Source organism: Drosophila obscura, unplaced genomic scaffold (genome assembly GCF_018151105.1).
Source record: "Drosophila obscura isolate BZ-5 IFL unplaced genomic scaffold, ASM1815110v1 contig_4, whole genome shotgun sequence".
Lineage (NCBI taxonomy): Eukaryota > Metazoa > Arthropoda > Insecta > Diptera > Drosophilidae > Drosophila > Drosophila obscura.
The window spans coordinates 1,389,796-1,511,691 of NW_024542828.1; the positions used below are offsets into that span (position 1 = coordinate 1,389,796).

The 121,896-nt window shown below is 45.7% G+C and overlaps 10 protein-coding genes and 1 long non-coding RNA gene across 16 annotated transcripts; 7 read left to right on the top strand and 4 right to left on the bottom strand.

Annotated features, from left to right (window-relative positions):
* The first annotated feature begins 9,412 nt into the window (after positions 1–9,412).
* LOC111068323 (mpv17-like protein) lies at positions 9,413–26,357 on the top strand. 3 transcript variants are annotated; one of them, XM_022357716.2, is made up of 4 exons: positions 9,413–9,528; positions 23,572–23,798; positions 23,869–24,076; positions 25,950–26,356. In XM_022357716.2, exons 2-4 carry the CDS (start codon positions 23,647–23,649, stop codon positions 26,169–26,171), a joined length of 582 nt encoding a protein of 193 aa, XP_022213408.1. In that variant the 5' UTR covers positions 9,413–9,528; positions 23,572–23,646; the 3' UTR covers positions 26,172–26,356. The 3 variants fall into 3 exon arrangements, with proteins under 3 accessions (XP_022213408.1, XP_022213407.1, XP_041450962.1); XM_022357715.2 differs by having other exon boundaries at positions 23,575–23,798; XM_041595028.1 differs by lacking the exon at positions 9,413–9,528 and having other exon boundaries at positions 25,950–26,357.
* Positions 26,358–28,888: 2,531 nt separating this feature from the next.
* LOC111068319 lies at positions 28,889–31,099 on the top strand. The gene is given in 3 exon segments (XM_022357710.2): positions 28,889–29,537; positions 29,539–30,572; positions 30,628–31,099. Coding segments are annotated over 3 exon segments (1,827 nt in total). The 5' UTR covers positions 28,889–28,958; the 3' UTR covers positions 30,842–31,099.
* LOC111068320 (nuclear RNA export factor 1) lies at positions 31,049–32,307 on the bottom strand. Its single transcript, XM_022357711.2, has one exon. It carries the CDS (start codon positions 32,176–32,178, stop codon positions 31,132–31,134), a length of 1,047 nt encoding a protein of 348 aa, XP_022213403.2. The 5' UTR covers positions 32,179–32,307; the 3' UTR covers positions 31,049–31,131.
* A 7,666-nt stretch (positions 32,308–39,973) lies between these two features.
* On the top strand, positions 39,974–40,779 carry LOC111068322. Its single transcript, XM_022357714.2, has 2 exons — positions 39,974–40,065; positions 40,119–40,779. The coding sequence occupies exons 1-2, from the start codon at positions 40,033–40,035 to the stop codon at positions 40,734–40,736; spliced, it is 651 nt and encodes a 216-aa protein (XP_022213406.2). The 5' UTR covers positions 39,974–40,032; the 3' UTR covers positions 40,737–40,779.
* A 2,106-nt stretch (positions 40,780–42,885) lies between these two features.
* Positions 42,886–45,438, bottom strand: LOC111068321. Its single transcript, XM_022357712.2, has 4 exons — positions 45,189–45,438; positions 43,921–44,030; positions 43,238–43,652; positions 42,886–43,159 (listed from the first exon to the last, which is right to left on the bottom strand). The coding sequence occupies exons 1-4, from the start codon at positions 45,250–45,252 to the stop codon at positions 43,008–43,010; spliced, it is 741 nt and encodes a 246-aa protein (XP_022213404.2). The 5' UTR covers positions 45,253–45,438; the 3' UTR covers positions 42,886–43,007.
* A 1,231-nt stretch (positions 45,439–46,669) lies between these two features.
* Positions 46,670–48,340, top strand: LOC111068324. The gene is made up of 3 exons (XR_002607165.2): positions 46,670–46,705; positions 46,778–47,328; positions 48,127–48,340. It is a non-coding gene; the product is annotated as an uncharacterized LOC111068324 (long non-coding RNA).
* A 1,180-nt stretch (positions 48,341–49,520) lies between these two features.
* LOC111068325 (protein takeout) lies at positions 49,521–54,015 on the top strand. 2 transcript variants are annotated; one of them, XM_022357717.2, is made up of 6 exons: positions 49,521–49,571; positions 50,023–50,104; positions 51,100–51,218; positions 51,278–51,399; positions 53,354–53,487; positions 53,556–54,015. In XM_022357717.2, the coding sequence occupies exons 2-6, from the start codon at positions 50,038–50,040 to the stop codon at positions 53,930–53,932; spliced, it is 819 nt and encodes a 272-aa protein (XP_022213409.1). In that variant the 5' UTR covers positions 49,521–49,571; positions 50,023–50,037; the 3' UTR covers positions 53,933–54,015. The 2 variants fall into 2 exon arrangements, with proteins under 2 accessions (XP_022213409.1, XP_022213410.1); XM_022357718.2 differs by lacking the exon at positions 49,521–49,571 and having other exon boundaries at positions 53,556–53,708; positions 53,778–54,015.
* Positions 54,016–55,292: 1,277 nt separating this feature from the next.
* On the top strand, positions 55,293–57,265 carry LOC111068296 (protein takeout). Its single transcript, XM_022357681.2, has 3 exons — positions 55,293–55,475; positions 56,320–56,426; positions 56,486–57,265. Exons 2-3 carry the CDS (start codon positions 56,357–56,359, stop codon positions 57,154–57,156), a joined length of 741 nt encoding a protein of 246 aa, XP_022213373.1. The 5' UTR covers positions 55,293–55,475; positions 56,320–56,356; the 3' UTR covers positions 57,157–57,265.
* A 1,940-nt stretch (positions 57,266–59,205) lies between these two features.
* LOC111068445 (ubiquitin-conjugating enzyme E2-17 kDa) lies at positions 59,206–62,701 on the top strand. Its single transcript, XM_022357920.2, has 3 exons — positions 59,206–59,391; positions 60,968–61,253; positions 61,328–62,701. Exons 1-3 carry the CDS (start codon positions 59,348–59,350, stop codon positions 61,451–61,453), a joined length of 456 nt encoding a protein of 151 aa, XP_022213612.1. The 5' UTR covers positions 59,206–59,347; the 3' UTR covers positions 61,454–62,701.
* An 808-nt stretch (positions 62,702–63,509) lies between these two features.
* LOC111068443 (FERM, ARHGEF and pleckstrin domain-containing protein 2) lies at positions 63,510–102,618 on the bottom strand. 3 transcript variants are annotated; one of them, XM_022357919.2, is made up of 13 exons: positions 102,287–102,588; positions 92,070–92,902; positions 84,810–85,042; positions 84,529–84,750; positions 84,215–84,458; positions 83,987–84,147; positions 83,843–83,917; positions 82,063–82,169; positions 81,605–81,720; positions 81,272–81,542; positions 64,957–66,225; positions 64,258–64,738; positions 63,510–64,181 (listed from the first exon to the last, which is right to left on the bottom strand). In XM_022357919.2, the coding sequence occupies exons 2-13, from the start codon at positions 92,316–92,318 to the stop codon at positions 64,103–64,105; spliced, it is 3,507 nt and encodes a 1,168-aa protein (XP_022213611.2). In that variant the 5' UTR covers positions 92,319–92,902; positions 102,287–102,588; the 3' UTR covers positions 63,510–64,102. The 3 variants fall into 3 exon arrangements, with proteins under 3 accessions (XP_022213611.2, XP_022213610.2, XP_022213609.2); XM_022357918.2 differs by lacking the exons at positions 63,510–64,181; positions 64,258–64,738; positions 64,957–66,225 and adding an exon at positions 68,149–80,101 and having other exon boundaries at positions 102,438–102,618; XM_022357917.2 differs by lacking the exons at positions 63,510–64,181; positions 64,258–64,738; positions 64,957–66,225 and adding an exon at positions 68,149–80,101 and having other exon boundaries at positions 102,287–102,618.
* Positions 102,619–109,008: 6,390 nt separating this feature from the next.
* On the bottom strand, positions 109,009–112,401 carry LOC111068264 (replication factor C subunit 1). Its single transcript, XM_022357627.2, has 4 exons — positions 112,322–112,401; positions 110,876–112,260; positions 109,972–110,823; positions 109,009–109,910 (listed from the first exon to the last, which is right to left on the bottom strand). Exons 1-4 carry the CDS (start codon positions 112,328–112,330, stop codon positions 109,124–109,126), a joined length of 3,033 nt encoding a protein of 1,010 aa, XP_022213319.2. The 5' UTR covers positions 112,331–112,401; the 3' UTR covers positions 109,009–109,123.
* Between the last annotated feature and the right edge of the window lie 9,495 nt (positions 112,402–121,896).

Sequence of the window (121,896 nt, forward strand, 5' to 3'; positions counted from 1 at the left end):
CCCTCAAAATGCATTTCAGCACTTGGCATTCAGCAGTTATTCACTGCCAACTCCTTCTCCTTCTCCATCTCCATCTGCGAATACGAATACGAATGCCAACAATTTACGCAAGCCTTTCCCATTTATATAATTCAATTTGCTTTTATTGTCCAATGGACATTACAAAACATTTTCCCAATGGCATTTATCAAATTTTCCAATCTCTTCTCTGCTGTATGCGTGTGTGTGTGTGCATGAGTCTCATTGATTTTGGCTCTTGTGGCAATGGCAGGCCAGCCCACGCCGAACTACCCACCCACCCACACGACCTTCACAGCTTGTGTGCCCCAAGCGCCCCAAATATATGGCCAATAATTTTGTGTGCATGCCAATGCCAAAAATATGCAAACTAAAGCCAAAAGAAAAAAAGAAAAAAAAAGAAAAAAGTTATCAGCCCAAGCCATAGCCAAAAGCGAATTCAAAGCCGTGGGCAACATAATAAATTCAATTGAATTTCTGGTTGCGGAAAAGAGGCAAAAATAACCATGGCGGATAAGAGAAGAAATAAAATTAAAAATACAAATTTTAATTCCGCTTTTCTGCGTCTGTTGACACAAACTAATTTATGGCATTTACAAGACAACAAATGCAGCAACAACCAACATTTTTGCACATCAACAATTTCCACTGCCTGCTGTGGCAAATTAGCCAGCAACAGCCAGTAAAGTTGGTTTTTCTTTTTGCCTTTTTTCGCAGCCTCGTGTATAAATTTTGCAACAGCAGAAAAAGGCAGAAAAATTGCAAGAAATACTGCAAGAGATTTGACTGCTGCTGTTGCTGCTGTGGCTGTGGCTGCCACTGCTGCTGCTGCAGAGTACTGCTGATGTTGCCCTGCTCCTGCCCTGCTGCTTCTGCTCCTGCTGCTGCATGTATCTGTCGCTTGTTTTCTGCTTAAATTATAGACATTTGACTTGGCTGCGACTACACAAACAACATTTGGCATGCAATTTTTCTTGCTAATTTGCATGACAGTCAGCAGTACTCGTACGAGCAGCATGGCACTGCAGTGCGCGCTGCCTTTGGTCTGGGAAGTTCTCGGGAATAACACTTCCTAGGACCCGGACACGGACCCGGCCCCAGCTCCTACAATATTTGTAATTAAGCAATTTATTTGCTGCCGCCTCTTGTAAATGCTGCCGCTGCTGCTGAGCAACATTTCCGCTTTGACTAAGCTAAAATAAAAACGATTTTCAATTGATTGAAGGGCCCTGAATGTGAATGGAGCAGAGTGCACCCGAGCCGACACGAGCAGAGCGGAAGGGAGCGCTGCGGATGTGACCATTTGGCTTTGTAACATGCCAGCAATTAGTGAGGAAATCTTCACTGAAAAGAGATGCCCTCGAGCTGCGGGGCAAAAAGCAATTCACTGGCAGGTTCTTGGCATAGGCGGACAGGGCGTATGCGCAATGATTCTGAAAAGCACCGAAAAACAGGGTAGCAGGGTTAGACTAGGGTAGCCTAGCCTTTGAATTTGATTCAATATCTAATCGATGCTGGACACGTTTAGGTCATTTAATTTCTTTATTTGATTCTGATTTGGTTTGCGGTATGAAAAATTATAAATATTGTCAATTTGGTTTTAATTTTGAATTTGGAATTTAAATTGAATTTTAATTTCAGTTTTAAATTTGTGTTTAGGCTTGAATATTCTCAATTCAATTCCATGCAGAACCAGCATATGTATTGCAATTAAAAATGCATTTAAATTAGAAAAAGAATTTGTTCAATTAATTCATAAAATGTAAAATAAATTTCACTGCATACTTTCGGGAGTACACTGATGTGCAGCCCCAAGGAAAAGGAAGTTCAGCATTCCCACATGGTATGATGGTATGAAGCAACTATTTGAACTTAGAAACTTTTCCTTTATAAGATGCTGCACTTGGCAGTTGCATTTCCATGCCACAAACACTCACGCGCACACACACACATGCCACATGGCTGCACAAAAGAAATGCTTGCCAGCATCTTCTTATGGACATTCCCCATGATGATGAGGATGATGACGACGATGGTGGACGCTGGGGAGGAGGTGGGTTTGTTTGCCTTGACTTGGCTTGGCCTGGCTGAAAGCAAGTAACTTTGTCATGGAGCCAAACTTCCTCGGAGCGAGCCCTGGACCCTTATTGAGCTGTTCGTGTGTGTTTCCGTCTGCCAGACATTCAGATTCTCCTTCTTTCAGTCAACATTCAAGTCAATATTGATTTTTCATTGCTCATGCTGGCGACAGCAGTAGCAGCAGCAGCAGCAACAGCAGCCCAGCCACAGCCACAATAATAATATAAAAAGCGTAGAGCAATATAATTGGAATTTGAAATTGGAAATTGGATATTTTGCAACAAGAAAACGAGTGGAAAAAGAGCAGAAGCTGAAGCAGAAGTAGTCGCAGAGTAGAAGCAGCAGCAGCAGCATATTTTATTCGATTATTTATTCAATAAGCGTCGCTCTGTTTGGATTTTATTGTGTGGACGAATCGGGAATGGGAACATGTATGCCATACATGAGTACCAGTACGAGTGTCCGCACAAAGGCCAATTCAATTTAAAGCAACAACAGACGGACAGAACGGACTCAACGGACAGACGCCCCCCCAATGGACACATAGAGAGTCACTCAGTGCCAGAGACGATTGTGGTGGTGGCAGAGGCAGAGGCCCAGAACTTTGACCAGACAAAACGCAAATAACTCAATTTAATTGCACGAAAAACTAAAACTAAACCGAAACTGAAACGAAAACTAAACCTGAAACGAGTCTCTCTCTCTCTCTCTCTCTCTCTGTCTTTGGTCCAAGTAAAGCATGAAAATAAATTGGAAAAACATTTACCATCGCCTGATCGATGGCCACTGACGAGCGCCTGACGAGCACTCGTACTGGTACTCGTGATGCCTTGCCTGCCTTGCTTCCCTGTCTCTCCAATCCTCCTCCGAAATGGTCGAGTGACCAACTGGTTTCGTCTCTGAACGATTGCGAGCTGGACAAACATCAATGCTCGTAAGCGGCAGCGCTGGAGTGTTTATATGGAAAATATAAATCAAATAATGGTGCAGACATTAACAAACAACAACGAACGACTGTGTCCGGGGGCAGGCAGACATCGAGATGATTATCGGGTCTCACAAAGGTTTCAATGTGTATTTAATTGCAGACACATAAATGTGCACCACTAGGGGGTACGGTGCCGGAAGAGGGAGGGAAATTACTGTACGAGTAAATATATGAAGAGATTCTTGATGGTGGGTTATTTCTAGAAAACTCTTTTCCAATGGGGTGTAAAATCAACTATATTCAATAGCTTGGAACAATTCGTTTGTAATTGCCGAGCTGTTGAAATCTGTTCGTGAATGCCCCGTGAGTGTGGTAGAGCTGTACAAATTGGGAAATTCTACATTTCACAATCAATACAATCGGCGAAACAATTGAAAGCGAATAATGCTTTCGCATGCTATGGGAGTCGATCATCTGAAATCCAAATCAAAATTGATTGAATATCCAGTAAACGTAGTCATATGGCAGCAATTTATTCCTGGAATATATTATAAATACTATCTGTTCTCATACTTATTTATATAGGTAGATGCACTAATCTCCAATGGGGCACAAATTTAAATTGAGATATATTTTCCATTATCTTTAATGATCTCTGAAATTTCCATTAATTTAATTCGCAACTTGTAAATTTCCGTTGCGGGTAAAACTGGGATGAAATGCAGCATGAAATAGCCGATAATTGGCCAATTGTTTTGGGACACATTCGACTTTGGCTTGAACAATAAGTTAGGGGCAGACTTTGCAACAGCCTCTGCCCACATCAACATGTGTTTTTGGGCAGGGAGTGAGAGTGCCTGCCTGCCTGCCTGCCTGGTGGATCGGTGTATCAGTGCACACAACCCACTTAACGAGGTCGGGCCCCATAGCAGCACGTAGCCATTACCCATTACCCATTGCCCATTACCCATATACCATATAGCATATAGTGTAGTCAGGCAGTCAGTCAGACATTACAACGAAGCCTCCAAAACGAGACCATAGCGAAGTATCAAGTATACGGGTCTATTCACTCGATGGGGAACAGCTCGTACTCGCACTCGTATTGTTCGGGGCCCGCTTATCGTTGGTGTGTTTGCTGCGGCTGTGGCTGTGGCTTTGGCTGTTGTCGGGGGTAATTATAATGCGCCATAGTCACGCCAGACACGCTGCATAAATATTAAAATTAAATAATAACAAATGCTAGAAAATAAATAAGCCGAGCAACTGTAAAAACAATACGTAATACTCGCAGCGCAGGGCAAATATTAACCAGCGTTAAATTCCAATTGAATAATGTTTTGTTTTGTTACTGTGGATGCGGAGGCGGGATTGGCTTGGGGATGGGCATTGGGATGGGGATTGGTGATTGGGGAATTTTCGAAATGAGTTGCTGTCAACAGAATGGGACTGCTTTGTTCTTTCTCGTTATGAAGATGGTCGGTCTGTGGCTGGCACTCCCCTGACTTAATATTTTAATTTCTGTTATGGGCCCGAGCTCGAGTTTCAAAAACCAATAATGCGGCTGCCATCAGCAACACAACAACGACGCGGACGACGCGGACGGCGACTGACGACAGCAACATGGCGCACAACAAGCAATAAAAATGGCATAAAATTCAAAATGAAAGCTAAATGCTGCTGGGTCATATAAACGTGTACATATACGTATATAACCCCCAGTTACACCCCCTCTATAGCCACTCTTGTAGCGCTGTGAGCTGCATAAAAATAAGTAATATCGTAAAAATTACAGGAAATAAAAATCGCAACGTAAATACGTGTAAGTGCGAGAGTCGGCCAACTTTCCCGACTTGCTGAAATTGGCAGTAAAATTATGACCAAAAGAAGGAGAAAGACACGCAGAAAGAGACTGAGAGAGTGAGAGAGTGAGAGAGTGCGAGGAAAAACAGTAACAATATTTGGGGTGGGACTGGGAGTTCAAGTTGGCCATTACATGGCCATATTCTGGGCAAATGTTTTGGAAAATAAATAATTCCCAGTTGCCATAAATGTGTGGACTGTGAGGACTCTCCTTTTCGGGGGTTGTTCCGCGCCAATAAAAACGAATGAGATAAGTTTCTGCAAAAATGATTTCAAACTTGAGCGGAATCAGCAAACGAAGTCAGGCAGGAAATTAAGCCAACAAAATATGTATATGAAAGCATCTACTAATCTTTCCAGTCCCAGCGTTAATCCTGCAATTAGGCAGTCGGCTTACAATTATACTTTTACCCGTGTCTCGGCCCCATTCAACTCAATTATAATAATCAAGCTGCTGGCCATCCTGCTGCTGCTGCTGTTGCTGCTGCTGCAAAGTGTGCAACATTAATTGGCCACTGGACAAACAATCGCCTCCGAATCGGTTATTTCAAGGGATTCCAGAGGTAGGGGAAATGGAAATCATAGCCATAACTCTGCATGTTGTGCATTAATATTTCCTCTGCAACAGTAGAAACATCAGCTGCAACAGCAACACCAGAGGCAGCAGGGCCAGCAGACGCAGTTGCCGCAACTTCAGTTGCAACTTTAGATACCCTTCCGAATCGATTATTTCCATGAATTTTATATCGGAGAATAAACTAGAATACAGTATATATCGTTTAATGCTACTCCCTTTGGGTAGCGTGGCATCTGATCAGATCCAGATACCCCAGCAAAGGGTATACGAACATCAGCAATGGCAATTACCGTCCATGTGTGTGTGAGGCACCATAATCATTTCAAACGGCAAATTATGACAGCGAGGAGGGGCCCATAACAACAATTGCAACTGCCATAGCAGCAACAGCAACAACTGAAACATCAGCAGGCACTGCCGCAGCAACAACAGCAACACCAACAGCCACACGAACAATTGCAACTGCAACATAAGCGTACGGCAGGCAAATGAAATGAGCTTTTAATCAATTTCCGGTATTAAAGCCTAGCCAACCCAACCAACCCAACCAACCATTCAAGTATACAAGTATCCGCCCGACCAACCATACAGCCATACAACCATCCAATCATCCCACAGTGTTTGGTTTTCCTCTGGCCGCTCGTTGTGAGCCATTGTTGCTGCAGCACTGCCTGTTGTTGTTGTTGTTGTTGCATTTAATTAACAAACAATTTATATTCATAAACCTCAATCGGTCACATGCAAATGCACATACGATTGCCCGCTGGGGAGGGTGCGCGGAAAAGCAGAGCTCGACAACAATAATAAAAATTGAATGAGATATAATTTCATTCGAGTGTAAGTTAGAGAATAGAGATACTCTAACATCGGAATGGGCAAAGCTGCACTTGAGTGGGAAGAAAATCGAAATATTCCATACTGGGAACTGCGGCTGTTGTTAATATGAAATTTAGTATTTTATTTAATGGGTTTCGCTGCCTACATCATGGCTGTTTTTCCATTACGTGACTGAAATATTTTATGAACCTTTGGTCAACTACTTTTATGACCTCTCTGAAAGTGTTAGCTTTATTTTCGCAGCTATAAATCGACATTTTACCATAAAACAACAAGCGAAAAAAGTTCAAGTTAAGTTCAAAGAGTAATTAAATTTGGGAATATTATTTCAAGAAGTTTGTGGGAGCTCTTCTTCCATATTAGTTTGAAAGCTATAAAAGGCCAGCTATTAAATGAAATTTAAAACTATTAAAAAATACAATAAATGGTAAGTTAGTTTAGTTTCTGAAAAACTAGAATGGATGAATTTACGTGTAAGTATAAGAAGTTCTGCCCTAGGTACTTCTAGGTGTGATACCTACCTGCAAAAAATAAAACGATTTCTACTCAGTTGGCAGTTCGAAGGATTCTTTATCAAGGAGTTCATCTATCTCATTTATCATTCCCATTTTCAGTGTCGTATTGTGTAACTAAGTTTAGTTACCTCTAGGCTAGTATGCTAAAAGTATACTTCGCAATGTGAATGTAATAAATATTGCAAGTGCGTGGCAAGCCAATAAAAATCATGTGCACACAGATGCGCTTATATAAATAAATTTATTACAAATATGCAGATATATACAAGCATACTACTGTGTGTATATATTGTGGTGTGCTTTGTGTAACAGAAACGTGGCACCGGAAAAGAGCAGTTGCAACAGCGCGAGTGTGCCCCCGTGTACCAATGCAGCAACAATATGAAAGCTGATTGGGGGGCGCCCCGTTTCGAGATTTGTGGCTGCCACGTGTTGCCTGCACACTCACACACTCCGACAGAGGGAGCGAAGGGGTAGACACATGTTCATTTATATTGCAACAACGGCAGCAGCGCATTCTGCTTTCGACGGCCACAATTGGACAGGGCCCGAACGGATTTCGAGGCGGTGTCCAGGGATGATGGTGGCCAAAGCCCTGACACCCAATTAACCCCGGCGTACGAGTAGACAAAGCCCACTACACAGAGCGAATACAGGGACTTCTGGGGAGGTGTGGTTGGCTGTGGTGCTCTACTACCAGCTTAGCAAATCATTAATTAAACCTGGCCAAAAACAGAAACCAGACACAAAAGCACGAAAAATTATAATAATGAACAACGCATGGGAAATAAACGCAAAAAGCTTTGCGGACAGGCAGCCCCGTCCACCTTGCTGTCCCCTCTGCGGCTCTGCAACCCCCCCAAACTAATTAGCATGTTGAAATGTGTTTAGTGGCTGTTGTTGTTGCTGCTGCTGCTTGTGGCAGCCACCACTCAGAGGTCAGAGCGAGGCCCAAGGGAAACGAGCATTAAGCATGTGGAAATGAAAATGGGAGTGGGGCAGTGGCAGAGGCAGAGAAAACACATAAGTTGCAGCCGAAAGGGCAAGCAAGTCTGAGAGGTAGAAATACTCGTCTGTTAAGGGGCATGGAATGTCCCGGGGAGTACATGGATGAGGATCCAGGAGGATCCCGTATGCCAAGTGTTCAAATAAGTATCTGTGAAACATGGGAAATCCAACGTGGCTATTTGTGGGAAATAAAACATTCAGATATAAGCACAAGCCCATGTGCCAAGGGAATGTAATAAAGATTAAATCGAAAACTAGCACTACAAATTTTTTCTACAATTTAAAGGATTTGTGGCTAAAATACCTCAGGCTCTAATTGTTTCAGGCTTAACTTGTATCGCCCAGAAATGTTAAGTACTTTGTGGCTTTAATCGATCAATGCCAAGTAAAAATAATACCCATTCGAGTACACGCTTTTGTAAGTCTTCATCTCACACAGAGTTCTGCCTTATTATATTTATGATGTTATTTCTGCAGACTTTCTGCGACGCTTCTACGCGTATGTATGGGGTAGGGGTAACGTTAATGATGATTATGTACAGTCGCTAAAATAAAGTACTTACAGAGTGGAAAGCACATAGCTTTGTATGGATACAAATTGCAGAGAACAGAGAGCACAAATATAAATATGGGTACTTATATATCATAGTCTGTGGGCAGATTCAGTCTAACCGCAAACTCATTATGGCCCATTCTCTGCTTGGCTTGGCTTGGCCCCCCATTCTCCCTCAACTCTCCCCCTCTGTGGGGCCCATTCTCCTTCCACTTTTGCTTACTCTTGCTCTGTGGCAGAGCTTTAATGACGGGCGAATATTTTGTATAATATAGACATTTTCTATGGCCCCGACATGGCCAGGCGCTGAAGAGGAGACAAAACCGGCAGTAAGTAAGCAGTGGCGGCAACAGCGGCCGGCAACAGCGGCAGTAAGAGTAAGCCAGCAGCTGAAAAGCGACCTGGCAGAAACCACAAAAACTTGCCTTTTGCTTATTTTGTGTCTGGCATTGTCATTGTGGTTGTTTCTGCTGTTGCTGTTGCTGCTGTTGCTGCTGTCATGGCTGTTGTTGCTGGCCAAAACGTGCAATTAAATGCTGTATAGAAGCTGCCGCAGCCATAAGCTATCGCCGCTGCCTGCAGCAATGGCCACAACTAAGGCTATATGGTCGAAGCCAACTTATTGGCAGTTGCTTGCCAAATGCAATGAATGAAAATTGCACAAAAACAGAAACACCAGAAAGAAACAACAACGACAACAAAAAGAAATAAGGAAAAAGAGAAAGACACAAAGAAGAACACAATTACCGCAGAGAGGCATTCACCAGGCATATTATTGATTGGCAACCGCAGAGATACACTCAACCAGAGACCAGAGACCAGAAGATATAGATGCAGATACAGATGCAGATGCAGGTATAGATACAGATACAAATGCAGTTACTGATTCACATAGTGACTAAGGCTCTCTCACTAATGATGATGATGATGATGATGATGGTGGCTACTGGCTGTGGCTGTGCCTGTGTGGCTCTCAGTGAACGTTTTTGGCTGCCATTGACATTGAAATCTGGCAATTTGCAATCATTGCAATTAGTTTTTATTCCCTGTCGGACCTCAGCGCGTCGCGATCCGCTTGGCCAGAAATTTTCTCATACAAATTATTGCCCAGGAGGAATTGAGGAGAGGAATTTGTGCGCGAAATTATTGGGTAATTTATAAACAGAAATGACAAAAACGAGCAATGCGAACGGAACGCAACGCAACGCTTTTCAAGGCTTGCATAACGAGAGGTTTGTTCGCTTGAGAAATGTTAATTATTTTTCGCGCATTTCCAATTTCTCATCGTGCGGGACGGGACCCTGAAAACGTGAATTGCAATTGCAAATTGCAAATTGCTAATTGCCAGCCGATTATTTATACCCGTGCCTTTGCAAAGTTCAAATGTGCGTTTGGTCGGAAGTTGTTTGCTCGTTTAACGCGTCTATAAATAGGCGCCCTGATAGCGACGACAATCGTTGGGCCGCCAACGCTTCTCGCGTCAGCACTCAAGGGGCAACGTGGCGTATACGTAATGGCATGATATGAGCCCCAAAGGCGAGGAGTGACGATGGTGTGTGTGTGTTTATGTTTTGTCATTCTCTCTGCAAGTGGGTCACGCGGGAGAGGCGAGGAGAGTAGGAGCCTTGATCCACATTGCTCTTATGGGTTGCCCCCCCATTGAATCATTGAATAGTGTTCAGGTTCTTGCTTCCGCTAACCTCCAGCTGAGAATGGGAAATGGGCTGTAATGAGTGTCTTATGATGCATGGAATACGTGTACTTCCAGCTTATAGATCTCTTAAATTCCGATTTAAGATTTAGCTCTGGCCTCATTTTTGAGGGGCTCTCCGGGGCTTGTCTTTCATTCAAAGCCGAGTCGAAATTAAACAGAATAGGAAACAGATTAAGTCAGCTCTGTATTCCCAGTAGCTTTAGCTTGCACAAATATATATCCGATTCATTGCTCTGTTACTCCTCCTAAATTCCTCGTAGATTTTCCTGTCTTCCATTTTAATGTGCAGGAGCTTCCCATCGGTGCCCACAGTACCAGGCACCTTTTAGTCGGGGTACTTTGCCACAGTCTTCTTTCTGCTTTTACGCTTTTCTTTTGCAGTCTTCCCAATGTTTGTGATTAGGCCCCAAAGAGACCCATTCCCATTCGCATTCGCATTCTCTGTCACATTAATCATGGCAACATTTGCCATGCAATTAAGCAAATGAAGCCTGCATTTAAGTGCTGACAATGATGATGATGATGAGGGGGCTTTGACTCAGCCTCAGCCTCAGACTCGACTCGGTCTTGGGGATGGAGATGGGGATGGGGATGAGGGCCAGGGACTTGTCGACTGGGTGTTTGGACAGTGAAAATCTTGACGAAATCATTAGGCTAATGTGGTTAGTCGAACATCGATAAGTGAGTGTGCCCCCAGCAGGCGCTTAATGCGCATTTAATACCCCTTTGAGTCATTTGAAATTCAATCGAGTTGCCTGCCCCCCATCCCCCATGCACCTCGCAGAACAAAGAACACGCAGCGCATTCGATTTCAATTCAATTCAATTCGAGCCGAGTTGAGTTGAGTTGAGGCGACACTCATTTCTGGCAATTCATCAAACCCGAATCACAATTGAAATGCAATTTTCTGATTTTGTGATGTGGCAAATTAAAAAAAACGGCAGTCGCATATCACAATATATCGGACAGACCAGACAGCAAAAAACCCATTGACGCAGACCGCAATTCAATCAGTCAACGTCGTCGTGGCCTTTTTCGTCAGTCTTATTGGCCATACACTTAAATGGCCAACGAATCCCAGACCCCGACCAGCCGACCAGCCGGCCAGCTGCCCGTTTTCAGATTTCAGGCAGCCCAAGACAGCGCAAACGTCGAACGTATTCCGCCATAATTAAATTATAAATATTACAACAATTTGTTGCTTTCTTTGCGCAACAAACAAACAGTTCATTTAAGTATTTTGAGCACAAGCCACAAGCGCACACAAGTGCGATGGAGGTTGGGGAGGGGGGGTCGGAAGAATTGCGCATACGCCACGTTGCATGGCCAAATGAAATCGCACTGAAAGCCAAACGAAATTGCATTGAAAGTGAACAAATGAGTTTGGTTTATGGGCACACAACGAATGTGGCATGCACTTAAGTGCAGGATTTCCGCTTCAAAATACTGGAATAGATTTAAGGAAGTCAGAAAGATATGCCACTTGCATCTGAACCCATTTACGAATCAAACTAAAGACATGTAACATCCATAAAACCCCAGCCGAAACCCTTCTCCAAGGGATATATCGTACAAAGGGCGTAAATTCGCGTATGTCATGCGAAACGGCATTTGGTGAATGTAATTTCTCGTGCTCGCTTTTCCGGCTGCCTGCCCCTTAACCCGTGGCTACCAATCAACCTTAATCCCACACACAGCCACACAACCATCCCCCCCCTGTCTGGGGGTCGCCAATCACGTGTCGCAAACATGATTTATTTCGTCAATTTATGCCAAAAGTGTAAAACGATTTTCTGCCGTGCCAAATGAAATATTATGACGTGCACTATCATTTACATGTGTTTCACAGCCTCCCACTTTTCGGTGTGTGTGTGTGTGTGTGTGTGTGTGTGGGCGTGGCATTGCGTTTAGGAATGCGACAGTTGACTGACTGACTGAAGCCATCTCCTTCACTCAGTGTGTGGCCCTCTCCTTCTAACGCACTCTGGCTGTCTCTGTCGCTCTGCCTGTTGGACTGTGTTGGCATTTTGCAATTTAGCAAAAAGGGAAATTACATTTAAATTGAATTGTAAACCGAATAAATTGTTGGATGTTGCAGAGGTGTTGGGGGATGGTTTTTCGATGTATGGCATGGCTGACAGGGGTGTTAAAATTGTGTATATGTGTGTGTGTGTGCTGTGTATTCTGTGAATTTACGATTGGCATTCGAGTATTTCTGCGGGTGCTCTTCTGAATAATTTAGCATTTGAAAGTTATCAGTCACCATGAGGACTTTTTCCCAAAGTGGAAATAGCAGAAAGAGCAAGGGATATGCACAGTACGTAGAGAGATAGAGCGAGATGAGCGATAAAGTCAATTAGCAAATGCTAAGGGAACTTTATCAATTTCCTATGGGATGCCTTCTGCCATGAGTCGTTCATTTAGTCTCCTTTCCGTCCGTATTCGATGGGGAAAACGTTGCAGCTTTAAATGTATTTTTGATTTAACATTGTTTATTGTATTTGGCAACAAATGCAAATGTATTTATCATGGCCGACGCACACACAAAGTGTCTGCAGAATAAAATGAAAATTTTAATTTATTTAGCATATGGAAGTATTTCCACAAAGCCGACAGAAAAACCCAAAGCACACACACAAAATTAGCCCGTATTTATACGTGAACGAATACGAGTACGAGTATTTCAACGGCAGTTATGGCCTGGCATGGCATGGGATTGGATGCTACGCAAAGAGGTTAAATAAAACAATTCTATTTAATCTGGCGGATATATGCATATATCCCACATAAGAGGTTGGGTAAACATATAGAGCTTGGTAATGCCCGTAGAAATACGCAATGGATTGCCAAACCGCAAAATGCCAACTAATTTAATTAATGGGAAACAAATGCGTGACCAGAATTGGAACCCCCATAACATACCATATCCAATCACTCTCTTCGAATTCGAATTCGAATACGAATATCTGTATCTCCGTCTGCGGAGAGTCAATTAATGTTGTCCAAGTGGCTGCTGATTTAAGTGCAATTAAAGTGCAAATTCTCAAATATTTTTTCTGCTGATACGACTGGCAAGTCGTCCGTCTTGCCAGTTCCATGCGATATGCAAATTAAGCAAATGCCAGCTAAGCGCAATGCTAGTCGCATACGTATGTATCTGTATCTGTATCTATGGCCAAGTACGAGTACAGATAGCCCGTATCCATAAGATACCAGAAACCAGACAGCGGCAGCAGCTACAACTTTTATCGCATGTGCATTTTCTTAGCCCACGACGCCAACGACGATAAATGCAAATCTTGACAGTTTTCTTTAAAAGATTTTTATTTATTTTCGGTTGCAGTTGCAGTTGCATTTGCGTTTCGTTTCGTTTCTTTTCGTTTCTTTTAGTTTCTTCTCTTTTCAATTTCGCTTCGTGGACGAACAAAGTTTCTTGGCTTTAGTTTTCATTGTCTGGCGGGGTCTGAGGGTCGGTGGGGCCACTGGGAAAGCACGTTTCGTGCTCGCATATCCGCCGTGGTGCGCCAGTAGTGGCACTTCCAGCAGAAAGATACAAATGTATCCCACACACAAATGTGCCATCTGCCCCGCCATACCACCCACCCCAGCGCCCACCCTCACTGGCAGTCATAGATTGTCGCATCGACTGCGGCGACAACACCATTCGCTTCATACTTGTCCAAATACTTTGAATCCAGTCTCGCGCTGGCTTCAAGGCCTCGAAGATTTTTCATAAGGAGCAACATGTCTATGGTACAATGCGGGTTTGCGAAAGATAAACTTATTTCCCAATTGGATATCTGATGTAGTAATCGATTAAGTTCGTTATCTACCTCAGACAGTTTTCGATTTTTCTGTCAATAATGTTTAAGTAATTATCAAAAATATATTATCAAGATACTCGTAGTTATCGATTCGAATCAATTGTGGGGGCCAAACAGTTAAAGGTTTCGTTGCTTATCTTTTACTTGGAAATTAAATATGCCGCATACTTTTACAACCCACTGTATACCAGCTCTCCCTGACTAGTAATACTTTATTTCATTGTAAAGATCCAAAGTTCTCCATTCATCCGTTGACCGCATTTCCGGTGAATAAACGCACCCATTCAGAACTTCCCACACTGAGTGAATGTCCGGCTAGAGAACTACTCATCTGCATTACAAATAAGTAGCGACTATTATTTATTTATTCATTTATTAATCCATCAGATCCATTTCGCGGACGATTACAGCTTCCGTTTGGGATCGGGATCGGGTTGGCCAGCCCCTGCCAAGGGCAGAAATGGTGTTCGAATAATTGCGCTTTTCCGCCCTGGGCCTGTATGCTTTACCATACCATACCATACACAATGCCAATCGCAATCCAAATCTCAATATCGATTGGTATTTACCTGCTCATACATAATTCATGCCGATGGGTGGGTCGTTTAATATGAGAACCAATTAATTAAACTCTCAACAACGAGCGTCACGACTAAAAGCTTAGAAATTACTTAATAAATTACTTTCATTAAAGCCACAAAGGAAAAGTCGAACCAGTCAGCAGCGAAGAGGGCAGGGCACCCACTGCCACTTCCACTTCCCCTTCCACTTCCCCTTCTCTGCGTTTCCCCATCCGACTTTCCCCCTGGATGACACCGCCAAGGCGTTGATTTATATTAATCGACCCGCTTGTACAGCTCAAAGCATTATTTATTTGAGGCAGCAGCAGCAGAAACAAAGCAGCAAAAAAAAAAGAATATGCCAAGTAATAAATTAAATAAAATCTACACATCGTACAGGGAGGGGGATTGGCTATTTATGTATATACGATTTGTATATATATACATGTACATATGTAGATAGATCTGCATTGGCCAAGAAAGAAAATGCGAAATATGCGCTAATTTTTTATTTAAATTGCGTATGCCAAACAAACGGCTCGGAACGGAACGGAACAGCGAAGAGAAGAACGGAACCAATGTGGGACATGATTTATTGGCGAGAAGAAAAGTCCCCTCTCCAGGCAGAAAATGTAGTATTATTATATTTTCGTTTTTTACTGCTCAAGTGGGGAGAGGAGAGGAGAGGTTTCTCGAGTGGGTCACAGTCGCCGTCAGAGCGAAGCAAACGCTTGAAATCAGCTGTTCCCAATATTATGTATACTCAAGCCGGGAGTAAAACGGAGGTTGGATGGGTTCGTTCTGTCGAAAAGCGGGCCAAGAAAATGCTGACTACAAATTGCAGTTGCCAGTCGGACCGAACCAAGAAGAAATTGCCTCATGATTACGTCGACTGTCCGTTGTGTCCGCCTGTCCGTCCGTCCGTCTGTCTGTTCTGTCCGCTTGTCGGTCTTGGTCCGTCACGTCCATGTCGTCTGGCTGTCTCTTTGGGTCTCTGAGGAAATACAAAAGTTTCCAAATTTCTGCGCTATAAGCACGTGCCTGCTCGTGCCCGACTATTGCTCGAATGCTTGCCAAAAATTCAGTCTTTTCCGTCAGCCAGAGAGTCAGGCAGGCAGTCAGTCAGTCAGTCGGTCGGTTGGATTGGACTGTCTTTTCCCCCTTTCGAAATTCACTTCATGTTAATTCTCTTTTCTTTGATTTTGCGTTTGCATTTTGGCCTGCCACTCGGGGTTTAATGTAATTCTTAAGCATTTGCCTTTGCCTTCGTTCGAAATGCCTGCGAAATGGGGTTAAGCTGCCCGAACGCTGAACGCTGAACGCTAAATGGCAAATGGTAGATGGTAAATGCTAAACGGCAGGCACTGTACGAGTACTCCCATCCGAGTGCCATGAGGCATAGCCACCGAAATGGGTCACCTCGAGCCAAGCATTTTTCGGCGGGGCATTCGTACTAGAAAACAGCAATCGAGATGCAGAGAAGGAGAATATAGTGGCACATATGTGAGGGAAAATACCCACCACATCTCCCTCCCCATGAGGGGTTCCCTAATGACATCAATTCAATCATCTTTTAATCATCATTTTTCACAAGTAAAGACTCATTACCATTAGACTTCCTCTGCAGTAAGCAAGGCCCGCCCAGAGCCCACTCCACTCCACTCCAGTCCACTCATTAGGAGCGCATCCCGAAAACTCTTAAGCTGCTGCCCTGCCTGATTGATAAGCAGTTAATAATAATAAGTGAGCCTCAACTAAAGAACGGAAGGGACCCAACCGCAGGGAGCAGTGCAGGGCTCATAAATGCACTGACTGGCCATACATATAATTTGACACACAGACACGGACACACACGGACGGGGCACATGGGCACATGGGCACATGGCACGGCACGCAAGGTAGGCCCCCAGACAAAGTCCAAAAACTCTGCAAGCCATCAATGTAATTACGGACACGGCACGCAGTCAGCGAGTAAGCCATCCCTGTCCCTGCCCTGCCCATTGCTCCAACGATAATGACTACACCTCAAATTGCACTGTGGAAAAAAAGAAATACCTAGTACTCGTATACTCGCAGAGCGCCTTGGGATCGCAGGCGAGAGATCAAAACGAAACAAGGAAACGATGACGTACCGAAAAAACAATAACCCCAAATGGAAAAAAAGAAAATGAAAATCAGACAAACAACCGAATTAACAGAACGCAAAAAAAAAAATATAACCACCAAGGGGAGCGAGGGGAAGAGCGGAAAAGGAACATAATGCGAGTTTAAGTGCATGAAATTACGAAAACTGGCTGGAGTTTTTCGGAAGGGTTCCTCGAGAGTCGGTGAGGACGGAGAGGACTGGTTTTGTGACTGGGTCTGGGTCTGGGACTGGGTCTGGGTCTGGCCTGGTGCCCTGTTTGCCGTGGGCTTGCACCCTTTTTCCCTTCCCTTCCCTCCCATTGCCTCTTCCCCTCTGCGGCTACTGGCAACTAATTTTGTATTTTGTACTTCGTGTTAGTTAGTTATTCGAGAAATGAGGCGGGAGGAAGCGTGGTGGCGGGAGTCCGATGTGAAATGAAACGGACATAGAAAGGTTGCATTTAAATAATTGCGGAAGTTCGTTCGTTTGAGGCTGACATTTGAAATGCAGAATGGAGAGTACGAGTGTGTGTGTGTGCACAGATGTGAGTTTGATTGGGTGGCTGTCTGTCTGCCAGTCTTCCAGTCTGCCTGCCTGCCTGCCTGCCTGGGGGCTGGGGTTCAAATGTTGGTCGTTTGCTTATCTTGTAATTGTTGATTTAGTGTGTTTGTGTGTGTGTGTGTGCTGCTCAATTTTTATTTTTGTTCGTTTCAGGTTCGATGGATGGGGCAGCAATGGTGCTGCATTGGGCCAGGGGGGTGTGGGTGGCGTGGCGTATAGGCTGTTGGCGGTATGTTTGCCCGCCTGGTTCATTGTTCGATCGTGGTCGCGGTCGTGGTTCGTTGGCGTTCCCGGCGCGTGACAAATGACTTTGACGTTGCATTCGCGTATTATCGTTAATACTTACACTGGCTTCCCCACGTACTCGTACACCCCATTAACTATAAGAACTATACTTATGTATGTGCCTATCAGAATACATTTTTTGATTGCTTTTTTTGAATATGAAAATACATTGACGAATAATTTGGGTCTTTCCGCTCTGAGACTAGCAGAGAGTGTTTGTCTCTGGATCTGCTTGGGCCTCCGCAGCGTCCTGCGTAGCCATCAATCCAAACAGCCAGCCAACCCCCCTCTGAACCAGCAGCAAATTGAACTGCCGCTGTCTGTATGTTTGTACACCATATCTCGTATCTACACACTCTCCGTATCTCGCAGATACATCTATCCTATGTGTAGTACTGTTGCTGTTGCTGTACGGTGCACTACCACCATAATTGACGGTTGTGTCGGCATTTATTTATTTTTATTTATTTTCTAGACGAAATACAAACAGACACACACACACACACACACACTCGCACATGCATTGAAATATTGAACCTGGCAGTGCACTGAACCGGTCGCTCGCTCGCTCGCTAAATTTGGGCCCAGCTTTTTACTGGGTTCAATGTAACCCCACGGGGCTTCCACCTAATGTAGGCACTCCCCTCTAGCCAGAGTCGCTGTCGTGCCTACGGAGCGGGGAGAGATCGAGGGGATGGGGAACCGTACAGTGTTCGGGGCATTATCAAGGATTGATAGTGCACCCTGAACCTGAACAGTGAGGAGCGATGGGTGTGGTATACAAATGTTGTGTCAGTTGCAATGATTGCGCATTCGAGAGTCTTCAAAGAGGAGCTGACACCACATGTACACCTCGTGTATGAGCCCTGGAAGTCCTGACAAGGGATTGGTGCAGATGAAAGCAACTTAATCGTATCCAACAAAAAACGGGTGACACTTCTACTACAGTGCGATTCAGAACTGCATAGATATATAACAAGAAGGAGTCTTTAATTGGGAAGCACTTTTTATGCTCCGAAATAAATATTCTGACCTTTAGATCTCCCATTAAATTATCGAGATTTTTATCCCATTGCCTGATAGCTATAGATGACACTGTTCTCCACTCTACTTCTCTCTCGCTGACACGCTCGCCCGCTCTCGCTCTCTTGGGGACAAGAGCGGACACCAAACGTCAATTTGGCGTTTCTGTCAGAGCAAACTGTCGCATCCGCTGAGCGGATGAGGGGTCGAGGGACAGATACATATACCAAGGCAGAGGCAGAGGCAGAGAGCAGGGAGTGGTGGAAACTAACTAACTAAAGTGTCATACGCGCTTGATGCCAGACTAATATCTGCGGACCGCCGCCGCGTCAGCTGCATTTGACACTTGTGCGTAGCATGGCGTGGCATGGCGTGGCGTGTTACAAGTATTTACGATATGCCCCGGGAACTCGACCGATTTCTGGCGATTCTGGGCGATTTCTTTGTTTCTAATTTCAATGGATAGAATGAATGAATGGTGGTGTCGGTGTCGGAGTCGGAGTCAGTGTCCCTGGCAATCTGTCGACCTCCCTGTCCGTCCATCTGTCTCTCTGTCTGTCTGTCTGCCCTGACTTTCTGCCTGAGTGTGTTTCTGTCCTTCTGTCCTTTGCCTGTCCCTGTCCCTGTCGCTGGCACTGTCTGTCTTCTTTCTGGGAATAGTTCTGGTTCTGGGTCCTGTCTCTTTTATGTGCTTCCTCGTTATTTTGGTTGACAATCAAATTCAAACGAAATTGGATTCCCTTGTTCTTGGGCACGCTCTGTTGGGCCCTGACCTCCTTACCCTCATCCTCACCCTTACCCTCATCCTCTAGTAAAATATTAAAAAATGGCAAATGGAAAATGCAAAAAAAAATCAAGTAAATTGCCTGCAATCGCAATTGTTTTTCCTCTTTGTCCGGCAGCATGTGTGCTGGCAGTTATTTTTTTATTTTCTTTTTTTTTTTTTGTATTTGGACTCAGCATTTTTAATGCGAAAATCATTTCAAAAATTGTTTGCCAGCGATATTTATTTTGGAAAAACAACAAAATGTAGTTATCGTTGTGCCCCGGGGAGGATGTACTAGAAGGAGAAGCACCCATGCCCATACCCATTTCCATTCTATTATTTCAGCTGTCAGACATTTCGACACTTGAAATTGAACGCGTGTGATATTTTCATTTGGTGGCAGGGAAAGGAAAGGGTCGGTCGCCCTGCAGTCGGGTTTGTGGGAGATATGCCATGCCCCCAGGACGAAAAAAAAAAGAAGGGAATATAAAAAGGGAGCGAAAGAAATTTGCACAACAGGAAGCTGTAATTGGCCCAGGAGCGCTTAAGTAAACAGCGCCAAAGCCAAAGCCGAGGCCGAAGCCAGACCCAGGCGCAGGCCCAGGTCCAGACAGGGGAGAAACAACAATTGGAAGAACAGCAGCTGTTGGCTGATAAGGTCGCACCCAGAGCAAGAGCAAGAGCCAGAGCCAGAGCCAGGACTGGAACCCAGCTCCTTACACAATGCCAACTGATTGCCGTCTTGCGTGTTCATTCGGGGTTTCCTTTCCTGCCAGCCAGCGAGGGCGAGGCTTATTAATTATGACGGACCATGAATTGATAATGGGCGCAGTCCCAACAGGGCCGGCCACGGGAGGCGTGCACCGAAGCCACTAACGAAAAGCAAACCGTCCCTCACATGAGCCACATTAGCGGCAGGCCATATGCACTTGATTGGTTTTGGCCACAGATAGACTGCCTAATGGCAATGGAAATGGAATGGAAAAACTCTATAAAAGTTCTCGCAAACAAAAACGAGAAAATGGTTTGATATTGGAAATATATAAACAAAATATAACACGAAATATAACAATCAATCTGATTGAAACCAGAGTCTGCAGCTTATTTTACATTCGTAAATAAAGATGCCAATACATCCATAATATCCCACATAAATCAGTGGAATTTAAAACTGAGAAATAAGTGAAATATAAGTGAAATTGATGCCTTAAGTGCTGCGAATTTAATTTGTATTTTGAGCTAATTTAATTCCTGATTATTCACAAAACTATTCAGATATAGAAAATTGTAATTAAAATAAACCCATCGTGTTCTGACTACATTTCGGATGGATTGCGCTACGAGTATATGTATTTTTGCCGTTTTCAGGGAACTCACGAATCGTCGGTGGTGCCTGAGATGGTGGTCGGATGGTTCCGTTGCCCTTCCCTAGGTGAGATCAGACAACAGCTGGCACCGAGTGTCCCCGTCTCTTTCTCAATCGCTGCTGGCAAAGTTGTGGCACTGGCAACATGGAGGGGCCTGGGCAACATCAAAAGCCCGTTCAAGTGGCGGCTGCCACTTTTCAAAAGTGCGAAATTAAAACAAAATGTTGCAAGATGCTGCGGGCTTTGCCACTGCTGCTGCCGCTGCCGCTGCCTCTACCTCCGACTACGAGTCCAACTCCTCCTCTGACTTCGTCTTGGGCTCTTTGATCCCGTTTGGCTGATAAGCCGAGGCGGACCGGGCTCTTCACATCATGCGTAAAACGGCGTCAAAATGCAAATGTTGCGCAGGAAACTGCCGGCCAGGCAGCTCTGCTCTGCTCCGCTCCGCTCCCTTTAGCCCCATCTGCCATCCCCTATCCCCATCCCACAGTCAGGCCGCAGCGCAAATAAACATTTTGCGTTTTAATTTATGTTGCAATGTTTGTGGCTGTGCGGCTGTTTGGCCGTTTGGCCGTGTGGCCGTGTGGCAGTGTGGAGCATGGGGAGCATTTTATTGCACATTTGCTCGGGGCCCACATTGCAAAATTTATCATCAACTACACACTAAATGGGCAAAATGGGCAAAATGGGCAAAATGGGGCCACCATTCCCATCAGCATCAGAAGCAGCACCAGGGGTAGTGGGAGTGGGAGTGGGGGCAGCGGCCAAATAAGTTTTCCGCTCTAAAACTATGTAAAATATTTGGTTATGAAAACTCTTTTATACGTTCCTTTTTTTGGGAATGGCAGAAATGTTGCTGCTGGTGCGGTTTGATGCCACAAAATTGCTTCTTTCTGCGTTTAATAATATTGTGTAGAAATTCCCAAGGATCGGGAGGGAGGTTTCCAAACATGAAAGCATTCAAAGTACATTGATAGATGCAGTTTTAAATTGAATTTAAAGCAGGCACGTAATATTCCATAAGAATAAGTCACTCAACTGCTGCCATTGCCCCCATTGACCCCTGGAAGTGGCTAACACTTAAGCAGTGTATTATCCACAAAGTCTAATCCCTCGAAGCATATTCCCAATGTTTGTGTTCTGAGGCGCCAAACCTCCCGGAGAGCGCGGACTCATTTAAAATTGAAATGTGAAAATAATGCAAATTAATGCTAAGGTAACATTTTGTTATGGCATCGCCGATAAACAACGAGAGCGGAGAGCAGCAGCGGCAGCAGCAGCCTGTTTCGACAGTTGCTGGAAGAGAGGCAGTGGACACACCTTGCGCCATATACGGGTACACCTCACGGAGATCCTATAGCTGAAGGGAAAGCGGTACGTGCATGTGCATGTGGACGTGGACGTGGGCCTGGGACAAGGACAACAGCATGTACATGTTAATTACTTGTGAAAATATGCAACAGACGGCAAACGGCAACGACAACGGCAACAACATCAAGGGCAAGAGAAAGAGCAAGAGCAGGAGTCGGCAGTTGCCATGAGGTAGACTCTTTTTTCACACCAGCCCAAACAACTGCAACGAGCAGTGGGCAGGGGGCAGGGGGCAGGGGGCAGGGGATGGATGAGGGACTTCGGATCGCACTGGCCTCATGTGCCCTTCAAAGTAAACTGCCTGGACGGACTGCCTGAACGGGGCAGTTTCTAAAGGCAGTGGCCCTGCCGTGCTGTCCCTCTGGTCTCTCTTTCTCCCGGCCTGCTTCCGTTTCTATTTCGGCTACGGGTCCGGTTGGCGTCTGTGTGTGTGTATGTGTGTGCGGGCATACTAATTACAGCACAGCCCCCCAACCCGAGCCCGACGTGCCGTACTGCCTTACTGCCGTGTGGATGTGGTTGTGGATCTTTAATCGCTTCCCCCAGAACCCAACCTTTTGGCGGCGCTCATTAAGCGAAGGCAGCCGCACAGAAAAACCAAAACAGAACAGAACAGAAAACAACTTCAAATCACACGTCGTACACATTTTTGTTGTGTTATTTTTTATTACATTTCGGGACTGCTGCCGTTTTGTGCTGAGTATGAGTATCTTTCGGCCAGGCTAGGCCCGGCCTAATTGCTTTTTATGACAGTCGAGTGAATATGATAAATCTTTCGCCCGGCCCCGACATTATTTCGACATTTGTTTGGCTAGCAACATTCTTGGCAATTAAATTTATGTTTGTATTTCTGCCGCTTCCTTCGCACCAAATAATACTTGACATGTGTTGCCTGATGGCACTGCCCCTGCCACTGCCGCTGCCACTGCCACTGCCCCTGCCACTCCTCCAACTATGTACTCGCATCCATCAGGGCATCCGTTCAACCATCCCCCACTTCAGATGCTTAATGAGAGGCCAAAAAGTGTCAGCTGTGCAAGTGCCTGACATTTATTTGCAATTGGCTTGAGGTTTGGACTTGGGATTGAGACTGAGACTGAGAGACTTAACACAATGTGGCACTGCCACTGGGACTGGCACTGGGACTGGCACTTGCACTGGGACTCTCAATCCCATTCAAGTGGGAAGCCCTGCTGCAATGGGTTAATTTTTGTCGAGGGTAACTTCTGCGGGTGCTGCGGCCAATCAAAGTGTGCCCACTTCAATTGGATTGAATGCGTTGAACAGATTGGGGCAAGTGTGTCAGGTCCATCGTCCAAATGAAGGGCTGGGGTGTGACAAAGGGCCTGAGCAAGCACCACAATGGTGTGTTTGAATGTCTAATTTAAGTTGAATGCTCGTTGGGCTGTCTGTGTGTGGGTTCGTTGGGCATTTTCTGGGTCAGGTAAAGGCCTAAAAAGTGAGTTTCACCCAAGTACGAATACGAATACGAGTAGGAGTACGAGTACGAGTACGGGTATAAACACAGCTCTTACGAGTGGCTTACATAAATCACACTCGACCAGTAACATTCATCTGAATGCAATTTCTCTTTCAGCAGCGTGTTGCACACACTTCTGAGGACTGGCAATATTGGCATACACGGAGGAGGAGGAGGAGGAGAGCTGTGAAAATGTTTCGACACATTGTGAACTTCACAAACAAATACAAAATCCTCAGGGGCATGATATCGTACGGCACCCTCTGGCCCTGCGGCTGCCTCATCGAGCAGACGATGATCGAGAAAAAGACATTCCGAACGTACGACTGGATGAAGTGTCTCAGGTGGGTCAGCGGTATCTTACGCATAATAATAGCACCGCTAATTGGCTCTCTTGCTGTCCGCTCGCTGCAGGTTCAGCCTTTTCGGCTTCTTCTTCATGGGCCCCACAATATACGTGTGGATCCGACTGGCCGGCGTTATGTGGCCACGCACGGACATTAAGTCATCGCTGTGCAAGGCGATCACCGAGCAGACCGCCTACGACCCGATGGCCATCAGCTCGTTTCTCTTCACCATGACGCTGATGGAGGGCAACTCGTATGCCCAGGCCAGGCAGGAGGTGGGTGGCTCCAAACAACGATCGTCCATCCTCCCACCCCCACGATCCATCCAGCGATCCATCTTCTATTCTATTCTATTCTGTTTGCTCTGCTCATTGCTCTGTGCCTTTGTCCAGCGTCCAATTAGTTATCGCCTCGGCTGTGGTCTCGTTCTCAAGATTATTTATTTTGAAATTGGGTCTCGGGTTACCCGCTCTCCGCTCTCCCCTCTCCGTTCTACGTTCACTCGCTCGCCGCAATTCGGTGTGTGGGTTTTGATTTCGGAAATCCATTTTCTCACGACAGATACAGACAGTCGCAGTCGCAGTCGCAGTCGCCGTCGCCGTATCTGTATCTGCGGCCCAGCATCTGCGGCTGTAATGTAAGCATGCATAAATATCACCTGTCTGTCTGTCTGCCTGTCGCTGGGTCTCTCCCTCTCCCTCTCTCTCTCTCGCCAGCGTGTGTCTGCCACCATCTCGATCTCGGTCTCCATCTCTGAGTCTGGCCCTGTCTCTGTCTCCATCTCCGTCTCCGTTCCGAGTTGTCAACATTGATTTGTTGGCTTTGCGGCCATACTTTGAGATACTCGCACTCGCTTGCCCCCCCCCCCCTACTCTGTCCCCATCCCGAGTGCCCATCGTCGTCGTCGTCGCCTTGCAACCGTCTCTCTGTCTGTCTGTCCCTCTATCCGTCTGTCCGTCTGTCCGTCTGACTTCTATATCATTAGAAACCATTTATCTTGATAAATGTAAATGTTTTACCATATATTTATGTCAAACGTGCGTTGTCTCATTTGCTTTGCATGCGTTGCCCCCAAAGATCTATGGCCCGGGTTTCCTGGGGTGATTGGCTCTGGTCCGGTCCCGGTCTGGGCAGAGGTCCGCGAAAGAGTTATGTGAGCGGCCAATGAAGATGTCGGCGGCTCCCAGACCAAGCTTGAAAGTTGTCCACTGGAATTAGTGCTGCAGCAGATGCCACTGAACAGTCATAAAAGAACTCCCCAGACCATCATCAGCATCAGCATTAAGCTAGTCTGAAATGCAAGCCTTAAATTGAATGAAAAACCTTAATTTATGCAAAATTTAAAATGAAATGAAACACAATTGAAACCCATTATTGGCATGTGATTTGTAAAGAGCTCAAATTGAACTGCTTTTCGAATGGATAGCCCCCAATCGAAACCAGATTCCTTTCATGGCTACATGCACAGAATGGCCGGGGGCAAATTCAATCACTTCAAATGCTAAAAATCAGGTTACATTTACCCCAGATTTACTACTGGCCTGGTTTTCCCATACTGCCGCCCATACTAGAAACGAAATTATTATTATTTAAATGATTTTCCATGCGACGCGAAATATTGCACTGGAATGGAAAATTGTGCAGACACAAAGGTTGGATGTTTTATAATTAATTAGCAGACCCCGACAACTGCCGCGATGCTGACTTTTAACTCCACTCCGACCCGCTCCGTGTCCCTGTCCCTGGCCGTGGATATCATTTACAAATTTACACACAATTACGGGCCTGTGGCGCTGGGGCGGAGAGGTAAATGCTGGCAAAAAGGGAAAATTTTCCATGCCGTCAATGCCTTTTAATTAACAGCATTAACAAAAATGCCACGCCCTGGTCTAGGGCCCCTGCCCCTGCCCCTGGCGTCCTGGTCTCGGCGCGGAATAAAACCAGAAAACATTTTCACAGAGAGGAAGCCGCAATAAATAAAATTTTAAAGGTCTCCTGCAAATGCTCGCCCGACACTTAATTACAATTTTCCGCGCTGGCATTTTCCAACAGCAACACCAACCCCCACCATTTCACACACACATTATGTCATTGCTGCGCTCTCATTCTCCCCGTGGACTATACTTCTGCTCGTTTCTACATCCCCAGGTTAGCGATAAATTCCTGGACGCCTATAAGGTGGGCGTTATTTATTGGCCCTGCGTGCAGACGGTGAACTTTGCCTTTGTCCCGGCACGGAACCAGGTCGTGTTCACCTCGTTCTTCAGCATGTGCTGGACCACGTTCCTGGCCTACGTCAAGTTCCTGCAGCTGCATCCCGCCGTCGATGTTGACCACCATGCCCTGGACATACACTTCCTGGAGATGTGAGCAGACACCAACCAGCACAAGCCCAGCCGCAGTAGAACCAAAAACACAATTAAGTCTCCCCGCTCTTCCCAGCGATAATGTAAACAGACACGCCCACCAATAACACGCCCCCCCCCCACCCCCATAGAATAAGTTAATGACATGTCACTTCTCCTTTTTTTCCATTTCTCTTTTTTTCTCTTACATTTATTTTGTTGTGGGCCATAAAAAAAAGAGTATAAATATATGTATATATAAAACATCCATTAACTGCGCCCGATAAATGAGTTGTGATAAGTTTGTGGCTTTTTTCCTCTACGTAAAATTGAATTGTTCCAACGCACTGAACTGATTGCAGTTTCTGTTTTATTTTGGTTGGTATTTTTTTATTTTTTTATTTACCATCACGCCATTAAAGTTGATAATTAGCGATGGTTTCTGGTGTTCTGTATTAGAAACAGAACAGGCTGCGGTTCCACATCTGGTCTCATGGGCAATGGAAATAATTATGGGCGGATAACTCTCAATGGTATACATTCACAGGGCCACATTCTATCTTCTAAAAAGTCCCCTAGATCATAAAAAGGGTATTCATGTATATAACCCCCTGCAAAAAAATCGATATATTTATGTATCTAAATATACAGATGTATATATAAGATATATTAATTAACCGCCGCAATCGCCCATTGAGCATCTGCGTGACCTCCTTGAGCGCAGGACACGACCAGCACACGCCATTAAATCTAAGGTTATTCTGAAGAAAATCATTGTAGCAGAATGGAGCCAAATAACGGTAGGGAGTACCAAGAAATTGGCCTAATCAATGCCAAATTGGTTGGCCGAATGTATAAAACTTCATCCTTATTTCCTACCACATTTTTAAAGAAAAGTGAATTTTCTTTGGTCTTTTTTACGCATACTTTTTTCCAATTAAAAATCAGAAGAATTTTTTACATTTTGCTTTATATTATGAAAAGTTTAAAAGTTAGAAGTTGGAAAGTCTAATCAAAATAAGACCTATTAAACGTAACATTATTCCTACAAAAGCTAAAATTCCTATATCTTATTTAACACGTGTCTTTGAACGACAAAGTTGCACAAAATGTTTGTACGCTTTTTGTGGTAACCTCTGCCAACTTTCATCGAAATGCGACTAGCGAAAATGGTTGCATAAATTTGACTTCTATTGACCCGCATCAGCATTTATCAAAATTAATATTTATTTGTTGTTCGCTCTTTTTGTAGTTGTTGTTGTTGTGGTGGGGATCTGGGCTCCATTAAAATGCATACGTAACATCTATGCATATTATATACATAGTAAATATGTATGTACGAGTGTATCTGTGTGTGTGGGTTTTGTGGGTTCGTTGAAGTGGAACTGTTGCCTGGGGGGGACGCGGATGACTACGAGTACCTAAGTGGTCGTGCTGAATGCGAGAGCTGAATGCATAAATAATGCCGATTTAGATTATTCTGAAACTGAAACAGAAACATCATCTGGCAGCTGTCTGGTCTCTGGCCTGCATTTGGATTTGGGCAAAAATGCGGCAGAACAGAGCTTGGCGGTGGCAGTGGCGGTGGCGCTGCGCTGCGCTGCTCTGCTCTGCTCTGGTGATGACGAGGCCATAATCAGCCAAATTAATATGGAAATTTATGCTGAGAGAAAAACCAAACCGCAAAAGTAAACGCACAACGCAAACCCCAGAGCCGGAGCCAGAGCCACAGCCAGACCCCAAACTGAAACCCAAACGCATGTGGGTTCTGTTATCAGGGCAGGAAAACGTGGCGCACTTCCTGGTCGGTGGGCCTCTCCCCCTCCCTCTCCCGCTACGTCTCCCTTGTACATTGCCAAGCTGTGAAAAAACAATTGGAACAAAAGTTTCATTAAATTTCGTACAGCCCTCGGCTGGCAGGCCAATTTCCTATCCGCCCAGCGCCCATTTCTCAGTGTCTTGCTCTCGGATCTGCCTTCTGGAGCTGCCGCTGCGCCCTGCCGCCATCGTTATAGCTGCTTTATAGCGCATTAATTTCGAAAGTAGCGCTACGTGTGCCAAAAATCATTAGCAACGGAATTACGCTCAATGAAATGCAGTCGACGTCGCCGACGACGGCAAACAAAAAGGGGGAGATAATAAAGCGTGGCCGGGTTCCCGACTGGGAACCGGGGACCGATCCGAGTCGATGTCGATGTCGATGCCGATGCCGGAACAGGGAATCGGGTGAATGGTGAAGGGTGAGGGGTGAGGAAGGGGACGACACCCTGCCTGACACCCGCCCGGCAGCCGCTGACGTTGATGTTGCCGCCGCTTATAAATTTACCCTAACGACAAGTTAAATGCTGAATACAAAATGCTGCAGCCAAGGGTTCCCATTTCCTATTTCCCACTTCCCACTTCTTACTCGCATTCAAATAAATACCCGAGACTTTTCAGGCAAGATGTACGACTAGCAAAAAGACTAGACCTAGTCCAGTGTGCTGCCAGATCTCAGATCAGAGATATATGTGCATAATTCTAATACTTCCTAGCAGGGGGAAATGTCATTTTCCTTGGCCACTTTCCCACTCGAGTGGCAAGCGATGGAAACTCGCGGTGAATGTGCAGAAAACAATAATGATTTGCACTGGACTCGAGTGCAATGTTGGCCGTAATCTTATCGTGTGGGTGGGTGAGTGAGTAAATCATTATCTGATAATAGGCTGAACTAATTTGCTGAATGAAATTAGGCAAATGCGAGGCGCGGTGAGTCAGAGTCGGTTCGGTTCAGTTTGGTTATAGCGGGGCAGGAGCGTGCACACGGCGCGGTATGTTCATGTCCAAGTCCAAGTCCTTCGATCTGGTCAGTGAGGAGAAGACGAGGAGGGCGGAGCGGCTCTACCAGCCGCGACGGCTGCGCTGGCTGAACTACATCGTCCTGCCCGCCGTCTTTGGGTTTGTGCTGCTGCTGATCCTCTGCAACGTGGACTTCTCCTACGACGACGATGCCGATGCCGATGCCGATGATGCCGCAGCGGAAGTTCGGGACTTGGTTCCCGAGGCACATTTGATTGTGATCAGCGAACTGGAGCAGATATACAGCCAGAGCGAGTGTGCGAACGAGAGCGCGCTCTATGTTTCCGGATACGAATTTGCGAACGGCAGCCTGGATGGGGACTTCCTGAGTGGCAGCTTCCGACTGCAGAGCCTGGAGATAGCCGACTGTGACCTGAGACGCATAGAGGACGGCGCCTTCGACCAGAGCAAGCAGCACGGCCTGGTGAGCCTGCGACTGCGGAGCATCCAGCTCCAATCTCTGGCCCCAGCGGCCTTCCGGGGACTCCAGCACCTGCAGAACTTTACGCTGATCAACGCGGAGGAATCCTTTGCGGCGGAGGGCTTTCTGGCGCCCACTTGCCAGCACCCTGCTCAGTGCCAGCATCCATCAGAGGTACTCCGCCAGCGTCTCCTACTCTGTCGGCGACTTCCTTGGGGGCGGGAGATTCGATCAGCTGAAGCTGCTCGACCTGAGCGGCACCAACCTCGGGCAGCTGCTCGCCTGGGACTCCTTCGACTGCCTGCCCGCCCTGGAGCGACTCATTTTGGTGGATTGTGGCATTGGCCAGGTGGACTGGGACTCGTTTCCCAGCAGTCTCCGCTCACTGCAGTACTTTGACCTGAGTGGGAATCCACTAGACACAGCCAGGGGCAATCCTGGCACCACCCCCACGATTGGCTGGGAGAACGAGCAGGACCTGGTCTATAGCACAGCTCAAGCGATGCTCGTCACCCAGGGGATTCAGGCCTTCGCTCCTGAGTCTAGAACCACCACCTCCACGACTCCGGCACCAGTTGTCTGCTCGGCAGAACTGTGCGAAGTTCTCGTCTGCAGCGAGCCCGAGGGAGGATCCATCGAGACGCGGCTGGACTACAACGCGTCGCTTCAGTTCCGGGATCTGGGCAACGATGAGGTGCAGGTCAGGCTCTCGCATCTGGAGTCCCTGCAGTGGCAGCTGGTGTACTTCTCCACAGCCGCCTGGAGCGGCTATGTGGAGCAGGAGAGCGCCGAAGGGAGCACTGATTCCGACGGCGATCTGGTGGTGGGGGTCACCAACTTGGACTGCGGCACCCCCTTCGTCTTCTGCGTGGTGATGGCGGGCCAGAATGTCACCTCCCCACTGAACTGTCGCTCGCACAGGACCCTGGAGTGCGCGAAACACCTCCCGGTGTCCTGGTTCGAGGCCAACAGCGGCCTGATCATAGGCCTGGGAGCAGTGGGCGTTCTCATCTGTGTGGCCTTGGGCATGCTGATCGTGTACGTGGCCCTGCGACTGCAGCCGAAGTGGCTCAGGGGCAGCCGCCGACTGGTGCGTCCCCTGCGGGACTCGAACACGATGTTTCTGGTGCCGAAGGGATGCGAGCACGAGGAGTACGGCTACCAGGGGTAAGATCCTGCACACCCCACCATTTATTTTCCGCATAATGTTTGTCTCTCAAAGGAATCCCACCGCCAGGAACGACCATTACGACTACGTGGCCTTCCACCGCCACTTGGAGCAGGCGAATCTCTACCAAACGGAATCGAATAAGTACATATGCCCGCCCCGGGAGCGGGCTCCGTCCGTGCCCCCATCCGGCGAGGCAGCCGCCCAGAAGAACTACGTCTACGAGAGCTTCGAGCTGTACGAGGAGCTGCCCCAGCAGGCGCCTTGACCTTCGCTCCACACACACACACTCGCACGCATACAGTTATGGCTGCGGCTAATTGATTGCTGATCGATTGGCCGATCCAAATTCATTTGGCCGATAAGGCCTGTACACGGGCCACAACAATGGCCAGCAATAAAGGGGCAGAGGGTCCCATGCCACATAGTTTTAGAGGCCCCCATAAAAATCGGAGTAATCAGAGTCTAATATCAGTTCCATTGCCGAGGAACGAAAGCTAAATAAAAGATATTTTAACGAACAGTAACACAAACTCGAACGAACAAAACAGAACACAATCAATTGAAATACGTAATTTTGGAAGAGTCAAAGGCATGCCTGGGTATCTGGCGATTTTTGTGACACTTCGCGAATGCCCACAAGGCCTTCGAGTAGTGCCAATCGTTGACTTCGAGGGCCCCACGGCTCCAATAGGAGTTCATACCCGTCTCCCGGCACAGCCTGGACACAAGAGCGCTGCGGCAGTTGTGGAGTGCAAGGGAGCTGCTCCTCTGGTGTGGCCTTGGGTGGAGCTCAGCGCCGTTCAGGATCTGCAGGCGCGGCAATATGTCGCGCACACTCCGTTCATAGTTGGCGGGCAGCAGATTGCCCCTGAGATCCAGCTCGATAAGCGGGAGAAGTCGGAAGACCTGCAGCTCCGACACACTGTCCAGACGGTTGTCCCCCAGGGAGAGGTACTGCAGCCGCGGAAAGCGACGCTCCACATCGTGGAACGGCCGCAGATCCCTCAAATAGTTCATGTCCAGCCGCAGGTGCAGCAGATGCGGCATTTCCTGCGCCACGATGCCGATCACAGCTCTCAGGCAGCAGGGCTGAGCCAGGGCACAAAACTCAGCCCTCCATTCGGGGGCCAGGTGGAAGAGGGCCAGGTCCAGGCTTTGACGGACGGGATCGTACCGCGAGCGCACGGCGTGCCGCAAGCGCTGACAGTACGCGGGAGTCAGCCGCATCCAGGGCGTCCTGCCGTTGACCCTGACCCTGAGGGGACCCAGCTGCTGTCTGCTCAGGCCTTGCAGCTCCCTGGCCTGCGTGTAGTCGTTCACATAGAACGTGAGGAAGGCGTCGGCGTCCTCCGTGGCGTCCGTCTCCCCACCCAGGTGCCCATACCGAGGATCCAAGTAATGGGGCCGCAGCTGCCGACCCAGTCTCCGCAGAACCCGTTTCATGGTCTCCCGGTGGTCGCTGGAGAAGACTAGCACGCGGTACCATCCATAGGCGCTGATGGCCAGACTGCCACGGCTCCTGCAAGGACCCGAGCTGCGTTCTGGCTTGGGTGTGGAGTGGCACAGGGGTCCGGGGCAGCGGCTGCCTCGTGTTGGGAACATCGTTGAGAAAACAGAAACAAAAACTTGGAAAAACTTGGAACTTGGATAAAATTTAAAGACATGAAAATCTGCTGAGAGTGGAAACAGTTGTGATGTTTTCCTGACTCGAGTAGATTCGAGTTTAGAATTTATGTGGGAGGGAAACTTCCACATGACTTGACAACTTCCACTTGAAATTTCCACTTGCTTTGGGGCCAGAATTTAATCATAAATGGAAACACTATCTACATGAGTCCGGAGTCCGAGTCCGGAGTCCGGAGTCCGGACCCCGGATACATCGTAGCTCCAAGCTGTGCCGCAATATCTCGCGATGTCTGGACGAAGTTTGCACAGTTCAATGCTTTCATTAAGCTTTAATGAGCCCCAGTTTTGCGACAACTGCAAACAAACTTCCTCTGAATGCGCCCCATTGTGTGCACAGCTTCAGCTTCGGCTTCAGCTGCCAGCCCAGACTATTCCCAACCATCCCCAACCAAAGATACACTCACACAGACTCGCAGTTGGTTTCTGTACAGTTTGTTGACTTGCCACAAGCACAATAAAATATTTTTGTAAGCACTTTTTATGGCTGACATATCTCTTAATATTACATATACACAGAGATATTTTTTGCCAATTTATTTCTGCCCCCATACCATCCTCATTCCCATCCCCATAGCTGTGTGTTTGCTTCGGTGCCCTGCAGGCTGTCGCTGCCATAATTTCCCAGGCACATCTCATCCCAGAGAACAAGAGCTGGCGATGGTGTGAGAGGAGAGAGGGAGAGAGAGAGACACACACACACACAGAGGGAGGGGAGGAGGAGGAGAGACTCTGTCAAAGTCCAGCCGAGTCTTGGCCATATGTTGCACACATTATGCTTACTTAACAATTAGAGACGCTCTTGTAATTCCAGAAAATTGCTTTGTTCGCTGCGATTTTTTCTCGTTTAGGGCGAGACGAGATGTGGCATCCAGGGGAGTGGCAGGGCAGGGCAGGCCAGAGCAGGGCAGGGAAGGAAGTGCCACAGAGTGGCTTTTGTGCTTGTTCTTTAGAAGTTCCCTTTGGTCACTGAGCTGTGAATGGTTATGAGCTTTAAAGGCAACGAAAATGCATTGATAACGAGGTTAGAGTCGGATGGGAATGGAAACTTCTTTGTGAAAGCAGGGACGTTGTTTCGAGGGGGGAAGGGAAAATTGGTTTCAATTCTCAACTCTTTGAAGATGTTTAGAGAACTCTTTCAATGAGAACTGACAAACTTTTTGTGGCAGCTGAGGGCTGAGGAGCTGAGGAGCTGAAGCTGGAGACGATAACATCATCGGAATCAAGTCAAGTGAGTCCCGCATAATTTCCATGGCTAACATTTCCACAAACACAGAGACAGGTCGCTGATGTTCTGAGAAAGGGAAACCCTACACTAACCACAGCCTCCAGTATGGCACAGTTCACTGATGATGTCGGGAAATGTGTTTTATCATCCGCTGTGTGCGGTGAGAGGGAAACCCTAGACGAGTGTCACAATTGAATGCATCTGGACCATCCCACATCCCACATCCCACTCACATGCGAGTTCATCTCGATCGACACTGGGCTCTCCAGATATCTATAGCCATGGCCATACAAATACGAGAATACGAGTGTCTATCAGGATTGATATTAATGATTTGCAGCAGAATGCCATTAACTTCCCTGTACTGCCCGATAACGTAGCGTGAAGAGATCGGGAAAATGGGAAAACTGCCTGATTGCAGGCCCTGGGCCGCAGCGGAGGCGTTGCCAGCCACATCTACCCCGAGATGGCGTGGCACAGGGAAGCCCCATTGAGCTGCAAATGAAATCAAAGACCCTTTTGCCCATATCCCTGATAACGGACACGGACGAGCCAGCGGACAGACAGTCAGACAGTCAGGGCCTGGCCTCATAACGTGGCATTTGTTTAATGGATTAAAAATAATAGGTACGAGGAGAAAGCAGCGCTGGGGCTGGGAGTGAAGGAAACGCAGATAAGAATCGTAGCACGTTGTGTGTGTGTGTGCGGCAAACGGAAAATGGGAGAATGAAAAAAAATGAGAATATATAGAATAGAAAATGTGCCGCGGCGTGTCATAAATTAATTTTCATAAATTCTGCAGCCTGTCTGATTCGGCTACGGATTGCGAACGTTACGGACGGTATCAGCATCAGAGCTGGGATCGGGATTGGCATTGGGTTTGGGATTGGAACTCGTATTAATAATAATGCCACACGGCTTTGATGGACAGACGGAGACAGAGACAGGGACAGACATGCAGTCGGGATTCGGCTGACAAAGGATTCGCCCTGACAATGGCTGGAGATGAAAGCCAAACCACTTTTATTCGAGTACTAACTACGCAAGGGTTGGAAGCCCCCCCCCTCGATTGTGGTTGCTACTAGTAGGAAAGTAGGAAAAGCAGAAGAGCAGAAGAGCAGGCTGGGAAGCTTTTAAAAAATTATGCAAAAATCATGATTAGGCAATTTCCCCGATGCTGGAACGGTCTGGCTATGGATAGAGATTGGGGTCTACCTCTGGGTATGGGTGTGGGTATGGGTCTGGGTATGGGTCTGGTATCTGTATCTGCTATCTGGTTTGCTAATTAGCCATTCATGGTGTGTTGTAGAGCGGCGGCGGCTGCCATGCCCGGGGAATATTTAAACAGTTGGCTTGTTCCCAGAAAACTGCGGCAAAAGTTTAATTAGTGCAGAGGAATGAATATGCCTTATGAATATGAAATATTAAATCCGCACACACAAATATCCATTCAGGCCCGACAGACAGACAGATATCCTTGAGACTCGCGGCGGTGGGCCGCCGCCGCCGCGTTGAGTTGGGTTTAAGTTTAATGAGCCCTAAGTAGAAGTGCTCCGCTTCGGTGCAGAGCAGAACAACAGAACAACAGAACAGCAAAATGTAGCAATTATGGAACGACCAAAAGCAAAAAATGCACATTAATGACAAAGGCAGAAAGAGTGAGTACTTTTGAGTACTCAAAGTACTCGGAAAGGGATGGGAAGGGATGGGATGGGAGTGTGGTGTGTTGAAGCTGCTGCTTAAGACTTGCTACAAACGAGGGGCACTCAAAAGATGAAACATAAAACGAAGCCCCAGAAGCCCATAAAAAACACATTGTGCCAGGGCCGCACTTAAAAGGCAACTTCTCCATGTAGATACCTCCATCTTCTCCTTCTCCTCCTGCTGCTGCTGCTGCTGCTGCTGCTTCTGATGTTGCGGCCACAGCCATATGGGGACAATGACGAGTCTGCTCTTGTCGCGGTGGCGGTGGCAAGCGTCTGGGGCAAGGGCCATAAAAATTGCTATATAAAAATAAAAATTAAACCACTAAACGCAGTTTTAGACCCGACCTGGACCTTTTCATCGCAAGTTCGTTCCTCTTTGCCGATTCAGACTTCAGACTTGGCTCTGACTTTCGATGGGAGAGAAACAGACACGAAGTCAGAGAGTCGAGAGTTCATAAAGCGACCCCCAGGGCAGAGACAGAGACGGAGACGGAGGCAGAGGCAGCGACTCCTCCCTCACGTTCCTGCCTGAACATCGTTTTGGGTGACAGGGCGACAGGGTGACAGGGTGGCCCGTGTCCTTACCCCTAATGATATTCAATAATAATACGCAAAGCATAAAAACCACTTGCGACCCCGAACCGAACCAATTCGAACCAAATATTTCAGACATGCTCCGGCTGCGCCTTTAGAATTTAATGTGCTTATAATGCCGCCTGCTGGCTCTCCGCCGTAAGCCGTAAACCGTAAACAGATGCAGACCCAATACCGCTTCGAATGCGTATCGGATGTGGCCCCTGCGTACGCGTATACTGCGTGCACCCCTCAGCCCTCATTTTTAACAGCAAATGATGTCAATTTCCAGTGGCAGGCCGCCGGGGGCGCACGCCCCCGAGAGAATATCCGGAATGGCAGTCCGAAGTGTTGGGATGCCGGGCGCGTTTTTGTTATTCTATCGAAAATTGAACTTAATTGGTGCGTGAAGTGTGCACTGAGTGGATTTGACGGCTGCCTGGCAACTATTGTAGCCAGAGCTGCAAATTTGTCTGCTGCCTGGTGGCCCCCACTCGGCAGCGCAACTAAGTTCCCCGAAACCCATCCACCTGGCCTCATTATAATTTGCCACTCAACAGGCAGAGGCAGCCATCAAACTGCAGAGGCGTCTCTGCACACGAGGGGTGGCAGAACAGAAGCCAATGATCCAAGGAAACAGAACATATCAGCGAGGAGTAGGACAGGTGAAATAGGGATTCCAAGGAAAGAAATCAACGAGTGATGAATACTTTTGGAATTCAAATAAATGTGGCATGCGGAAGTGGCAGAACTTTCCCAGTGGGTGAACTACATTTTATTGGGACTGAGACTGTGACTGTGAGAGGCGAGCAGCGAACCCATTTCGCCCATAAGTAAACTCATTTCTGGGTAATCCCATTACGTTCTGGCAATCAAATTAATTTGGCATGCCCCAAATGTTCCGTGAAACGCCCAAACAACCCTCGGTGCCAGGAGAGACAGCCAGGAGCTGGCAGAGGAGCTGGGGCAGCCAGGCAGGCAGGCATCCAAGCTGATTAGCATAAATTCGTCTATGTTCGTTTTCCTGGCAACGTTGTCGTCTTTTGTCAACGTGTCTGGCATGCCAAGCTGTAAAACTTTGCCAGCAGTCTCTCCTCTCCCTCTCCCTCTTTCTGCCCCTGTGAGAAGCAGCCAGAGATAGAGACGAAGCCTTCAGCTTCAGTAAAAGCTTCAGTCACGGACCTGGGCCATGGCCCTTGGGATGGCACATGGAAACATGTGTCACTGGGGCCTGTCTGCTTATTGCACGACTAATGTCAGTTGCACCAGCAACCAGCATGCTGGAGACTGCGCTGCAGTCGCCTCCGAGGGCAATCGACTAAAAGGTGGCCAACTTCCTGGCCCACAACAGACTCCGCCGCCCTTTAAACTCCGACTGCAAGTGCGGGCCAGGCTGCCGTGTGGCAGTGGGGTGCAAATTATTTCCAGGCTACTGCCAGGGCTGGGCTGAGCTGGGTGAAGGACGCAGGACAATGGCTGAGAAGTTTTCCCGTCTTTGGGTTCATTCATTGGACAGGTTTTCCGCACCCTCTCCCTGGGTTTCTTCTTAAAAAAGGAAGAAGAATTTTTGCATTACAATGGAATTGCCTCGACAGCTGAAGATACCGATGCGATTGCGATTGCGGCTGCGGATACGGATTTAGGTGTGGACAGGGAGGGCGGGCTGCATAAGCTCACGCATTTCATCCATTTTTCACAGCCAGCGCCTTTTTGTGCGATATCTTTTTGTGGCTGTCACTGTGTCACAGCCAAAGTGGTAGCATAATTAACGCAGTTTGTCTTTTTCCTTGTCTTGGCTCCAAAGAATGTTTCCATTCCATGTCCCGTCCGACCCGTCCCTCAATTTGAGCTCTTTGTTGGCATTATTTACGTTTTTCTAGTTCAGTAACACAACGGGACTCGCCCGACCTGTTGACAGAGGGCGCAATCAGCAACAATCAACAAGCAAACATAGCCCACACACACACACACGCACACGCACGCATACAGAGCTACAGAGATGCACTCGCCGGGCCTCACACAGATACAAATATACATATAAGCCATAGGGTGTGGTGCGGGTAAACACGCAGATACGGGGTAGAGCAGAGAGGAGAGAGGAGGAAGAGCAATTTACACCTGAGATCTGTAAAATTCACAAAGCATTGTAAAGCCGATGCGGTCCACAGATACTGGGGGCATCGGCAAGGGGATACCCTGTAAAAAAGGAACACAAACAGTTCATTGGGAAGTGAAGTAAGAAGTTTTCGGATATGGAACTCACTTAATTTGAGTTAAGTTAAAATAAATGAAGTTACATATTCAGTCGACTGCCATGGATACTCCATCTTTGTGCAGGGTATGAGAGGCCATAAGAAGCGAAGCCTGGCACTAAAGACGTGTTAATGAAGCAGACATGCGGGCCAGAACTCCGGCCAAGTCGTGGTCTTTGACGTCCTCTCCGTCGCTGAATGAATTTGTATAACTTGCAAATCATGTTGACTGACGAGCAGAGGCCTCTAGAGGGGAACACCGAAGTGGGGGGACCGCTTGGAGTTTACTTTGGCTGGGCAAAAATTTGTAAAGTGTTGAGCGCAGAGTAACAGAGTACAAACATTCAACGATTGTGCCATGCCATGCCATGCCATGCCCTGCCATACGAGTATTATGAGGAGTGCGAGGAGTTACGTGGAGGAGCATGTGAGGCGGTCCAGGGGCTGCCGTTGTCTGCCCGGTTGGTTGGCTCTCTGGCTCTGGCTGTTGGGATTGCGATTGGGACTGGGATTGGGCTGGGGCTGGGGCTGGCCGCCTGGCTGTTCTACTAAATCAACATCATTAAGTTTTCTGTTTATAAAGAAAACACTCGAACATCGTTTGCGAGCTCTTCGCTCTTTCAACTTTTCTCCTCCAGTCGCTCACTTGTTCGGCTTATTCCTGTGTGCGCGAGTGCGAGTATTTACACGAACTGAAGATGCGTGCTGTGTTATTTTAGGCTGGTACCATCCCGGACGGACATCACTGACATCACTGACATCACCGACGCACCGACCGAGCGACAGACAGACAGACATACAGACATACAGCCAACGACTTGAAAAACCGATACAGCCAAGTGTTAAACACAAATTAGTAGGCAAGCCGAGCAGAGGCGAAAAAAACGCCTGAAGAAAAGAAAAGTCTGAAGTTTCCTGCATATTTGCTCAGCGATTTTACCAAAGCAAAGCACGAGATGCATTCAAACAAACAAACAAAAAAAAAAAACAATACATAAAATAAGTCGATAGTCGGCCCCTGTCCCTCTCCCTGTCCCTTGGCAAGACCCTCGTTCCCATTCCCATTCCCAATCCCAAACATCCATTATATATGTATGTCTGTCTGTTGAACGGGGCAGCGACGCCGACGGCGGTGGCAGTGGCGGTGCAACAAAATGTGAAAGAAAATAAACAACAAAGTCACGAAATTGTTTATACAATAAATAAAAGTGTGGAGCGCAGCAGCGTCTCTGCAGCCCGAACAGCAAAAGTATCTTAAAGATACAAACAAGATCTGAGCATCGGCGCACGCATACCACACTCGTACTCGTATCGAGCATGCCATGTCCCAGGATGTGCTGTAGCCGTTGCTGTTGCCTCTGTCCAAATGCATCTCTCTACTCGTACTCATACTCATACTGATACTGATACTCATTCCATTCATTTAGTTAGAGGCCTCTGCTCTCCACTTGCATGCAGCTCAAATTACAAGCGGGCAAATGTTTAAATACTTGAGTGCCGAATGCACGAGCATATTAACTTTTACCCAGCTCTCAGTATTGTCAACACGACAATTCACTTAGATCTGTGCCCCATAGTTGCCGCCAGCCAGAAACTTTCCAGTCCGCGTCGCCTTTGCTGTAAGAGCAGATGCAGCCGTTTCAGCATTTGTAATGCCATCGGGAGCCTGCATCCAAATGTCCCACGCCTCCTGGCGCCCGAGGACAGACAGACAGGCAGACAGACAGGCGTACATACCTACATACATACAAAGTGGGTGTCGAGTCGCCCTAGTCCCCCGCATCGTTGGAACACCCAAAAGTAGCAGATAACCGTTGCCACTTGCCTTCGACTCGTATCTGCGGGTGTATCTCTCTATCTGGTGTGTTAGGGAGCCTCCAAAAATGAGTGCTTGGGATGAAATTTCGACACGAGACTAAACCAATCCGAGACCAATCCCAAATAGTCCAGAGACTAATGCATGAAGTCACGCTACTAAATAGTTTTGGAATGCTTCAGTTCCATTTAAATTCAGATGCCAGTCAAAGCTGCGTTAGCCGGGACCATGGTAAGGGGCAGTCGGATCCAAATATATCCCCGTATTTATCCCCAACTTTGTAGAAAGCGGAAAAGCTATTGCAAGTCCTCATACTCGTCGTCCTGGACCTGTCTTGGACCGCCAGCGGAGAACGTCGGCGTCAAGTACGCCACAGGCATGCCCGGGTACGCGCCTCTAAAATCATGAGATCCCACCAACATATCGCCGAAACGTGGCCCGCCTGCCTTGCCGTGGATGACGGCCTGGGGCCGCTAATGAAGTCTGCCATCGAGGGACAATTGAGCAAGAAGCTTTTGCAGAAGTGCGGCTATGAGGAGGAGCTGCCTCAGCTGGAGGTGTGGCGGGAAAAAATGAGCAAGAAGCTGGAAAACGACTCGGTCATGGACGTCATTTCTTGGCTCTACGACGAGGTGGAGATTCTGGCGCCGGTGGAAGAGCTTCCTAGCGAGCACTCTCCTCCTAGCCACGACCAAACTAATAGCAAGGACCATCATCCTAGCCAGGACCATCCTCCTAGCCATGAACATGAGATTTTACCCCAATACAAAGACGAAATGGAAGTAGACAGCGAAGGTCCGCCATCTCCCGAGCAGTGTCACGACTACAGGTCATTCGTGCAGGTCGTGAACGATGAGCCAGGTGTTGACGATACTGATTGGACCAAACGTAAAAAATATTAAATAAAGGCCTGTCTCCAGCACCGCGCAATATTGCGGCAAGGAATTTGCTAGTTATTCCGTGAGGGTGTGGAACATAGCTAAAACAGGGTTGATGAATCAGCTGTGTTTTGTAAACAGAGGCAACTGTAAAATTCTGCTAAAATTAAAAAAGGAAACAAATGCACTCTGATGATTGTGTGATTGTGTTTGTGGCGGCATATATTGTTGCAAAACAAAAAAGAATAATTTTCATTTCTTAGTTTTTGCCTACATCTTGCACCATTCACTTCGGGAAGAATTGTAAAGTATACATTCCTGAGCTGGGTATCAGCTGTTCTCTCAGTCCACACACGGTCCCGATAGGCAACTATCGATACAAATCTGTGTATTCCGCTCGTGTTGCTGGATACACACTCTAGGAAAACGTAAACGAAACATTCCTGTCACGGTTAGGTGTGGTGTGGGGTGTGCCGCGGGGACGCCCCCTAGTATCGATCCCACCCTGCCCCGCCAACCATAGAAACATTCCTGTCACAGTTTTTTTTATATGGAGTTTGACAGGAATTTTTCGATTCCGCAGTGCTGGATACTATGCTTAAAGGTGGAAACGAATAAATGGAATATAGTGAAACTGGGGTTTGAATCAAAAACACAGAAGAAATCCCCCAAAATATTCAATATTCTGAAACTTAAAGAACACTACTCGACAAAATAGAACTTCTTTTTTCCTCAAAGATCCGAACCGAAATTTACTGATAGATATGGGACTTTTTTTTTAAGAATTATGATTTTTTTTCTATGGCAGAACTTTTTTTTGAAGAATTTTTTAAATCTGGTATTTTTTTGTAAAGCTTTTTTCAGAAAAGAAATGAAAAAAATGAACAAAAAATACCTTTTGGAAGGATGCGGGCCCAACTGCCAATTGGGATCGCGATCAGGTACCCAATGTACAACCCTTTTTCGTTCGCTTTGTTCAATATACCTTAAACGACGCCTGATTAATGCACCTATTCACAAAAAATAGAGAACACAGGATATCATTTTTTTTTTCGATTTTTCCTGAGTTTTTAAAGTCAAAATTTCGTAAAAAATACCGCACAAAAATCATAATTTTTGAATTTCAATGCTTTATATTTCCCAGACGGTAAGCTGAAATCACAAAGTGTTTGGGCTTAACTTCTAGCTGTTTAATTATCTTTTCAAAATAGCAAAGTTCTTTAAAGCCAAACGTAAGATACTAGAGTTATGTGAAAAAAGAAGCGGTAACTCTGAAAAAAGCTTTAAAAAAAATAACAGTTTTCAAAAAATTTCAAAAAAAGTTCGGCCATAGAAAAAAAAATTATCATCAAACCATTTCTAAGCCTCAAATCTTTAAGAATAAATTGGTTTTGTTCCTTAAGGAAAACTCGTGTCGAGTAGTGAAATCTTTTGTGCAATTTGAATTTTGCGCCAAGAAAGCCGCTATACTATACATACATATACATACATACGTTTGCATGTGTTGCATTGCACTGCCATGCAACAGCTTACTGCTATGCCAGTCGGGAAATTTAGCCATGTCACAAACCATACAGTATACTGTATACAGAAGGTGGACATGTTCTCCACCATACCATTTCAAATACAAGCATACTTTGCGGCTTTTATGCCGGCCAGCTTTTGTTAGAGTGAACCGAATATTCGATATAATTTCCCATATTTTAGATGAAATATTATTTATTGATACAATAAATTACAATGTAAATTTTTTTTAAATTATAAAATTTATCTTGTGAAAAAAATGTATTAATGTACATATATATATATATATATATGAAAGATGGATACAAGATAAATTTTATAATTTAAAAAAAAAATGTACATTGTAATTTATTGTATCAATAAATAATATTTCATTCATTTGTCGCTAGAGATTTTAATTATTTATTCCTGTTTAAAACGATATACATACATTTGTATATAAGTATGTCCATGCATATGTACAATGGAAATAATTGTAAAGTTTATGCTCAAACTGTTTATGGTTCTGGGAAACGATTAATGGTTCCTTGCCGATCTGTCCCGAACTTTTGGCTGCCTGTTAAAAACTGATTCAGCGATCGACCTGGTCTTGTGGTCATATCTCCCCTTACGGTTTGGGGTCGCCAAAGTCAAAGAAAAGGGTTCTGTCTACGATGTTCACACCACATACTCGTACAATTTAATACTTGGCTCATAGCGTTAGCGGGTAAGTTACAATTAAATAAAGCTTAGAGTAGGAGCTTAGACTAGGACGTGGGGTCGGGGCTCCGACTAGTTCACGTAGAACTGCTCGATGGGAACGTTCTTTAGCAGCTGGTTGGCGAGTTTGCCGAATTCGCTTGCCAGCTTCTTCTGCAACTGGGTCTGCATGGCCTCGAGGACAATCTGGGAGTTGTCCCGTAGGAAGAGATTCGTGGCCTCCACTGGGGGGTAAAGGGGTAAAAAGGGCAATTGATTGAGTCATTCGATGGGCGGAAAGGCCAAGGCCAAGACAAACTTACACAGGATACGATTGTTGTTGAACGCTCCGGAGATGCTCATTTTCACATCCTTCACATCCAGCACCAGGCTGAGCGAGTCGATGTGCAGATAGTTGGCTCCCTTAGACGCACGCACCGAAGTCTTACCGGTGAGATCGGCAGTCACGCCCTCGAAGTTGGCGTGGAAATCGCCGCCGCCTGAGGCGGGCAGTATCAGCAGGACACCGGAGCTGGTGTACTTGGCCTCGATCTTCAGCTTGGGCATCACGATCTTCGCCTTGAAGGGCTCGTTGTTTTCAGTCAGCTTGAGCGACTTTACCTGGAAGTTGCTCGCCCCAAACGCCTCCATGTTCTTGAGGGTGATCTTGTAGCCCTGGGGCCCGTCCGTCAGCTGCAGGGCCAGGGAATCCATCTTGAAGGGCTCCACAGAGGGCAGCTGGTGGGGCGAAAGGAAAGAGAATATTAGTCTGAGGTTTACCCGATTCTGCACCACTGTTCGAAGAGTGATCAATTTCCGCACTTTCCACACTTTTCACACAAAAAACAAAGTTGGCGTTGCGCAAGTCCAGCTCCCTCTCTAGCCCACTGACTTCCATTTGACTTACAACTTATGCAACTCCAACTCGTTTTGCAATGGAAAATCAGCAAAAGGGAAAGGGAAAACTAAGGAAAACAAATGCAAATGGGGGAGAGAGAAAACGCACCTGGATCTCGGGAATTCCACTGGCCAGATAGGGCTTCAGATGCTCAATGGCACCCATGAAGCACTCCACCAGCTTGGGATCATCGCGCTGGCATTGTTTGATATAGGCAGCTGCAAAAAAGAAAGAAAACGGAATCTTAGAAGGGAAAATCACTTAGCAGAGTCAACAGAACGGCGATCAACAACAGCTAAAATCTCTGCTTTTCGATTCCTGTAAAGTTCAACGACTCTGCAGACGAGTCGGCCGTAAACCAGTCGCGGCTTCAGGCGGCCTTCAGCCAGCCAGATTGAGATCTCGAACTCGGTCTTGATAGTGAGTCTGTGGGCAAGGTTGAGGCTAGGCTGTGTCCGAGAAGTGCAGCTCTAGAACCTGTTGTCGGCTCGATTCTGACGCACATGACACACATTTCGGCTGCGCTTCGCTTGGGGGGGTGGGGACGGGGGCTAGCGATTATCGGTATATCCATTACACAATGCGGTTGGTTCCCACTCCGGCTTCATTAGCGCCATTCGCTGGCAAGGCAAACTGCAGCGAGAGCGATCGAATTTTCAAGTTGAAGGCTGTTCAACGGCCAGGCCAGCGCTGCTGGCCAAGCGCTAATTAAATATGGATTTGGTTCATAGTCTGCATTTTGAGTTCGCAGCAGAGATGAAGCCCCATGGGGCTGGCTTCAAACACACATATATATATCTATATAGATATATAATGCGGAAGCGACGTCTTTGTTGACACTCAATGCTTCCGAAGCGGGGCTTTGTCCCCCTTTTTTCTTTGTTTCGCTCATTTGTCAAATAAAACTGTGTCGCTTTAAGCAATTAACACATTGAATAGATCGATTGGGAATGTGCTGCTAAGGTAAATCACATATCCACATGCACACATATGTATGTATGTATGTGATTAAACTTGACATTTGACATATTCGGGAAGATGCAAATGCATTTATCTCCCGGCATAGTGTGAAAGAGTTAAAAGTGCTAATTCGCAGTTCACCAAAGGTTCAACATTTAAATGCAAATCGGAGCTGGAATACCCTTTAAAATGTATACCTAAAGCCAAATTTCTTAGGTTTTTATTTAAGAAATTAATAGTAGAAAATACAGAAGGTATCTTTCGATGAGAAACATAAACAGTTGTAGGAAAAACTTCATAAATTATTATGCTTTCAATTCCCAAAAAAAGGAGAACTTATTTTCTCTGCCTCTTATCTATGTATTTTTAGAGTTTATCCCTTTTGAATATTCCCAATGATCCTTATTCCAACTTACGGGCTTCAGCCTGGACCATCCAGAGCGTCTGCACCACAATCACCAGGCACACGTATTTCAACATCTCGGATGCGAATAAAAATATCACTTGATCACAATTTAGGAATTATAGTTGGACAAAAACAACGACGACCCACACGCGACACGGAATGGGAATTATAATTTATTTAAATCTTTATATGATTGGTCGTAGTCGTGGTCGAACGCAACGTCTGTCACCGCGAAGCTGAGAACGTGAACTGCGAGACAGTCGCCTGTCGATCGACGATTTTAAAGGCCCCCACCAGTGGTGGAGCGGGAAATGGAGACTGGGGACTGCGGGGCACCTAGTACATAATGCAAAGCCCGGACAAGTTAAAGCAGAGCTCAAGTCAAGTCAAGTCCCGACGCTTAAGTCGACGGCGCGTCGTCGCTGGCAGAGAACTTCAATACTACCGAACAGATCTGAGATGGAACTGGGCAGCAATTGGCCAACTGACTGACTGACTAACTGACTGTTTAACTAATCTTCGGTCTCTCCATCCCTCTCTATCTCTCTCTCTATGTCTCACGAACTTTATCTGACCCTCTCTTTCTGTCTGACTTCTTTGGCTTCTTGCAAATTTTTTGTTTGCCCATTTTGTCGAGTGCCATAAAAAGTAATTAAGCAATTCCAATTACGCAATAGACAGCAGATATTTTTTGTCAGTCTCGGATGCAGTAAGAATCTACAGTTAGTAGGTAAACACAGCTTCCCTTAAAGAGAAGCTGAGAGCATCACCTGATGAGCTTCACACCTGCTTTAATAACCTTCCCCCAGTGGACCGCAAAAGAGCCCTGAAGGCAAGCAATAATTGTGAAAATTATTTAGAGAAATAATCACTTGTATCAGCTAAAGAAATAATGGTTAATATCAGCTGTCAGATCTCTTGAAGCAACCAAACTTTGGATCTAGTAAAAACCTTGAGATATAAAATAGAATTATAATCAGAATGGGGGCAAAGGGAGCTAAGTAAACCTCATTAGGCGTACTCTGGGAATCAAATCTAATTAAAATGTTGTGTTTAATGAGTTATTAGGTTTAAATGATTAGATGTGTCTGTGTCTGTTTAAGACTGTATGAACTGGCTAGTCCCTAGACGGCTGACTGTGAAATACTCTTAAGTCTGATTTAATACTTTATTTTACGTATGGAATGGTCGTAAAAATACAAACTTATATAAGACAATAGAATTCTTGGCATTTTCAGTTAGAAAAACATTCATTAGCATTTTAATGTCAGTAGCATTGACTACTGAATGAGTCACCCCCACATCTACGTCTACATCTATTTACGTATGGTAGAAAATTTACATGTTCGCCTATTACCACTTCATTAAATCCAGTTAATCAGTCACTCTTACTTGTTGCACATAGTACTAGTGTAGTGGAAAAGGTTAAACTAGTTTAAAGCATAGATCTAGTCCGTTAAGTTCTAGTTTGTAGCCAGCCAGCCAGCCAGACCAGTCTCCCGAGAATCATTCAATTAATAGCTGCTAGTGAGTGACTAAACTGGTATAACTATGTGAAAATACTGCGGAATTCAACAGAATTCACTCTCTTCTATGTAGACTGCAGCTGTCTCTACAAACAGAAGAACAGCAGAAGCAGAAACAGAAACGGAAAGCCCAGATACTTTGCCCCAAAACTTTGCACTGCAGCCTCGAGACTTTCGACCGAGCCCAACCGAACCGAACCTAGACGAATGAAGCTGAACTCTTAAACTGTTTACAATGGCCCTGAGCGCAAACAAACAGAGCTATGGGGAAGTAGTACAGTACAGGCAGCATTCGTATCTGGGAGCGTGGAACGAGGGCCAAATACTTATTTGTCATACAAAAGGCCTCTTCGCCGATTCTGAAGCTTGTTGACAGCGGGCAGGTCCATGCGCACAATGCGACTAAGTATATGTAGTTATAAATATACCTACATATCTCCATTTGTATCTGTATCTGTAGCTGTATCTGTATCTGTAGCTGTACAAAGGAAAACGAGAATAAAGAGAATTGGCTGGGAAGTGGCAGTGCGAGCTGCTTTCGGCTTGAAAGAGCAAGGAAAACATTACTCAAATCTCATTGTTTCATTCGCATCATTGTTGCCTCTATGTTGGTTCTATGGCTAAGTAAGTGTATCTGTATCCCCACACGTGTTCCCAGAAGGTGGAAATTGGCGCTGTTTGCCTGCTCACGAACCCATCATTTTTTTAGTGGGACTGTCTAGCTAATTAGCAAAGTGACTGGACAAATGTGATAAAGACAACATCGAGTCGAGAATAATTAGCCAAAATAGCTGACAAAATAGCCATAATTTTGTTGAATTAAAATTTAAATGTTTTAATCATGCCTAAAGAGCAGAAAAAGTTGAATTTCCTAGAAACAAGTTGCATGAAATGTCAAAGCATCTCCACATTTGCATTTAAGTTCACTTTCAAACTCCGGTATAATTCCATACATTTAGGCTTCCTTCTGTTCCCCATTTAATTGGCAATCAAATATCCAGTTTCGGCCATAAAACAGGAAGGAACATGACCCAGAAATGTATGGCTTTGGCGCCCATAAAGTAGTTGGTCAGAAAGGAATCGATCCACAATTGCATTCACAGTCGGTGGTTGACCCAATAACCGCACCACCTTGACCTTGAGCCGAGTCATAGCAGAGCAGAGCAGTGGCACAAGGGCCGCACAGTGGGGGCCGTCGCCGAGATGTGTTGGCAAAAAGTAAAAAATTTTATAATTTAAATAGAGTATAGAGTAGAGTATACACGCATGCAAAATATAGAAATTCTAAAGTACAGAAAATCGGTGTTTTAGTTGGGAATTTTATTTTGCTTTATCCACATTCTGCCTCTTTAAGGTTCTTTCAGGTCGAATTCAAAGTAAACTATGGAATATGTGATTATGTTGTTCGGTCTTTCTTAATAGGTATTAGAGGATAAATGGCCAACAGTGTGATTCACTCTCATGAATCTTATCGGTCGCTGGTATTGTATTTTGTACACAAAAGGACTTTCAAATGATGTTTGCTTAATTGAACGGGAAAACATTGAAGATCGCATTTCCTCATCGCATGCAAAAATTGTATGCAAGGAGAGGGAGAATTGTTTGACGGAAACACTCAAGGCAAAAAGATGAACATAAAATCAGGATAGAAAGGATTCGAGCCGATGGAAACATCGGCCCGGACATTATTATTATTATTACTTATATTTAAGAAAAAAGAAATTACTGAAACAAAATTAGAGTGGATAACGACATTGGCCAAAGAGTGCATTTAATATGGAATATTTTAAGCTGCAAGTTAAATTCGTGAAGATAACTTTATTCGTTCAGAACTTATTCATGTTGAAATGCCGGAACCCCCCAACACCCCACCCCACTCATATACATTGGCACGTACATTTTCAGGCACACGACTTCTGCCGTGCGATACGTTTCCTTGGCATACTTTCAGGCGGTGCAGCTACAGTGGCGGTGCAAAATATTGAACCATGCTGTGTGTACAAGACGATCATTCGTGTGAGAAGAAAATATTAAATTATTTTCTCAGACGCCAGGCAAGACGATTCCTGAGCTTGAAAATAAAAACAAAGGTTCCGTATCCATAGCAGAACAAGTGAAATCACTGCTATTCAACATTTAATGCGATGTGATTCATGGCTCACGACCCCTTTGCCATCTCTATGTAGATGTAAATTAAATTTAAATGCAAAACGCACAATCATAAACAAACAGTCAGAATTGTTCTCGACAGCGAATAAAGTGCTGTGACAAAGTTCCCCGAGGCATGTGCATTTCTTTTGGAGGGCTTGTCACTCGCTGTCAATGGGAGGAATGGATGGATGGTAAGCCCAATAAACATTACTGATTTATAAAGGAAAGGGTTCAATGAATGGCTGGATAGGGGGAGGAGATAATGAGGTGCCGCTTGGCCCATCGCCATCGTCATCTCTTGACACTCTTTAGAACAAAGGCTACGAAAAGGCTGAGAGGCAAAAGGAGGTGGATGCTAATCCCAGCATGTAGAATCGCTAATGATGGATTCATCATTCGTGGCAAACTCATTACCAGAGACTGCGATTTCAGATGGTGTGGGGTTCCAGGTGGTGTAACGTTAAGTGCAGGGCTAACCTTCAACTTCAAGGCACCCAGAGCCAGGCCCCAAACGACGCAAAGGCATAGGCAGAGGCAGAGGTGGCAGTTGGCAGTAACAGAGTAGGAGGCCTCTCCTTTTGTTCGTCTTTCTTTCTCTGGCTCTTTCGCTGCATTTCGTCGACGCTTTCGAGCCGACTTCTTGTTGGTTAAAATGGCTTGGTCCAACGCACTGCGAGCTCATTCCTCGACCGAGTCGCGTGAAAGTTGGACGCAAAGTAAGCGCAGGCCAAGTCACGCCGAAGAAAGCAGCAGCGGACAACAATTCGATTCTTTATTCAAGAACAAACAACGACGGACTGACTGGTGTGGACTGGTTGTGACTGGCTTTGGGTTTGGTTTTGGGCCTGGGTCAGGGACTGGGACTGAGACTGGGACTGAGACTGTGACCCACTTAACGAGCCCCAAAGAATTTACGTCAAAGTGAAACCCACAGATTTACCGTGCGAGTGTGTGTTCAAAATTCTTTTCCAACTGTTTTCGCTTTCGCTCGTAAAGCAGCCAGCAGCCAGCAGACCAGCCAACGACGTCATCTGACCAGAAACTAGCATACATAAATCCATACATTTTCGACGGCAGAAAAAACGTGCTAATCAATTACGAAACTAGCGAAAAACAAAAAGTGAAACACTACCAATAATTTCCCCTGTTACTTGTACTTTCATTCAGACGAACCATACAAAAATGTGCCACAAATTCGGATTCGTTTTGCTCGCGTCCATCGTGGGCGCCATTTGGGCCCAGGAGCAACGTAAGTACCATCTACAGCAGTGATTAATCATTAATGGATGCATATCATCCGATTGGGCTGCAGAGCTTTCTTTTCGAAGAGTTACATCAAAGGCAGCGCTGGCTTTCCAGACGTGAGACCCCTCCTTAGACACGTACGCCGCCCCCGGCCCCGGCCCCGGCCCCAAAATTGGCTTAAGTAGCCCATGGATTGGGCTTTAATTACCCACCCCCCAGACGTGCCCCGGCAACAACGAAAGTTGGCTAATACGCTCGTGGCTATGTGGTTCCCGGAATGGCATTTGATGGCAGCTACTATCTCCGATCAAGACTTCTGGTTCTCTTTCGGTACATTACATTACCCCGTACTGGCTGCAATCAAAACTCGAGCTATCTGGAACGGAATTGCTTGGGCCATTTCGCTATTTTAAGAACTTTGAGGCCCATAAAGATGTGTAGGATGGGACGTGTCTGGATATACGAGTAGCCAAGATATAAAGCAAATTCCTGGAATCAAAGTTCAAGTCAATTTAAAGAGAGGAATTCAGAATATAGGGTTGTGCATCTTCCGGAAAAGTCTAGAGTCTAGAGTCTAGTGTCTAGACCCTTCCGCAATATTAAAGTATGACTTCCATTTATCATGTCTGCCGTCTGTCGTCTGCCTCCTACATCCTCAATTGTGCCTATCCGAACACACCTTTCTTAACCCGGCAATAAACCTGTCACCAGCCTCATTTCTCAGTGGCCGCTCACAATGCAGGCCGAACATGTTCACAGCGATTATCCGCTATGGCTGTGAGAGATCCCCTCGAGATAATGGCGAACTTGAACCCAACGACAGCTCACGCATGCACCGGGGAAGCGCAGTTGATGGGAGGGAGCGGAGCCCTATAGCGAATCTTCAGCTCCATTGTGCACAGTTTTCGATGAAACAATGTGAACTGTGAATAGGCAAAAGTGGCAGCAATTATAGATCGTTGCAGGCAGTATTTCTCACCCATTACCGATCACTTTCAGCCTACTACCTGCAGCAGTGTCCCCGGGATGAGGCTCAGATCAACGACTGTCTGCGGGAGAGCGGCAACAAGCTGGTCCACTATCTGCAGAAGGGCGTGCCCGAGCTGGACATCTACGAGGTAAGTGGATGACATCACACTCCATTCTGATCAATCACATACGAGTATTTCCCTTGCAGATTGAGCCAGTGATGATCGATGAGATCGGCATTGTCCTGGGCAGCGGTCCGGACGGCTATCGCGCTCTCTTCCGCAACATCCAGGCCTATGGCGTGAGCAACATAACTGTCACCAATATCCGGTAGGTTCAGGTGCACTCACGCCTAGCTCCGATGTACTTTGGTCCCCATTTTTTCTGTCGTACCCATAGGGTCAGCTTAGATCTGAACCCGCATAGCTCGACCGACACTTTAAGTGGTTGTTCATCATCACTTTATGTCACAGAAGGCAGATGTTCGCCCATGAGAAATGTCAATGCACTGACACAGCCAGTGTGCCAGTGTTCCAGTGTTATTCTCCCAAAAAGAACTACTTCAATATTTAGATGCAGTTTGGAATTCAGTTTGATTTTATTTGATACTCTCACGGATTATTATTTCCCTTGTTAGTTTTACCCACTCGACAGAGCATTCAAACTTCTCTGTGCATTATCTTAGTCTTAATTGTTCTATTTAAACTCCAAGTCAAAGAGTCAGTGCGTTTAGCTCTGTCTCGTTTAGTAGAACTTCCGTTAAAAAAGATCAAATGGCACAACATTACAGTCAGAGTCATAACAAAGAGGTTCTACGCATCCAAGTAGATTCGATGGAATATCCCAACTGTATTATCCACCCATTTGGCCAGCATCCAAGCCAATCCAAGTCAGTGAGTCAATTGTTCACTTACGCATTCGATCAATGGCTCTGATCTGAGCACGCGATCTTCGGCTTGATCATTGCATCGCTCACGTTGTCAACATTGTGTGGGGAGCTGACTTGAATGAGCGCAGTTTCCGATATCAAGCCGCCGGTTATGGGCTCTCAAGTTCTTGATTTATACCCATACGAAACGATTAGCACTCGCATTCGCACTCGCATTCGCACTCGAGCCAATCGATCGAGCCATAATTGATTTGCATTTGAGTGGTTCTTCAACTCTAACTTAAACGTTTTATGTTTGCCCAGATCGATTTGCATGCGCACGGGTTTTTTCATTTGCAATGTACTTTATTTATTTTTACTTGCATCACGTAACTGCCCCCAGATATCAACTCGTGCCCATTCTGGTTTGGGGGCAGGTAGGTGTAGGTGTAGGTGTGCGAGCAGCTCCAGGGAAATCTAAGCCATGTCTTTTAGCCGGAATCAGCCAGAGATACTCGTGCGCTGTTCGCTGGAAATTTGTTTGCTGTGTGGCTGTGTGTTGGGCCATTTAATTTTATTTATTTATTTAATCATTTAATGGGCGATTTGACGACGCGTTTCGCGGTTAACAGGAGATTCTTGGGAAAGCTGGGGAATTACTTCGTTGGGTATTTGTCATGTTCTCCCCTTTGCCATCGTCAGACAAGTGTAGAAAGATTACCCAGGAAAGTAAACCGTTGCGTCGTTTCCAATTGCCTTTTAACTAGACTGAAACTAATCCTCTTTCCACTCTGAATGGCCTCCGTTTTTGTGGGGCTCTTGGATTATGCAACGCCCCCCAAAGCCAAGAGCACTTTTGGCTTAACTTTCCGGTATTTGGAACAGCAGAACAACAGAAAAGCAGAAACCACAACCAACGACTCGGACTACCGTTTGGCCATAGACAAGTGTCACTCAATTGGCGAAAAAAGTGACGCCAAGTCAATTGGTAGACACATAAACACTGCGCGAGACGACAGACCAGACCCCCCGACCCACAGATCGTTGACCAAGAAACGTGCCAGAAAAGTGTGCCAACATTAGAAATATTCTACTCCATGTGGAGTGCAGTCTTTGGGGCCGGTTTCGGTTTTGGTTTGTCCGCCGAAGGTCGCATCAGGCTGATCTTTTTGGAGAGTTCTCCTTGGGGTTGAGACTTGGATTTAAGAGAGTTTCGTTTCGTTTCGTTTCGGCTACCAGTTACCACCATCCAGCAGCAATCAAGGTTGCGGCAAATAGTCGTCTGCTCAGCTCATCGTTGCCATGAAATGGCACTTTTGTAAGGAGCTTTGAGAGTCATTACGCAGATTGTCACTGTCATTGCCATTAGATATTTATACTCATATAAGTATATACATTTCTATATGTGCCTTTCAGCTCCGACTTGGACTCGCTGCAGTTCCAGCTGACGTGCGAGATACCCCGCATACGCGTCAAGGCTCAGTACCGATCCACAGGTGTTCTGATCTTGGTGAAGGCCTCCGGTGCCGGCGACTACTGGGGCGAGTATGGTAAGTAACCTCATCAGATAGTTTCAATCATGGCTGGGCTGGGTGCTGATAGTTCGCTCTCTTGCCAGAGGGCGTCAAGGCCAAGATCTACTTCAAGGCGGTGGCCAATGAGGGAGCTGATGGACGCACTTACTTGACCACCGACTCGGTGAAGATGGACTTCAATGTGAAGGAAATACAGATGGGCGTGGATAACATTGCCAATGGCAATTCAGTCATACGTAAGCTTAGATCTTCAGTCCCTGAGAATCACATGCGGGAATCTACTCACAATCTCCTCCCATTAACAGAGGCTGCTCTCAATCTGTTCATCAACTCGAACTCCCAGGAGCTGCTCAAGGAAATGAAGCCGGCGCTGAGGACGAAACTCACTCTGGTCATCAGGAACTTTATGGATCGCATATTCGCCAAGATCCCCCTGGATGAATGGATCAACTTAAACTAGTTCTCCATGAGACACTGTTCTACTTCTAAGTCCTAATGTATTGCACAGAGTTCAAGCTAAATAAACAAAAATAGTACGAAAAATCAACTAAAAGAGCAGCGATGATGGAGGCGGAAAGGGTGGTGGAAAGGGGAGAGATTATATTGCTCAATCCCCCCTTTCGTGTTGCCCAAACCAACAGGTTGCAATATTATCAGAGTTATCATTAGATGCACGTTTGAGAGTTAGAAAAGTTACCCACTCTCGTTCAGGTTTGGCATGTTAATTCAAGGCCATCGCCTCGTCTCAATGAATGAGTAAAGGTTTGTAAACAACTGCTGGCTGTTGGTATTTATCACAAGAAATAGCCCGACTTCGTAGCTTTAATGAGCAAAGAAGAAATCAACTAAAAGTCAGCAGTCCACGAGACAAATCCCTCTGTAAGAAGTGCACTTTGTGCCCCACATTACAGCCCCTGATGGGAGCTTCCCTGAGGAAGCGATTGAATAATAAACGATGAATGAACAGCGACTAAAGGCGTTTCGTTGCTAGTTATCTAACACGTAGTACGGGCAGCCATTAGGCCGAAGCCTGGCCAACTGATCTTTAGGTTGACCCCCGAATGGCGTGCAGTTCAACAATTTGCCCCATACCACAATCAGTGGCAGCACCGAACCATGTCAGAGGCAGCCCAGCGATCCCAGTGGCGACCCAACCCAAGCGAGTGCCCAGCGCTAAAGCTTCTCGTCACCAGGGACATTATATAATATATAATGTCCAAAGTGAACAGATTGTCAACCAACACACGACCTCAACTAACTCCCGATCCGATCGTCTCCACAGAACACAGGGAAGATGTGTTCTCGACTCGTAATTGCGATTGGCACGACAGCGACCTTCCTTCCCATTCCCATTCCCATCGCCATCCCCATCCCCATTCAGGCCGCTACCAACCCCTAATCCCCGACTGCGTTCGTTTTCGGGTGGCAAGGCTGCTGAGGTGGGAAACAGCCCACAGCCCACAGCTTCCTGCCTGGCTGGCTGTCTGCATTTTCCCAGCCGCCAACTGGCAATTTTCCCCCAGCTCGCAGATACATTTGTGTGGATGCAATCAGTATAAAGATTATTATTAGTATTAAACAGTAGCTGCTTAGCGTCTTTCTCTATCTCCCTCTCTCTCTCACTCACTGCCGCAGCTTGCCTCGCCTCTCCCTCTTTCGCTAAGCGTTTTGCCAGCAGCAGCAGCAGCAGGGCGCGGAACCGGGGTATTTCTGAGTTCTACGTCGTGCTGCTGTTCTAGCTCCACAGCACAACTTGCCCAAGCTCTCATGTAAATCGAAGCGAAATTTTTGCTATAAAACGTGCCGGTCTCAACAATTTTGCATTCAGTACGATCTGTAGACGGTTACTAAAGCAACACTCGAATCCGAGACTCTGAAACAAACACACAGAATAAATCTCAAGCAGCAGCGAGAACGTTGAGCGGCCTTCGACATCAAAAAGTTAATCAAATAAAGTGCCAGAACACGCAAAACTCAATTAAACAACTAAATCATTTCCAAGTGTAAGTTCCAAGCCAGGAAATATTTTTTGTTGACACTCGTATATCCTAGACGTGATCCGGACGTGATCCGGACGTGATCCTCAGCAAAAATCTACTCAATCAAACCAGTGAAAACTTCCCAACTAAAGGAATATTCATCCAATACCTCTGTATTACATTCGTTCCCATTTCTGAATGAGAATGAACCCCGAAAACATTTATTATTCAATATATGTAGCTCCAAGGAAATGTATTTTCCAATTCTTGCAGGAGATCTTAAATCTCAATCAATCCCATTCAAGTTCAAAGAAATTTTCCTATTTCCCTTTCCCCAATCAGTGTCCATTCAAAAGCTCGCTCTTTCTCTCTCTAGTAGAAGTTGAACTACAGTTCGCTCTCGCTGGCACACCGCCAATCAGTGGCCATTCATAAATATCGTAAAACATTGATAATGATATAGTGCTCGGAGCCGCCGATCAAAATCAGTTAACTTGCAGTCTACAAAGTGAACAAAACAGACATCTGATGATAGTAATCGTTGCGGATCGGCTCAGTCGATAGAAACCTCCCACTTATTTGACTACGACGCAGTGACCATAATGCCTATAATCGGGACTGGGACTTGAGATGATTATAGCAGTGGGAGGAGGATCGGTTTAAAGGGGCTGAGTGTGTGCCGACTCGGCTCCGTGTAGCTTGTGTGGTTAATGATTTTTGAATAGATGTTCATTATGGAACATAGACTGTGACGTCAATGCCGATAATGGTGGGATGTTAGTGGCTGCGATGGGAGGGGATGGGGAATCAAACAATAGTTACTTTAACCATTTTTATAATACAATGCCTCTTTGATATCTTCCCATAGGAAACCACATATACTTGCAACTATACAATCAATCAAAATGCAGTCCACACTCATTGTAGCCTCTCTGATGATCTGCTTCCTGGGAGTTACCTTAGCTGGCAGCATGCGTAAGTAGAAGACTGATCCTATTTCCTATATCCTATACTCACAAGAACTCTGCCCATAGCTGACTACATTCAGGTGTGCCATCGCCACGATCCCGAGCTGTCGAAGTGCCTGAAGAACAGCGTCCACAATCTGCGTCCGTATCTGGCCAAGGGCATCAAGGAGCTGAATGTGCCACCACTAGAGCCTCTCTACATTGGCGACCTGAGCATTCTCGACGGATCCGGTGGCCTTACAGTGAAGGCCAAGAAGCTGAACATCCTGGGAGCCTCCAACTTTGAGATCACCAAGCTGCGCGCCTCCACCCAGAACAGGCGCTTCGACTTCGAGCTGATTCTTCCGCATCTGCATGGCGATGGCATGTACGAGATTAACGGCAACATTCTGGCGCTGCCCATCAAGGGCAACGGACCCTTCACCGGCAACTTCACCAACTTTGTGGCCTATGTGCGCGTCCAGTACGACATCAAGCAATCGAATGATTTGGATTACCTGCACGTGAAGGAGTTCGCCCTGAAGATTCGCACGGGAAAGGGAAACCTGAAGCTGGAGAACCTCTTCAACGGCGACAAGGTGCTGGGCGATGTCATAAACGATACGATCAACCAGAACTTTGAGGTTTTCACCAACGATTTGATCGCTCCGATTGCGCGCGCCCTGGAGGCCAAGTTCCTGGTCATCACCACCAAAATCCTCGAGAATTTCACTTACAGCGAGCTTTTCCCCGTCTAAGATGAACGTCATGCCAGAATAGGAAGCAGCTGTGGAGATTTAGAATTAAGCTTGTGATACACTTGATTTGTTTTAATTAGTCTTAAAATATTCAATAAATTAAACGAAATTTAACAGAAACACACGGTTTATATATTTATATACATACATATACATATACATTTAATTATAATTTCAATTAAAACCAAACCTCACGACCCATTCATCATTTGAGTTCTGCAAAAGCAACACTTTGGAGCAGAGCAGTAATACAATGAAAGTGGTTATCAGGAGGAACGAACTAATCCTACACTATTGGGCGGCCTAATTAATGCGCCTGTACATACAACGACAAGGAACGTTGTGAGTCGCTGCTGTGGCCGCGACTTTACTTTTATACCCGTACTCAGTCAGTATATAAAATGAAAATAAATTTTATGTTCTAGCTATAATAATGAGCCAATCTAAACCGGATTCGGCTATCTGATAGATAAGGTCATTCTTTACGATACTGCGATTTTAGCTTTCTCGTATCTTTAAAATTGTGGATGCCAGAGATTTGCGTCCTTTGTGGTGGCGAAATTTTGAATTACACTTTTAGCAGTGTGATATCACATGAGTCTGGAAACAAAATTTTGTTGCTCTGGCTCTTATAGTCTCTGAGATCTAGGCGCACATCATGACGGACAGACAGACATGGCCATATCGACTCGGTTATTGATGCTGACCAAGAATATATGTACTTTATGGGGTCGGAAACGTTTGCTTTTCTGCGTTAAACACATGCACTTTTACCAGAAATACAATATACCCCCTAACTCTTTGAGAATGGGTATAATTACCGCACAAAAATGAAAATTTGCTGCATTTGAAACTTTAACATTTCCCAGACGGAAAGCGGAAAAAACAGAGTGCTAAGGTCCAATTTATAGCAGCATTTCTTAGATTTTCAGAGCGGCAAAGTTCATTACAACCATCTGTAAGATACTTTAGTTATGTGAAAAATAAAAGCGCTACCTCTGAGAAGAGGATTTCAAGGATTCATTCGATGAAATTTTGGATTTCCGCATTATTTTTTTAAACTTTTCACAAACTTGCTCCATGGAACTTAATTCAGTTAACTGGAATGAAGTATTTATCTGTTTTGAGTGGTAAATGAGCCAGATTTTATCCAAAAAATATGCAGTTTTGGGGAAGTTTTTTGGAACAAGATTGTCATATGATTATGCTCTCAAACTATCATTATACAGTTGTCAATTATGACATTAACAAAGACCATTCTTCCTGGGATATTTTGACGTCGAAAATGATTTCAAGGTATACTAAAGGTATTTAACGGTATAGTAAAGAACAAAGGGTTGTTTAAAAAAATGAGGTTGTTACCGCAAACTATTGTTCCAACTAGCGATATTGCGTCCGGAGAGCGTTTTGAGTGCTCTCTTTCGACTGGGTAATGGCAAGGTATGGCCTATATGAGAAAACGGGCAAGCTTTTTTTAGGGGCCTCCTACAATGCTCACCTTGGCCCCAAAGGATTAAATATACCTTTAATGTTTATTTGGAAAAATTTCATTGGTTATAGCCAAAAATCGCGTTATGTACCCAAATTTCATTGGTAAAATTTTACATCAAAATTTTACATCATGGTGTGTTAGTCGAAGTGTGGGGTTTTACTTTACATTTTGTGACGTTTTTCTGAAACGGTAGAGTTTTACATGACTATGTAGTTAATTTCTAGCAAATGTAAACGTGTAGTTACCATGTAAAACATTGAATTGTCCATCAAAAGACCATTTCCTCTATTTGATTAAACCTTACTTATGAATAATTCAAATGAACGGGAGTTCTTATCATTAACAAATCTTTTAGGAAATTAATCAATTATTCGTAGAAAAATATATGTGCAGCGCTGAGAGTCTTAGCTTGCTAGCATTATTACGCCGAATATTAAAATTGAGGAATATCAATGCATAACAGCTTGTCGTGTCCGTCAGTATATTTACGGTATATTATAAAAATGACAAGGTATTATTCGGTATATTTCTGAGTGCAAAACGACAAATAAATTGAACGATAAATACGCGGTCACACTGCTGCTCAATTTGTCCTCAATTAAATTCCAAAATTTCACTGTTTCTGTTTATAAAAAGGGCGCATATTTGCTTAGGCTTACAATTCACAATACACACAAAGTGTTAGTATCGTTGTAAAACATGTCAACACCCGCACGCAGACGTCTTATGAGAGATTTTAAAAGGTAAGAAAACGCCACGAAAAAAAATGAAAAGAAAAAAAACGCAAAGTACACACACTTTGAGAGACCTCGTCGTCGTCGTCGTAGTCGTCGCTCCTCCCCCTACCCAAATCGTGTTTCGTGGTATGAAATGGAGAAACCTGGGGGCTGCTCTGCTGCCTGCCTGCTGCCCCAATACGTGTGAGCGCAGACCAGACCCACCATTATGTCTGTATGTCGTGGAAAAGTTTGCGCAGCCAAAATATACACACACATACATATAGGTGCATACATATGTATGCCTTTGACACTTGACTTTGATGTGGTGCTGCTGCAGAAGAAGAGGAAGAGCGCGAAAAACAAATGCAAAAGGAAAATAAAGCAAGAATATGTGAGGAGGATCGTAACAACGAAAATTCGTCTTCCGTTTTCGCCAATTGCGTCGCAGACAAAAATCATTAACAATAGGAACCATGAATGTGTGCCCCAGTGAGAGGGAGAGAGAGAGGAAAAGCAGATCCCAAAATGTTGGGAATTGAGTCAGAAGAGAGAGCAGAAAGCAGCAGCAGCAGCAGCTGCCCCAAAAGTCATTCGCATCCTGGTTGCTGCTCTCCCGCTCCCGCCACCACTCTCGCGTAACCTTGTTGACTCACGCGACAGAGATAGCAAGACTTGAATGTGTTCCCAAATGGAATTTCATGTGATTTCGTCAGTGTATTCTGTTTTTGTCAATTAGATTGCACCCCAGAGATTGCATCGTCACGGCCCTGGCATAATGTCAAGGCTGCACCCCAGCGAAAAGTGGGTGGCACGTGACACTCTATTAACTGGTTCATCTCTTGGTACTTGGTATCCATCCATCCCTAGTCTAGTCCCTGCTCACTAGTTCTTGTTTAATCGATGATTTCATTCGTTGGCCAGAGCAGCATTTCGCATTTTGGTATTGATTTAAGCCGATTGAAGGGCGCGGTTGGATGGTTGGTTTTGTTGTTGTTATTGCTGCGGTTTCGGTACGGTTCAGACCACCCGCTTGTTGCAGACCGCGCCAGCATTGACCTACATTCCAAGCAGATCCCCGTACAGATAACGTGACAATTGGCCGTTACCATATCGCAAATCGGATTCCTCATTGGATCGACTTTTGGTCTGGGTTCTGTGTACATAATACAAACGAATGAAAGTTGCTTAAATAATTATTATTTAATAGTTAGATGATGACCCAGTGGTTACATCTGAGCTTTTGCTGAACTGCAACAGAATCTATCTTTATATTGATTATATCATACTGCTTACTGCTCACAATTACCATATCTCAAACAAAAGGAAAACCAACGACACTTAAAATGGTACCGAACTTTTGTGTTTATGCCTATTTATATACACAGATATTTTCACGCCATAAAAAGCGTTTTCTTAGTCACAAAGGAACATGATTAATAAACAGTTTATGACTAAGAAAGATACAAATGTGCTTTTCTGTGGATTAGTATTCAGTTTCAATGTGCCATCCAATAAAATATAGATATATAGATACACAATCTGATTTTATAAATGCATTAATATTCCTAACATTCCATCCAATTTATAATCTTTTCAACAGACTTCAGGAAGACCCACCAACGGGTGTTTCGGGTGCGCCAACAGATAATAATATTATGATATGGAATGCTGTGATTTTTGGTCCACACGATACCCCATTCGAGGATGGAACCTTTAAGTTAACCATAGAATTTACGGAAGAATATCCAAATAAACCGCCAACAGTTCGATTCGTTTCGAAAGTATTTCACCCAAACGTGTATGCAGATGGTGGCATATGCCTGGATATATTGCAGAATCGCTGGAGTCCCACATACGATGTGTCGGCCATACTAACATCCATACAGGTGAGGTTCTTAATGTCAATCGTGATATACTGACTGACTCTATGTATACTAACTGTTTTCGGTGTTTCTCTTAGTCACTTCTGAGCGATCCCAATCCCAACTCACCGGCCAACTCCACCGCCGCCCAGCTGTATAAAGAGAATCGTCGCGAGTATGAGAAGCGTGTGAAAGCCTGCGTGGAGCAGAGTTTCATCGATTAGCCATGCGCCCACACCAGGAACAGCAACAGCAGCAAAATCAGAAGCGACAGCCAGAGCAGCGGCCGTACCAGCAGCAGCAGGAAGGACACCAGCTCCAGATTGAGAAATCAGCAAACTACAGCAACAAAAATATACAATAACATACACACGTTTAAATTAAATAACAGCATGAATATTTATAACAATTATAATGCTATAAAATTGTAACAGTGTCACTGCAACACACTCATTTACTATCCCTCACACAGTCACTCACGAAAGTTCGATCCTAGTTAGACTTGTTTGGCCCGTTTCATCGTTTTATCCAAGAACCAGAGACACACTCCCAGAAAGAAATGCGAAATACTTCCCCCAGCAGGCAGCAGCAGCAGCGCAAGCGGTCGCTGCAGCTAAAAATCCCTCTCGTAAGCTAACAGCGATTCAAATGTTATATTAGTAGCATAGATATCAGCGGCGGAAAATGATTAATAATTATAATAAAACACATATTATAAAAACTATGTCAAATAATTACAAAAACAAAATAGTTTCATTTTAGATGTGTGCAAAGCAACTCTACTAAGATCAACTAACTAAACCCACAATGAAACTCAATCCGAAGCTTAACCAAAAAGTAAAAACTAAACAGCCTAATGAAACAATGATATATGTTATGTATGTATCTGTAATAGTTCGTGTCGTAGCAAGCAACAGCACAGCAAAAGTTGAAAGTTAATTGATTGGCGGCGGTAGCTTCCCATCTGCCCAAGAACCCGAAATTGAAATTGTAATTGTAATTGAATAGTGTTGAGTGCGGAATGTCAATGATAACTCTCCAACCATGCCCACTTCCATGCGCACACACTCACACACACACCAACACATACATACACACTCGAAAACATGCTACCTAGATTGAATCATAAGTTGATTGGCTATAAAATGTGAAATTTACTAGAAATTGAAATTAAATGTTAGTTATTATCAATCAAAAACAAAAACCACATGGGAAGTGCGAACAAATCCTGTTGGAAATGATTGGAATGAACGCTTGAACGAGTCTAGAGCATCGTCCTATAGTAGTAGCATCCAGTGAGACCAATCCAAAATGTATTTTGTATATTCTTTTGTTGCTTACCCAGCACAGCCCCACTTTCCTAGCCTAACTATAAGATCTTGTTCCTCCTTGGCCTGACCTGAACTCTTCGTTTTGGGTCTATCGCACCCGCAGAGAAACACACACACACTCTCCCCTCCCCTCCCCACCCCACCCCCAAAAAATACCCCAAATGCAATGGAGAAGATTGTGTGATCGCCCCCATTAGTGTATAGTTGGATGTAAACACCTCATAAACTGCCATTTGCCACGCTATATAATCTCTAGGTTCAACTGTGTCTTGGCTGCGGCAATTCATTTAGTTAGTCTTAAGCGTTTACAATCGAGTTTTGATCTGGTTTTCTGTGTTGAATGCAAATTGCTGTTCCTTTTGCTATGAAACCAACCTCCCTCCACTTTTTGGCACTTTGTGTTGGACGCGAAACGAAATGATATGATATGAGAGATGAGAGAGATCCTGTATTGAATTGGAATAGACGAGAATGCAACGAGAACGAGCGCTCGTTGACGGTGATGATGCTCTGAGCATCATGTTAATATTATATATGTATGAATAATCTACCACATAGCAACCCATTGTTCTATTATTTAAAACTTATTATGAAACACTTAATAATGCAGAAAAGGTAGAGAAGAGTAACTTACAAGTACATACATATATAAAAGAAACAGAATCCCAAAAGAATTAAATCAAATCACAGCAAAAAAAAAAACAAAACAAAACTAACAAACGAAAACAACAATGATTGATGCAACAATTCAAATTATGTGGAATTTCAAATTACCTTATTGTAATTAATATTATTATTATTAATAAAGTATAAGATTTCAAATATCAATAAATGAGAATATGACAAAACTTATCCCCCCGCCCCTATGTATTCAATTTCATTATAAAACATAAAACTTCTCTTCATTTTGTTAAAATTGTTTTTATTAATTTGTTAAAGTCTATTAAAGTTAATGACTTAAGCTTACGATTAAACAATTGCATAATTTATACGTATATGAAAGTAGAATTTCATTAGATTTATTTAATTTTTGCCAACAGTTTTTAACTTTTTCTATAATTTCTTTTATTGCATATCGAATAAACATTTGACACAAGCGAATAAAACTTTGAATACTAAAATACATAAAACCTTCCACTTAAAGCAAAGTAAAGAATAAAAGATACAGGATAAAATGATGGGTGCACTAGATACCGAAACAAAGACAAGACGAAACGATAGAAGACGACGTTATTTACAGGGTTTACAGGGTTACTTAAGATACAAATACATTGAATAAGTATAAGTACACACTGACTGTGTAGAATGTGTAGTGGGGTGGGGTAGTAGAGTAGAATACAATATATAAAATGGGAATATTTGTTGTGGTGTATACGTTGTATAAAAAATAGAATACTAGAGGGCATATCTATGCGTATGTGGTTCTATACGGTCGCTTGAGGGACTCCTCCATGGAATTGCACAGGGATGATACATATGTAAGTTAGGGGAGGGTTACGTCAAAGTACGTCCATGCTGGGTAGAGAGGTGTCTTCATCCTTCCTAATTGCCGAGCACAGCATGGCTGTGAATGTTCTTAAAGTCCTGGGTCTGGGTGGTGCTTCGCAATACCTCCAGCCATCTAATAAAAGAGAGGGAAACCAAAGTTAGCTGGGTCTTTAACTCATGTGGATGTATGTATATGTAGCTCGACTCACCTGTTATATGTATGCGCACTCTCTGCTCTAAAGAAGTACACATGATTCTTGAAGGAGAGCTTGAACACAAACTCCTTCTGCACGGCATCCTGGTGACCGGGCGGCCCCACTGTGTAGCCCAGAAGCGGGAGGCTGGCGAGGGCAAACTCATCCTGGTAGCTCTTATAGAAGTACAAGCAGAACGAGGTGAAGACCACCCAGAGCTTCTGCCAGCCGGAGCTGTTCTTGAATTTACGCAGCAGATAGCCGGACAGCTGGTGCTCGGCCGCGATTAGATGATCGCCCAGTCCGACGGTGGCGCCACGATGCCAGCAGACGTGCAGAGCGGTATTGCTTCGGGACGGCTGCGTCTTGCACTGCTGCTGCTGCTGGAGCTGCAGCTGCTGGGGGGTCAGGGGTCCGCCTCCATTGATGCTGCTGTTCAGGCTGCTGTTGTTGCCGTTCGTCAGTCCGAACAGATCGAGACCTTCTTCGGAGGAGCCTATGGATAGAGCGATAAAGAGACGATCATGGATTAATTTTGGTCCCGTATAAAGTGGAGACTGGGGTTCTGGGTGCTTGCTTACAAGGCCTTGCAGCGTGCTTTTCTTGCCAGCCATAAACAGAGAAAAGTATTCGAAAGTTTAACAAATAAAAGAAGACTAAAGAGAGCTTTTTCTCGTAACGCCTCCCCCTCAATCCCCGTCTAGAAATACTCACTGCAGTTCTTGAGCGTCGTCAACTGAAGCTGCATGTTGGGCGGACGATTCTTGACGTCCGCCGCCGCCTTGGAGAGCTCGGCCAGCCAGAGGGTCTTCTCGGCGGTGGTGCCCGCACTCACCGTAATGGCGCACTGTCCCCCAAAGATAGAGAACGTGTTGTGCTCGGCGTTCTCGGTGAGCAGGGAACGCACCGGCACGTGGCCGAGTATGCGAAAGCTTTGATCCAGCGGCGACTTGGAGCCGTACAGAAGGATGTCCGAGAACAGGAAGAACATGCGCTGCTGCAGGCCGCGCTTGGAGTGCTTCAGCAGGCAGCCCTGGCGGATAAGGCGCCGATGGGGCTGCACCAGCTGCTCGAAGCTGATGTCGCGCTGCAGCTCGCACAGCTCCACGAAATTGGCCGAATCGGGAAGCTGGGCACGAATCTCCTTGGTGCTGCGTATGAGCAGATGGTAGACGGCCTGGCAGTCGGCATAGTCGATGTGCTCTTCGGCGTAGTAGTCGCAGAGCCGCTCCAGGAGGAGCTGATAGTGCAGCAGGCGATTCAGGGGCTTCAACAGCAACTCCCCGATGGGCAGATAGCAGACCTTCTGCTGCTCAAAGTCCTTGTACACCTGCTGGAAGCGATTGTCCGTCTCGTACATGTCGTTCAGGCAGTGCAGTATGTCCAGGTGGGTCTGCACGTACTCGTCGTAGATGGGCAGCGCCGCCATGTGCTTCATCATCACGTCTCCGATGCGGTGGGAGTCGTGGCTGCCACGGCCCTCCCACAGCACCATGCGGTGCTCAATGTCCCGCAGAAAGAGATTGTGGTGCTGGGCCAGCGAGTCGAGCAGCTCGAACAGCGGCTGCAGCTGCTCCACATCCTCGATGCTCAGTACCTGCCGGAACGTGTTGTTCAGCACATCCAGATCCTTTTTGTAGGTCCGCTCTGTCATCAGCAGCTCCTTGGCCAAGAAGTAGCTTGGCTCAGTGGGCCACTTCCTCTTCTTGACCTCCGCCTCGATGTCATGTTGAGTGCTCATCGGATGGCCGTTTCCGTTGTGGCCATTCTGGTGGGGTGCCGTTGCCGTGGCCACGCCAGTGGCCAGTTCCTGCCTCTTGGCATGCTGGATCTCGGCCTGAATCACGTCGTAGGTGCCGGCCTCTGATCGGGAGAGCGAAGAGGACTTATCCGATCCCAAAGTAAGGTCGTAGCGCGTGGGCGGAGTGGTGATCTCTCCCCGCCTATCCAGCGACATGTTGCCATTGATTCCGTGATAGACAGCTGCAAATCAATCAAAGGAGGAACATAAAAATAATGAAATCATAAACTCAAGAATCAAATCAAGCTTAAAGCAAACTGTTAATAATTAAATAAATATCTTAACATCAAATATTTAACGTAAGAATTAACTAAAATTAAAGTAAACTAAAATATCTTTCCCCTCCTTTTTCCTAAATCCAAAGACTTTCACCATCCCGATTTTGTTTGATTAGTGAAGTTTTATTTATTTAGTTTCGTTTCTATATAATTATAATTTAATGCTTGTTTAATCGATTGCTCGTGTACATTTCATTTTGTATTTTTTCTTTTTGCTTTAAGACCTTTCCATATCATCTTTTTGGTTTGCTTGAGTTTATATGTGAGATTTTCCGGTTTAAACGAATTCAATTGAACTGAAATTTCTTTGAGTATTATTATTTTTCTGTCTTGGGTTTTATTTTGCTGTTGTTTGCTTTCAAACTTACTTTCTAAAATTCAGCTAAATGTTTTGTGTGTGTTTCTTGAGATAAATACAAAAAAGGTCAAAGGAAAAGAAATACTCAATTTGCACTCGAAGGATAAAAGGATAAAATTACAACTAGTAGATATTCCATTTGGCAACCGAAAAATACGGTTTAAAAAAGGTATCCTAACTAAATAATTGGTTTCGTTTGTGGTTTGATAAATCATTCGTAATAATAAATGATTCATTTCGAGCGAAACTTTGTTCACAACAACCAATTTATAAATATCATTCGCGACTAAGAGCTAAACACAAATGGATATTTGTTTTGATTCGAATACTTTTGATCTCGATTAATTTTTCGTGAAATTATTGTACGTTGTACGATCTTCTCTGCAGCTCTTCTAGGGCCCACTCCTATTCCCACTAACAACTCTTAAATATCTCTTTCAACTACTATCATTATAAACTTAAAGATCTCTTGATGGAGTTTCCCAATCGGTTTAAAACTTAACAGGGTCTGTCGATTAATTCCTTTTGTTTCTCCCATTTGTAATAGTATAATTATAATTATAGAATGGGAAGTGGGTCTGTTTTTTGTTTTGTTTGGCACATTTATGTACTAGAAACTATAGCTAATAGCTAATACAACATTTCTTCGATTTTGTAATTAGTTGTAATTAATATTTCCATTGTTAATTGCTTCTAAAAACATTTGGCATGTAAATTAAAAACGTATATAGCACAAGAACTATATAAAGTATATGGTTAGAAAACCGTTTGGAGACATTAAGTAAATGCTTTCATTTCAAACAGTGATAATACCGAACACTTAACGGAGTATCTGATCTGATCCGCTTTGATCTGGAGGATCTGTCATGAGGAACTCCAAAGGTATTAAACTCCCTCCTGGAGTTGGGTATTTCAAAGCATTTGGCTGATTTGTCGCATCTTTAACTGAGAGAACACTAGACTTATAGCATAGGTATTTGTATATATGGCAACTATCGTAGTTTAGAGGTTTGATTCCATATACTTATACAATGTATGGATTGACACTTTCGACTGGAACTCAGATTCAGATAGCTGTACGAGTTAGTATAGATCTGGATAACCAATACTGACTGATCGAATACTGAATAGTTGGCAACTTGAATGAAGAATACATATAGATAACTTTAATCTTAAATATCGCGTCATCTCGCTTTGTATGTGTGTGTGTGTGTGTGTGTGTGTGTATTAGCTAAATAACAATTAAACATTTGTTTGGTTTATTCCATTATTCGATGATTAAACAGTGCATTAAAATTTGTTCAACTCGTTTAACGTTTTCGCTCTCGATATATCATCTCATATACTCGTATATATATATATATATATATATATATATATATGTATATATTTGAATGCTGAATTGATCTATAACATTATCATATATATGTATGATATATATATATATATATATATCATTATGAAAGTATTAGATACCGCTAATGGGCAACTCAATCTACCATCCATCCATCTACTATTCGATCTCATCTTTCGATTATTTTCATCCAACATCAACGATCGTCACACGTCATCATTTCGATTATTCGATTATTTAAGGTATTTTGTAAGTATGTATTTTATTTGATTTGTTGTGTGTTTTAATTTGATTAAAATGTCCTTTAATTTGGAATTTGATTTGATTTTCAAACGCTTCAATAACAATTTGCTTGGCTTTTTCTTTGGGCTTCAGTTTTGCAGCTGGTAGGATTTTTGGGATTTTTCTTTTCTTGGTTTGTCGTAAATCAGTCTCAATTACAAATAAGTTGGTTATACATATAAGTACTTGGATTGTGTGTAAAAGTCGTAGAGTTTTTCTAAAAACATTTTTGTTCCAAGGCAACGGAAGAAATCAAAATGCTGCACTCAAAAAGGGAGAGGGGCCACGCCACACGCAACATCCTAGGTAGCCTAGAGAACGGTTTTGTCCCTTTTTTATTCACCCCACTGCTCTTTACTGATCTCATCTCTACTGATCACTCAGGTCATCCGAGTCATGGAACTTGGGCGGAGGATCGACGCGTATGTCCAGGCCACAGGCATAGCGCTCGTACTCAATCGGTTCGCTCTCGTAGTCGGACAGAAAATCGGGATATGGCAGCTGCTGTCGGGGCAGTTGTCCCTCCTGATGCTGCTGCTGCTCCATGGTTGCTCCTCTGGGGGCTCCCCGTCGTATGGTTCCCATGGATCCTGCTCCTCCTGCTGCTCCCGATCCTGCTGCCACCGCACCAAAGCCACTGCAACTGTCCTCACTGGAGTTGGCCAGCTCATCGGAGAGACCTCCTCCGCGCGTCTCGTACTCGCTCTCCTCGGGATTGCAGTAGTTCCGACCATGGTAGGGCTGCGCCTGAGCCGCTGCTGCCGCCGCCGCAGCCGCACTCGAGGTGCTAGCTGCCATGGAATCCTCCCGCTTCAGGGTCCGCTTCTTGGTGCGGGCCGGCTTCACGGGCTGCCCGCTGGCGGGGGGCATCGGGTGATTGGCCGGAGCCGGACGATCCACCAGGGCCTGGTACATCGGCTTCGTGATGTGCCCGAGTCGGTCGTAGCGCGGGAAGCCCATCTCGTCCACGTTGTCGCTCATGTCGAGGCTCTCGAACTTTCCGCTATACTGCGGATAGTCATCGTACTCGTCCGTCTCCCCGCGCTCCAGCTCCTCGTCAAACTCCAGATACTGATCGTCGCGCTGGTACTGGGAGGAGTACTCCGAGCTGCCCGAGTCCATCTCGGGCACATACCCTTCCGAGCACTCGGAGCTCTCGGCCTGCTCCAGCAGTGCAGCGGCCGTCATGTTGGCTCTGATCCTCTTCGCAGGCAGCTGGCGCTTCTTGCGGTAGCCGCGACTCCGAAGTTTCGGGTCCTGGCCGCGCACGTCCAGCGAGCTGTCCGTGTCGTTGCCACTGGGCGGACTCTTCAGGGAGGTGACCACAGCTGCGGCTGTCAGCTGCGCGCTGGCTCCCTTCCGGGGGGGCTTCTGCACCAGCTGGTTCGGGGGCGACTCCGAGCTGAGGCTGCTCGAGTAGTAGGGGGAGCAGCGGATCAGCTTGTCCGCCCGCTGGGGCATGTGGGGAGAGTAGGGTTCGGTGCTCTCGCTGTTCAGGGTGTTGGTGGTCGTCGTGGTGTTGGTGGCCGACGACGTGGAGTGCGCGTCGCGCTCCTCGTCGATCCGCATGGGCTGCTCTTGCGAGGACTGCTGCGACTTGCTCAGCATGTGCTCGTGGAAGGAGCTCGACTGCCGCAGCTGCTTGCTGCTGGTCTTGAAGTCCCGTATCTGCGTCTTGGACAGCGTCTTGTCGTCGTAGCTGTGATGCTTGGCCAGCGGCTTGGCTGGCGGTGCTCCCACATCCCCGGGCAGATCGCTGGGCGTCACAATCGGCGGCACAGTGGGCACCGGCGGAGGAGCTGCCTTCACCGCCACAGGAGGCGGCACATTCTTCGCCTCTTCCTCTGCCTCAGCGGCGGCGGCTGCCTGCTCAGCCAATCCTGGCTGCTTCATCTTGTTGAGCAGTGCCTGCATGATGGGTCGGGTCACCGCTGGTTTCGGCTTTATGGGTGGCTGTGGTGCCCGCGGCTTCGGGCGTACATGCTGCTGCTGATGCTGCGACTGCTGCGACTGTTGCGTCTGGATCTGTGTGGTGTTCAGTGCTGCCGCTGCCGCTGTCGCTCCCGCTGCAGTAGCAGTCTGAGCTGCCGCTCCATGCAGTGGCACAAACTCCTGGCTCTGGTACCGCTCGGTTAGCTTCTCCGTGTGCGCATACAAACGCTCCACGAAAGGCGACTCCGACTCTGAGCAGATCTCCTGGCTCTGGTAGAGTTTCGACATCATTTCGAGGGAACGCCGCTTGCGCGCCGCCGCACTGGTCTCCGGCTGTCCGCTGGGGGTGCCGCCTGTCAACGGAGACTGGATGTCCTGGATGTGCTCCTGGCTGGAGCGGCCCTGATTGCCATTGCTGCCACTGCGGCGGTGCACCTGCGGCAGGGAGCAGCGCTTCTCCTCGCTGGGCGAACCCAGCGAACCCTTGCCGCCCGATCCCACACGCTGCTGCTGCTTGAGGGGCGCTGCCACCCCCACTGCCACGAGCGTGCGGCTGCTGGAGGTGGACCACTCGCTAATGGTTTGGGCCATCTCCGTGAGCGTCAGAGTGGTGTCGTCGCTGCGCGTGGCCGAGGTGGGCTCGCTCAGCTTGTCCGTCTCCGAGTTGGAGAGCATGTCGTAGCGCAGGCCGTCGGAGGAGCCGTTGTCCCCGCTGAACTTGTGCGAGAAGCTGCCGCCGCTCTGCTCGTTCAGGCTCTCCGCAGACTTGTTGATGGAGCTCATGCTGGACTTGGTCTGGTTGGACTTCTCGCTCTTGGCGCACGACTGCGTGGACACGGCCGACAGGCTGTCGGAGCCGGATAGATTGGCATACTGCCGCACAGTGTTGGTGCCCGTGGACCACTCCGAGATGCTCAGCCCAATGGAGGTGTCCTCCGAGTGCGAGCTGTGGGTGCACTTCTTGTGCTGCAGTCCCATGCGCACCGTGCCGTCCAGGTCGGTGCCAATGGAGCTCGTCTCCTCCTCGGAGTGGCTCGAGTGGCTGCACTTCTTGCAGCTGCCGCCGCTGCTCAGCCTCTTCTCGTAGTTCCGCCGCACCGTCGTCTGGTCGTCCAGGTAGGTGGTGCTCGCCGACAGGATGTCGTCGATGGAGGTGTCCGAGTTGTTCGACCCGCGCGACAGCTTCCTCAGCAGGGGATCGGGCGAGAGCTGCACCTTGATGGTGCCCGGCATAAAGACTTCGTCGTTGGAGAAGAGCTCGTCCTCGGAGAGGGGGCTCCTAGGGGCTGGCGAGCGTGTGGGCTGGGCCACAATCACCTCGGCGATGGAGTTCTTGCGGGGTCCCGCCCTCGCTGTGGGCTGGGTGGACGAGGTGCTGCAGCTGACGTTGAGCGAGGAGGACAGACACGAGGCGGCACTCAGGGTGGAGCTGAGACAGCTGACCGTGTCGGGCTGGATCTGCTCGCTGCCAAAGTCCTTGTCCTCGAAAGCGGAGGACATGAGGTAGGCGGTGTCCTCGTAGGGCAGCACCTTGGCCGCATCGGGCGGGCCATGTCCATGGGCATCCTCTTCGAGGAGGACCACTTGGTCGGCGCTCTGGGCCTCGCTGGCGTAGTACGTCTCGATGTTCTCCACGATGATGGGGGCTCCGACAGTGCTGGAGGGGGGCGAGGGCCAGTCCACGGAGTCCTGGCTCTGCTGGAAGGACATGCTGGCCTTCCAGCAGAAGGACTTGGGCACGGGCTTGTCCAGATCCGGCATGGCATACAAGCTGTCTGGGGGCTTCACCGGCACATGGTCGAAGGGTATCTCGGGCAGGGGCCAGTCCTCCGAGTCCTGGCTGCCCGCATTCGACAGGCACATCAGCGTGTGCCGCTCCCCGTCGTCCCCATCCTCCTGCTGCTCATCCACGTGGGTCACCGAGAAGCGTCCCGTGACGAGGGTCGGCGACTTGGGGTCGTTTATGCTCCCCAAGCTGGAGAGGCGATCCCCGGTGGCCGAGTCGCACGGAATCTCCGGCATTTCGGCGGAGGTGCGACGATCGGCGTCGGAGATGTAGGCCAGATTGGTGTTGCTCCTCGAATCGGAGCTGAGACTGGGCTGGTGGTCGGTGGAGCCCACCGACTCGTCCCGCATGCTCACCGAGTGCGTGGATGCCTTGCTCACGTCGTCCTCCATGCTGGACTTCTCCGAGGCGGTGCTACGCTCGGAGATGCGCGACAGGGTGCGCCCCAGCGTGAAGCCCGTGCTGTAGCCGATGATGTCCGTGGGATTGACCCCGATCCCGCCCAGATTGCTGGTCATTGCCGGATAGCCGAACGTTGTGGGGAAGTCGTTCAGGTCGTCCTGGTAGCTGGTGTCGCTCTCATCCCTCTTTTGCTCGTCGGGCGACACCTCCTTCACGTCGCTGTCCGAGGAGTCGCGCAGCGGGTGCTGTGCGTCGTAGCGCTCGTATCCCCCGTCCGTCTCCACGTGGTGCCAGGGATCGTCGGTGCTGGAGCTGTTCGAGCTCTCGATGGGGAAGGGCTTCCAGGTGCTCTGCTGCTCCTTGGCGGCCAGATCGCCGCGTCTCTGGGCGGCGCCCAGCGAGCCGGAGCTGCTCTCCGTCTCGAACGAGCCGCGCGACTCCACGCTCAGGGAACCCTTCGAGTCGAAGCTCGACTTTGACTCTTGGGAGCTGCGATCGCTGCCCGATTTGCCCGGCTCCGCTTGGGTCACCGACAGCTTCTTGCCGGCATTCGCACGGGCCGGCTTCTCGATCCGCGGCGGCTTTCGCGATCCCCCCGAACTCGACTCACTGTCCTCGGTGGTCCGCTGCAGGATCTTGGCTATGCGCTCCTCAATGGGATCCAGGTAGGACTCTGTGCTGTTGCCCAGATCGATGGGGCTCTGCTTCTCCAGCGTGGGCGTCGTTGGCTTCTTTCCTGGGGTCAGCACTTTGGGTGGCGGCTCATTGGTGGGCGTCTGCTCATTGGATCCTCCGGAGGGATCCTCCAGAGGCTCCTTGCCGGCGGCCACATCGAGTTGGAGCATGCGCTGCTTGAGCTCCTGGCACTTTTTTGCCTCCTCGTTGCCAAAATCCTGCGAAATGCCCAGCGGCCGGGCTATGGAGCAGCTGACACTCGACTCCTCCTCCACGGAGCTCTTCTCCTTGCCCACCGACAGGCTCCAGTCCTGCTGCCGCTGCGGGCTGCTGTCCTTCTCCCCACTGGTCCACGAGTCCGAGCTCTTCGATCTGTCGCTCTGCTTCTCCAGGCTGTACTTCTTCTTCCCGTCCGAGGAGGTGTACTTCTCGAAGGTCTCCAGCACGGACTTCTCGATCATGGGACTGGCGTTTGGGGGCGTCACCAGTATGTTCAGCTCCGACGTGGGCGTGGCACAGTTCGAATACTCCAGCGGGTTGGCGTCCTCTAGGGTGGCCTGCGTCTCGAGAATATTCCGGTCGGGCTCCAGGGTGCGCGGCTCATTCTCAGATGTGTCCGATCCAATGAACTCGTCGCATTCCACGGTCATCCAGGAGCCCGTCTCGTCGCTGCGACTGCGGTCGAGACTCAGGCGATTTGTGTCCTGCCGCCCGACCTTCAGATGTCGTCGCTCCGAGGAGTTGTCGTCCTCCTCGATGGAGGGCTCCTCGCACTCGATGGTGGGCACGCGATGCGGGTAACCTTCTGCCCCGGCGGGCACCGGCGACCTGCTGGCTGGCGAATGACTGTCGTCGGCCGACACGAACGAGTCCAGGCTCTCGGCGGTAGAGGCCTTGCGGCTGTGGGTGCACTCGCTGTCGCGTGCATCCTCAGAAGGCAGCGAACGCTTCAGGATCTCCAGCGAACGACGCTCAGAGATGACGGCCTGCATGTCGATATCCTCCTGGACATTGTACTGATGGGCGAACATGCGGCGGTCTCCGATGGCGCTGCGGGCCACAGGAGCGGGCTTCTCCTCGCTCTTCTTGGACGCCACAGATTCGGCGGCAGCTGCTCCTGTCTGCTGCCGCTTGTCGTCTAGGCTGCGCGCCTTGATGTCCGTGCCGAGGTAGTGGTGCTCGGCGGGTCGCTCCAGGCTGTTGGACTTCCCATCGATCTTCTTGTGGACGACGCTGCCCTCAATCCTCTGCTTGATCTCCTGGGCCTTGGCTATCTTCTTGGGCGACTTGATGAGCATGTCCTCGGGCACATCCGACTTCTCCGAGTCCTCGAAAGATTTGTTGCGATCCTCGAAGCTGCGGTTGGCCTTGTCCAGTTTGTCGGGGCTGCGGCCCTCGTCGAAGCTGCGACTGAACTTCACCAGCGATGTGTCCAGCTTTCGCGGTGCCTTGGCAATCAGCACGTGATCCTCGGCTTTCGACTTGAACTCCGTTTCGATGATGATATTGTCGCCGTCCGTCTTCACCAGAATCTTGTCCTCTGGCGCGGGGAATGCGGGCAGCGTGTCCTTCACGGGACTCAGCATGGTAATGGTCTGCTTCATGGCCGATTCGTAGAGCTTCTGCTGTCGCACCTTGCGCTTGGCAATGTCCGCTTCGGTCTCCTCCTGCGACTTGCTCTTGTCCTTGCTCAAACGGCGCATGTCAATGGAGCGGGGTCGCTCCTTGGGACTGGACTTCTTGCTGCCACCGCGGCCATCCCGGGCCTTAATGTCGTCCGCACTGGTGCGCCGCGACTCGGGACGACTGCGCGACATGGGCTTTCCCTTATAGGGCTCCGATGTCTTGAGCTTGCCCTTACCCGTGCTCTCGATGCTGCTGGCCCGAGACACGCCGGGAGAGGTCTTGCGCGAGCTGTTGGCCGAGCTGTACGGCGACCAGTCGGTGAAGCGATACTTGGGAATGTTCAGGATGAGGTGGTCCCCGCTCTTGAGCCTCGTCTTGGACTTCTTCTTGTCCTTGATCTTGACGCCCTGCAGGGCTATCTTCTCGATGTACTTCAGCTGGTTCAGCAGCTGCACCTCCTCGCTGTCGATAGTCACGGCGCTGAGGAGCGAGTCCTTGCCGTTGGCATTGTTGTAGCTGCTCTGCGTGGGAATGGAGCCGCCGCAGGAGTGCACACTGTCCGCGTTGTCATCGTCCTGTGCGGCCGCCTGATTGGCACGCTCCAGCGACTTTTCCTCCAGTATCTCGGCCTCTTCCTCGAAGCCCACAGTGTCGTCTTTCGAGGAGAAGGCATTCATGGGCGGCAGGCGATGCAGGGAGATGACTGGCGTGTCCAGGCTCTTGGTGCGCCGATCTGCCGTCGGCGACTGCACCTGTGTGGCCTTCTGGCGCTGCAGCGAGACCGATCCCTCGGAGAGGTTGAGTCGCGCATGGGCAAAGAGGATCGGGGCATGGCCCTTGGACCGCAGCACTATCGAAGAGTCGATTATCTCCTCGATGAGCTTCACCTTGGACTTGGTCGCCTGCGATCCGCTGGCCGTTTGCTTCTTCAGCGTGTAGTCAATGTCGGACCCGGTGATCTTCTCCTCGTGGCACGTCTCGTAGATGTCGTCGTTGCTGCGGAAGAACTCCGCATGCTCCAGTATGGGCGAGGGTATGTTCTCGTTCCGCTGGTAGTCGTTGGTGCACTCGTCCATGCGTCCGCGCATCGGCACATGGGGCTCGTCCTCCGACGAGGGTATCGAAATGGAGCGCTCCGAGATGCGCCTCAGCTCCGTGGCGTTGGCGTACTGCGGGTCCAGCTTCTGGGTGTGATAGCGACTCTCCAGATCGGCCAGGCGACGGCACTGCGGCGGCGAGCCCTCGATCTCCGTGGAGCTCATCGTCTGGCCCCTGCCCCAGGCGGCCGAGATGAGGCGACTCTGCTCGATGCGCAGGATCGATTCGATCTCCTTGCGCGACTGCGGGGGCGAGAATTCCAACCGGTCGGGGATGGCCTCGGCCGAGCCGAAGACGTCGTCGGAGTCGAGACTCTCGTCGTCCGACGAGAACGAAGTGATGCGGGTCTTGCCATGCTTCTTGGACTTGACGCCCGACTTGGTCTTCGGTATGACGCGCGGCTTGTTGGCCTTGCGGGCATTCGCCTGCAGCTCCTTGCGCAGGCTCTGGATGAGCTCCATCTGCTTCTGCTCGAGCTTCTGCTGCTGCTGCATGCTCTCGGTCCGCGAACTGGTCGCCGAGTCGCTCTCGATCTGGCTCAGCTTCTTGTTGAGCTTCTCCAGCGTGGAGGCGTCCATCTGCTTGGTGATGTCCCGCTTCGGCGAGGACAGCTGTATAGTCGGTATGGTCTTGTCGATCTCCAGCGTGATCGGATCCACCTTGGACAGGTCAATGTTCTGCGTGAACAGGAACTCCTTGGTCTCTGCCGGCAGCAGGCTGTCCAGGATGTCCGGCAGGAAGTCCGTGCCCATTACGGGCAGCACTGCGCCACTGGCCTTCGGCGACTTCGGCGACTTGGGCGACTTTGGCGACTTCGGGGACTTTGGCGACTTGGGTGACTTGGGCTTCGTGTGCTTCTTCTCGCCGGGCGAGGGTGCAGTGCCGTTCATGATGTGCCGCTTGTGCAGCACATAGGGTATGTCCTCCTTGAGCACCTTGGTGAAGCGCCGCTCGTAGTCGCGGAAGAAGCTCTTCGGCAGCTCGAAGCCTGTCTTCGGCAGCTCCTGCTGGGCGGAAGTGCCGCTCCCGTCGTAGCACTTGGGTATCTCAAAGTTTCCGTGCGCCTTGCACAGCGGCGGGGCACTCGGTATCTGCTTGTAGATGTAGTCCTCGTCGCTGGAGTTGGAGTCGGCTGGCGTCAGGTCGATGGACTTCTGGTGCATGAGTACGTGGCGGCGGGAGTTGCTGCCGAGGCGCGCACGGTTGGCCAGCGAGTTGGGGTCGCTCTTGGTGCGCTCCACGGTGGCGTGGCTGTAGCTGAGCGGAACCATTATGGGGTTGTACTCCTCGAAGTGCGTCTTGGCCATCAGCTCCTCCTTGCGCGTGATTTTCTGGTGGGCCATGATCCGTGCCTGCTGCTTCTCGAACTCCGATATCAGCTCGGGCGTCAGCGGGTATTCGGGGCTCTGCTTGGACTCCTTGTCCTTGGGCTGGCCCTCCCACTGCTTGGTGTACTTCTGGATGCACTCGATCCGGTCCTGGTCGAAGCTGAAGATGTTCTCGCTGTCGGAGCGCCGTCGGAAGGCGGAGATCTTGCACGACTGCGAGTTGCTCTTGCGGAAGGGCGCCGTCTGCTCGAGCGATTCGCCCGTCTGGATGTCCTTCTCCTTGCAGCGCATGCCCGAGGCCGGTGTGGACACCGATTCGGGCGACTTGGCCCCAAAGGACTTGGCATTCCGCTCGATCTCCACGTTCTGGAGGCTTATCGAATGCACCTTCGAGGTCTTGTGTGTCTTGTTGCTGGGGAACGTCGAGTACGTGTCGCGGCTGTCGTAGAACGAGCTGTTGGCCGTCGAGCTGTGGGTGTCCGAGAGCAGGCAGTCGTGGCTCTTGACCTTGGGCCGGGAGTAGAGACCCTCGGGTGCCTCTGCCACGCCACCAACAACAGCACCGCCACCGGCACCGCCCGCCTCCACAGCGTCATAGTAGTCGCTCTTGGAGTCCTGCGAGGACTGGGCGAACTTGTCGTAGAGGTCCTTCTTGTTGAACTGCTTCACCTTCTTGCAGGTGGTCGTGGGCATCTCGTAGTTGCGCCCGAAGCAGTCACCGACCAGGGACTCCTTCGAGTCCTGGCTGGAGGCCACCGAGGTCTTGCTCTTGGTGGTCTCCCGCGACTTCTTGCTGTCCGTGTGGTAGAGGCTGTCGCGCGACTTCTTGCTGGAGTCGGAGCTGCGCGAGATCTTCGTCTCGAACATCTCGCTCTGGCTCTCCTGACTGGAGGTGCGCGTCAGAGCCTCCTGGATCTTCTTGTAGAAGTTCCCGTCCGACTTCACGGAGAGCTTCTCGCGCGGCAGATAGCGCGGATCCTCGGCGTCCCAGATCTCGTTCATTATGTCCGCCGCGGACTTGGACTTCACGTCGATGGCCGATCGGTACTTGGGCTGCTCCGAGACGGACTCGTCGTCGCTGGGTATGTAGTTGCCGGAGTCCAGGGAGCAGGAGCGCATGTGATCCTCGGAGCGACCGCGACCGCTGAAGAAGTCAATGTCGTACTTCTCCAGCAGCTCGTAGCTGTCCTGCGAAATGTCATCCTGTGAGCCCGAGTAGTCCAGGTGCTGGCCATGGCCATGCCGCTTGTCCTGGGCGTTGTAGGTGCTGCCCGGATAGCTCGAGGAGTAGACCTTGCTCTGCGGCAGCGGGGAGAAGTCTTGGTGGGCATCAATCGAGTGGTTCTTGGGTATGTACAGCGAGTGGCGCGAGTCGTCGTACCGTGTGACGGGCGAGTCGATGCGGTTCGAGGAGAGGAACTCTTTGTCGAGGACCGTCATGGGCTTGGGATTCTCGCGGTCGTAGTAGGTGCTGCTGTAGCGCTCGAATAGGTCCTTGCACGAGCTGCTCTTCAACCAGGACTCACGCTCTACCTGATCGTAGATATTCTCGCCATCCCCATCGCCATCGCCATCCTCCTCGTCCTCATCCTCCTCCTCGTCGTCCATGTAGTGGGCGGCCGCCTCCTCGGGCTTCACAAACTGGGCCGTCGAATAGAGATTGCCCGAGGACATCTGATACTCGAGCTTCTCCGCGGAGGAGGAGGACTGGCGTGCCGGCGGCGGCAGATTACCCACCGAATGGTGGGTGATGTAGTGACTGTCGTACGAGTCCACCGAATCCACGCCCGAAAGCTCCGAGTTGCGTGGCAGCGAGTGCGTGTGCCTGGAGCTCTGCGAGTCCATCGAGGGCGTCAGATAGTTCTCCGACTGCGCCAGCTTCGCCCGCTCGCTCTGGCCCCCATAGCGCTTGGTGCCGAAGCCGGTGCCAAAGTATGAGGACGAGGACGACTCCGAGGGGTGATTGAGATCGTTGTGATACTGGTTGTAGTTCATGCTGTTGTAGTTGCGCTCCTGGAGCACGGCCGCCGCATAGGCCGATGTGCTGGGCTGCTGCAGAAGTGGCGGTCCCCCCATCTGCTTGGCCCGGGCATACTGGATGATGGACTGATCGATGAACTCATCGCTGAAGTGCTTCTCGCGCGTCTTGGACTTGGCCTTGCGGTTCACCGTCGCGTAGATGTCGTTGCGCTCGTTCAGATTGAGGTGCTCGCTGTTGGAGATCTTGTGCTCCTGCTCGTGGGGACGCGGATGCGCATGTGGCAGGGTGCTGTGGAAGTCCGGGTATTTGTAGTGGCCCATGTCGTTGATGTCGGTGTAGATGATGTTGTCGGTCTCCGTTTCGGTTGAGTTGGCATTGGCGTTGGCGTTGTTCAACATGCACTGCTTAGACATCGAATAATTGGTACTGCTATAATGGACTGGGGTGACAGTTTGCGACTGGGACTCCTGTGACCGAAGCGGCTGACGATGGGCACTGGCCAAGGCCAATGCCGAGGCCGAGGCCGATGTTCCCGATGCCAAGGCCGATGCTGCCGCCGCTGATGCTGCCGTTATAGTCTCCCGATTGATGGTAGATGCTGTCAAGTCCGAATCCGCTTCCTCCTCGACTAATTCCTCCTCCTCCTCCTCCCCCATAGGCTCCTCCTCCGCCTCCTCCTCCGTGTCCGCAGGCCCCAGGAATTCCTCCTCCTCCTCCTCCAAGTCCATGGAGCTGCTGAGATCCACCGAATGAACCCCCGCCAATGTGCTGTGTGGCATAGTGTTGCTGTTGTTGTTGTTGTTGATGCTGATGCTGGGATTGGCATTGGGATTGGCATTGTGGGTGCTGTGGGTGCTGATGCTGATGAGCTGCGGCGACGCAGGGACAAACGCCTGGGATCCCACTGAGACTCGACGAGGGGTGCTGCTGCTGTACAAGTGGGACAAGTGGCTCAGACCTGCATAGGCGCGCAGAGAGCAGCAATCAGAGACAGAGACAGAGTGTTAGCAATCAATCAATCACGATCAAATGTGGGACTGGGACTGGGACAAACGAACGCCAAACCGAAATCATATCGAACACAACGAAACGTGGCACAAGGGATCACAAATCAAAACACTGAAAACAAAACTGGGTTAAGGCATTCACCATTCGCATTCCGTGTGAAATGGCACAGAAATAATACAACAATTACGAAAATTGAGGCTACAAATAACTTAGGCGTAAAATTATACAATTTAATTGGGGGTGGAATTAGAGGTCTGCATCTACCCATCGACAATTCCCAAAATGAATTGAGTGAAATGGAATGCTACACAGATAGAGTTGGAGCGAATGAATGCGATCCGTTAGACTCGGATGCCCAAAATTTTAACGAAGAGGCACGATTTGAATGATTTCAATCGAACGCACTCATATTTCTTTGACTTCCTTTGCACATGCATTGTATGTACAATGTACATAGGCACAGAAAAATAACGAAGGGTATTTTAATTGTTCTTTTACTGTGCGTAAGGAAAAGAACGAAGGGCAATGAAAGATTACATAAAGTGGCCATAAAAAAATTCGAATATTTCGAATGGCTTCGTCTATGCCAATTCTTTCGCTTCAAACGCTGTGCGACACAACACACCCACGCTGTATTATACTGCCCCTCACTCAATTCATTTTAATGGCTTTCTATTGCACTTAGGGGGGGCTAAAGCATCGCAGATCTCTAGTTGGAGTCCCCCTTTGAAAGGAAAGCATCATGCAACATCTATAACTAAAGACTAGGAAGTACCAGTGGGTACCATTTCACTAGTATTTTTTGGGATTTAAATTATACAACTATAACTAAATTAAATCTAAGAATGTCTTAAATCATAAATGTAACCTGAATCTCTAAACTATAAAATCCCATTATCCTTAGTTGGGAAATAAATCATATCATAAATAATATAAGAATCTATTAAGTGGATACGATCAATCCACCCCTTAAGTGGCTTGAACAAATACAATATTATCTCTAGGAATAGGTTAAATCATATGAGAACATAATTAACAATAAACTTTGGCTTAAGAATCAACTCAAATGGTTTTTGGGGTTGGGGCACACCTGTGCTATGGCAGCTAGGGCAGCACTCACCTATATTGTGATCGCCTGGATGCGCACGAGCCTGATCGGGAGCGTTGCGTGGCGGTGGCTGCGGTTGGTGGTGGCTGCTGCTGTGGCTGGGCGAAGTCCACGATTGCGGACCCTGTGGTGAAAGCGAGCGGTTCGAATTCATTTGGTCCATAGCCACTGCCGAGTGGTGTTGACGTTCCGCCGCCGAGCATGACGCCGCTTCCTCCTGCGAGGTGGGCGATTCCGCTGCATAGTTCTTCGTCTGATAGATCTCCACCTGGGCTGCTGTGACCTAAAAGAAGCAGCAATCATTAGACACAGAACTAGAGAAGTCTATGTACTTTAAAGACTAACTTGAGAACGCATGTGGTCGATAGGATTGTCGCGTCGGCGATCCAAGGTATCCGCTGCCTTCTTCGTCAGAGAAGGGGTCATCGAGTCGCTGCATTGATTGCGATAGTCCCATGCCGCTGCAGAGATCCCAAATTAAAATCAAAAATCATTACAAATCATATAGGATATAGCATATAGAAGACTACAAGAAGAACAACTCGACTCGACTACACACACAACACACAGATAGCAGATAGAAGGCACGGGCACAGGCACAGGCACAGGCAGGTGCGTGCCCGCACATTCATTCATCAGCTAAGGCGACAGAACCGATAGGCAAATACATATGTAACTCAAAAATTGTAACTAAATAATCGAGAAATAATCAAATCAGAAATCAGAAATCAAAATACAGAAAATCGAATACATTGAATACTTGAATAGTTGAGAACGCATGTTGTAACGAAATAAATACAAACCAGTGTCAATTGGGAGTAGGGGATTGGCTGAAATGCTGGAATTCACATACGTATGCGATTGACTTCGGCTACTAGCATTCAGTGGCCCTTGCCGGAATGACTGAGACCTGCAGCAAAAGAAAAGACAAGAGGATACCACGCTTTATATATTTTCACATGCTCAGTTTTTGTTTTTTTTTTTTGTTTTTCTTTGTTTTTAGTTTGTTTTTCTTTAATTTTTGTTTTGTTTTAGGATTTAGCTTTAATTAAAGTTTTTCATTTTGGGGGTTTAGTTTTTGGAGAGATTAAGTTTGTTTAGCACAGTTTTTAGTTTGAAAGTTGTTTAGTTTGAGAGCTCTGAGGGACGTCAGTTAAAAGAATAATAAACACAAGACACAAGAAAACTTAGGGGAGTTTTAGATGTTAAGGGGTTAGTAAACAACTAGAAAATAGAAGTTGGAATAAAAAAACACAACACAAATATCCATTATCATAGGCAACTACTGGGGTGGGGTTCCTTAAAGGAAGTCTCAGGACTCAAAGGCAAAGATTACTCCAAGGGATATTTAATATTATATTTATAGAGTACATATACCAAACATTATCCGATTTAAAAGGTTCTAAGCTCTAAGGGATCGCACACGACTAATAATCTACACATTTAGTGGTTGGGAGCAGTAGGGGGAGTCTTATAAACTACTTTATGCTTGTAGGTACAGTCTAAACAAAACACACAACAATTGTACGACAAAAGCAGCTTTTTATTAAGTATTTTTGAGTGCAGGGCAAACCAAAGATGAGAACCACAATGATTAGCGATGATTTGTAAGAGTTATTCCATGAAATTGTCAGAGATGAATGATAACAACACAAGTATTATACATGGTAAGTACACATAAATATTGAGGCCAATTTTGGTTAGTTATTAATGATTGTCGCTAGTTACACAAACACACGCACAGACACACATCCTTATACACACAGATTTGTTAGTGAGGGAAATTATAAATGGAAAATACATTGGAAAATTAAATTGGAAATCAAGAATGATTGTAATTGGAATGCTCGTCATTGCTCTGCTGTACATATCAACTAAATTTTGGTATATATTTTTCGGGGTTTGTTTTTCTTTACTATTTTTATGCAAAAGTTTTTGTTTTTAGTTTGTTTTTGTGCTTTTGTACCAATTGGTTTTTAGATCCTCTTCTCTTTTCTAAAGCGCGCCACCAACATTTCGACCAAGTTATAGAGTTTCTTGTGGTGTATTTTTTATTGTGGGGGGGTGGGATTTTTTTTTGTAGGTTTTACGAAAAAAGAAATTGATTGATTTTAGAATTAAAAACAAACAAAAAACGATTATACAAATGTTTTAAAAAAGTGTAAAGAAACAACGAACGAACGAATGAACGAACGAGCAATCGATCGAACGAACGAACGAACGAACGAACGAGCGATCGAACGAATGATGCAAACGAACGAGCGAACGAACGAGTCGAGTTTTTGGATGAGAACGAAGTCAGGATGAATTGGCAAATGTAGGCTGATGAATATATTATTTGCTTATAAAATATATATGTATATATATAGAGATATAGATAGAATATTTGATATTTTGTTGGGACTTGATTTGGAATTGGTTTTTGGTTAAGGAAATATACGAGTATAAGCTGCAAAAGCCAAAAATTTCATAAATTCCTTCTCAACCGAACAAAATAGGTAAAGACAAAAAATGGGAGGGAAACTTTTGCCAGAATAAGGGTTGATTCACAAGAAAAGAAAGAAAGTCGAAAGCTCCCCTTACCTTTGGAAATTTTGTCGCTTCACATAATTCTCGCGTACAAACTCGATAATCTGTTTCTGCGTCTTGCCGCTATAGCTGTGAGGGCAAAAGTCAAACAATTATAAATACGAATAAATACATGTATATCCCTGAAGAAAAACCTACCGAAAAGAGCTGCCACGTGAGAGGACACGAGTCTTGCGTCTGGGGGTATTTTGCACTGTGGTGCAGCGAAAGAATCCATGATTCTCGACGCATTTCTTCCAAAAGTTTTTGCACTCATTGCGACCCTCAAAGAAGAATTCCACCGTGTCCTTGTAATAGCCCTGCAATACACACAAATAACATTCAATATGATGCAATAAATAAATGATCTTCAACACTCGTATTTACATATCCCTCTGGGTGTAGTTTCACCAGAAAACGTTTGCGCTTGAACGATATCTTGCGTATCTTGGCCCACGAGAAGGTATTGATGCGCGTTATGTTCTGAAAGACGGTGATGCCCATATGGGCGACCGCAAGATTGAGCGGCACGCCCTCCACATCCTTGCCCGGATGCATTTTCATGCCATAAAGCTCACAGCGTCGTGCGGTCTCTAGGAGATTAAGATCCGCTTCCGCTGGGGATTGTCCGCTATGGAAAAACAGAGGGTGGAAAATATATTAAAAATGTTTTGGGCAGCTCCCGAATGACAGTCGCTTACACATGCTTCTTGTGATTCTCCATTATCTTCCGCTGCATGGTGGCATCCTGATGGGGCACAAAGCGATACGACGATAGATACGTATGATCGGGGTAATCCTCGGGCACAAAGTCCCCGCAGGAGGCCTGTACAATGTAGCTGGCCATCAGGGCAGCCGTATTATCGTTGCACTGCAGACTTCCTGTGGCCAGGTCTCGTTTGATTTGCAAGCAGAAGAGATACCTACAAAAAATACGATTAGCCTTCGATTCTCTCTAGAGGTTTCAGAGGGATATCTGTACCTGGTATACTCCTCTTCTAGTTGCCCTGGATCTGGTGTGTAGAACTTGATGCAGAAGCGCAGCACGGGATCGACGAGCGAGAGGCCCACTTGGCGATTCATTGGCTTCTCCAGATCCAGCCAGTATTTGGTATGTGTGGACATTTCCTGGTACTCCAATCCGAAATAGTCCGCCTCGAGTAAGTTTAACTGACGGCAAACCTGCTCGAAGAGCACACGACCCAATGCTTTGGCCTAGAAAATAAGACAAGAAATATTATTTAGTTATTGTAATCAAGCAAAAAAAAAATACGAATAAAATACCATCAAGGAACATCTTCAAGGTCCGAAGGAACCACTTAAATTCAGTCCCCAAAACCCCTGCCACACTACTCTTCAATGTCAGGTCTGCAATTAAATGCCTGGCTCTCCAGCCCAATAAATTACACGCCCAATTTCGACAAGCCACGGAGGTTCAGGTTGCTCCCCGCTAGCGTCTTGGACGATGCACACTCGTGCACACTTATTGAGCTCGTTAAAATCTAATCTAGCATGCAGTTTTCAGATCATCTCAGACGACCACAACGACAACGACGCCACACGCCACACGACAAATGCTTTTTTTGTGGGGGCGTTGCAACGTCCGATTGCATTTGAATAAATTTCAATTGAGTTTGACGCCCGGGCTTGGGCCACACTTTGGCACTTCTACGAGCAAGTAGAAATAAACTGGGCCAGCTTGTCTCGGGCCGCAATTAAGTTATATAAAAATTATTTGGGTCGTCGCTTTTCGCCAAAGTTCGCGCAGTGAATGAGTAAATAATGAGTGAGAGAGCGAGTGCTTTGCATATTTTATAAAATATGTGCCATATACGCGCAGTGCAACTTTCGGACAGAATAAAATTCAGACGAATGATTTATGTGTTTCTAGCATTCAAATTGCTGCCAAGAGAGCAGTTACAAAAGCTATACGAAAAATACACTTTGAATTTATGGCATATCAAAAAGAGATGTTCATCATGTAGAGCCCCTCCCTGAAGTCATCTTTCCAGAACCACACCACCACCACACCCTTTAATCGTTTTCTAGCACCACTCCCAGCTGAAACCTTCCACAGGAATATCCCTTGACGCCTCTCCTCCAATTACCTTCAGGGACTAGCCAGCAAATGAGTCAAACAGCCAGCTAATGGGCCATAAAATCCTCGGAGCTTGGGCTTAACACCTATTAGGATTCCAATTTCAATTTGCTAATCCTCTTACGGCAAGCCATGTGTGTGGCTCGTGACTCGTGGAATATATTAATTTCGGATCGGAAACTAAACTCCTCTCCAGATGTGTCCGCATTTGGCAAATAAAGGGATTCCGTCTAGCGTCGGCCAATCAAGGAAAGTGCTTTGTCAGTTCGACTTTGCCAAAGATCCCATTCGGCACAGGCCACAAGCCACAGGACACACAATCTATCAGAGTGTGAAATGTGCTGCAAGGCGTGCCAAAATGTTATTAAACCCTCTCTCTCTCTCTCTCTTCTCTCTATTTGAATATTTTATTCCTCTCATACATATACATAGAAATGTAAACCGAGATATTAAGGACAACAAATTTTTTGGCAAAGGACCAAAATGCTTTTGCGGCTTTCATGCGCATAAATCGAATGAATAGAACCCAAACAGAATTGGGCGTGGCATGGCAGGACATCACATTAAATAAAGATACTCGTAAAAGCTCCAAAAAGACAAAGACAAAGAACAAAATCATTAAAAAGTTCAAATAAAATAAAATAGAACTCTCATGGAAAAAAGGATGCATGATGCATTTGCTTGTGCGTCTGCCTGTCTCTCCAGTTGTCAAAAAATTAATCCCACAGCAATGGATGCAATTGCGATCAGTTTATTTTTAATAAATGTTTAAATTTATCAGCTTTATATTTTTAATTACATTCAATTATATGAATATTCCATTTAAAATCAATTTTAAATGTTATTCTCCAGCAAAGATTGCTAATATCAAGCGACTATCAAATTATATTATGTTCGTTAAGCTCCCCCCTTTTATGAAACAAAACCGAAAACCAACAGCAAAATGAAAACCCCAAAAACCGACAAAAATCGACAGCAAAATGCATGTCATGGAAGCCACAATTAAATTTTCATTTTAGTTTTCCCCATTCAGCTGTCGTCGATGCAAACCCGAACTGAAGTCCCAAATGGCCCCCCATAGAACCCCCCAGCGTAAAACTTTGTGATAACCCTGTTAATGCAATTTATGGCACTTGCCACTTGCCACAAATGCAATTTACAGGCTCGAAAAACTAAAATGTTATTTGCCAAATTTTCGACAATTGTTGTGGCAATTCTGGGAGGGAAATTTTTAATTAATTCGGCCAACAAGAGAAAAATGATGACAGGAGCCACAAGAGCAGAGATACAGATACATCAGGGTAGAGTGCAGGATATTCCCTGGAGATGCTGTGCTCTTTGTCTGCTTCTGGCCTGCTGCTGCTAGAGACACAAATTGGGGCACAGCCACGCCCAGAACCCTTTTATAGGGCTACTCCCCAGAAGCATTTATCTTTTTGGGCCAATTCCCGTCTACTACACGCCTCTTTGCCGGCTACAAAACAAACCAATTAACTTTGGCGACTTCTGCAGGCTGTGAAAAGCGGAAATGGCAAAACGGCAGGAAGCTTTTCTATGCAAACAACCCCCCCTCGCAAAATCCTCGCAATTTTCCCCACCCACATGTGCCAAAAGTTGGCCCACAATTGTCGGTGGTTCAATTTGTCGCTGTGTCGAGAGGAGGAAGCAAACAGCAGAAGCAGTGGAAATGCCAGTGCCAGTGGAAATGCCAGTGCCAGCGGCAGCCAGCAGAAACAGCAAGAGGCAGGTGTTGTCCTCTATTGGATGGAGAATGGTGGAACATTCTACGAGGGAGGTCCACATGCGGGCGTTTCCTTCCACCCCTCCACATGCATTGTCCTTGGGTATCCTATTGAGTGGGGCGCCTAACCCTAACCCCATTGATATTGCTGCCAACTCTCTGAGCTGCGGGCTCTCAGTCCTCGAATGAAAAACTTTCCACAGTAACCAGAAAAGTTGGGAATGTCTTTTCAAAGAGTTCTGCTGTTTATAGGAAAATATGTTTTAGTTGGGAATAACTTTTTGGCGAGTCGGCAATGCTTGTTGAATGGAAAATGTTTTATTTTTGTGGCCAATACTTGAGGATGGGTCTAAACAGTTGTTGCAACAATAAGCTACTCGTAGACTTCGTGAATTAAAAATCAAGTGCGTACTCGTATTAGCAAGCCAAGTCAGAACTGCGGCAGCAACAATCCATCAAAACCGATAGGTTCAACGCGTCGCCAAACTTAGCCATAAAGTATACAAAAAGAAACGATTAAGAACAAAATACAATATGTATTAAATTAAATGCAGGAGCCGCCAAGGCATCAAATTGTTTATTGAACACATATATAAAATGTTTATCCTTCACGAATCACTGGCTTTTGCTGCATAAGCAATCAAAATCGTTTGCATTGTAAGATCCGAAATGATTCAAATTTCTGCAATTGAATCCCCTTCAACTCAGAGACTCTTTATCCGACAAAAAACCCGCAAATCGTAAATGCCTCAATTGTTTGCGTTTGCGTCATAATTTAATAAAGTTCTCGGAGAATGCTTTCCAGTGTTCGTTCCTGCATTATCAGCGAAATGTTTTTCTTGTTGGAAGATAAGCTTTTAAGAATGTTTGCACACACAACACACACACACAGACAGACAGACAGACAGACAGACAAGACAGACAGACAGTGTGGCAGAGTGCTTTTGTTAGCTAAATAAATGAAATGGCGTCAGGATAAAGCACTGAGAGGTGAGGCTCTTAAGGAATGTCGAAAACATAAAACTTTCGGCTGATGCAATGGCAAAATCTTTGAAGTTTTTCCCTTCCGAAAGCATTTAAATTGCCAACATTATTGGCCACATTCTTCCTTTGGGCACGCACATTTGTAAAGTTTGAGTGCTACTTTTCATGGAGCACATGATCCACAAGGTCTGCCACATCCTCACAGCCACATTCAGAGCCACATTATCGTTCACAAGCCACAAAATCCATTAGAAGACTTGATTAATAATGCAGTTGTTGACCGAGACCAAGCCACATATTCATTTCTATTTAAGGGCCAGCATGCGATGGAGAAAACAGTTCTGCAGTGGATATTATGGTTACACCACAAAGCACCGAAGGAAGGGAGGGAGGTAGGCAGGGTTGCAGGGTGCCTTGGGGGGATGGGGTTTCTATTTTTACAAAATGTAACCATGTCAATATATATTACGTATACGCAGTGCACAGCAGAAGAAGTGCATGGCACAGCAGAAATTGTAACGTGATTGAATTTTTAATACCAGTCGGAGCTCAAGGAGAGCTTTTTACGTCTAGTATGATGCTATGATGTAAGTGTGTACTATGTACCCGGTGAAATGTTTGAGGGGCTTTAAGCGGTTGATAATGCCACTGCTCGCTGCTTTGATTTTCCGTAACATTTACCGTAGTAAGTAACCATTAAGCTTGGTTTTTTCTGCCTTTGAGTCTCAGTTATTGGAATTTTACACACATTTTACGCTTGATTATTGCTTTTTACTGCTCAAAGACGCTTATAATAGATAATACTAAAGTTCGCAGATTCCACTGCTTTGTACTAATTGATTTTGATTGAAACTGCCACGAATGGGTTCAATTTAAAAAGATTCACCAATGAAAAATACATTTTCAAGTATTTGTAACCAATGAAAAGCTAAAATATATCATTATAAATCCATGTGATTGATATTTATCAGTATTTTCCATTGCACTGCTGTTATTACTCGCAGGATATTCAATTTCACGACTTAAAATGCATCCTTCCTGCTGTGCCCTGCTCAGTAATTGTTTTCCAACGAAGTATTTAACCAAACAGAAAACTAGAATACAAGCGAGCAACTTCCTAAGCTTAATTTCACAACTAACTGGCATCCCTTTTGAATCCCCTAAGCCCCAATCTCCCGACAGAGGCCATCCACTAGCAATTCCACTGGCAATGTCAGTGCTGCAACAGAGACACGACACAAAAAGTTCAGCCTCCACCAGAGCTGCCCCAGAAGCCTGGGGGCCTGTGCAAAAGCAGAGAAATACCACAAGAGTGAAATGCAGGCGGCGAATGCCATAGCCATAGCACATAAATATAAAAAATAGTTTTGTGTGGAGCAGCACTTTGCAGCACAACATTTACCGAGTGCAAAGCGACGACGGGCAGGCAGCGCCTCAAGTGCAACTGGTTCACAAAAAGGTTAGTCCAGAGCGAAACCACAGCCCCTTAACCAACCCCAACCCCAACCCCATGTGCTGCAACCCCCCAAACAATGGCCACCATTCTGTTGTAGTTGTTGCCCTGAAACATTTCCACTCCTCGCTTGTTGAAGCCTTTGAAATGTGTCTGCACAAGAGGAGAGGTAGGGGCAGAGGTGAGGCTTTTGGGCGTGTCCACTTCAATGGTAGGCAGAAAAATGCCTAAGCCTTTCCACGAGGCCGGGCTAATGGAGCCAGGAAGTGGTGCAGAAACAGCGCCAACAATAAGAACAAACAACAAACTACGACAAAATCCATTAACCAACCCAGAAACTGACGGACAGCTAGCAGTGGGAGAGGAGAGAATAAGGGGGCAGAAACAAAGGAGCAAGCAGGAGTACGAGCATAGAGAAGAGTAAGCTATAGAACAAAGAGGGGGCCTATCTAATGCGCAATATATGTACATAGGAAAGTGCTCCGACTCTGCGCTGCAAGCAACACCAATACAATCACATATTCCCCTCGTATTGTCTTCGGTTTTGCCTGCAAAACATGTGATTGTATGCGTGCCGAGTGCCGACCAGTGGTCTACGCAGATCGGCAAGCAGAGTGTTAAAGCAAGGGGTTTTAAAAAGGAAGAAAGCAATGAAGTAGAAGTACGAGGAGTAAGCAGAAGAATTATGGAGCGCAAACAGTGGCTCAAAGCAGTGTAAGCCTAAGTACGATACGATTTACAGTTGATTCAATTCAGTTTACATTTGATGTAGGCTCGACTCGACACCCAAAAGCAAATCCTTCAAACGAGAACGCCCAAGAAAAAACACTCGAATTTCGCTGATAAGGATTTTGTTTGACTGCTCCCTAATACAAAAAGCCTGCCCATCGTTAGTTTACGCTAATGCTATTTGCGGTCAAAAAATCAGACATGTGCGGTGTCCCGGTCTTAGGCCACAGACAACACAGTTCGTAGACCCCAAAATGCACCACACCCTCTGTCCAGGGCCCTGCCCACTTTCCTCCACTGAAAAAAAAAGACAAGAATCATGAGAAATCTATGCCAAGCTGTTGAGCTGGCCATGTTTTATTTTGGTGGTCTACAAAGGGAAGGGAAGGGCAGAGAGAACGGATGTGCAGCATCTGCACCATCCACTTTCCACTTGCTACTGCAACTGCTGCTGCTGCTGATGCTGCTCCTGTTCCTGTTCCTCCAGCTGCTGCCGCTTCTGTTTATTTCTGCGCCTCTTGTTTGCCAGAGGAAACACCGAAAAAATTTGCTTTATTCGCTGGCCGAATGCCAAACATGCTACCAGCCACGCCTGCCTTCTCCACCCGATACAAGCGCAGGGCCCGGCCCCTTGTCGCATAAGTCTCATCCCCAGAGATTCCACACAGAGTGGAGTGTGGAGTCCTACATACACTCACTATGTCTTTCTTTATTTCTCTCCGACTCCGACTCCACTCTCTTTCATTTTTTTTCGACTCCACTCTGTTTCATTTTTTTTTTCGGGTTTACATTTAATTAAAAGTAGCTTTTCACATATTTTCCCATTTGCACGTGAAATTGTTTGTTCCAAAAGGGAGATGCACACATGAAAATGTATACTGTTCCCAGTATATGGAGGAGGGAGATGCATTTATGCAATTTCCATTTAACGGATGACTTCCGCTTTGGCAGGTGCTTCCTGTGTGAAGTGGAAGATAACTCCGACGCAAAGGGAAAATATATCTAAATATGTATGTACATACTCGTATGTATGTTTATGCCTTACTGGATGGAATTTTCATTGCTTTTTCATACTTAATTATATTAATACGATGAACTTTACGTTTAAATTAAACGAATAAAGTGCCTAAAAAAAGACTAATACATTTGAATACTCGTATCTGCATTCTTTGTTGGATGAGAATTTTGATTCGTTTTCAGATTACTTCTTGGATTCTTTCCTCTTCGTTGCACTCACCTGCACTTGAAACATGGTAACCGAATCATCCAGCATTTGTATGCGAACGGTGAGCTTCTTGCCGCCGCGATGTCTGGGCGTTGAGGGTGTGCCATCCACACCAGAGGGTGTGCTCAGCGAGTGGGTCATCGTCATCCGACCACCGGGTAGACCTCCTGCCGGTCCACCGCCAGAGGCAAGATCATAGTGACGGCCACCGCCACCACCTCCGGTGGATCTTGAGGCTGTACCCATGTCGGCGAGGGACATTTTGTAGACGAGAATATTGGGGGAGCTACCGCTGGAATAAGACTCCAATGACTCCGATCTCTGGCATAGATCGAGGGTCTGTCTTCTGTGGCTGTGTCTGTGTCTGTTGTCTTCTTTAGGAGTTTCTTTTAAATGCTTTAAACATGGAATGCTACTGGGGTTTTCTTCGTTTGTTTGTATTTCGTTTCGTTAATTGAACTTTTTTTCGGCTGTATCTTCGCTTCTGTTTTTATCTGGTTCTGTATTTGTATTTGTTTCTGTATCTGTATCTGTGTTTGTGTGCTTTAATTCGATTTCATTTCGTATCCAGAAAAGAACAATAACAGAACAAATTGAAAGCTATAACGCCACACATCACACACACGCTCTCACATGTGTTTCACATTTGCCACGGCTTCGGACTCGGATGCGTTGTGGTACGTTCCGATGATTCCTCTTGACTTTCCTCTTGCATTATTCGCTCAGAGAGCTACAGATACACATATTCGTTTAGTTTTAAAATTGGTTTTACAGCATTCGGCATGTGGTTGGGGCACTCGTCGATTTCCTCATCTTAGTTCTTTTCCGGATTTCCCATCATTTTCCTATAGAGATTGCGAGAGAAAATATGTTAGTCATAATTTTAAGTGGAGTGGAAATTATTGTCAGATGTAAAACCGAAAACTGTAAGTGGAAATTTATAAGCTTTTAATTTGGGATTATCTATGGGTTCTTGCTGGTTTATGTGGATAAAAGATGCGACAGGGTGGCGAGAAAACTGTTCTACGGAGAGCTGCTGTTCGACTGCGATATGCGGGAGCACTCCTCGGCCTAGTGGGCGGTTTTGCCTGGGATCCGCTTATCATTTTGCAGCCATTTCATTGGCGAGACTCTAGTCAAGCTGCAAAGTGAATTTGTATTTATTTTGTTTTTCCATTCCCGGGGAATTCTCATTTTCGATTTTCGATTGTATGTCTGCATCTGGCGTCGATTGTCGAAGAATAAATCTCGTAGCAATGGGAGCATATTTTTAATCATTCTAGTAGTCATAGTAGGGTCATACATAGGGTCATAGCAGTATCAAAAGCCCATACCTCAGGATATATCACGGACAAATCTGATTAAATCTCAAAGAAAGCGGAATCATGGCAATGTATGTACATATTTTTTCATATTTCCAAAGCTCCATTCCATATCTCAGGATCATTGAATTTCAAAGAAATCGAAATAATCGTCTTAGAAATGTATCAAAACCCTTGCCAAAAGTGGGCGTGGACACACACAGAGACCGACTCTATAAGACAGACGCTTGCATCGAAAACCATTCTTCAGGCCTCACATAATAAATGACAGTCGACAGCAGGCAACAGTGGGCGACAATCTCTCGCTTGGGCTCGTTTCTCTGAGATGCACACAAAAGCAAAACCTCTTCGACTACATATTGAGAAATTAAAAGCACATAAAAGTACCCAAAACAATGACCCAAATAAACGGCTGTCAGGGGAATTATTTAAAACATTAAAAGCCCATAAACATGGGAAATGGGAAATATGTAGAGAAGAAATTAGGGAAAACACCTGTGAAAATAAATGGGCTTATCACGAGAAGGCAGCCACAGAGCGGAGCATGAAGCGGCACGCAATCAAATGGAAGTGGAAGTGGAAGTACTAGTATAACTTCTGGTTTGCCGCCGAATCAAGTTTGATGGGGCACGTGCACCACCTACCCACGTGGTTGCTGCTGGCCCACGCTTTGGATCGCAACCAAGAAAAGAAACTTCCAGCCTACATACAAAAACAGTCTTAGAGATAGATAGATTGGGGATTGGAGTTTGGCGCCCAATTATTATGTGGGATGCGAGACGAGAGGCATGGAGAAAGAAGGAGAAATATAATAATAAAATATGGAAAAATTATGAACAAGAAGTCGTCTTCCCTGTCCGCTCTCTGTCCATTTATTTATGGTTTTGTGTCTCGTAAATTTAGATGCGGACGTGGCCAAACGACTGGCTGTCAATTTGCAAAACTCGGAGAGAGAGATACACGCACAGGATGCCCCCAGTCCCCAGTCGCGTCACATCCATAAGGTTGAATGGGGCGTGAAATGTGTGAATTTACGATGCGATATGGGAATACTCGTATCTTGTAAACCACAAGAGTCGGGGCAGGTTCTTCTTGGGTATATGTAGGAGATGATAACCACAGAGACAAGCGTTGAGTTGACATCGTTCAATGACCCACAAAGCTGATCTTCATCCATTGAGCAAGTTCTGATAACAAAATATAATTCAGAGACCGAGAACTCTTTTTTATATCGATAGGTTTCTCTCTGTTGAAGCTGCCACTTTTCTGTTCGCATAAGTCACGTTTTGTCATAAATAACACACAAATGATTAGCATGTGGACTCATAAAACACATTTCTACAGATGAAATGCTCTCCTTCGTTTGTCTTGTTGCTAATTCTGAGATGATTAATGTGGAACACAACGCTAAAAATCCTTGGAACATGGAGAACATGTTGGGAATTCCAACTAGAAATTATCAAAGGAAGAAAAAGAGAAGATTTTGAAGTAGAAATACGAATAAAAAAGTTTAAACCTTTTTTTCAATAATATTCTGAGATATATTTTATTTTTTTTATATTCTTTTTCTTTTCTTTGCTTGCGTTTGGGTTATTTTTATAATTTTTTGTAGCCTTTTAAGAGCTTGCCATCGATTGTTCCACAAACGATTTGCTCTCGATCTTTGGTGAGCCACTTCTCTTCTCCGTTGATCCTTAATCATAAATGACACACACACACAGAGAGAACACCTTAAACGGCATCAGCATCAAGACGTTGCCGCAATATTAATGATGCTCTGCAATTTATGGGCAAGCTGGTCTCCCAAACATGTCGCTAGAAGCGGTCTCTGGTCTCTCTGGGAGCAAAAGCAGTGCTAGAATGGGGTTACAGTACCGCTTGATGAGCCACCAACTTGGGCCACGGCAAGGCTATATCTACTCGTATCTGTTGGCATTATTGGCCGCCCGGCCGGCCTGGCATACTCTTCAGCATTCCATAAGCTTCAAATTGGCGAATGATGTGCTCTGTGCATCTATCTGTCCCCTGTGACTGGGAGACGACTCCTCCAAAAGTGGAGGCATGAAGAAGTTTTAAACCAGTTTTCACAAGAGTATCTATCCTCCCCGCTCTCCCTCTCTCTCTCTCTCTCTATCTGTCTCCTTTTGTATACATATGTGTGACCCAAAAATTGTTGTGTGAGTCCCCATCAAAGTTTCATGACTTTTATATGCTGTGGAGTGACATAAATTTATGATTCTTTAATTAAGTTTTTGCTTTGCCGTTTTGCCATTCTGACACTTTAGGTGTCCCTGTTGGCTATGGTCGGGAAAGGGCGTGGTTTTCATAGAATTTTCATTTCCATATAAGATTCGTTATAAATATTCCAAAAGAAATACAGTTTTTCATTGGATTTGCAATGGTTAAATTCTCTATGGCTACTCAATTAATTTCTATAGATTTTTGTGTTGTATATTTTCTGTACATAACATTTAAGCAAAAATAAAGTTTTTAGTTGGGGAAATCATCTTGAATCTGCAGATTTTTGTTTTATTTCTAAACATCTAAATCAATATTAATGAACTCTTTCTCAAGATTTTCCACTTAAGAATTTCCAAATTCCGCAGAGAGCTTTCCTCCCATATTTCATTAAAACCCTCTCTTAGAAATCATAATTAATCATTGCCATGATTTCCTCTGCATAAAAATCCATCATATTGGATATTGGATCACAAATAATTGACAATATCAATTCAAACTGTCAATAACAATTTTCTTTGCAATTGGTTATAGTAGAGTTTTCTGCTCCCCTCCCCGCACATCCCTTGCCTTTCTATTATTTTTGTCTTTTTTTTTTAACTTAAACAATCTCAATCTTGAAATCCCCTCTCTTTGTGTCTTTGTATCTGTGATGGCAAATGCATCTCAATTAAAATGTATCTCGAGCATCTTTCATAATTCTTCTGCCAAACGAGAAGATGAATCACTTGGGGCCATTTCTTTCCAAGAAAAATGCACAGCGGGCCAAAGCCCCTGCCGAAAGATCAACAATTGTTGTGGATGTGTTTGTATAGGGCCAAAAGCCAGAGAGATAGATGTAGATATTCTTTTTACAACCCACATGGTGGCTGCAACTCCATCTGTCTGTCTGTCTTTTGGGTTGTGTTTTTTTATTGCTTTAAGTTTCACAGTGGTTTATAAATAAAATGCACCGAACAGAGAATGTATTTTATGTGTGTGCCTGAATATAAAAGGATGCACTCCGCCGCCTGTCCGCCTGTCCGTCAGACGTTCCTCAGATGTGCTACTGGTTGCTGGCGGCGAGTGCATTTCAAAGTCAACTCTTTTTAGGCGTCAGCAGCACTGCATAGCATTACACTGCACTGCACGGCCTTTAGTGCAGTTCATTAAAATATTTATTTAAAGTTTCCCCCGCAACAGAACCTCAACGGAACCCAGGAACAGCACCATCATGGCTGGGCACCCATCCATCGCAGAAGTCCATAGCCAGTTGCTCTTTTTATATGACTCGACGACTCTTTGTTTATCATTGGATTATATATACAGTACAGCCTGACTTTATGGCATACACACAGATGCAGATACTCAGATACACAGATACGCAGATACAGCTACATAACCAGAGAGAGGGCTGCACATGTGTGTCCCTTCATCGTCTGCCTTTTTTATTGTACTTGTCAGCAGATAATATTCTACAGAATCTGCATCTCTTAATTGCTATCTGGCTCTGGCGGGCATCGTCCTATGCAAACCTTTGTTCGCTATAAGAAGTACTTTAATTTTAATTTTAATGGAACCAATAGAAATGGCAACTGTCTTTTCGAACTACCAGAGATACAACCCACTATTCGATTGCCGTAGAGTACTTTTTCGCTCACTTCAACTTATTTTCCATTCATCTATACCCATGCGACCGCTTTAGAGATATTTTCACATGATTGAGGAACCTCAAAGACTATAAACAAAAAGGTTTGCTAATATACGAAACAAACCACGAACTCAAGAAGGAGATGAAGGGGGAAACCACTCATAAATAGACACAACAAAACGCAATTGAAAATGCCGAACAAAATCAATTAGTATTGTCGTTAGGTAGTTCCACAGATACACTACAGACAGACACAGCTCAACCACAGATATAGATACAGAGACTAGACCCAGGCATAGATACCAACACAGATACAGATAAAAGTAGGTACTGCATGAAAAGGGGAAAAATAAAAGTCGTTGACAGCCGGACAACACTTTGACTGAACAAACAAGTGGCTCTGGTTATTGATTAGACAGCAGGCAGGCAGGCAGGCAGTTCCACCCATGGACCATAGACCCCGTGGACCTCTCCCCTTACGAGCCCCTTTTTCCTTAGCGGACAACCACTTTCATGGAATTTACAGCAAATTATAGCAATTTGTTGAACAAAGACAAAGTCAAGATAAAACGCACAGCGCACCATACAGTATACGACATTTGCAAGTGAAAAGAAAAAGAATAACGAAATGAGGCAGGAGGAGGCAGTGCAAAAAAGTTCTTGAGATGAGGTGACAGCCTTGTCGCAGAACACTTGACTGACATTTTCAACGAGTTCTAAAAAAAAACGGGTTAAGGATAAAGCCCAAGTACAGTAGAACCAAAGCCAACAGAAGGATAGAAATCAATCGATGTATAGAGAAATATGAAGGATTTACATATAAATATATAGAGGAAACTTCTTCAGGAAAACTATTTACATGTGAATTAAAACTTTTAGTGACATTTTCAGAAAAGCCTCTTCGAAAAAAGGACTTCCAAATCTCTAAGTGAACTTTAAAGGTTTTTCCAACTTCTGGTTATAATGATTATCCGATTACAACCATCTTAACCGGTTGCTCATATTTCTGTATATATTAGATATAAGCCCGATTAATTCTGTTTCAACAGAGTTTCGATTGTAGATCAAACTATGATAGACACTGGCAATCCCAAATGACAAGCTCCCGTCATTTTTTGGTTACACCTATCACATATCCACTGTAACCATCGCATATCCATCCACATCCACTGTGTATGTGCGTGTGTGTGTGTGTGTATCCCCCACTGTAGCCATGGCTAAGCAGCACTTGAAATTGTCCTCAATTTGTATGCAGCACAAGTGAAGAGACCGCCGTCAGAGCCGACACAAGATACATTTTGAATTTATGAGTATGCTGCACCAAAACGGAAATGGAAATCGTTTTATGCTTCTGACCAAAGCCAAAGCCAAAAAAAAACCTGTTAACGAGTGTAAATCACAACCGAAACACAACCGAAAGACAACAAATTTCAATTAGACCTCTGAAAAAAATAAACAGCAGAGAAAACAAAGGCAAAACAAATTCAATGAATGCAAGTGCCCTCCTCCCCTCCCTAGCATTGGGCCACCCTCAACGGTTTACCTCGCTTTCCATCTCCACCCGGGGGGCGGCCCATTCTTTTAGGTTGCATAAAAGCGCGGAGGGAGAAGAAAAAAGCCAGCACAGAAAGCCAACAAAGCGTATTGAGATCGTAAATAAATAATGTATGGCCTGAGAGATATAGTCAGAGAGAGGAACTCAGAAGTTGGCTCGCAACTTAATTTGCTTTGGCCCATTGGGGCCTGGGGACTGTCAGCAGGCTTTTGTATCTGTGTGTTTTTGAGATACTCGCACAGACAGACTCACTGTTGACCCATTTCATCTGCACGATTAACTCGTTCTCTTTTGGCCAAGAAGCCAGGCAGGCGACGGAGACTGCCCCAAGTTTTATTCGCCTTCTACCAATGCTACGTGTGAGTATTTCTATGTTTGAACTCTGCATCCGTGTTGTGTTTGCCCAGACTTTTGCCATACATGGTCCGGACCTAGCCATTGGATACATGTGGCAGAGTGTCTCACGCGATGGAAACGCTCTTATTGTGTTAGGAATTCATACATAGTATGTGCAACGTGTAAGTTTCCATTTGGACCACTTTGGGGGCTCAAGCAGATTTCAATTGATTTCCAAGCTAGTTTTGAAAACAAGTTGGATAGTAAGACCCTTGATCAGATATTTTAATAGTTAAGAACCAGTTTTTGGCGCGAGGCTGCTCATAGCCAGTTGTTTATCAGGAAAATTGCTTTATTGCTAATCATCATGTTCGTTATTCGTTATTAAAACCATCATCTAGACGACATTTAATCCACTGTTGAAGAGCGCTTCAGTAATCTAAACAATAAATAATAATTATAGGGGGGCTCATATGTATACTGCGACCTATCCATATCTTTGAGCACTGTATGCTTTTCAACAGAAAAATAGAATACATGAGGATACATTTGAATTTATTTTCGAATCAATTTACCCCACAAAATTCCACTATTTGCACTGCAAATAGCAATCAAAGTGAGGGTTTTGTTCCCCCCACCCCATCAATATTTTATTCATTTCCTTGCCGACTCGTGATCGAAACACGATAAAAAAAATGTCCCCTCCCTAGATTTCAAATTGAGCATGAAAATCTGTGGAAGATGATGTCAGCAGAAGGGCGGTGGGGGGGACAGTTGCCAAAATAACGAAAAACGAATAAGTAAAATTCACAAAAAGAGAGGTACAAAAACAAAAACGTAGCAGCTATGACAACAAACGGGTATTTTTAACAGCTACAGAGCAGCGCGCTTCGGACTCAGTCAAGTGTTGTCGTCGCTCGCTTATCTCTGTTCCCGTCCCTCCTCTTCCCTACTCTGCCCCCTGACAACCCTACACACACACACACACACACCACACTCTCGCTGGCATAAAAAAACTGATAACGAAGTGCGCTCAAAGCATGTAAGCGGCCGTGTGTAAATAGACAGCAGAAATACTCTATACCCTATACCCCCCCAATCACAATTCCAGGGACTGACTGCCTGCCCTCTTTTACCCATCGTTTATCTATTTGATTGTTGTCTGTTTTGGAACCCCGTTATAGGAACTCACTCTCTGGTGCTGTAACTGTATTCGGTATTTGTATCTGCATCTGTTTTGTGTATTTGTATTTGTGTGTGGGTGCGAGTGTGTGTGTGTTATCATCAATCTTTGAACCGTTATCTACATATAAGTTGGTGTTTTCATTCTCATTCTCTCTTTTTTTTGCACTACAAATATCGAAGTAAATGCTGATATATTCCGTCATTATGCAAATACAGATAAAGAATATGCTGACATCATACCGAAAATAATGAATAATAAATAGAGTTATAAAGTTTGATTAAAAGTACTGTTAGGGGAATTATTTAAGTTCTAGAAAGGGGTTCCTTAAAGCCTCTCAGGAAAGAGGTTCTATAAAATCCTCTATCGTAGCTTACGGCGAAAACCTAACACAATATCCTTAAGTCAAGAAAATAAATCCAGAATCACAGAAAGCTTGAAACGAAAGCGAAAATCCATGGAAAAAACAGCATTAACACGCAGAAGAGCAAAATCCAGATAGAAAGAGAAAGAGAGAGTGCATGATTGAGGGAGAGGGAGATAAAATAATAGAAAGGGAGAGCATGCACAATGGGGGGGTGGGCGCTGCTCAAACAAATGCAATGACCTGAATTTGGAGCATTTTGTGCAAGGAAATGTGGCAAAGGGAGGAATGGGAGAAGAAGAGGCAGCAGAAGGACAAGAAAAGGCACTGGGGGAAAACACAAGTGTTGTGAATACATAAGAATGTATAACAAAAGGCAGGATTTTCTAAATAGGTTTGTCCACGGAAACTTACATTTATGAATACAAATTGAAAAAAAAAAAAATAAATCCCTAACCGTTTATTAGCAAATTAATTCACAAATTTTCTCTCCATTTGAATCCCCATTCATAACTTTCTCTCATTCAAAAGGGTTATTCCGCCACAACCCCTACAAAGGTTACCGTTGTTTCACATCTCCGAATATTAAAAAAAAAACGTAAACATGTGTTGCCAAAACATAAGAAAATTAAAGAAAAGGTGCGGCTACTGCGACGCCAGCGTATGCAGCGACGACAACAGCGCAGGCGACAAGTGTTTACAAAAAATTTCGTGCCCGAAAACTGTAACTGTAATTCTTGTTGCCCCTGCCGCACGCCACGTCCCCTGCTGCGCATGAATGTATGCGTGAGCCATGGCGTGTCCTTGTGCCTAACACAACAGCAAAAGCAGCAGCAAAAGCAACAGCAGGAGTGTGAAGGAGAAAGGAAACGAAAGAGAGACTCAATAAAGTGTTGAGGGGGGCCCAGGCCAAGGTACATTCCTAAGCAGGTATGGAAGTCCAAGATACTGATGTATCTATAATTTAGTGTATTATAATGTGACTCATTCCCGCTGTTTAGTTAAAATCACCCTCTGTTATAAACAATCGAAACTTCAAAAAATACGCAGCTATGTGTTGATCTGCGAATCCCTCACCCCACATAAATCTACCTTGCAAAGGGCCACCCACCCATTTTGCAGTTGTCAAAGTCTACACTTGCCTTTGGTTCGCCTTCCTCTCTCTCTCTCTATCTCTCTTTGCCAATCCAGCCTTCCTTTCTGCGAGCGGGGAGTGGAGTGGTTGTGCGTAAGCGCGGGGGGGAAAGCAGAGCTGGGTGTGTGTGTGCGGTGGTTTGGGGTGTGTTCCGGAATTTACGTGCTTATTGAATTTTCAGCCCAAAAACGAGTTGCGCAAAAAAGAACCGAGAGCTGGTGCTGTCGCTTTGAACAGCAATTAATTTCAATTAAATTAAGATCCGGGGCTTGAATTTTCTCATGGATTTTTGGCTGTTGCTCCGGTTTTCTTCTTTTGCGATGCTGCGCCCTTCACACAAAAACATATATACACACAATAGAGCGAGAACTTAGGGAATTTTTTACGCATAAAAATTTTATCAAGTGACAAACTAAAAAAAACGCGCCCTTGAGCAAATGAACGGTGAAAAACCATCGGTACACACTATTTTATTTGTCAATCGCTGTATTCCACTTGCACGCAAATTTTGTCCACTGTTCGAAGGCTTAGAACGCGCTAATAGATGCAATTTTATTGCATTTTTCACTGCTTGCTGCAGGCTGGAGGATTGGCTGCGGCGAACCGTGTTTTCTCACCCCGCTCACGACATTTAAACAGCTCGAAAAGTGTTAACTATTAATAATTTTCCGCTCGCTCTAAATTTTGACTGTTTGCAATTTATTTAATTAACCCTAGTCGCACCACTATGAAATACGTGTTTATCGGAGCTCACTTTTTGACGAATAAATGAGACCGCACAATGGATAAGTTGAACTTTTGATTGCGCCGCAAGGATAAGGGTGTGAGGTGTGACGTATGACGTCACAAAATGAAGAGCTTTCAAGAGAAATAGCCACCTCACCACATAACTCACCGTGCGGGATTTTGTGCTTTCACGCAAACATGGTATATGTATTCCGTCAGGCTAGGGTGGCGCCCTTAAAAGAAGTTTGGCCGTCTTAATACTGGGGCCTTGCCATAACACAGTCGAAAGAGAGCACTCAAAACGCTCTCTGGACTCATTTATGCGTTTAAATTGTGAGCCACAATCGATAGTATCGATATTTTACTGCTAGCCTTTACTATCGACAGTTATGCGACTATCATGATAGTATTGAAATAAACAAATAATTTTATCCGATAGATATAAAAATTTTCTGCAAGATTGGCAAGTTTTCAGAAGTCTCTTTTATTGGATTATTTACATATTAAGGTTCAAACAAAAACAACATAAAACGAATGTGACGTCGTTTTTGTGGCGTTGCCAGACTCGTGCAATTCGTAGTTGCTGCGGGCTGCCATACCATGATATTTTGTGATATGAAATTCGTCAATTTTGATATTCAGTTTAATATTACTAGATACTTGGCCCTCTCAGCCCTAAACAAATAGTTTTATCCGATAGATACATCAATTTTGTTCAGGATCGGCTAGTTTTCAGAACTCTTTTTCATGGGATTGGGTCAAACAAAACCAGCCAAAGCATAAAACGTAAATGTTGACTAAATGTTTCGTCAGTGTTGCTGGTCAACCAAGTTTTTTCTATGCGTATGTACCTTTGTGTACCGTATTTCCTTTAATTGATGCTAAATATGTTGTTCCAAGCTCCATTGAAACATTATTTATTTTTATCCCAGATTGACATGTTTTTTACCTATATATGCACATGTTTGTGTTTTATATATACATTTATCCCGGTTCTGATACCTATTATTGGAACCCGTGAGCTGCAAAATTTCGTTAATATCTTTTAAAACAGAGACTGAGTAGTTTCGGCATTAATTGGAGCCTGAAATTACAAACAATATATCAAGTCCATAATATCCATTTTCCTAAGGTATGCAGATTGTTGCTCATTCCGTGCCAAAGTTGCACAACAATGCTGCCAATTCATTTCCCCATGTTGCTGAAATTTTTCCCATACAAATCAAATGTATCTTTCGGGAACGTCGCAGCATGAATCTACGTTCCAAATAATCCGTTACAAATGAAACGGTTTACTTACGCGTTTTCAACTTTCAGCCAATCAAATCGTTCGAAATTTTCTTACGGGAACGTAGATTCATTGCTGCGACGTTCCATCCGCGTTCCCGTTAGGAACATGTGGCTTACTCCACGAAAATGAGGGGAAAGTCACCACGAAAGCGCTCTCTTCACCTCGGAAAAGAGATCAAATTTTGAAAAACCACCACGAATTGAGAGCGAAAAATGTACATAACATAACATGTACATAACATTCAAAGCGCAACAAATGGTCGTTAAATTCAAAATTTCTGTTAATTTTACCGTGGTGCTGAGGGAAGGAATGGATTACATTACTATATCCGATTGTATATAGGATATCCTATAGGATATCCTGTTCCGGATATTCTGCCTTCCCAGACCTATCTAGGGGAATTTAAATAAAATCGAAAGAAACCGTGTCGTGTTTTAAGAGTATTTTTAATCCTTTCCTTTCAGATAACTATACATACATATATAAATCGGGAATGGAATGCTAGCCACGTCTCATTGTTAGTGCCAATGGGGCCAATGGGGCAACAATTAAGGCCCCCTGCCTTGTCCTGGCACTTTTTTCCGAAAAGTTCCGTTTCTGCAACCAGTATCAATGTAATTGGTAAGTAGCAAGCACAGGCACCGGATTATCACGCAAATTATAAATTTTATTGCATTTTTGGTGCAACTGCAATTAGCCCATTCAGTTTTTATGAACCTTTTGGTGTATATTCATATGTATCAAAACTGAATGGATTAATTGCAGATATAATGCATTGAAATTGCAGATTGATCCGCCACCACAACCGGCCTAACATACCTCTGCCCGAACCAATTGCACCGTCGCACAGAGGGGCCTCAACCACAAAGAGGTGGCAAAAGTCAATGAATTTTCACGATCCATTTCTCAAAATCTGATCCTAGTGGTAAATCGTTGTATAACTTAACATTTCCTTTAGTGTGCTTTTAATAACATACCCGAGCCTTGCATGGAATAGATCTTTTGACATCCGTCCCCATTCGCCTTCAATCTTTTTTTATACCCGTACTCAAAAAAGAGTTAAGGGGTATATTAGATTTGTGGTAAAAGTGGATGTGTGCAACGCAGAGAAGGAAACGTTTCCGACCCCATAAAGTATATATATTCTTGATCAGAATCAATAGCCGAGTCGATATAGCCATGTCTGTCTGTCCGTCTGTCTGTCTGTCTGTCTGTCTGTCTGCCTGTCTGTCTGTCCGTCTTGTTGAGCGCCTAGATCTCAGAGACTATAAGAGCTAGGGCAACCAAATTTGGGTTCCAGACTCATGTGATATCACACTGCTACAAGTGTATTTCAAAATTTCGCCCCGCCCCCTTCCGCCCCCACAAAGGACGAAAATCTGTGGCAGGCATAAGCTCAAAAATGTATATACTGACTGAGTACGGGTATAAGTAGAGTCGCGTCCCCAGAAAACTCACACGTTCCTTCTCGTTTACCATTGGAAATCGATGGAGAAGAGATGCCACAATATTTAGAAATCTTTTCCTTGGTTTCAGTGGTGGGTTTTTTCTCCAGCAATCAGCTGATAGAAAATCCTAATCTAATAAAATATTAATGGATGGTTAGAAATGCCGATTATGCCTCGTATGTACAAGTTACAAGTCCAACCTTGATTGTTTATCTAGATTTGCCATTAATTGTATTGGCATTACATTACCCAAAACAGCTCCTACTGTACATTTAGTAATTTCAGCTTTTTGAGTTCATGAATTTCGTTTGCCACTTTAAAGCCTTTATGAGAGCTGAGAGATAGCCCTTACCATACCGAAAACACACCATGCTCAGTGGCGTAGCTACGTACGTGCAAGACGGTGGGGCCCCCAGGCTCATGGGCCCAGACTCTGACAAAAAAATCACCAAAAAATCTCTCACACCTCACTTCTGTTTGAAATGCAAGCATTAATTCCACTTGTATAATTAAGCGTCGTTTAAAGTATTCTTCATAAAATTCTATGGAGAAACGGCTGGAGTAACGTTCAAAACGGTAAAATATGATTTTCGGAGGGTTTATCAACCAATTTCAGATGAGCCTTTTCTTCATTAATTAATATGCACCTATAAACAAAAAAAAATAAATTAAAAAAAACGAGAAGGAACGTGTGAGTCGCTTCTATGGACGCGAGTATTCAGTCGGTATATAAATTTGTGAGCTTATGATGATGATGTTCCCCAATAGCATGGGTCCAATTCAGCAATATGATGGGCTTCTGCTTTCAATAATAAAGACGACTCTCTCCTTTTCGTGCAGAGAATTACTGAAGTTTTTATTTCATCTTTTCCCTACTTATAGGGCTGAAACTTAGTATATAATGTACATAAAGTGTACATAGTGTTTCGACACCGGAGACTGCTGGCTTCGGTCCTCGCCGGATGTTGATTCGAATGTGTGTACATTTGAATCTCTGCTGTTGTGGCGGGATGTGCTGTCGCAGACGATGTCCGGGTTGAACGTTCTCTCTGCGTTTTTAGTTCTATCGTATCTTAAAAATTGTGCCTGACACAGATTATCGTCCTTTGTGGTGGAGGAAGGGGGCGGGGCGAAATTTTGAAATATACTTGTAGCAGTGCATTCGTCTGGAAACAAAATTTGGTTGCTCTAGCTCTTATAGTCTCTGAGATCTAGGCGTTCATCAAGACAGACAGACAGACATAGAATCGGCTATTGATGCTGATCAAGAGTATATATACTTTATGGGGTCGGAAACGCTTCCTTCTCTGCGTTGCACACATCCACTTTTACCACAAATCGAATATACCCCTTAACTCTTTTTTGAGTACGGGTATAAAAAAAGCAAAATAGCACAAGAAGAAAATACCTGAAGACCGCCAAGAAGTCGCCAAGAAAAAAAATGCAATCCAATAAACCAAAAAAATAAAATAAAAGCCTCCACTGGAACAAGCAAAAAGGAGTTTAATTTTCAGAGGTTTTCCTTCGCTCATCAGATCAGAGCAGAGCAGAGCGGGGAGTGTTCTGAATATATGTATTATAGGTATTATAGGTATTATAGGTAGATAATTTCACACTCTCTATGAGTTGCTTTAGAGCTTTTCTGTGCTGCTTTCTGAGGCATATGAGTGAAATACAGTCAATGGATTACCTTCAGGCGTATCTATCAGAAGTTGCTGAGACTTCGAAATTTCAATTTGAAAGAAAATACAAAAAATTCTACCAAAACATAAACTGACAAAAATCAATAGATTTTGCATGTGTTTTACTTGCTTGGAAAAGTATTTCATCTAGTTAGCATTTACTTTTCTGTTCGTATCGTTTGATTTGAGGCTGGGCAATATTTCATTCTAACACTGATTTTCGACCTGTACGGTAGTTTTTATTTATTTTTTTTTTATTTGACTTAGCGTAAAACAAAATTTCGATCTTGTAAAAAATTTTAAGTTTTAAGTTTACTCAATTCCCATTAATTCCCATGACTCGCGTCGCAGGACTCAGCCGCGGTGGTCAGGCCCCCCCCCACAAAAGGTGCAGCAATTGAAGATGCCACTGGTGCTTGCGCTTGGGCCTGCAGTTGACACAGTAGCAGGGCTGCATAGAGGGACTGATGGATGTAAGGCTGTCGCATGACGTCCAGCACCTGCTCCAGTTGGTCTTGATTGTTGGTGCCGTTGGCGGGCCCTCTCCTTCAGTGCGGTCCCCCTGATTGATAACGGCCTGTATATTGGCCTTCAACCGTTCGTTCTTCATTCTCAGTGTCTCTATCTCCCTTTTCAGATGTCTATTTATCGGTTCCGTTCTCTTCTTGGGCTCCTTTTTAGCAGCGGAGGACTCCGAGGGCCCCAGCTGCTTTGTCGTGGCCTCTTTTCGGCTGGGAATGGCCGTCTCAATGCCAACGACCGTCTCGTTCAGCAGCTGGTAGCTATCGTTTAACGCCTCCACGTCCCCTTGGTCCCAGAATAGTTCGCTCCAGCTCGCGGCAGCGGACATCTGACATCTGACTCAGAGTGGGGCTTGGAAATGTTCAAGCTAATCCTGGTGCGAACAGTGCAGGTATTCCTGTTCGTCGGGATGACGTGCTTTCCGGATGTGCAATGCCCCTCGTTACGTGGCCAAGATCCACGATTTAACCAGTGATCAATGTTGGAGATTAATTTTTTATGTATAAATTTTTTGTCATAAAATACATATGTATGTATTAAGTTTATTCAAGCATTTATTTATGTACAGCAAGTGTGTCTATGAGTATATGTAATATGTACGTGTGTGTGTGAAAAAAGGTAGAGGAGAGGGGATGATGGTAGAGGAGAGCAAAGATAGCCAAACGGGTAAAAAAAACCAAATAAAAACGAGAAGGAACGTGCGAGTCGCTTCTGGGGACGCGACTCTACTTATACCCGTACTCAGTCAGTATATACATTTTTGAGCATGATTTTTTAGAATTTTAGAATTAAAAAAAAAATTTTACATTTTACATTTTTTTGCTACATTTGTTATCTACATCTCATCTACAATGTCTATTCTACATCTAACATGTAGTTTGTACAAGTACCATTTAGATTCTACATCTCCTCCGCTAGGGGTTGCTCGCGCACTGAACGCGGCAGAGTGTGCGAGCGAGAAGGAAAATGAGTTGCGTTGTCGTCGGCGGGAGGGGGCCGGGGAAGCAACAGAAAATTAATTTCTTCATTCTGGCTATAATTATGGTCCGATCTGATTTAGATTCGGCAGTCTGGTAGATATGGATATTCTCTACGATACTGCGTTTTTAGTTTTATCGTATCTTTAAAATTGTGCCTGCCACAGATTTTCGTCCTTTGTGGGGGCGGAAGGGGGCGGGTAGAAATTTTAAAATACACTTGTAGCAGTGTGATATCACATGAGTCTGGAAACCAAATTTGGTTACCATAACTCTTATAGTCTCTGAGATCCAGGCGCTCAACAAGACGGACAGACGGACGGACGGACGGACAGACAGACACGGCTATATCGACTCGGCTATTGATGCTGATAAAGAATATATATACTTTATGGGGTCGGAAAATTTTCCTTCTCTGCGTTACACACATCCACTTTTACCACAAATCTAATATACCCCTTAACTCTTTTTTGAGTACGGATATAATAAAAAATCATAAGCTCAAAAATGTAAATACCGACTGAGTACGGGTATAAGTAGAGAAGCGACTCACACGTTCCTTCTCGATATTTTAACTCCATTTATTGGATGATAGATTCAGAATAGAATAACAATCAATGATATAATTAATGAATAAACTAAAATGGCACATTGGGTTTACTTTTTAGCCCTGGACTTTGGCTTGGCGGCCGCAGTACCAGCAGTCGACTTCTTGGATCCTCCCACTGCCTTCGACGTGCTGGCAGCTGTCGACTTCTTTTTGGCCTTAATCAGGCCATCTAGCTCTAGGTTATCCTTATCCTCGTCCTCATCCGAGTCTGCTCGATTTGTTTCCCCCTCTTCGAGTTCTTCTAGACCCAGCAGCTCCTCATCGCCGGCACCTGCCTCTGACTTTTTCTTCTTGATGTTTGCCTGGGCGGAGTAGGAATAGGCCATCACTTCCTTGTTGTAGGACCGCGTCAGGGCCGCCTTCACGCGCCCATCCACGGCATCTAGCGGGGACTTCTTGCCCGGCCAGGCGGTCAGCTCGACCAGCGAGTCGAGATCCTCCCGCAGCAGGTGGTAATCCTTCATCACATCCAGTGCAGCGGCCACTCCATCTTGTCCGTCTCTGGCCAGCGGACGAGCTATGTTGTCGAGCAGGAAGGGCGCATACTCCAGGCGGACGGAGAGCCTGGAGCCGGAGGTGCAGGACCTGGTGTGATCATGCAGCTCCTGGGCGAGTCTCGCCCGTTTTGTGGTCCTCGAGTTCTTGCCCAGCCAGCCGGGGAAATTGATCTGCCCCGTGAAGTGGCCTGCCATTCTCTCTCCCGGGAGAACAGAGCTGAAGAATGCCTGCGTGGGCAGCAGACTCCAGGCGGAGTTGGCACGGATCCGTTTATCTATCATGTCGCCAAGGCTAAGGGCATCCGCAGTGGCTGCCACTTTACCCAGAATATCCTTTCTGGAAGAAAAGATGGAAAATTAAAGGATCAATTTCCCCATAGATGATGCACGGGACTCACTTATTTCCCTGTGGCGTGACCTGGAGATAGTTCTGCTGGACAAAGAGTGGCGCCAGGCTATAATCGTGGAAGAATAAATCACATTTATCGGCAAAGGACATTCGCTTGTGCTCCTCGGCGGTGAAGACTTTGCGCACCACCTCCCAGGGGCCCAACTTCAGGTCTTTGGAGGCCACCTTTAGCTCGGCCTTGGCCTGAGATTGGGTGGGAATCTGTTCTCCCGCACTCATCAGGGAAATATGATTGATGGACTGGCGAATATCGTTGTTTGTGGCCGCTATGATCTCCTCCACTTTGGCCGGTGAGATCTTGACCTTCTCCTTGAAGCAGATGCTCATGATCTTGCCCTTGATCTGCTCGAGACGCGGCCGCTGGAAGCGCAAATCAAAGCAGTAATTGACGAGAGAACGGATCTTCGGGTGATTGCGGTCGTTGCACATGCAAATAATGGGCACGGAGCTGTCCTTGATGAGGGCAATCAGCTCCTGCATACCGCCGCGATCCTCGTTGCCAGCCATGCCGTCCACCTCGTCCATGATCAGCACATGCTTCTTGGACACTGCCTGCGACTGTCCATTCACGTAGCCATAGAGGGACTTGTTTCCCAGCAGCGTGGACACCTCGTCCTTGAGCAGACGCTTGCTCCGAGTGTCGGAGGCATTGAACTCAACCGCATCGAAGCCCAGTTCTTTGACCACCAGCGTAGCTGTTGTTGTCTTTCCAATTCCTGGCGGTCCCGACAGCAGGGCCGCCTTGTAGAAGCTGCCGTCGTCGTTCTTGGCCCAGGGATTGGGTCGCTGCGCCTTCTTGCCATCGTGGCTTACATACCACTTGGACAGCCAGTTCATCAGCCTGCGCAGTAGATGGGTAAATAAGAGGTTGACATGGTGGTTGCTCTACTCACTTGGTCACGTTGCTGGCTGCTCCGGCCTGGCCCACTATCTCCTTGATATTCGTGGGTTTGTGCTTGTCCACCCAGGCCATGCTACCCAGATCCAGGGGCTTCTCCAGGGGCCTCTGCTGGACTTGGGAAGTGTTCATGGATGTGGGCTCTTTCTTTACCTTGAGGGTGACTGCTGGCAGGGACTCTACATTCTCCTTCTTCACCTTAGAATCGATCTGCTCTACTTTGACCTGAGATTCCTGCTTCACCTCCTTTTTTACCTTCAGCTCTTCCTTCTTTGGCTTGGACTCACTCTTCTCCTCCCTCTGTGGACTCTTGATCTCCTCCTTCACCTGCTTCCTCTTGCCCTGACCCGATTTCTCCCTGATCAAATCAAAGAGTCCATCCTCGCTCAGAATGGTTACGTTGAGCTCCTCCGCGGTGGCCAACTTCTTGGGACCCGCCTCCTCGCCCACCACCAGGTACATGAGCTTCTTGCCCACCACCGTCATCACACGGCCGCCATACTCCTTGATCACCGACTCGGCCTCCTCCCGCTCCATGGACTCCAGCACGCCGGTGACCACAAACGTGAGTCCCTTCAGGCAGTCAGGTGTGCCCTTGGGTATCTCCTTGCTGCCGGGATTGAGGCAGGCGCTGCGGTTCTTGAACTTCTGGTAAAGCACTGCCGACATGCGCTTCCGCTCATGGCGCTCCTCATCTGTCAGCACACTGGTCTCGAGGTCCGCTGCCGGCTTCTCCTTCTTCACACGTGGGGTCGTGGTCTTGGCCTTGTCTTTTGACTTTGGCGTGTCCGGACTGCTGCGCTTTGGGGGCCCCGGACTCTTGGGCTTTGCTGCCTCTGGGCTGATACGCTTTGCCGGCTCTGGACTGCTGGGCTTCGCTCGTTTGCGGGAGGGCGACTTGGAAGCCACAGTCACTTTATCTTTTTCGGTGTCCTTACGCTCCACTGCCCTTACGCTCTCATCCAGATCCACCTCCATAAGACTCTTATCGATCTCCTCATCCTCAAACTCGATGGCAGCCTTCGTCTTCTGCTTGGGCTTCTCCACGCGCTTGGTCTCGCCGCCGAACAGCTGCGTGGGATCCACCTTTTGCACCGGCTTCAGCTTGGACAGCGATGGCTTCTTTCCTCCAACGCCATTTGTGGCACGCTTCTTCGCCTGCGACACATCTGGACTGGCCGACACTTTGTCCTCATCGCTGGATATGGCCTTGTGGTTTGTCCTGCGTTTCTTTGGCTCCTGCGGACTTGCGGCTATTTCCTCCTCATCGCTAGATATTATCATGGGCTTGCGGCGTTTTGGCGCCTTCATTGGCGTCTCCCCGTCCCCATCGGATTTTTTTGTGTTGCCTGGCAGCCGCTTGAAGAATGTGTCAATGTTCTAAGGGTAAATAATTAAATGAAACATTGTATGAGCTCAATAATCATACGCTAAGACATACCCGTTGCATTATAATTTTAACAAAATTCCAATTATTTTGAGTAATCTCAGAATTACAGACAGACCAACAAGATTTATCAACAAAATATACCGCCTGACCCACAGAAATATACCCAAATATACCATGCCATTATCAAAATATACAGTAAATATACTGACGGAAACGACAAGACGTTGATATTCCTATTTTGATATTCCGTTTAATATTACTAGCTAGTTGGCTCTCTCAGTCCTAAAAAAATAATTTTATCCAATTCCTCAACCAACTTTGTTCAGGATTGGCTAGTTTTCAGAACTCTTTTTCATTGGATTGTTTACATAAGCAAACAAAAACGGCCAATTTTCTAAATGTGACGTCATTGTTGCTGGTCAACAAGTTTCTTCTATGCCTATGGACTTTTGTATACCTTACATGGTTACTACACGGTAACTACACATTTGCTACAAATCAACGACATATTTGTGGAGTATGGCACTTTCCTTGCAATTAAGTTAATTTTATGCTTTCCAAGCTGCTTTGATACCTCAGTAACAATGAATTTGTATTGACATGTTTTCCACCTATATTTTCTTGTATATATAGTGGACTAAAATAGTTCAGTAATCACTTGACGAACAACAGGGGAATCGTTACAACATGTATCCGAGGACACTAAGAGCGCTCTTCCTGGATCTGAACATATTACTAGGCCGAAGAAGGGATGTCAACAAGATTTTGAATAAATTGAGGCGGTCGTCCCAAACACAGGAATGGGCTAGAGGCGATATCAAAAGATTTGGAGACCAGAAATATTTTACGGAGCTTTTTTATTTTATTATGGACGAGTACTACTTCCCCAAAATTGGAGGAGATGACCAATACAGCCGATGACCGGCGCTGGCGATTGCGTTATGCCGGTTGGATGGAACACATTACCGCACAGTGCATCTGAGTGTGGGAGGCGTTGATACCCGTCCCGTCCTGAAGAAGGTACTGAAGTTGCTACAAAGCCGAAAACTGGATCAGTACCTAATGGTCTAGGGATGCATTGCCAATGACGATGCACTGGAGTATGCCGCCCTTAGGTATCCCGTGATATACGACATTCGAGAGTTAAGGAAGACAATGCTGGACGACTACAACCATTGGGTTTTTGTCTTTTCGGAGCTGCACAATCGCCAATATGCTGCGATTGATAGGGAATAAAAATTCCCAACCATTGAGCAGGCGAATCCTCCGGAAGATGTTCGTGGCGTATACAACCAGCAGCTGGAGATGATAAAGGAACTTGTGCGGCGCAAACCTGCACTGGATGGTCGTCCATACAATTTGAAGCATTTCAATAGCCAAAAAATAGAATCATTTGGAAACTCGCTAAAGTCGACTCTGCCTCAAATATTACATAATATAAACGTAACTCATCCGGACTTACTTTCAAATCCGGCATCTGTTATCCTCTTAATGAGCTGGGTACTCGTCATTTTAGTTAGTTTAATTTAGTATTCCATGATTAAACTTAGTTTGAATACGCATTAACTATCAACAGAGCCACTGAGCTGAAAACTGCGTTTAACAGCACATTATTAACATAGCTCATACAAAGCAGCTTTTGTGCGGCAGCAATTTGAAAATTCACGTTATATTTGGTACTTTTCGACAAACAAAAAAGAAGAGTTAAACAACAAATCGGCTTACATTCTTATGCATTGTAAATGTTATTTGACGTATGCTTCATCAATCTTCCGCTAATGCAATGCAATCTAATCAAATCAAATCAGAGACGGAATCACATCATCAACGGCACTTTACATCGCACTGAAGTCAGTCCCCCGTGCACACAAGCTGTTTTGTTGCATTTACAGGGCATTAGGGCCTCTCCACCCCGCTGCTCGCAGCCCCTGGGCACACAGATTACACGCGCAATTAAGGGTTGCGGACAGCCGACACCCCCCCAACACCACCCACAGTCATGGCACTCTGGTGCGGCTTGCGGCCTGTTGCACGTGCTGAAACCCATCAAATGTTACCCTTGGGGCCGCTTTTGAATGATCGTTTGCTGAACACCGATTTTGATTAAAATTGATATAAACAAACGGTTGCAGGGACGAGAAGGGAAGAGCTTCGCAGTTGATTTATAACCCTTTTGGCGCTTTATTGAATCAAGTTTCGCTAAATTTTACTTATTTAAAGTTCAACAAACCAAAACCAATACGAAATTTCCCGACACTCCATAGCGAGGCGAGGGAGGAACTTGTTGATTGAAAACCCCATCGGTTAACATTCCACAAGTGGCATCCATTCATTCATTGATAAACCACAAAAAACGGTATGCATTCAAGCAGAAAAAGCAAAATAAAATTGCTGGTTTTTGGGGGAAAACAGGAAAAAAAGGGTTGCCGTAGCCCTGACAGACTGACTGATGCGAAACCACATGACAGAGTTCCCACACTCGCAAAAAACTATGAATATAAATTGACTTCGGGTGGACTATTCCCTTTGGACAGGCCTTAAATTATACGCCCGAAAGTGGGTAAGTAAATAAATACAAATCTGGGGTTGGACCCGGACCCGGACCCGCCCACTGAGCGCATTTCACACGGATTTATTACATTTGCATTTGATTTTCCCGATTATGTGACATTTCGCCTCTGCAAAGTGTTAGAGTCATGCTGCAGGGGGTGTGAGCTTTTCAGCGAGGGGTTAGTTTTCCTTTTTGTTTTCCACTAATTTGGGAATGGCGTGTGATGGAAAACACTTGTTCCGTACACTTTGCTCCCTCCGAACCTCATTTATCGATCATTAGCACGGCCTAAGCCTAAGCCCCCCCACCCGTCACACGCCTCTGACTGCCTGCTTAATCGTGATTAATTATTTTGACGCATTATTTTGATTCGATATTTATCAAAATGTCGCAAAATACCGCTTAGCCTTTTATTATGTTTGCTTAACTGATTAATCTTTTAAGGGGGGGATTCATGTAGTTGACTTTTATAGCCCCAAAAACCTTATATACATTAAAGGAAGAAATTAATACATACATATACAATACTTTTTATGTTAATTCCGTGCTAAAAATGGAGGTTAACTATTTTTTATAAATTTCAGGTAATTTAATCATTCCCTTTTTTGGGATTTGAAAGTTATTTTGACGTAATGGAAATGGGAACTTAATTCTTTATATATCGCATTTATATTCCCACCCATTCACATTTCCCAAACTAAAATAGCCACTGCCTAGTCCATCAAAAATACCCTAAAAGGTTAAGTGTACACTCAATAATGGCCATATACATATATAATTTAATTTAACCAAATGGAACCGTACAGAACGGCACTGCATCGACCAGAACCCAACCCAAAGCCAAACAAAATAAAGCCCACACGGAGCGCCGCGATCGAGGAGGGAACAAGTTTCCCATGGATAGAAATTAATAAAATTTGCAATTTACAATTTGGAAGCGACTTATATATCAGTGGGAAAACATGGCGCGATGTGCGCAGAAAACATGTTCAACAGTTAATAAAACAAATAATTGCATCGTGTGTGCAATAAAAAGAAGGTTAAACGTGGCCCAGGCCAAAGCCATAGAAAGCTGCACAGCTCCAGAGAAAGAGAAAGGGAGATGTGAGCGAGAGAGAGGCAGCGAGCAGGGGAGAGTGGGACAGACAGTGAGACGACAACTAATCATCAGCAGAAGGAGCAAGACCTAGACGATGCGAAGCGAAGACGTCGCGCCAATTGGAATTGCAAATCTGCCCTGTGTATGAGAAAGAGAAAAAGATAGTTGTATAAAGAGAGAGGGAGATAGGGGAGCTTCTTCGAGGATGTGGAAGAACAGGAGCGGTTTGAGTTGCTGAAGGCTAAATCAATAAATATCGGAATACTAGAGGACAGGTACTTCCATTAAGTCTGATTACAGAATTTACAAGGAAAGATTTCCCTATACGTAATACGTATATGTATATGAATGTAGGATATATTAAGTAACTTTTAAGGAGGAAAAGTAAGCCAAAGTATTCCAGCAATATTACTTTAAAAAGAACTGCAAGATCCCCCTCAACATCCTTTATAGCGCTCCTGTCAGATAACATACTCACTTGTACATAAATACATTGGCCCCGCCGTCTAAGACAAAATGGTGGAGTCATGGACGATGACGATGTGGATGTGGACGGGAATGAAGTCGACTAAGACCACGACGACGACGACGACGACGGGGACGACGCTGATGATGAGAAGGAGTAGGACACACAGGTTCATTCTCCCATAAATACGCTCAGCGGGTGTTAAATATTTTGTACGACTTCTGCAAGTCCTCAACTTTGGTTCGACTCTGCAAAAAGACTCGACTCTCTGTCCAGGGCCCAGACATGGCTCTCTGCTATCTCTTAAACAAACGCACAACTTTTGGCCCAAACGCCTTTGTTCATCAATTAAGCTGTCTGTCCACTGTCCTGCTCCTGCTCCTGCCGCTCCTGCTGCTCCTGCTGCTGCTGCTATCTTCTCTGCCGTCTGCACACACACGAAAGGGACAGAGATATATGGGGTACGAGTGAGCATGGGATACGTACGGGGGGGACACTGGAGACACATGCTATGGCTTGTAAATTGTGCGTCGGTCAGAAATTGAAATATGGCGTCGCAACGCAGGCAAATTGAAATCAATGAAAATGCTGTATTCCTCTGACTATAGGTGGGGGCTGGGGTCTCAGAGGGGGTTGTTTGGCGAGGAAAAAGGAGGATTGGAAAGGCAAAATCAGCTTTCTTAAAGGGAAAAAACTTGCTGAAGAAAGCTCAATAAGAAAAAACTAGGACCCCTTGTATTTAACCTCCTATTTAGGCTCTGCAACATGATCATCAATTAGATCGTATATTTATCCATTAAAGTATCCATTCTTCTAAGCCAAAGCAAACTCATCTTTAATAATTACGACATCTACCAATTTAATGGAATACTTTAATCTCGTGGACATTTATGACTTGAATATATCCGATTACCTTCCCCTTTGGCTGGCCACCGAACTGATCTAAGCAATTCGGTGGTTACCCTCCACTGTGGCGCCTCAAACTGATGAAAGCCGAGTACATATCCAGCTAGTAGCTGCCTCCACATCTGCCATGATTGCTGCTCCTCGAACTGTTTATAGATATATTTTAAATGCCGATAAAAGCGCATGTACGACAAGCAACTAAACAAGAGACAGAACATGCCATCATTACCACCAGCCGATCCAAACGGACAGAGCCGAACTAAGGTGAGCTGAAGATTCGACGCTGCGCCATGTTTGATGATTAAATCTCGAAAATGTTAATGATGCCGAAAGAGGCAGCCGTAAAAGAAGCCCAGAAGAAGGGGCTCCAATCGAATCGAGCAAGCGACAGATGGACCAAAACTCAGACATGGAAATTAGCTGACGATTGGAGTAGGCTCAGAGGGGGAGACCCAGAGGAAGGGGCAGAAGACGGTGAGCAGCTTCCATATCGATCGTTAAATGAACGCCAAGGATCCCCATCGCCGTTCGGGATCGATATCGGGATCGGTTTTCATTTGACGCGCTCCGCTCTGGCGGCATTTTCATATTGATTAACCAGACTAAAGCAGACCCTCGATCGCTGCCCCTGAACCTGCGCCTCTGCAGAACGATCAAAATACCTATTAGCAATTAAAAGACAGACAAAAAAATACAGAAATCTTATGACAAGTTGAGAAAGTCGAGTCTAGGTACCGTTGCAGCTCTCGAAGATCGTTCGATCCGTCCTTCGCGGGTCGCCTCTGTCCATATATGAAGTTGGAAATTATGGGACATTAATTGACTGTAGGTTAACAGCCAACCAGCCAAGCAACCAACATACCAACAAAAAAAAGAAATACTGAACAGAAAATTATGAAAAATATTATTGCATTGTCTGGGCCCGAGAGGTGCAAAGGGGTCTCTCTTTATGGGTTTCTCTCGCTCTTCCCCTTTTTGGGTTCTTTTATGTAACTGGTTTTATGTAACTTGTCTTCTTAAACCCTTTGTCATGGGTGGGGACTCTCAGTCTGTGCAGCCATTGTGTCGTATATATTGATTATGGTGTTTATAACTATGGCTTTCGGTCGCGGCCCAAGAGCTTGCGAGGGGGGAGTGAGATATTATGGTTAGCATTGTGGCAGAACATTTTGATTAACTCCTTTATTTGCAATGTTCCAAAAAACAATTTGAGACCAGTAAGAAGTTCCCATTAGATCCTTCAGTATCTTAGTTTTGCTAACTACGCAAATTGTTGAAATTCTTGGGGCTCGTTTCTTTGGTTCTGTTGTGCTTTTAAGGTTCTGCTCTACACAAAAAAAAAAACACCCCATATCCAAAACACATCGTCCGTTGTTGTCAAGTTTTGTGAAGATTAATTGAACAATCAATTTTAAATTTTATAGGTTTTCAACTTTTCATTTCTCTTACACGATTTTCTGTGTCTCTCAGTCTCTGTCTCAGCCTTCGTTGTAGCTGTTGTTGGGTTATAAATTTGTTTTCTTTGTAGCATTCAGACCCTCAGTTCTCTCTGGCCGAACCACTTCACTCCACTGAGTCCACTTCACTCGCGATCAATTTAAAATTATGAAATAGTAGCATTAATGAAAGATAAACTTTGTGTGGATTTTGGCGCATTGGTTTTGTGGACAATGAGCTAAGAAAGGGAGTATAAAAAGGGGAGATGTATGATCGTATAGGATGAACAAGGGAGGAATTCGACATCCATATAGAACTCCACTAGATTAAAATGTTCTTTTGGAATATATTTCGTGCATAAAACCTCTTCCTCTCTTTTAATGGCTGTGCAAATATTTTGATGCCTAACCATAAAACTCACCCATAAATCGAACCACAAAAAAATCAATTACTTTCATCGCTAACATTAAACAGGAACACTTAACGACAGCGGAAATTCGCTAAAATTTGTCGGCAATTTTCTACAATTTATATAACATTTTATAGCCCAGAAATTGGCTCTAATTGAGACCAGGATTCGGTTTTAGTGCAATTATTATAATCTTTCTCTTAAGCATCGGATGCATAAATATTTTTATATCTATCACGTCGACTGGCGCCATTTTAACGAAACTTTAATGAAATTATACATTCGATCGAATTTTTTACTGACTTTTATTGGATCTCTACTATTGCTCTGGGCTTGGGTTTGGGTTTGTCTATCTTCAATAGCGGGCAGAGCAGACTGTGACAATGGCAACACCTACGGGTTTTTTTAGTGCATCTCCCTTATGAGTTTTCCTAGCCTCTACCTTTCCTAGGTTTTCTTTTCTTTTTCCATTTAATTTATGTGCATTTTAAACGTTTTTTTTCTGTCTCTATGGCGCATGCGCTTCGGTTCTGGATCGAACAATAGTCTCTATCCGTTTTGAATATAAGCAAACAAGATTTTTATAGTTTACACACATCAAAATTCTTAATGGGTTGGTTGACGTTGGTCTATAGAGGGTCGGGTCTCGGAGAAGGCGTGACAGATTTTGTTTGATTGTAAACTTGAGATTGGATCTACCATATCATCAAAGGCGGAATCTCAAGTTGATGAAATAAAACTCATCGGTATGGTATGGAACAAGGATTTCATCGTTTCTTCTCATTGTTTGATTACAAAATTTACATTAAAAATACACATACATATATCTTCAATATTTCAGTGTTTCCTTAAGATTCTTGCTCCCCATAAAGTTTCATCATTTTATTTATTTTCCTAGCAAACTTTCTATATATTTCCATTCGTTCAGACTTACTTTTAATGTCGTATTTCTCTAGCCCTGAGACAGAAAGTCCAGCAAAAGAGTTTCATTTTCTGCTGAACCTTTCAATTTGCCACGCAAAATAGAAAACAATCTTTCTTTTCCTCCGGTTACTCTGGGATGATTGCTGAATTGCTATGTAAATTTCTCTTTGCCCCGAAATGAACAAACGAAACAACGCAAACTTTTACATTTCAATTTTCCACACTGTCACCCCATCGTGGGGAAGGGTACGGGGTACGGGGACACAGAGCAGAGCGTCTAATGCCCCAACTAATTAATGAAAGTAAATTAATTTATACGTAAATTGTTTTGTTTAGAAACTCTCCCTCTCCGCGACCAAGCCGATTCGGTTTCGGGGTAAGGGTTTTATCAATGACTTTTGCCCGACGCGCTTTGAATGCCTAATGAGAGAGTTGGGAGCAGTACGAGTATTCAGAGTATTCAGAGTATTCAGAGTAGAGTAGGTTTTCTGGGTGACCCGTCTTGGGGCCTTAGCTTAATTCGCTGTGTAATTGTTGATTTGGTTTCGTTGGGTTCTTTAGTGGAACGTGGGAGATTTTCCGGCTTATCGAACTCCCCCAATGAAGGGGGAGTGTATACATACTATATATAGAGATATGTGGTGTATACATATGTACGTATATAGGGGAAGGACTGGCTAAGACTATTAAGTGGTGTTATCATTATCTGGGATGAAGTAATACAGAAATGAGTGTGCCTTTGAATGCAACAAATTAATGAAATAGAATATCAGACATGATGGCAGCCATAGCATCGCATTGCACAAGCTGGCACCACTTGACCACACAACCACACCACATCTCATCGACGTCTCGAATGGAGTTTTTGTTCGCTTAGACATTAAACAAATGGCTCAATTGATGTTCAATTATGTTTTTGGGCAGCCACAGAAATCCACTTAACTTAGTTTGCGGCCAAATCTCTGGCCACTGCAATGAAAGCTCATTAAGTCATGTTGAGAGTCCGTCCTCGATGTTGTCTGGCAGAGGGGAACGGTCTATAATAGCTGCCGGACAGGACAGGACAGACCAGACCAGAAACCAGGAACAGGAACAAGAACAAGAGCATAAAGCAATTATTTGCATAGCCCCCAAAGTGCAGACAAAGAGCGCAAATTGCAGCCAAACAAAACAATGCACGAGAGCGAGAGAGTGAGAGTGAGAGACGGAGACGGAGAGTAGAGAATAGAGCGTAGTAGAGCATAATGAGCATTCACCTGACCCATGCCCACTGTTCCACTGCCTGCTGCTCCGTTCCATTGCCATTCATTCGGGGCATTGTCATCGGCCCACTCGTTTGTGCATTCATTTATTCAATTGTGGCCACTTGTTAGGACAAAAGCCTTTCTAGGACACACACAATGCCCAGCAAATTTCTCTCAATCTCCCACCACCACCCCCACCCCCACTCTCGCCTGCGACTCTCCTTTGAGCGGACATTAACTTGTTTGTTTGCCGCTGATTGTCGTCATCATCCTTATCATCATCAGCATCTGCGTTGTCTTCGTTTGCCGATTTGTACTACACAAAACGGGATAGGGAAGGGGAATGAATCTCCTCAACGGACTGGCGCTGTCAACCGCATTGAAATTGAAATTGTTGCTGGAAGGAACAACGTCTTGTGTCTCGTGTCTTGTGCCGCTGACATTTCGCCTTTTGTGATCCAGATCCCCGCTGAATGTTATGAGTCCCTCTAACTTGTCGCCATGATTGCACATAATTGGGTCACATGCTTGTCACAAAAATATACGAGTACCATACACACTCCTACCATACCATACCATACCATACCCAT

Excerpts from the sequence above, each read along its gene's own strand:
- LOC111068296 (XM_022357681.2), top strand. The coding sequence starts at position 56,357 with ATGCAGTCCACACTCATTGTAGCCTCTCTGATGATCTGCTTCCTGGGA. Across the intron at positions 56,427-56,485 it reads TACCTTAGCTGGCAGCATGC|CTGACTACATTCAGGTGTGC; the intron begins GTAAGTAGAAGA and ends CTCTGCCCATAG.
- LOC111068264 (XM_022357627.2), bottom strand. Across the intron at positions 110,824-110,875 it reads GCAGCCAGCAACGTGACCAA|GCTGATGAACTGGCTGTCCA; the intron begins GTGAGTAGAGCA and ends TCTACTGCGCAG. Across the intron at positions 109,911-109,971 it reads GTCACGCCACAGGGAAATAA|AAAGGATATTCTGGGTAAAG; the intron begins GTGAGTCCCGTG and ends CTTTTCTTCCAG.
- LOC111068443 (XM_022357918.2), bottom strand. The coding sequence starts at position 92,318 with ATGTCCCTCGCCGACATGGGTACAGCCTCAAGATCCACCGGAGGTGGT. Across the intron at positions 85,043-92,069 it reads TTACCATGTTTCAAGTGCAG|GCCAAAGCATTGGGTCGTGT; the intron begins GTGAGTGCAACG and ends CTTATTTTCTAG. Across the intron at positions 81,543-81,604 it reads TCGACCACATGCGTTCTCAA|GTCACAGCAGCCCAGGTGGA; the intron begins GTTAGTCTTTAA and ends TGCTTCTTTTAG.
- LOC111068325 (XM_022357717.2), top strand. The coding sequence starts at position 50,038 with ATGTGCCACAAATTCGGATTCGTTTTGCTCGCGTCCATCGTGGGCGCC. Across the intron at positions 50,105-51,099 it reads CATTTGGGCCCAGGAGCAAC|CCTACTACCTGCAGCAGTGT; the intron begins GTAAGTACCATC and ends GATCACTTTCAG. Across the intron at positions 53,488-53,555 it reads CGACTACTGGGGCGAGTATG|AGGGCGTCAAGGCCAAGATC; the intron begins GTAAGTAACCTC and ends CTCTCTTGCCAG.
- LOC111068320 (XM_022357711.2), bottom strand. The coding sequence starts at position 32,178 with ATGTTCCCAACACGAGGCAGCCGCTGCCCCGGACCCCTGTGCCACTCC.
- LOC111068321 (XM_022357712.2), bottom strand. The coding sequence starts at position 45,252 with ATGTTGAAATACGTGTGCCTGGTGATTGTGGTGCAGACGCTCTGGATG. Across the intron at positions 44,031-45,188 it reads GATGGTCCAGGCTGAAGCCC|CTGCCTATATCAAACAATGC; the intron begins GTAAGTTGGAAT and ends TCTTTTTTGCAG. Across the intron at positions 43,653-43,920 it reads GTGGAATTCCCGAGATCCAG|CTGCCCTCTGTGGAGCCCTT; the intron begins GTGCGTTTTCTC and ends TCGCCCCACCAG.
- LOC111068445 (XM_022357920.2), top strand. The coding sequence starts at position 59,348 with ATGTCAACACCCGCACGCAGACGTCTTATGAGAGATTTTAAAAG. Across the intron at positions 59,392-60,967 it reads CTTATGAGAGATTTTAAAAG|ACTTCAGGAAGACCCACCAA; the intron begins GTAAGAAAACGC and ends TCTTTTCAACAG. Across the intron at positions 61,254-61,327 it reads CCATACTAACATCCATACAG|TCACTTCTGAGCGATCCCAA; the intron begins GTGAGGTTCTTA and ends TGTTTCTCTTAG.
- LOC111068322 (XM_022357714.2), top strand. The coding sequence starts at position 40,033 with ATGCCAGTCAAAGCTGCGTTAGCCGGGACCATG. Across the intron at positions 40,066-40,118 it reads CTGCGTTAGCCGGGACCATG|AAAGCGGAAAAGCTATTGCA; the intron begins GTAAGGGGCAGT and ends CCAACTTTGTAG.
- LOC111068323 (XM_022357716.2), top strand. The coding sequence starts at position 23,647 with ATGTTTCGACACATTGTGAACTTCACAAACAAATACAAAATCCTCAGG. Across the intron at positions 23,799-23,868 it reads GACTGGATGAAGTGTCTCAG|GTTCAGCCTTTTCGGCTTCT; the intron begins GTGGGTCAGCGG and ends CGCTCGCTGCAG. Across the intron at positions 24,077-25,949 it reads ATGCCCAGGCCAGGCAGGAG|GTTAGCGATAAATTCCTGGA; the intron begins GTGGGTGGCTCC and ends CTACATCCCCAG.